This window comes from Acartia tonsa, chromosome 10 (genome assembly GCF_053477335.1).
Source record: "Acartia tonsa isolate MP-2025a chromosome 10, ASM5347733v1, whole genome shotgun sequence".
Taxonomy (NCBI): domain Eukaryota; kingdom Metazoa; phylum Arthropoda; class Copepoda; order Calanoida; family Acartiidae; genus Acartia; species Acartia tonsa.
Window position 1 is genome coordinate 43520226 of NC_137269.1, and position 103422 is coordinate 43623647.

The window sequence follows — 103422 nt, forward strand, 5'->3', positions numbered from 1 at the left end:
TGTTCTTAACCCTGAACCTCACACAAAAGACCAATGTCTAGAATTATATAATATCATTAGCTTTTTAAAAGAAAAGCATTTGTATATTAAATGGGCCGGTCCGTCCGTACGTCCAGAACGGATAGCTTTTTTAGTTTATTCAGGCATGTTAGTATTGTCCTATCTTTGCATGGTAATTCCTGTAGTAGTTAGGTACTATTAAGAAAGAGTAGCACCGTTGCTAGAATGTCCGTACTACCATTTTCAACATGTTTACTTTTAACTTTTTTAACAACAAATTATAATGTGAAATAATTATCTAATTTATCTGATTCTTAAAAGATCAAAGTAAGCGAAGGATCTCTATAATCAAATCCTAAAAATGTAAGTATGTCCTTAAACAGTATCCTGTAAGTAGGCAATTTATCAACAAGTGTTTCGATTTTTATACATTTATATTCTAATTATTCAGTTCTGACACTCTAAAAGTGTTAATGGTCGTTTGTCCCACCGTTTCAGAGGTTTGCTTTTATGGATGTTGTCATCCTTGTTTCTTAAATCTTCGCTTCTATGAGATAAAACTGTCCCTTTCCAGCATCTTTTATTTTTTTTTATTTTGAAAAGAGGAAGGTTTTTTACAATTTATAATGAAGATTTATTTTCATGTTTTGAATGTAAATTTTAAATATTTTTAAAATGTGCTTTTTTTTTACAATTTCTGTCTTATTTAAGGAAGAAAAATTGCTTTTTAAACCTTTATTTAATTGTCCTAAAAAGTTACTTTATTCAAATATTCTATAAATAAGGATAATAACAAAAATCGAAAAAATAAATTATTTACCGCATCGTATTGTAGACAGCTTTCCGCGGTTAGTTATTATAAAATCAATTTTGTTGGCCCCTATTAACCAAAGGCCAGGGCCAACAAAACTAGTATCAATTTTTTATTATTAGGTAAAAATATGCATTAAAAAGAATTTGCAATATTTGAAATAATGATTTGAAAATAAATTCTTAATATATATTTCATTTTGTTAAGTTAGCCTAAAGAAAATCTAAACCAATTAAAGATTTTAAATCTAAGTTGTAAAGAGGATAGATTTTAGTGCAAAATGGATTTGATTTGTTCAAGGACGTCCAAGCTTCTTTGTGAGAGGGGTAAAATTTAGGAAATTTTAAAGGTTTGAAGGAGCTAATCTAATGTATTTCTAGGTTTTACGGGGGATAAAAGAAGATTAAACACCCCCACTCCCTTGGACGTTGTGTAAGAAAGAATGAGCTGTCCCTTTAAAGAATTGTTTCTGACACGCATGCTAACTTTTTCAGCTCTCCTTATATTACACTATTTCAAATTTGGTGCAGAAACTTATACAATATACATATACTAAACTGTATATATCCATGGAATATAAATAGTTAGAAGTTCTATTATTTTGAGTGTTAATATTATTATATTTCAAATTTGGTGCAGCAAACTTATACAATATACATATACTGTATAAATCAATTAATTAATAAAAGTCAGAAGTTCTATTATGTTGATTATCTAGCATTATTCTATTTAAAATTTTGTGCAACAAAATACAGGGTGTTTCAGAGAAAACTTCGTTTTCCAGATTTGGGAAACAACCATTAGGAGTTCAAAAAAAATAATTATATGTCCATATTCTCTATAAAAATATGCATTAAATTGTTACAGGTGTTTTTTAATATCTCTTAAAACAACAGCGCATTTTAGAGCCCAAAGAATTAAAAAGGTGTGTGTATCAATATTCTATGTGCTTGGATTTTAGTTCATAGTATTAAAATTCTTCATATTCGTTCCTCGCCCCTCCTCCTTTAATCTCTTAATCTTTTAATTTTGATTAACAGATTATAAGAGATCATCTTATAAAACATGAGTAATTAAAGAAAACGCACTTTTTAATGACAATTTTAAACCATGATAACTTGCTTATTTTTAAAGATATGGAAATGAAATAAAAAGTTACTTGTTTTATTTGTCAATGCACACAGTATTAATAGAGATTTTTTCTAAAAATGACTTTGCCATAGAGAAAAAGAAAAAAAACTAAATTCTGAAGAACCTAAAAAGGTCTTTGCATGGAGCCAAATAAGAAAATATGTAAAAAAAAATTGCATAGGGGGATTGATTCAAAACTTTTACTACTTTGATATTGTACTTTTGAAACAATATGTTGCAATATATACAAGTTATTTTAATCTAATTGATATCTCATATTCAACATCAAGCATTTTTCCCCTATCAGTACAGCCCCTTTTTTTGAGCTATCAAAAAACACCTTAAGTAAATCTGATGTACATTTTTATATAAAATATGGACCAATAATCCTTTTTTCATATTCCTTCTGGTTGTTTCTCAAAACCGGAAAACGCAGTTTATTTTGAAACAACGTGTATAAATACATGGAATATAAATAGTTAGAAGTACTATTATATTTAATATTTATAGTACACTATTCTATGAATTATACACCTCTTAGTATACCTATGTAGGACTAATTCTAATAGCTCTTTCATTCTATGTATAATTACTTCACATTCTGTGAACCTATGAGCAGTTCTATTAACTGTATTATTCTATGTATAATTAAAAAACTCTTTAAACCTAAAAGTAATTATATCAAATGTCTTACTCTATGAATAATACACCTTTTGTGAACCTATGAGTAACTCTAAGAACAGTATTATTCTATGCATAATTAATACACATTGTCAGAACCTATAAATAACTCTATCAACTGTATTATTCTATGTATAATTAATACACCTTTACACTTTGTGCATGGAACGTTTCTCATGAAAATTGTGTATTCATTGCAAAAACTTTTAGTAATGTCCCATTTTTTCTTGATGGAACACTTAACCCCCCTTTCTCAAAGACGGTAAGCAATTACAGTTATTTGATTTAGTTAACATTTTTTTCATGCTGTAATATAAAACTCTTTAATCAGACCTTCTTTTTTGTGGGGGGGGGGGAGGGGGGGCTCATTATTAGCAAAATAGATATTGGCAAAGTTTTACAAGCAATTTCCTATATATGCAATTTTGTAATTTAATACAATCCCCCCTTTCAACTTTTAAACAAGCGTTTCATTATATCTACCTAAATGGACAATTAAGTAGGAATGTTAAAAATTTCATTTTAAGTAATTTAAGATATTTTCTAACTGAACAAAATCTCCCATTATCATTCCTTACATTGAAAATGTTTGATAAGAATTCTTGATAAAATAAAACTAATTTGGGGTAGAAAAAATACAAGAGTACATTTTAATTAAATGCTTAATTTAGAACCACGGTAAATCTCATTTAAAAACCCATGTTAAATTTCTAACAAGGATGACTACATACATAAAAAAAATAAAAGCGACGTTCACAATATTTAAATTTGTTCAATCGTCATAGGAAGCGCTAAATCATAAAAAAAATTATAGGATTTTAATGATTATGGAGTTGCTACACTTTCAACATTATACCTCATTGTTACAGGAAGCCTGATGCAAGGTTTAAAATCGTGACAAACTTATACTGTAGGAAAGCTGCGCTGTAAAAAAAAACAGGCACTTTAATTTGGCTTGAAAAGGCTTGCTGAGCTGTGTGTGTGTATGGGTGAGTGTGTATGTATGTGTGTGTGTGTGTGTGTGTGTGTGTGTGTGTGTGAGTCTTTCTTTTTAAGCTGTTAGATTTGAAACAAATTAAAAACTAATTTAAGAAAACATTGCCTTTTTTTTTGTAAGCGTGCACTGATGGAGACATATAATAAACAATTTTAGTTTCATGCTATAATTGTTATCAACAAAGAATTATATTCTATATGTTTTATAAGAAGAATTATTATTGTTGAAGTTAAGAAAACTTTAAATGGATTTTTTTTATTTCAGTACAATATCCCTCTCCATATCTTCGTTTTCTTTTGCATTATATTTTCTTTCGCACTTCCCATTTATAATATTTTAAATTAGAATTTAATGTTGTTTCGTATATATAGAAATAGAGGGACAATTGTGCACGAAAATTTGATAAAGCAAGCTAATATTAGCAGGGAGGGAGAGATCATTGATTTGATTGGTTGATCCATTAAGTTGAGTGTTAAAACGTTTCAACCACTAATTGGTACCTAAAATAGAAGTAAATTTGTGTATCATCATTGGCGATGTACATCAATTTATCCATTAAGATCCTTGATCAACAATGATTGACAGAACTAAAAAAAACAACATCATATTAAAACAACATATTATCCTTTTAAATGGGAGGGGGGGGGGGACAAGTGATTGCGGCACTCTTTGTAATAATCTCCACTATCTTGCCTTCTTTGATGAAATCCTGGTCTCTTATAGTTTTGTATTCTAGACAGGTTCAAAATTCAGTTTTCTTAACTTTTTTGGGGACTATAAATGTGTTCAAAATTATAACTTTTTTTAAATGGAAAAAAAAAGAAAAATATTAGACATAAAAAAATTATTGGACCATTCTAATATGAAAGGAAGACTCCTATTGTATTATTATATTCTCTCTCTCTACATATGAAAATATTGGACCATTCTAATATGAAAGGAAGACTCCTATTGTATTATTATATTCTCTCTCTCTACATATGAAAATATTGGACCATTCTAATTTGAAAGGAAGACTCCTACACAATGCGTATGAAGGTGCTTTGACTTTTGTGTCAGAACCTAAATTGGGACATCTAAAATGCAGCCGTTTTTGAGAAAATTGGATTTGAAAATTTCAAGTTCAATTTTCATCCCCTAGGAGTTACCGCATAATCATGACAAGAAAAGCAAATATTATCTATTTAAAATTTTGAACAAGTTTGCTTTAATAAAGTTCTTCATAAAACCACTCCTGAAGTGAGTTGATTCCTGGCCATTTTTATCAGTGGCTTTGCTAAGGTCATGGAAATTCAGTCTTAAATAAATCATATATAAAGAGGTTTTATGAAAGACTTCATAAAAGCAAACTTGTTCAAAATTTTAAATAAAAAATCTTTGCTTTTCTTGTCATGATACTGCGGTAACTCCTAGCAGATGAAAATTGAACTAAAAAATTTCAAATCTGATTTTCTCAAAAACGGCTGCATTTTAGATTTTATTGAAAAGTGAAATGAAGTTACCTAACCTAGGGTAATGAATTGCACTATGTCCCAATTTAGGTTCTGACACAAAAGTCAAAGCACCTTCGAACGAACTGTGCCTATTGTATTATTATATTCTCTCTCTCTACATATGAAAATATTGGACCATTCTAATATGAAAGGAAGACTCCTATTGTATTATTATATTCTCTCTCTCTACATATGAAAATATTGGACCATTCTAATTTGAAAGGAAGACTCCTATTGTATTATTATATTCTCTCTCTATATATATATTAAAATATTGGACCATTCTAATATGAAAAGAAGACTCCTATTGTATTATTATATTCTCTCTCTATATATATATTAAAATATTGGACCATTCTAATATGAAAAGAAGACTCCTATTGTATTATTATATTCTCTCTATATATATATATGAAAATATTGGACCATTTTAATATGAAAGGAAGACTCCTATTGTATTATTATATTCTCTCTCTCTATCTGCATATGAAAATATTGGACCATTCTAATATGAAAGGAAGACTCCTATTGTATTATTATATTCTCTTTCTCTCTCTACACATGAATGCGATTATATACGATAGTGTTTATACAAAAAAGTAAAATAAAATATTCTGATTTTAGTAAAAATGCGTCAAACCTTATCTTTAAACAATAGGTAAAAGAAATGACACAAGCTGAAAGACATCAACAACTATTTTGACAATGAAAATAGTTTGTCGCTTATGAATGTTTGTGATCTTGCTAATTTTCAAACTGTTGCTGTTTTGCAAATCTACCATTTCGGAAATATATGGAACTTGTATAGACTGCATATATAGATTAGTTATTCAATATAGAAGAAAACTTGTATAGCTTTTTAATAGCAAAACTAGTCAATAGTATAAATATACATAGACATAGATAGATCTAAATTATTTTTTATAAAATTTTAACAAGGACAATTATGTTAATAAGTAGCTAAAAATATTCTACATAAATTTTTGTAAAAACTTTAAACAATTTTGTTAAATAGGTCATAAATTGTAAAATTCATTAACAATCAAAGGGGCAGGACTATTTTTTTAGGATTTCTCCTTCAAAATAGCTATAAACATTTATAACAGTACTTATAAGAAGCTACACTGTTAAGGAGAACCATATCGGTTCAGCGGTTAGCGTGATTCAGACAGAAAGACACTTAGAAATTGAAGAAATAAAAAATAACATCTAGAAAACACACAAACATAACAAGATAAAAAACTGAATGAAATCTCCTATTTTGATATGTATGTAATTGTATATGTCTATCTATAATACAAAGTAGCTTGATGTCTGTCCGTCCGTCCGTCCGTCTGTCTGTCCGTCCGTCTGAAGCTTAAGATCTCGGTAACCACTCAACCGATTGGATTCTACTCTTCAGGGTATATACCTATCGGTCCTGTGGTGGTTTTAAGCTATTTTCTTGGGGGGTGGGACACCCCCAACCTCCCCAAAAATGAAAATTTACCCCCCCCCCCCCAAAAAAAAAAAATCTTGAGAACACATTAGACTATGAGCAGCACCAGTAGTAATTTTCTTGAGAACACATTAGACTATTTATTTTACGAATTTTGCGAATTCGTTATTTAAACGAGAAAATGTTTTCCTGCTGGGTAGGTGCGAAAATTTGCGATCCGTTCTGCTGGGTAAGTAATAGAAGATATAATTATACCTCTTGGGGCAAAGCCCCTAGAGGCTAGGGGCGAAGCCGCTAGTGTGTACATATTTCTTGTAATGATTTATTAAAAGAGATATATTAAGCTTATACAGCTTTACTGTTGTCAGTATTTTCTTTGTTTCAACAATAGACTATTGTCAGGGATCTAAAGGGATAAGACAATGGACGATGAATTGATGCATACCCCCAATGATGATACACAAAATTAACGCTTTTTTGTGTATAACAATTAGTGGTTGAAACGTTTGGACACTCAGCCCGATCAAAATTCAATAAAAGTCCATCAAAATTATCCAGCCAACGAATAAGAAAACGATATCATAAAACTTTGGGGGAATAGTGTAAGAAAACAGCTTAATGTCATTTATTTCAGTAAACATTCAGATTTGAGGGGAAAAAGACCTCAGAAAAGCCTATTAGTTATCCCCTAAACAAGAATTTAACTAATATTTTACAAAACGAGGAGTACAGAATATATAAAAGCAAAGCTTTTAAGCTAGAAACAAATAAATAATGAAGAACTCAATTTTGTGATTTTATTTAATTACGGTTAAAACCTGACTTTTTAAGTAAAAAATGATAAAACATTATACTGAAAAATGCTTTGGTAATAATTTAAAACTAAAGAGGAGCTTTGATATTAAGATTTTTGCAAAAGCTCCTAAAATGATGAAATTTACAAAGGTTTTTCATTCTTATTCATTTTATTTGGATTTTGATAAGAGGTTTTGTGATTTTTCTTTTTAAAAATGATTCTACGCAGCAATACCATAAAATATGAAAATTTTGTCTTTTAATATAAGATTAGATGTTTTTTACTCTCGGTTGCGCCCCTACAAAGAAGGAGAATTTTATAAGGTTAAAAGGGAGAAGGTTTTACCTACTCTTACATAAACATAAAGAGTAAAAAAATTAACTTTTTTATGACTTTACATACGTATTACATAAAAGAAAACAATTTGAAGCTTCCCCGGAAAAGAGAATCCAATTAATAGAGGCTTGCGAGATATTGAATACTAAGGCACACATACACACACACACACACACACACATACACACACATAAACAAACATCCTACCTCTTTTATTGGAAATAAATTCATCATAGGAATTATATCCAAGGATATAAAGGGATAAGACAATGGTCGATAAATTGATGTACATCCCAATTGTTGATTCACAAAGTTATCACTTCTATAGATTACAATTGGTCAATTGGTTGAAACTTAATGGGCCAACCAATCAAAAAGTCCCCAAAGTTGTTAAACTGTTTTTAACCTATTTTTAAAACATATATCAAAAATATACTATGACACCAGTAGAATTAAACTGCAGAGCCTAAATTTGAATTAAGTCCCCAATAAACTTTTTTGAGGGGATTTAAAAATTAATTTTACTGTTGCTGTGGTCTTTTTTGATCAGAGCAAAAGGTCTTTTTTTATTAGGGTAAAATTCGTAGCTTTTAGAGTGTTTTGCTTCATATATATAGTATTCTGGTATAGAGTAAAATTAGGCCTTTTGATTTCATCTAAATTAAATCATTAAAAACTTAATTCTTTACAATATATCAATGAATTAACTTTATCGTGCTTGTTTTCCATCACTTATTTAAAACACAAAAAAATTGGCTGTAAAGGGTTAAATAGTGAAAGATGACAACAAACGTTTACGCAATACAACAAATTTTTTTTTGTCACATATACAAATATGATAAAATATAAGATTATTTAAACTTATTTTTTTTAATATTTTTAAAAAGCATATATCTTTTATGCGTATAGTTTTCATTCTTTTCATTTTAATTAAATAAAAATTATTTAACTACATTGGAAATAAGTCACTTTGTGAAAACACTCGTTTTTGAATTGTAAAAAAATGAATTGAAACAAGGCTTCTAATTGGTTCAGACTTCAGAATAATATGTTTTATTTTAATGTTAAATTTCTTCTATATAAATTATTGTTTTAGAAAAAAATTATTTGCATCGAACAGAGTAGAGTTTTTATTATTGTATTGATATAATCTGAATCACATCAAATTGTTCTGTAAGAAACAATTTAACCCCAAACTAAAAAATGCTTTTGCTTCCATCAAAATGATCACAGCAACATATAAAATTGATTTTTAAATCCCCCAAAAAATGTTTATTGGGGACTTAATTCAAATTTGGGCTCTGCAGTCTGATTCTACTAGTGTCATAGTATATTTTTGATATATGATAAAAAAATAGGTTAAAAACAGTTTAAGCAAAAGAATAAGAATTTTTTTGATAAAACTTTGGAGACTAGTGTAATAAACAGCCCAATGTCCCCTCCCTCCCTGAAATATATCTCTTATGATAATAGTATAAACAAAATCGAGTTTAACATCCCCATGAAAACCATTATTTATATCCCAAAATACTTTTAGATAAATGGTGTCACATTTCAAAGAGTTAAAATCAAATTTCACACACGAATCGGGAATAATTCAGGGAGGGAGGGGACAATGGGCTGTTTATTACACTAGTTCCAAAAGTTTTTGAATATATGTTGGCTTAACAACTTTGGAAACTTTCAATGAATTTTGTCTAAACGTTTCAACCACTAATTGTAATCTATAGAAGGGGTAATTTTATGTATCATCATTAGACATGTACATCAATTAAATGGCAATTGTCTTATCCCTGGGAATTAATATTCATTAATTTAAAAACATGTAATATTTGTGTGAGATAACGGTGCTTTTCCACAAAGTGCCTGGCGAGAAATAAACCCTCTTCGCCTCTTTAATACTTTCATATTAAAGTAAATAAATATTTGAATATCAGGCAAAAGTGTCGGAAATATTAACACAGCCATATCGCTACAAAAACAGAAAGTAATTGGCGAGGAAACGAAAAAGGTCCCCACTACTGGAACCAGGTAGTTGTCTTGGTTATACATCTATACTTATACATTTATTGCTTTCACGGAGAGATGCGTTAAGGATTAACTAAGTTGGAATTTAAATTAAATGGCATATTTATAGTTTGGTCAATGAACTTAGTTTTGGTACTTACATAGCGAATTATTAACAATAAAATACAAATAAGGTTTTTATCTCTTTCCGTCAAGAACCGATTGAGTTGTTAAACCTCTCAAATATGTTAGGTGCAAATCCACTAGAAATAAGTAATTGAAAATAGAATAGTTAAATAGAATGAATTTCTTTCATTACGTTTGTTGGCATAACTTAGTTATTATGTAAATGCTTCACCACGAGTGAATATAATCAAATTTGTTCCATCAAATCCATTTGTGTATATCATTTACCCCCCCTACCCCCCACCCCAACCCCAACCCCTTATCATTATAAATTCGAAAATAATTTAAAGATTGAAATAATCATTATATAAAAGAACGAGATCTGTGTCTGTCTGTACCGAAGGATATCGCCAACTGCTGAAACGATATGGTTCTTCTTTACAGTGTAGCTTCTCATAGGTCGTGAAAAGGTTTATAGCTATTTTGGGGAGGTTATAGTGGTTGACTCGAGAGTAGAGGGATATTGCCCCATAATCTAATTTGTTCCATGAAATTCAAACATCGAATTTAGATGACTCAAACATTTTCAGGGAAGGAGATGACAATGGCAGTTTAATTAATTGAGACCCCATTACTCCACTAAATATTTATTTGCAAAAAAAACCAGAAACTACAGAATTTCGGTTAATTTATCTTTTATTGTCCTATCAATGATACACAAAATTACCCCTTCTGTAGGTTACAATTAGTGGTTGAAACTTTGAACACTCAACTTAATGAACTAACCAAACAAAAATCAATTAAAGTTCCTGAGATTGTTAAGCCAATTAATAAAAATACTTTATTATGAAACTTTGGGGACTAGTGTAATAATCAGCCTAATTTCCCCTCACTCAGCTCCCTGGTAGACACCAAAGATAAATACATTAGAGTGTGGCAAATTTATTTAGATTTCTAGTATATCCCTCCGCCTGTCTGTCTGTCTAATAATATGACATATGTTCTGTATAGCTTCGGGTAAGCCTCTTTTGATCCAGTTTGTTTAAAGTTCGTTGGTCTGTTCTGTCATACTTATTTGTTTAGCTTCTATGGATGTTGTCGTCTAGCTATGTTTTAGAATTTTAAAGGATGCCTGTCTGGTGTGTCTATTCACCTGCCCAGATGAAGCTTAATATCTCACAAACTGTCTAAAGATATATGACTCGCATTTCAGGGATAAGACATTGGTCGATAAATTGATATACATCCCATATGCTGAGACACGAATTAACCCTTCTGTAGATTAAAATTAGTGGTTGAAAGTTTTGACACTCAACTTAAGTCAACAAACAATTAAAATTTAGCCCACAAAGTTGATTAGCCAACGAATAAGAAAACGTTATCTTAAAACTTTAGGGACTAGTGTCATAAATAGGCCAATGTCGCCTCCCTCCTGCCCTTATTTAAATTAGATTATCAGATATATGTTATTTGAGAATTAGATAAGACTTGCTTATTCTTAAATCAGGGATGCAAAGCCAGGACAATAGACGATAATATATATTTATCGCATCGTATTAAAGACAGCATTCCGCGGAAATTAAAAGGAAAAATTATAGATTCAAATCAGTTTTGTTAACACAGAGAGGCCGATGGCCCGGGCTAACAGAACTACTATTTATTTTCATAATTTTTATTTTAATATCCGTGGAAAATTGTCTGTAATACGATGCTAAACATGATTTATCAGTATGTTGGAGAACCGATTCTAATATACCAGATATTAATCGGTTTTGAAGCCATACTGGAATTTTTTTAACTGCTACTCCCCTGTCCCTGAATCTCTGAATATTATAGCCCTTTATCCAATTAAATAAGCAAATTCTAGCTAGACATGCAAGGATAGGCGGATAAGACAATGACAAATAAATTAATAAAGAAATAGAATAAATTTTTAAATTATAGTCAAGAAAGGGTTGCAATTTTTAATGCTTTTTTTGGTAGCAAAGTTACTCTATAAATCACTTTGTCAGTCAGTCCGAAATCTAAGGAGTAAATATGACTTCATCATTTGCTATTAAAGAAAAACAGCTGATTTTTTAAAGTGAAATTGACCCTTCTAGCATCCAGGCTAAGACTTAAATGGTCCGTCGGTATGTCGCTTATGACCACTGACAGCTGACGTAGAAAACTATAACTGCCCCGTAAGTTTTTATTGTCCGTTTTGTATAGGTGAAACGTCAATTGTCCAAATAAACTATTAATTTTCATATTTTCTTTAACAAATTGGACCCATTCATCCAATTGTATACAGTACTAAGGCCTTTTTTGTCTAAAGACTAAGATCTCAAAAACGACTAAACCGTTTGGCTTTTCTATTTTAGGTAAGCGTCACATAGATCCTTGGATTGTTTTAGATTTAGATGATATTTTAAGATTCAAGTCTTGGGATGGTTTTAAGTTATTTTTTTCTATGTCCATTTAAATACAGAACCTTTAGATACTAGGGGTGTATCCGTTAGTAGTTCAAAATAAGATATGATAAAAATAGAATAAAGTTACGGATGAACTGCCCTCTCATACCCTGGGTTTATGCATCAACTATGTAATAGGGTTTAAAGATAAGATTGTCTCGATTAATCTTTAATATTTATCTTCTATAATTTAGACTTGCAGCTCCGTCCCCTGCCTCTAGTGTTTTCGTAATAAAAGCACTAAAATTGTATTCCAAGGGGGAATATTGTGAAAAAACTTTCAGGGGGTTGTAGTTACGACTTCTGTTAGCACGATTTTATCGCATCTCAACATAACAAATTTTCGCGGTTATTAAACTGAAAAAAATACTAAGATTGAAACCATTTTTGTTAGCCCTGAGGGGCAGAAAAACTTGTGCTAACAAAACAAATATTTATTTTATCGTTTTTATTTTATTATTTGTAGAGAGTTGTTTGTAAAACGATGCTATACATGATTTTTCAGTCAGGCTAAACACCGGTTCTAATCCGAGGGATATTGATTGGTTATGAAGCCATACTGAAAAAAACTAATATCCAGATATTCCAGAAATTTTGAATGTCAAAGAGACAGACAAACATTCCTGCATTTTGTTTAATTAAAATTCACACACGCACATACAAGTACACACACAAAATACACACAATCACACAAAGACACACACACACCCCATACATACACACACAGACACACATTCACCAATACACAGACACACACACAAACACATACAAATACACACACAAACTCACACACACACACAGCCCTTAATTAAAATGATAAAATCAATTAAATTCGGACACAATGTAATTTATCATTTTAAAATGATTTATTACAACGAAGCCAAGAAAATGAGAAATTAAATAATTAATTCTGGCAATTTCCCTTTAATTAAATTTGAACCCCCTAAAGCCACCCCTCCATCCCCCGACCTCCGCTACCATCAATTTGTTTCATTTGTGTAAAATACCCAGAGATCACAAGGGATAAGATATTGGACGATAAATTTATATTCATCCCCAATAGTAATAACAAAATTACTCCTTCTATAGATTAAAAACATTTGTTGAAAAGGGCACTCTAGATGTCTACCGTTTGATTAAGTAGGATTTTATATTAATTTCAACAGTGAAGCACATGCGTTTTCTACTGGTAACTGAAGCGGAATTAATTTTTACCAAAATAATTAATTCATTAAGTGACCAAAAAGAAGGTTTGATATTTAGAAAGATTAACGTAATAAACGGTTGAAATCAACTGTTTTTTGCAGTAGAAGAAAAACAACGACAGTAATGTAATTAACCCATTATTGCCGAGCACCACTTTTATGGGCCGTTCGAGCTGAAAATCTCAGGGAAGCTTTATAATGGTAAAAACAGAATTCCAATTTTTTTGTTTTGTTCTAGTGGCGTGCACAGGAAAGTTGCAAAAAAAACGGTTCAGCCTGGCCATAAATACCAACCAGGCATTATGACCCGTTTTGGGCGGTGTCCCGGGCATTAAAACCCGGTTTTGTATTAAAAACCCGTTTTTTTCAACCAAAAATCGAAAAATGTAATTTTTGAACGCCCAAAGTGAGATGAACACTTTTTAGAACTTTGATACGATCCGTAATTGAAAACTACACAACCTCATGTAATCTATAGAGCTATAAGTAATTTAGTGTTTCGGCTATAGGTACCACCCTTTTAGGTTAAAAAAAACCGGTTTAAAAGACACACACTACAAAAAAAGAACATATAAAATTTGGGAATTACATATCAGAAAACAAGCATAAAACTATTAGGTGACACATATAGAGATTACTAGGGTTATTAGGGTGGCTCAAACCCTTACTAATGACGTAAACTGTTATTTTTATTGGTTGAAAAGTTAAAACCGGGTAACAAAAACTGGTAATTAAAACTGTAGGGTATTTATGGCCAAGCCGAACCGGGTCATAATAGGGCGTAAAAAAACAATTAAAAAATCATATAAAAAATGATAATTTGAATAAAACGAATTCACAAATAGATGTACTTGTCAATAACATTAGATTACACGAAAAAAATCAGCAACTTTATTATAAAAACAAAAAAGTTAGAAGGGGTATTTTAAATTTTCATGATTTTCAAATTTTGTTGAGCTATACCAGCAAACGGAAGTAAGCTAAACTGCCTGCTCCAGGGGGAAATGAAAGCCAGGGTAGTAGAGGGGGGAGTCATACTGAGAATGATGCAATTGTGAAGCCGGAAACCACTTTTTTTCCATTTTCGGAACCGGGTTTTAATGCCCGGTTCGGCACTAATGGGTTAAAGAAAAAATATGTTCAACAAAAAAGTTACTCGAAAACAACTAATTTAAATTTTTTGGGTCATGTAAAGGAAACGAATTTGTGGGTTGCGTCTTATTTTCACAGTAGCTTTTGAAAGGTATTAAAATTAACATTTTTTTTTATTGTAATTGCTTATTTTCAAAAGACCCGACTTAAAGATTTTTAAAACGCGATCTAATATATATTATTGAAAATGAAATGATTTATTCAAAGTCTTATTTTGATATATTCATTTCACAAATATTAGACTTATTATACTTTAGTAGACTGTAATCATCTCAAATGCCAAACCATACAATATAATAATATTTAAGGTAGACCCGCCCTTCATATAAAAGTAGACGCCTTTTTCACAACAGTTTAGGCAAATAGGCTGAAACAATTATCAATTAATTGCTTTTTTCAAAAGTCAATGTCGAAATACAATTTTAAACCAAACCTGATCTAAAGGTTTTAAATAAATTATTTGGAGATACGAAAAGTGTTTTTTTCAGACGTCATAAAAATACTTCTAAAAGGAAGAATGAGAGAAGAAGTGGGAAAGGAAACCCCTAAAAAAGAGATAGATTTAAAAGTATTTTTATGACGTCACACATGACACTTCTCGTATATCAAAATTCAAATTAATTGATACCCTACCTAGTACCTTAGCTCAAATCACATTTAAGGAAAAAAAACAAACCTTAACCTTACTACCTAATACAAAGGTTTAAAATCCAGTTTAATGATTTAGAAGAGTACGAACCATTAATCAAATTTAAAAGTGAAATATAATTAACCGTCACCCAAAAATGGCCTAAAGCCAGCACACGCAAGCTCAATATTTCCAACAGCATTCGTGTTCTTTTAGAAGATTCCAAAATTTTTCTAATTTTGAATCTACATAAATGAAAGGAAAGGAGCTTTTACTTTTAGATGTATTAATGGCTTTTTATTCAAGTAATTAAACAAGGACAGTTATGTCAATAAGGAGCGCAGCATAAAACTATTTTACATAGAAAATAACAAATTATTGAACAGCTTGCATGCAGAGATCTAAAGTGACCGATGACAATGACCGATAAATTGATGTACATCCCCAATAATAACACACAAATTAGTGGTTGAATCATATGTACACTCCACTTGATGAACCAACCAATCAAAATTCAATAAAAGTCCCCAAGTTGTTTAGCCAACATATAAAAAAAACATTATTATGAAACCTTGGGGACTAGTGTAATAAAGAGCCCAATGTCCCCTCCCTCCATGGCTTTCTTGTGTATAGCGTACATCTTAAATATGTGACCGACGGAATATCGGACGGTCCCTAGCTAATTAAAGAGTAGCTGCGCTCCTGGCATTAACCTCCACTTTATATTAATTCTATTCATCGTCGAAAGATTAAAGAAATTATATTTTTATATAAGATTAAAATATTAATTTATTTTTATGTTAATTAAATCTTTCAAAGCTTTTAAATGAGTCATCTAGGGGAGGGAGAGGGCATTTGACAATATCGTATGCATATTATTAGACATTAATATTACAACTAGTTTTGTTAGACCCAAGAGGGGGCAAATGACCGGGTAAAAGTGGTCTGTAATACAACGATATACATGAATTTTCAGTATGGCTTACAAACGGTTCTGATCTATACTGAAAAATACCTTAATCATTGAAAATGGAAGCCTATTTATTATCATTTCATCTACTCTTGAAGCCCTAATGAAAGATTTATTATAAAACAGCTAAATTTTATTAATATCCGCTGGATTAGAACCAATTCTCATCTATGCCGAAAAATAATGTATCGTATCGTATAGACAATTTTCTGCAAATACAGAAATGAAAAATCACAATATTAATATCAGTTTTTATAACCCAGGTTATTTGCCTCTAGGGGCTAGCAAAACCTGAATTTATCTTATGATTTATCGTTTTACTATTTGCGGAAACCTGTCAATGATATAATGTGATAAATAATTATTAACTGTGTTGTTTTAACATCTTGTATTTAAAGAAAATAGTTAAAAGCCTGAACTCAAGTGTACAGGCCCACGGGGATAGTTTAATTTAAGATAAATTCTTCAAAACGCGTTGCCTAACTTTTGTGATTTTTTGTTAACCCATTCGTGAAGAGCTCCCTAAGTTCAAAGTTTTGATTCACCGGGGTTTAACAAAAGGGATTTTTCAATAATTTCTCAACAGAATTAAAAAAATAAGGTGTCAAATTAAAGATATTTTTAGTCATAATGGCAATTTTCTTCATTTTCTTTTGCGTTGTAGTACCTTAAAACCAACTCATTTTTTTAAAACTAAAATTACTTCAAAATTAAGAGGTCTGCAAAAAAAAACGATTACATATCTAAATTCTATGGATCATTTTACATCTACTACTTACTAAAGCGACGACTAGCTATTTTTTTCAAAAGTTAGGACACGTTCTTTAGAAAGAATTAGAATTTTTAGGACCTTTAAATTTAAAAACCAACCCGAAAACTTTAAAAAGCTTCATTAATTATTATAGATGAATGCAATATGGTAGCTGTGTTTAGTGCTCTAGGAAAATGTGGATAGATTTCACAGCTTTTGGCCTACCTATTCTATTGACGTCATAATAGAGGGAAAGAGAAAAGGAATGGGGAAAGAAATCTCCTAGAAAAAAGATTGGGCATAGGATATTTCCTGACGTGAATAGAATAAGTAGGCCAAAAGCAGTGACATCTATTCCCATTTTGCTAGGGCACTATAGACAGCTACTGCAATGGGGATTACTGATTAGAGAAGTTAGAGAAACAGACAGATAATAAATATTACAACTTTATTAGACAGATATCCTGTTACTTTTATTTAAGAATACTAATCTCCACTAAAAGTGTATTTAACTGCCTACCCTATCTCCAATAGAAGCTATCAAACTAATTGAGTTCTCCTTTATAGTGAAGCTTTATTTAAGTTCAGGGTTGTTTTAATGCTTTTTTATCTTTAGATTGAAGACTTTTGATGGTTTAGGGCAATTTTTCTGTCCTCTTTTTATGATGGATAAATTATAAAATAAGATTTATCTTCTATTTTCCTAACCTTATATCCTTGTTTAAACTCTATCTAATCTGGTACTCAATTATGATTGGAATCATCCCCCCCTCCCCATCCTCATCCCCCCCCCTCTAAAGCAACAAGTGTAAAATTACCTCCACTTAACCCAAAGAAAGAGCGGACAATGGGCTGTTTATTACACTAGTCCTCAAAGTTCTATAATAACGTTTTATTATTCGATGGATTCCCAATTTAATGGACTTTTAGTGGATTTTGATTGGTTGGTTTAGAAAGTTGAGTGTTGGAACGTTTCAACCACTAATTGTAATCTACAGAAGGGGTAATTTTGTGTATCTTCATTGTGAATGTACATCAATTTATTGGCCATTGTCTTATCCCTTTATATCCCAGACATAACCTCTTTTGAGTATTGTTCCTTTTGTGGCAACGCCACCTAAGGGGCGAGTCGTATTTTTAAAATGGCTTTTAATAGGTTATTTTAGGTTATATTGGGTTAGGTGATTGCTCCGCAGGGATAGGCAATTGGCCCCGCAGTGTTAGAGCCCCCCCCCGCAGGTGCTAGAAATAGGAGAAATCAAATAATCTAATATACATATTGAATTATTGGTTGAAAAGTTTGGAAACTATTTATGAGTCAACCAATGAAAATTAATTAAGTTTTTGAGTCAACGAATGATATAACGTGGCTATAAAACTTCGGGTACCATTGTAATGTTCGGTATAATCCCCCCCCCCCCTCTTTGCTAAAGAGATAAATGCGGAATCATTCACCTTTATGTAAAAGTTTCAGTGGAATTGATAGAACACCCTGCCTGTCACTTCAAACAACAATTTTCATACATCTAATCATGGAGTCCGTTCAATCTCGCAAATTATCACATTCACATAGTGTTGCATTAAAAATAACACATAATCTATAATACAAAGTAGCTTGATGTCTATCAATCCGTCCGTCTGATGCTTAAGCTCTCAGTAACCACTGAACCAATTGGATTCTACTCTTCAGAGTATGTATCTACTGGTCCTGTGGTGGTGTTAAGCTTTTTTCTTGGGGGGTGGGACACCCCCCCCCCCCAAAAAAAAAAAATCCTTCCAAATTTTTTAGGCAGGTAACTATTTTTTTTTAAATTACCTCTTGGAGCAAAGCTCCTAGAGGCTAGGGGTGAAGCTGCTCGTCCAATTATATACAGTAGTAAGGTTTTTTGTCTTAAGATCTCAATAAACTTTTGAACAGATTGGATTCCCTTTTTCAAGGCGAGCTTCATACAGGTTCTTTGGTAGTTTAGGGACTCTTTTAAGCTATTTTTCTAGCCCATCTCTACCCCTCTTTGAATGGATAAACCAAAGATGCTAGGGGCGTATCTGCTAATAGCAAATGAACAAGAGGGAGTGTTAAATGATAAAAATAAAGAATAGCTGTTTTAATAATGTGTTTTTTTTGTGAGAAAATGTATGCACACCATTTTAATCATACATATTCAGAAGAGAGGTTTATAGATTAACAAGGATAAAGGGATATTGTGAGTATGGCTTAGAAACCAATTAGAATCAGTTTCAAACAATTTTCCACGAATATTAAATAAAAAAATCAGAAATTGATACTAGTTTTGTAACCAGGGCGATCGGCCTCTCAGGGATGACAAAACAGGTTTTATTCTTATATCTTTTTTATTTTATTATCCACGGAAAGCTGTCTTTGATACGAAGCTGTCATTATCTTTTGTTATTTTGATTAGTTCAAAACTAACTTCTGCGTCCCATAGCCTCTAGGGGCTTAATATTAAGTTCAAGCACCAAGTGAGGGAATATTGGACTGGAAATGATACTGGTACCCAAAGTGTTATGCACACATTCTCTTATTGGTTGGCTTTGGAAGGGGGTTGACCTACCTACCCTCTTACAAACTTGACCTCAAAAAGTAGAACCAAAGTGGTCGAGAATTTTGTGAGATCTTTTATACCAACAAATAGACAAACACACATCAAATATATTGTGACATATTAAGAACTAGACTTGAAGCATCTCATAACAACATCAACTACCTACCCATTCAAAATAATAATTATTAAACATAAGAACTGTACATTTCAAAATTTTAATCAGATTATTAAAAAAAAAAAGTTTTTCATTTTTCATCTTTTAGGACAACCATAAAGAGTTTATAATTAACAAGGATTACAACATCCATAAAAGCGTATCTCTGAAACGATAGGACAAACAAACATTACCACTACTAGAGTGTCAGAACTGAATAATCAGAATAAAAATGTATATGCTGAAACAAAATTGTAAGTTAATTTGTTGCAAAACTGCAGGATAATATTGAAGTACATACTTATTCTTTAAGACTTTATTACAGAAATGCTTCGCTTTAAAAATTGTACTTTGTTGTCCTAGGAATCATTATTTCAAAAATAAGATAAGTAAGATAATTACATCACAAAAATTTTGTTGTTAAAAAAGTTAAAAATCATTATGTTTGAAATGGATGTACGGATATTCTGGTAACAATAATGCTATGCTTTCTAAATCGTAACTATCTAATACAGGAATTACCATGCAGTTAGAAATCGATAGGACAATTCCAACAAGCCCAATATAACTTAAAAAGATGTATGTTACGGACGGACGGACCGACCCTAATAATAGAAAAGCTTCGCTTATAAAATATTTACTTTTCCTTAATATCTATTACTGATGTACCCTTAGTTAAAACTTTATATGATCATTGTACAAAATAGTTAATGAGAAGCTACGCTCTGTAACATGCATTAAATACAACAATTTTAATTAGACAAACCTTTTAATACCATTTCAAATTTCCACTCTTCACTACAAGCCACGAATAAGGATACTGATTAAGAATTGTTATTTATCGCATAGTATTATATACATTAAACAGCTTTCCGCGGATATAAAAAAGTACAATTATAGGATTTAAACCAGTTTTGATATAATTCTGAGATGCTGAAGGTGTGGTATGCGGCAGATCTGGACCATGCAGAAACCAGGACATTATAGTGATGCTACGCACCTAGCTAAATCCTGTTATTCTACAATTATAAAGCCACCTGAAAATATGTCAGATAACGGTACTGGTTTCATCTCTCAGTTGTCCTGCAAATGGAGGGAGGGGTGTTACCCCTCCCTCTCCCATCTTAAGCACCGGAACCTTCCCCTTCAACCACCAAGTTATCAGCACCACCTCAACCCTGAGGATAAAGGATCTAAACCTGCCCTCACCTGATAGAATCACCCCCACACAGACTGTTGTTGTCACAAGTAATCATCAAACCTTCCCTCTTTAGTACCCAGACCTACCACTCAACCCCTCTATGCTTATCTACCTATTGTGCTGCTCCATGGGCTATCCTGCCTGCCCCAGACAGGGATAGCCATCTACCTAACCATTGCAATTATCTATGTTTTACTGTATGATTTATCTTTAACTATCCTTATTCCTAATCCATATGTATTTATATTATGGTTAACTGTATTCTTAATTCCCCCCACCCTTTCCAGGGATGGGGAATCATGATTGCCCAAACTGACTATTGTATATGTATTATAATGCTTTTATGTTATGATCATTTATTCCTATCCATGTAGTTATTGTTTGTTGTATATAGCTTTAGTATCCTTTAACCCTTCAATAAAGTGACAACTGAAATAGATGTTGATTCTTGTCTAGTGAATGCTAGAGAAGCGTAGCTTCTCTATAGTAAGGTGTCCACGTCTGTTCACACTGCCGTAGTCTTTATTCGAACTCTGGTGTCTGCCATTTACCCTAGGCGGATACCACAACTTTGGTGACAGCTGTGTGAGATTACGGCGAACCACAAGTGTAGAGCAGACGCGCATCTGAGGCTAAGGTACTCCCAGCAGTGAATCTGGCAAAACTGACGCAAGCAACCTGAATTACCCACCCTGGACAGCAAAGTTTAACTCTGCATCCGGCAGTTGTGGAAGCGAGACAGCGAAATTTGACGAATAACCGCGAGCAGCGCTGATATCTAACGGAGAATTGAGCGCCAAAAGGGCTGAAACAGGCCTGCGGACCGGCTGAAACAAGCCAAATAAGTGTAAACGGCTGAAAATAGGCCAATTTTACTGCAAGAGATAGCAGGATCCGAACCAGTGGCGCTAGCAGGACAGGACATTCCCTGCCGCCATCAGCTGGATTTGGATAAGCGGCGCTAGCAGGACGGGACATTCCCTGCCGCCGATAGGCTGAAACACGCCACATAGCTGCAAGCGGCGCTAGCAGGACGGGACATTCCCTGCCGCCGATAGGCTGAAACACGCCACATAGCTGCAAGCTGCGAGCCAACATACGAGTGTAGTGCACCAGAACAGAGAAAAACTACGTCAACTCCAAGTATCCTGAGAGGCTACAACGCAGCCACCCACCTAGAAAAAAATAGATTTATGAGCAAAGCTTGGCAAACAAATTGTTGTGTTGTGATAAATCTAAGAATAGAACAGGCTTGGATTTATTGTGTATTGTGATAACAGCTAAAAATAGAACAGGGCTGGTAAACAAATCTGTTATGCAATTGTGATAAGGACAAAAATAGAAGCTAGATGTAATATAATAAAGACCCTGATATACAATCAAAACACCTCAAGCCCATAGCACAACAAAAATACACCCCTTATTCCAAGGGAAAGGGAGGAGCCCCTCTCCATTGAAGGCAAATACAATCAGGGTGATATAATAGATAAGCCTAGGATTAAGAAGAAAAGGCACTATTACACCAGCACACAGTTACCTCCCTCCCTCACAGGGGAAACGGACGGAGTTACCCCCGTCCCCTCACGCGCTTCCCCCTTCCTACCCACACTAGACTGAGTCCGTCTGTAGTGTGGGGCTAGCGATCGGACACACAGAGCGCCATTTACGGGTAGCGCAACAGAGTGCGGAAAATATCATAAATCCAACGGACGAAGCGGACCAATGAGAGAGCGAGTTGAGGGGTGAGAGCGCGTTTTCCCCGTGTGCGCGGATTTGACGGTGCGGACGCGCGTTGCAAGGACAGGAGATTTCACGCACACACACACACACACACACACCCACACAGGAGGGGGGCCACTCTATAGCATACATCAGAGATATTTTTTTAGGAGAAAAACTTGCAAGCTCCTCCCTCCCTGTCTACAGTGTGATAAGGAAAACTAAACCAGTTCCTTAAACCCGCTCAGACCCTCAACATCTCCTAGCCCTGCCAACCCTACTTCAAAGCTGAGTGGTTAGTGAAACAAATATATGTATATATAAATACCCAAGTGATAAATAATGTTGTTTTTTTGTATCATGGGTACAAGCAAGTGAATACTAACCTCACCAAACAACACTGGAAACTGATATGGTAACTGAACGAAAGTACGCCCACCCTGTGGACATAGCCTGACTTGCTGCCCCACACTGGGCAGTGGTGGTGTGTACCTGGACCATCGACCCTCATAGTTGTGAACTATATACAGAGGAAGCGTGATTTTTTTTGGAGCAAGGAGGAAAAGCTAGCTAGCTCCGGGGATATTCCTATACACGTATATATATATATATGGGCGTGTAGCCATGTATATATATAGATAGCCTACCTATCCATATATCTACTAGCGGATACGCTCCTAGAGACATCTGTGGATGCCTAACATATTCCCTGTTACCTTTAAGCTAAGATCCGCTGGTTACCACAGAAATCAAGAGCTATACTGGAAAGGAGAACAACTCAGGCTCAACAGTTAAACAAGACGCTGGCCCCAACAGACCAACCCCCTGCTACTTATCATGGGGGCGCGCCAGCCACAGAAACTCTTGAACCAGGAGGACCGAGCCTACGGCTACGTGGACTACCACCCTAATTACACAGCTATAGTATTTATACTAGGGGTGAGCCGGCTCGAACCTCCTTGCGGCGCGGCTACTCTACTCTGCTTCTATATCTACAAGATACTACTTCTGTTATTACTTTGGCCTACTGTGTTGAGTACAGTGAACATCAAACACATGCCAGGTCACAGACCCCTGGTCCCTGAGATGCCCTTGTCTGGAAGGGTGACTGAATGTCCGCTGCACAGCTCCTGTTCAGTTGGTGCTCAACGCACGAGAAATAGCAATACTGGACTGGGGATTGCTGAACCTGTAGGTGTCCTCCTGGGGGTGTTGAACGATGCAACTGAGCCTAATGAGAAGGTGACAAGCTTCAGAGACTTAGTGGCCAGCCCCAAGATGGACACTACCACCAGAACTGAGACTCCAACGGGGCCCAGCCCTAGGGCCAGTACCACCTGTTTCTGGGGTGGAAAGGTCCTCCCTGGCGCTGGCCTCACCAAGCTGGAGGATGGGGAGCTGTCCCAGGGGAATAGGCTCTTCACCCAGATGCCCGACGCGTACCTGGGGGTGGGGGAGCCGCCACCCAAGCCTCCCTGGGAGCCCCCAGGCATGGAACGACTGGGGACCGGCCTAAGGATGGGGACTGGTGACCTGCTGCAGTGGAAGACTTTACCCAGCACGGAGGGAGCAGGGTTGACCAGCAGCAGTGAGGCTGTTCCCCCACACTCCAAGACCAGATGCCGCTACTCCGTTGAACCACTGCACATGTCCCAGCCAAGTTCCCCCATGCTGCTGAAGATGGAGGCCCACCAGGATGCAGAGCTCCAACCAGGGAAGTCAATAAGAAGGCCACCCCTTGCCAAAACCAGAACCACCGCAGGGGCTCCCCACCAGCAGCTGACGGAGCCTGGCAGGGACGCCATACCAGCTGGCAACTCTGGCCCAACTCAGGTGGCTACCAACAGTCTGCTGACAGTCCGGAATACAGTTCAGGCTACCATCAGTATGGCATCTTCTGGGCCTTGCTGGTCCACCTGTGGGTACCTGTCCACACACTGGCCACAGGTACCCCCCAGAGATCATAGCCCCCTTTCCGACTGGCACCATCAACGGCCTTTGCTACCAACCACCTGGCATACCCAGAGGCAGGATCCCTCATGTGGAGAAGCACCTGCAGAAGCTAAGGCCGAGGCTGGCCTCGCCACCCAGGGGAGGAGAGCCGCTGTTGGATGGAAGGAACCTGTGTGTATGGGGAGGAGGCTGAATGTAACCAAGGAGCCACCACAAGCAGCCCAGCACCGCCTGACCCCTAGTAGGGGAGACCCTGTTTGTCAGCTGGTGCCCCAACTGGAGGAGGAGAGACCTGGCAGGTTGATACACCCTGGGGAAGCCGGCCTGATGGGACCCAGCTGGACGAAGGGGCGCTGCCGCTTCAACGGCCACACAGCCGCCAAGTGTAGAACCGGTGGGGACCGGGCAATGAAGAAACACCAGGCCGCCCAACAACCTGCATGCAACCAGTCTGCCACCCAGGTCCACCTGGAGGGAGATGCCCAGCCGTCACCCCAACTAGCTGCCGCCGCTGGGGCCGCGGCTACCCAGGAGTCTGTGTCTCAGATTGGGACCATGGTGGCCAGGATCAACGTGCTGGGAGGAGCGGCTGAACCAACCGGGTTGGCCTGGACCTCAGCCGCAACCACAGGGGACCGGTGTCCGTAACCCCTGTCACCCCCAGCAAGAGCCGAGGGGCGCTACCCAGCGCCACCGGGACGGTGTACGAGGAGGCCCTGGCGGCCGCCGAGTGGGAGAGGCAAGAGGCGCTAGCCAGCGAGTGGGGCGACAACCGTCGCCGCCACCTGTGAAGACTGGGGGGTGCTATCCAGCGCCCCACGCTGGTGCCTGGGGCGACAACCGTCGCCGCCACCGAGAGACCTGGACCCCTGTGAAGACTGGGGGGTGCTATCCAGCGCCCCCACACTGGTGCCTGGGGCGACAACCGTCGCCGCCACCGAGATACCTGGACCCCGGAATGAGCCCGCAGCCCCAGAGGAAGGGGTGACACCCGTCACCCCCAGCCAGCCAGAGCCCCCAGCCAGCAGGGAGAGTCCAGCTGTCCCTCACCCTCAACTGCATCCAGCTGTCTACCTCCCTCAACCAAGCCAGGGTAATTGTATTGCACTGGTGTACCAGGAAGTTTGGGCTGGGCCAAACTTGCCTGCGCCCCCTGCACCTGCCCCAGGAGCCAGGGTATCAGCCATTACCAGCCAAACTGAAGAAGCTTTGACCGCTGCCTGGGGAGTAACACAACTAGATGCGCCAAGTGCCGAGCCTAACCATCGAAGTAGAGGATCCCCAACAATTATGTCTACCCAAGATGGAGACAATGTGCCTGGACCCCTTCAGGCTAGGGGAGGAAATCCGGAGCCTTGTGCCTCCAGTCCACCAGCCGCAGTGTCCGTGGATGGGCCTGTCTCCCAGCCAACTAGAGCGGAGCCACCCTTGCAGATCCAAGACAGCCTCTGGCATAAAGGATGGACTGTTACCTTTCCCTACCCCGCAGGTCGGACTGCCATGCACTACCCTGCCAATGTCCAGAATGAGCCTGAAGGAGGCAACGCTCCTACAGTATGGCAACCACCACCTGCCCGCGTTGACAGAGACCCTGGAAGCCGAATGAACCTGACCAGCCCCGAGGGCGAAGAAACTGCGCCTGCATCCAGTAGCCAGCCTGCCAGCAGCAAGGTGACCAACACGATGGAGACCACCAGCCCAGTGGAGAAACCTGAAGAGGTGTATACCAGGCGGCTGTTGGTCCAAGCCCCCTCATGTGCTGTGCCACCCCTGGAGGTTGCCAGGGTGGCCTCAGAGGTACACATCCAACGGCCAGAATATCCAACAGGACCAGCTACTCCAGCAGATATAGCCGATTCCGTTAGACCTGGGGAGGGCTGGAGTCCACCACCGTCCAGCAACTGGTATCCTGGCGGACCCATTCCACAAGGACAACAAACTGAAGGCCGCAACCACTGTCGGAAGTCTGGCGGTGCAGACAACCCCTCCAGCCTTCCGAGGGGAGAGTTGTGGTATGCGGCAGATCTGGACCATGCAGAAACCAGGACATTATAGTGATGCTACGCACCTAGCTAAATCCTGTTATTCTACAATTATAAAGCCACCTGAAAATATGTCAGATAACGGTACTGGTTTCATCTCTCAGTTGTCCTGCAAATGGAGGGAGGGGTGTTACCCCTCCCTCTCCCATCTTAAGCACCGGAACCTTCCCCTTCAACCACCAAGTTATCAGCACCACCTCAACCCTGAGGATAAAGGATCTAAACCTGCCCTCACCTGATAGAATCACCCCCACACAGACTGTTGTTGTCACAAGTAATCATCAAACCTTCCCTCTTTAGTACCCAGACCTACCACTCAACCCCTCTATGCTTATCTACCTATTGTGCTGCTCCATGGGCTATCCTGCCTGCCCCAGACAGGGATAGCCATCTACCTAACCATTGCAATTATCTATGTTTTACTGTATGATTTATCTTTAACTATCCTTATTCCTAATCCATATGTATTTATATTATGGTTAACTGTATTCTTAATTCCCCCCACCCTTTCCAGGGATGGGGAATCATGATTGCCCAAACTGACTATTGTATATGTATTATAATGCTTTTATGTTATGATCATTTATTCCTATCCATGTAGTTATTGTTTGTTGTATATAGCTTTAGTATCCTTTAACCCTTCAATAAAGTGACAACTGAAATAGATGTTGATTCTTGTCTAGTGAATGCTAGAGAAGCGTAGCTTCTCTATAGTAAGGTGTCCACGTCTGTTCACACTGCCGTAGTCTTTATTCGAACTCTGGTGTCTGCCATTTACCCTAGGCGGATACCACAAAGGCACGGGCTAAAAAACTGGTTTTAATCTTATGATTGTACAATGTACATTTTTATATTTGTAGAAAACTGGATATAATACGATGCTATACATAATTTTTCATTATGGCTGAGAAATGGGTTTAATCTAGTGGTTATTAATCAGTTTCGAAGCGATACTGGAATATCTATTCCAGTGGCGTGCACGTTTTGCCAGGGGTTGTAATTCTTAAAGTTAAACCTATTTTTAAAAAATGTTTTTGACTCCGAAACTTGTTTTTTAATAAAAAAATGTGTTCAGTTACAGGCTATATACATTTCTGCTGAAAATAAGCTTTGAATTTTGCTTCTAGGCGACGTAATTAAATTTGTAAATTTCTATTATAAGGTGTGAAAAACTTTCAAAATTTTCATATAACTAAAAAGTCATTTTAAAAATGCATATAACTTTTTTGTTATTACAGCTAGAGGCTTTAAATTTTGGCTATTGGGTCTACTTGTGGCAATCTTTCAGCAATGTGTATTTCTTGCAGGGTGCCTTGTAGTTGTTTTTTCTTATATGCCAATGAATTTCCGGTACTGAAAGATTCGATTTACGTAAAATACAAATGTGAAAAAAGGCTTTACGTGGGTGTAATGGAACACCTGTCTTAATGTTTTTCCATATAGGGACTTGAGACTAGTGTTTATCTACTTAAGATTTGGGGTTTGATATCAGGGAGGGAAGGGACATTGGAATGTTTATTACACTATTCCCCAAAGATTTATAGTAATGTTTTGTTATATGTTGGCTCAACAACCTTGGAGACGTTTATTAAATTTTGATTGGTTGGTTTATAATGTTGATTATCCAAACGGTTAAACCAATAATTGTAGTCTATGGGAGTTGTTATTATCATTGGGTATGTATGTACATTAATTTATTAGTCATTATCTTATCCCTTTGGATCCCTGGGTTGATAACCACTTATTTCTGACAGGGATAGAGGGACGGATAATAAGCAATTTTAATCATGTATTTTTTAGTTTAGATCAATACGTTCCTCCATGATCATTGGAGGGAATCGGATAAGTCAAAAGTAGGGGAGAAATAGGGGATATCGTTATAGTAGCCAGCTGGGTGAAACATTTTATCAGGGTATGCAAGAAACTCTCACTATTTCCATTCTTGGCAGTGGAGTTTTCAATAACGTAATATTACTCTGTTCTGGGTACTTTTATAATATAACATTTGCGGTTGTAATTGCACGCCGCTTTAAACAACACTCAATTAATGGTATTTGGTTCACATCAAAATAAATAACATACACATAGGCGTGTGGTAAAGTGTAGTGTTGACACCCCCCTACACTGCATGATAGACTCGAAATAAAGTATTACCAAACTTTCCAATAAACTGTAAACAAATAAGATAAATATACAAGCAAAATAACAAGTTAATGTTGAATTTCAATTCCTTCTCGTCCCTTCTTAAGAATAAAATGAATTTGAAAATTTTGAAAATAGATTTTAATTTCCTTATAAGGATGTTGTTTTTATATGTCGTCTTTATGACAGGTAAATATTTTATAAATATATTTCTTAAATTATATATAAAAGAAAATATTATACAATAATATCAAATTAAATTAAAAGTATTTCAACTTGTTTTATTTTTTTTGGTACTAAACTCATCCCTGACTTGAATGAGAGAAAAAGTTTATTTTGAATCAGATTGCAGAAAGAACATAATAATAAAATACACAATAGTCTCTTTGTGAGTTTAAATTTATAACATTATTTTTTGTTAATGAATTAATGAAAATTATTTTGTTTAAAATTTGACTAAATGACATCTCGTATAATATACTTTACATTCCATCTTAAAAATAAATCTGTAAGGTGTATATATATGTTTAGATATCTGTAAACCACCAATTTATGACTATTGATTTTTGATCAGCTGTAGGTTTCAATACTAGATGTTTTTTTAAGTAGCGCAGCTACTCTAAATCTAGAGAATAAATCTAATTTTGCTTAGAATTTACTTTTAGGTGTTTTAAACATTGTAAATTAAAGATTTTATTTTAATAATTAATATTTTACAACAATATCTTCTAAAAACTGTGAGGAAGTTTGATAAAATTATGTTTATTTTGCAAGCTTGTTTGAAAATATTTCATTATTTTTATAATTCTGACAAAATAGATTTTCTGTTTAAATAAATAACATAGCCACAAAAAGGTTTAAGTAGTTATTGAAATATTCTATTACTATTCTTGCTAATTAAATATTCGTTAACTATGTTTAATTTGCATTTTTAAAATAGACAAGAAAAATATCCTACTTAAATGCTAATTTTATGAAGTTATCTTAAACCTTTTCCAAAACTTTGTTTTATAAAACTTTTTTATTTTTCATTGATTTTATTGATTATATAGGTTAAAAATATCAAAAGTATTTTTCAAAGGCTCTAGATAAATTTTGATTAATTTCGATTTTTGATTTTTAAATTTTTTTTTTAAAATCTGCAAGAATATGCATGTCTATTCAAAGAATAGATTATATAAAAAACAAAATTAAACATATTCAGGATATCAAAAAGAAAAAAATATTCTTTTTTTACCATTAAATCGCAAATATTTAAAATCATTAGATTTTAAGCTTATTTTGCATGAAAACACATTTTTTCAGTTATTTTTTCTCAACAATGGATCTTAAATGATTATTACTGAAAACTTTTATGAAAATGTTATTATCCAAAACTTCAAATAAAGGAAATAATTGCCGTTTGCAAAAAAGTGTGCAAAAAGTTGCCAATATCTCGTTAGAAGGGACTTAATGGATTTGAATTCTTACTGCTTATGAGTTAGTGGACTATAAACTATTAAAAAAGTATCACTTTAAGGTGGAATTTTGAGGGTCAACTTTTTTTCTTTTAAAATTCGCAGTGCCTAAAATAAGAAATTTGGAGAAACTGCCTTCCACTTATTTCACCCCCCCAAGACTTTACACCCCCCCTGGTGAATCCACGCCACTACAAAGATAGACACTTTGCAGTGGCGTTAATATCTATAATACAAAGTAGAACGATGTCTGTCTGTCTGTCCCTTAAGATCTCGGTAACCACTCAACCGATTGGATTCTACTCCTCAAGGAATATATCTACTGGTCCTATGGTGGTTTTAAGCTATTTTCTTGGGGTAGGGACACCCCCCAACCTTCCCAAAAATGAAAATTCCCCCTCCAAAAAAAAATGTTTTCTAGGGAACATTAATTAAATTACGGGCAGTACCAGTATTTCTTTGTTTTATATTTTTTTAATTATTTTTTTTAATTACCTCTTGGGGCAAAGCCCCTGGAGGCTAGGGGCGAAGCCGCTAGTGTTAATTTGAAATAATAAACTAGACACTTATGCTAATAAATAGCACAGCAATAATTGACATTCAATTACAAAGGATAATAAGTAACACAGCTATATCTATAATACAAAGTAGAACGATGTCTGTGTGTCTGTTTGTAGCGAAAGATCTCGCTAACCGCTGAACCTATCGGGTTCTCCTTAACAGGGTAGCTTCTCATAGGTCCCGGGAAGGTTTATAACTATTTTCTTGGGGGGTGGGACACCCCCAACCCCCCAAAAAATTAAAAATACCCCCCCCCCAAAAAAAAAAAAAAATTTGGTTTGATCAAACCTCTAGAGGCTAGGGACGAATCCGCTAGTAAATATTAAACAAGAACAATAAACAATCATGTACAGTCAAGAGTAGCTGTTGCCCTTACTAAAATGTAAAAAAATCTGTTTCTTTTGGAGTCGACATTCAATGTTAATTTGGAAATGTTATTCCTCGTTGTTACATGAATCCTCATACAAGGTTTGACAAATATATGACGATTTTAAACAACCCAAATTAACTTTTTAAGCTACAAACAGGTCAGCTATACCATAAATTCATAAGAAAATCACAAAACCTTAACTTGATATTCTGCTGTCGTTTGGGAGCAACACATTAACGACCTTTTTATCTGCTCCCCAAATATTATTTTAGATTTATTCCGCTTGTTGGCTATACCTTATTTCTGTTTACGGATAGAACCTAAATGTAAAGACGATTTGCTTTCAATAATCCAATAATATTTCAATATTAAAACTGGTCTTTTTTTTATAAATCAGTTTATTCAAAAATCAAATATAATCATTTTTTTATTTAGAAAAATGATGACAAAATGGCGATTATGAAAAAGGTTTTATGTAAAATTGAAAATTAACAACAATTTAATAATATTACTATATACATAAATTAATTCTTGTAAAGGGTATAATTTTTATATTCAACGAATTAAATCATGAATTGTTTGTTTTTGTTCAATAAAGGTACTAAGAAAGAGAGGGAATGTCTGATTGAGCCAATAGGAGAATCGCATCGGTACATACATTTAATTTCATTGGTTGAAATTTTGTACACATCTTGTTACAAATGCATGTTTTTTTTATTTCACACTGAGATAAAAGTCAGCTGTAAACAGTATATTTTCTTAGTAGAAAGCTTTGCGGAATCAGAATTAATTGCCCAAAAATTTCGTTTAAATTTGAAAGCTTAGTAACGAGGTGGATTCTTTAAAAAAAAGTTAGGCTGGCTACTCGCTGGTGAGGCAAATTTTTTTTGTGAAAAATCCTCCAAAATCGAATAAAAATTTTTACAAAAACTAAATAAAATCTTAAAAGGGTTATTAACATATGATTTTGTTTAATTTTTGTAGATTATTAATGTGCTTTTGGATGATTTTTCACAAAAATAATTTTGCCTCACTATCGAGTAGCGAGTCTATAATTTCTTAAGAACCCACATCAGCTTGAGTCGAAAGTAAACAATACTTTTGTCTGCTAGAAATGTTCCTTCTTAGATTTGACGAAAAAAGGGTTCAGAATATGCTTCTATTCTTCTATTTCTATTTTTTGTTCAAATGGAAAAAAAGGGGATATAAAATTGTTTTCAGTATGGCTTTAAAAATTATTAATATCCGCTGGATAAATCCGTCATAATAAAAGTAATGTATTATAGACAATTTTTCATGATTAATAAAATAAAAATTATCAAATTAAAACCAACAAAGCTGGAATTAATCTTATAATTTTTTATTTTACTATCCGGGGAAAGCTGTCTATAATATGATGCAATTATCATGTACAAGTATTAGCGATTCACTTGAATTACGAATTATAAAAAAAATTACAATCTGTAATTCATCAAAAAAGGTCCCTAACAACAAAATCTATTTAAATGAAAAACAAACAATGATTTCATGATTTAAATTATTAAATATCTGACTGTTTCTTCAACTATGTAAATTGTACAAAAAATCTTTTTAAAAAAAATTTAAACTACAATGAAGAGACTAGTTGTAAAAATTTAAGTTAAAATGACTTTTAGTGGTTAAAGCTGAATGAAAAGTATAAAATTTATGTTTTTGGTATTTAAAGATTTAATTCTATCGTAATCATTTATCGTATCGTATTAGAGACAGCTTCACGCGGATATAGTAAATTGAAAAATTATAAGATTAATTTCAGTTTTGTTAGCCGCGAGAGACCGAAGGCCCTACCTCCCAAAACTGGTATTAATATTAGGATTTTTTATTTTGTTTTTCGTAGAAAATTGTCTATGATACGATACATGATTTTACAGTTTGGCTGATAACCGGTTCTAATCCAGCGGATATTAATCGGTTTCGAAGCCATACTGGAAAAAATCTTTACGCGTTTTTACGCCAAATAAAGAGTAGGTAGAACAAAAAAATTATTTTAAAATATTTCTTTTTCGCAAATAAATTTCAATTATGTACTATTAATTTGTACACAAGAATCTGTATCAAAATATTAAATAGGCATATGACGGTTTGACTACACAACTAATGAAATATAAACATATGTACATGAACTAATGTAGAGAACTAATACAAAGGTTTTTACCAGAGCTCGGCAGCTGCCAACCAGCTGTTTTAAAACAGTCAAAACTGAAGATAATATGCGGCTGACTGGCGGCTGCCGAGGCCTGGTTTTTAATATCTACAAAGCGAAGGTATAAAATATTATTCTGACAATTTTGGCAAGATCCTTACACAAATCACAAGCAACTACATTACAATTCAGATTGTTTGTCGGATAAGTTAATTTTAGACGGATAGCACTTAAGTTGTTCTTCAGTGTGGCTTCGAAATCGATTTATATCCACTGGATTAAAACAGGTTCTCAGGCATACTGAAAACAGCATGAATAGCATCGTATTACAGACAATTTTCCACGAATATTAGAATAAAAATCATAAAATTAATACCAGTTGTAATAGCCAGGGTCATAAAACAAAACTGGTTTTATTTTTGTTATTTTTTTTATCTACGAAAAGCTGTCTATAAAACGATGCGATAAAAAACTTGATAATTGACAAACCATCTGATTTTTTTATAATAAATGGTCGGTGGGATAGTTATGCTACTCAATTAATACTCAATAAAAGGGTTTATTAATTCAACTGTAAATTTTCTAAAAATCGGGATGTGGGTGGGGGGTTTGTGAAGAATATTTTAATATAAATAAGGTACTTAAAAGAAATAAACTTATGCTAAAATATTCACAAAAAACATTGTTTCACTATTTTAACTAGATAATTAGGTATATTATGGCAGTTTAATTTACAAAATTTTCAATATTTTTAAAAATTATACTGTAAAATAAAATAACAAAGTAATACAATAGTTGGATCTAGTGCAGTTCAAAGTAAAATATTCCTGGTAACGATTATCTCCAATAAACTATGACTTTTAAAGGCTGCCAGCTGCCACACGGCTGAACGTACATGTCATACCCGCACACCGTGTTGAGCGGCATATGTAGGCCTTCAAATAATCTGGAATTGCCGAGATCCAATAATGCACAGGGACTAAAAAAAACGACTAAAATAAGTCTTTTTTCGCTTATTTATGTGCACTGCGAGATAACTGTGCAGTTTTGATTAATGACGAGGTATTCCAGATTATTTGTAGGCCTTCTTTTGTCGGTTAAAATTTCGTGTTATCACAATCTATAAGTTCACCGTTTTGCCGTTAGAAGCCTTTAAAGTTCATAGATTTTTGGAGATAATCGTTACCAGAGCTGGATCTTTAAATCGTTTAGAGGTGCGCTGAACCGGGGCGATTCATTTCAGCGCACCATCAGATTATTAATACCAATCTTTAAATCGAATTGGCATGGGCGATTTGGCGCGGTACCAGCGCGCCAATGGTACTCAACTAGTGGCATTGCTGCGCTAAATCGGGGTGAATCATATTTAATAAATAAATATTTTTTAAAATTAGTTTAACATTTTATTGCAAAACTATCGTGAAAACATTTTTATAGTTATTTTTAAAATAAATTATATATTGTTTTATATAAAATACCGAACTGACCCACCTTAAATTATAAAATTGTACCGGCACGTATGGATATGTTATTGAGTGTCGCCAGCGATCTAGGAACACCGCGCCAAAAATCTTTTTTGAAGATCCATGTAAAATAGCAGTAGCTGTGGCGCACCATCAGCGCACCTCCGATAAACCTCTGAATCGCCCCAATTCAGCGCACCATCAAAACGATTTAAAGATCCAGCTCAGGAACATTTTATCATAAAATGCACTTGACCCTAATAGTTTATACTTGATATTAAAATAAAAGGTACAAATTGTAATCAAATAAAGGAGAGGGATTTTTCTCACTAAGTTTGACAAAATTAGTTTTGTGATCAAATGACACTTTTTGGTATAATTAATATATTTAAGGATCATAAGGGAGGGATATGACAATGGACGTTAATATTGTGTTATATATCCTCAAAAGTAATAGACAAAATTAATGGTTGAAAAGTTTAAAAATTATTGAACCTTCCAATTAAGATTTTAAAAAAGGGGTCATTTGATCATAAAAATGTTTATTTGACACACTTGGTAGAAAAACTCCCTCTCCCCAACAATTATTTTTAACTTCTATTATGCTTTATATTTATAACATTTAAATATCATATCAAGCATTGAAAAGTTGAAACTATTAATACTAGGTAATTTACTATTGAGCTATTAAATGTAATAACTAAGAATCATAAATAATGCAGAGAGAAAAAAGACAAAACCTTTCCCCTAAACTTTAAAAAAGTTTAGTCTTTGGTAGATTATAATTGTATGGAATCCGATTTATGAAGTACTCCATCATCCACCACTAAAAACAAATAAATCTACCAAACGAGGAAATTTTGTTTTTCATAATTAGGTTGGAAGGAATGGGGAGATTAATTTATCGTCCATTATCCTATAACTGTAACGACGAAACTTATGTGGCTATTATTAAATTTAGTAGAAAAAGGATTTCAAAAAATTTTAATGACTACACCGTTTGAATTTGTATAAATGGTAAGTTATATAGAAGTAATGCATAAGATCCAGGCATCTAAAGGGATAAGACAATGTCCGATATATTGATGTACTGTACATCCCTAACGATGATACACAAAATTATCCCTTTAGTAGATTACGATAAATAGTTAAAACTTAAATAGATAATAGACACTTAACTTAATAATCCAACCAATCAAAATTATAAAAAATGTCCCCAAAGTTGTTGAGTCAACGAATAAGAAAATGTGATTGTAAATTTTTTTTCCCTACCTCCCTTATAAGTTCCAAAACCAAACAAATACAGAGTCTGGGACAATGAACGATAATTAATATTTTATAATAGACGTTTTTTTCATAGACAATATGATTATAAATTTAATATAGTATATGATGTAAATGTTTTTGATTTGATTTTAGTTTCTTAGCGGGTTAAGCTACGCTACTTGGCAATACAAATACTGGATCATTGAAAGAAAACGAAGTAGCGGGTTTCGTTGTATTTTCACTGTAGCTTTTGATAGGTTATTTTGGGTTATGTTAGGTAAATTTTAATGATTTCCACAGGGTTAAAAAATAGGCCCTGCAGGGTTAGAGCCCATCACTGGGGATACAAATAGGAAAAAAGCTACTGTGGAAATACGACGAAACCCGTTACTTCGTTTTCTTTTCATGATCCAAAATACTATTTTAAATTTAAGATAGATACACACACTTTTCCTAAATAAGTTACTGGATAAAAATATCAAAACATTGAGTCAACCGTAGGAAAGTGCTTAAAGATAGAATAGAAACAGAATAACATTTCCAGTAAAGCTTTGAAACCGATTAATATCCACTGGATTAGAACCGGTTCTAAGCCATACTGAAAAATCATATATAGCCTCATATTGCAGAAAAATTACCACGGATAATAAAATAAAAATCATAAAACTAATTCCAGTTTTGTTAACAAGGTATTAATGAAAAGGTTACAAAATAATCCAGTTTTCATTATGTAAAACTTTTTTACTGTCCATGAAATAAAATTTCTATGCTTTGGTAATAATTAACCATCAAAACCAAATTTAATTTAGCGTCATTTTAAAGATTTTTACTCCAGTATTTTGTTCAGAAGAGGTGTGTGTGGTCTGTTGTAGATAAAAATACTAAAAAAGCATGGTAACAATTAGGGTTGGGCCGGATATCCGGTCATTTTCAATATCCGGCCGGACACCGGATATTAAAACTATCCGGTTATATGATATCCGGCTGATTTTTGGCGCCGGTTATCCGGTTATCCGGCCGGATATCCGGTAATTTGCCGGAAATCGAACGTTCGCCAGATATCCGGCCGGAACCGGATATCCGGCATTAGAAATCAGCCGGATATCCGGTATCCGGCCCAACCCTAGACAATACAAAAGTAATAAAGGCAGCTTATAATACTACAGATAGGTATAAAAAATACAAATTTCAGTCTTGTTCTGTTTTTTTTTTATAAATTGAGAAAAGCAATCATAAAATGTTTATCAATATTTAAAAAGTAACATATGCATTAGTTTTTTCTTTTGATTTATACCTAACAAGGAGCACATATTAAGATGAGCGAGTCCAAGTATTTTGAACAATAAATGTATAAGTATAGATGTCCGAAGTGGTTGAGACCCATTTCGTCTGCTAGAAGATTGCTTTTTTGTAATTAATTTTGCAGTAAATATAACAATAAAAAATTTTTTGGTTGGCATATTTAATAGAATTTAAAACATTTTCAATCTTTGACATTGAATTGAATCAAATTGGAAAGGTCAATTGAGGCAAAATATCATATTTATTCAAATGGAAGTATGTTTGTGCGTTCATTTCTATAAATAGATATTATTTTCTTCAATTGAGTTTAAAAATTCAAATAGCAAAAAATACATATAATAAAGAGAGTAATAATTTCGCATATTATTCGTAAAGTTGTTTGTTAGCGTCTAGTCAAATGCGCTTATTAAGTCAAAGTGTTCATAATTATAACCAAATCTATATATATATGAAATGGTCCATAATTAAGAATAGTTTGACTTTAAAAGCGCATTTGACTAAACATAGCACACATCTTTACATAAAATACGCGAAAAAAAATATTTTATTTATATGTTTTAACCCTTAAATGATGTTTTCCTTTTTTCTATTAATCTCATAAAAAAACGATGTAGAATTTTTAGTTGTCAGAAAAAATGTAGTAAAATCCAATATTTAAAAGTATAGGTAACATAAAAAAAAGATATCATTATCTTTACACCCTTTTTCACAAGATGAACCTGGGGGGCGTTCCTTTCATGTTTTCTCTTAGGGTGTGGTATATCCTAATCTCATCTTGGAGAAATATTGATTCAAACAATGCTTGTGAATGTTAGAGGGTCCTGGGGTAGGGCTGATAACACAACAACCTAAATTAAATAAAAATATATTATAAAGGCAAAATTTAAGAGTTAACTTATTACGCTTAGCTGCATCAGTTGCAATATCCAGTTAAAGCTGCAAGCAAGTGAAACGACAGCAACTTTGTCGCACTGTTGAAGGCAAATGTTTAACTCCAGCTACTAAAATGGCATCTGCTCGCGGCCAAGAGTAGCACCCTTCACAAAAATATCGAATCAAACTTAGTTATAAAATTATAGGACAATTCAATTGAAATACCCAGGGATCTAAAGGGATAACACAATGACCTATAAATTGATGTATATCCCCAATTATGGTAAACAAAATTACCCCTTATGTAGATTCCAATTAGTTTTTGAATGAAACGTTTGGACACTCAACTAGATGAACCAACCAATCAAAATTAAATAAAAAATCCCTAAAGTTGTTAAGCTAACAAATGTAAAAACTTTAATATAAAACTTTGAGGACTATTGTAATAAACAGCCCATTATCCCCTCCCTCCCTGATAATACCTGGTAAGGTGAGCAATCAGGTAATCCAACTTTGTTGCAAATCCATCCATAGAAACCTCGCTCAGGGTCCGATAATTTCTCTCTAAAAGAAAAAAAAGAATAATCATAACCAAAAGTATCCTAACAAAATGGATGTAGCAAGCATTTACGTGGATATTATGACAGGATAAAAAATGGCCTAAAATTTAGCTTGCTAACATGGAACTTGTTTATTGGTCACTTCGTTCATGCAGTAGAAGGGGAAGGCAAAGATAGTGTATGTGGGGTATAGCTATTTGGAAGTTGCAACCGTAACTTTATCAGAGTAAATGGCAATCTGGTACAATATCCTAATTATATTATATCGATTCACTTATTACTTCTTTTGGCTAATGCCTAGAAAAAAATATATATTAAAATTTTTTAAAGAATTAAAATCGCCAAATATTTCCACCTTCCCTGTTTGCAATTATAAAATAAAACTTAATTATCTAACCAATCAAAAACTATGAAAGGATGTTCATTAGTACATTTATAGAAAAATAATTTCGGGGATTGTAGGGATTTGGTTATCGAAATAAAATTAATATCTTTTTATTTGTCTATTTATTGGCAGGGCATTACTATTGTGACCCATCGGACATTAAAGACAACCAATCCTTGGATTGCATGGACTTTGTATGGATATCTTTTAGTACATTGTTATAAGTTGAGTCTGTTTGATAGCCAAGGCATTAACCCTGCTGTTCTTGTCACCAATCTAAAATGGTAGTCAAACAACCTTCAATTGCAAGAACACAGTCTAGAATTACTGAAAGAAAGCGTTTCACATTACGTCCATAAATTTTTTTGACTAGCAACATCTTTGGCAAAACACAGTTCATTTTCCTAAGCCATCCATTTATCCCTGCACTGTCAAATCTTATCTAAAACTTGAATAGAAACTCATAAACAGACTCCCCGGGTTGAGGATTGACGTCAATCCATTGAAAAATACAGGATTATTATTGAATCCCATCCTTGTTCAATTCTTTATCAAAAATATTATTCTATTTATCAGGAAAATAAAAATTTAAATTAACTACGCGAAGTTTTTAGACATTCAGGGTTTGTCCACCGGTCTGTCTATTCATGAGTGATAGCTTTTTGACATATCATTTAGATTTTCAATATTTTTACATCGAATGATCGAATATTATAATTTTTTAACTTAATTTGTGGGGCGATAGGTCACAATTTTGTAGGCAAAAGCATCATATTTTCAAGTATCTTGGGTGGGCTTCCCTCAAAACGACTTTCAATTTCTTTGATACTAAAAGCGATGACCGTCTATTAAGGGGAGGGTTTAATGCAACCATCTCGTAATCAATGATGAAATAGCACTTAGAATTCGAATTTCGATCTACAATTTTGCAAGAATAATCCTTGGTAGGTCTATTTTCCCTAAATCGAACAAAAAGTTGGAAAAGTAACGGCTAACGGCTGGCGGCTTATCCGCTTTGCCATTTTTTTAGCTATCTTTAGAGCAAATTAGTCACGAAACCTATCTCCACATAATAATTTTTGTAGCTCAAAAACCTTATCAAACGGTTCTAGCCGGTAGCTGTTGAAAAAATGGTTATTGCTATCATTTAACATGAATTAAACCAAAAATATGTTTTAAAAAGTTGATTCCTACGTAATTAATGATGAATTTGCCCAGAAAATCGGCAAAAAAACGGCTAAACGGCTGAGCCGCCAGTCGTTACTTTTCCAACTTTTTGTTCGATTTAGGGAAGATAGACCTACCAAGGATTACTCATGAAAAATTTCAGATCGAAATTCGAATTCTTAGTGCCATTTAATCATTGATTACGAGATGGTTGCATTAACCCCCCCCCCCCCCTTTATATTCGGTTTCAATAGTAAGCTTCGGTTTTATGAACAATTGTATCCTTGTCTAAACATATTTTTTTTTGTTATTTAATGTCTTCCTTATAAAATAAGAAGAATTAAAAAATTAATCGAGTTACTAAGAGCAAATATAAATAAGAGTTAAAATTTAAGTAAAGCTTCTTTTTCAGCTTTAAAAGTTAGTACAAAATTTTAAAATCTTTATGTAAGTTATTTTTTTGGTTACCAATATCAATTAGGTCTTTAAAAATCAACCAATAGTGCCAGGAATATTAACACAGCTAAGTAGCAGAAAAAATTTGCAAGCTGACAAAAAAGGTCCTTGACGAGGGGATCCATATAATTGTCTGGTTATACATCTATACTATGATTTTACTATTCCGTCCGTCTGTCAGACCTTTTATCTTTTTAATTATCTTATTTTCCTTCTGTAAATAAATTTCCGTTTGGTAAAATCAAAGGATTTCAAGATTGGGGACTAGTGTAATAAAAAGCTCAATCTTTATCCCCCCTGAGGGTTCTCAGCGCTAATAACTTTTTTCTTACCTTAATGATGTCGAATCCCAGGATAGGAGTGTTATGCCAGAGTATGTCCCCAGTATCAGGGATATAGGGATTATCCAGGCGGGGTATAGCAACAGGATTATAGGAGATACAAATATCTGAATATAAACATCTAGTATCAAGGATATAGGTATTATCCAGGGTATAGTAACAGGATTATAGGAGATACAAATATCTGAATATAAACATCTAGTATCAGAGATATAGGTATTATCCAGGGTATAGTAACAGGATTATAGGTCAGATACAAATATCTGAATATAAACATCTAGTATCAGGGATATAGGTATTATCCAGGGTATAGTAACAGGATTATAGGAGATACAAATATCTGAATATAAACATCTAGTATCAGGGATATAGGTATTATCCAGGGTATAGTAACAGGATTATAGGAGATACAAATATCTGAATATAAACATCTAGTATCAGGGATATAGGTATTATCCAGGGTATAGTAACAGGATTATAGGTCAGATACAAATATCTGAATATAAACATCTAGTATCAGAGATATAGGTATTATCCAGGGTATAGTAACAGGATTATAGGTCAGATACAAATATCTGAATATAAACATCTAGTATCAGGGATATAGGTATTATCCAGGGTATAGTAACAGGATTATAGGTCAGATACAAATATCTGAATATAAACATCTAGTATCAGGGATATAGGTATTATCCAGGGTATAGTAACAGGATTATAGGTCAGATACAAATATCTGAATATAAACATCTAGTATCAGGGATATAGGTATTATCCAGGGTATAGTAACAGGATTATAGGAGATACAAATATCTGAATATAAACATCTAGTATCAGGGATATAGGTATTATCCAGGGTATAGTAACAGGATTATAGGAGATACAAATATCTGAATATAAACATCTAGTATCAGGGATATAGGTATTATCCAGGGTATAGTAACAGGATTATAGGTCAGATACAAATATCTGAATATAAACATCTAGTATCAGAGATATAGGTATTATCCAGGGTATAGTAACAGGATTATAGGTCAGATACAAATATCTGAATATAAACATCTAGTATCAGGGATATAGGTATTATCCAGGGTATAGTAACAGGATTATAGGTCAGATACAAATATCTGAATATAAACATCTAGTATCAGGGATATAGGTATTATCCAGGGTATAGTAACAGGATTATAGGTCAGATACAAATATCTGAATATAAACATCTAGTATCAGGGATATAGGTATTATCCAGGGTATAGTAACAGGATTATAGGAGATACAAATATCTGAATATAAACATCTAGTATCAGGGATATAGGTATTATCCAGGGTATAGTAACAGGATTACAGGTCAGATACAAATATCTGAATATAAACATCTAGTATCAGAGATATAGGTATTATCCAGGGTATAGTAACAGGATTATAGGTCAGATACAAATATCTGAATATAAACATCTAGTATCAGGGATATAGGTATTATCCAGGGTATAGTAACAGGATTATAGGTCAGATACAAATATCTGAATATAAACATCTAGTATCAGGGATATAGGTATTATCCAGGGTATAGTAACAGGATTATAGGAGATACAAATATCTGAATATAAACATCTAGTATCAGGGATATAGGTATTATCCAGGGTATAGTAACAGGATTATAGGTCAGATACAAATATCTGAATATAAACATCTAGTATCAGAGATATAGGTATTATCCAGGGTATAGTAACAGGATTATAGGTCAGATACAAATATCTGAATATAAACATCTAGTATCAGGGATATAGGTATTATCCAGGGTATAGTAACAGGATTATAGGTCAGATACAAATATCTGAATATAAACATCTAGTATCAGGGATATAGGTATTATCCAGGGTATAGTAACAGGATTATAGGTCAGATACAAATATCTGAATATAAACATCTAGTATCAGGGATATAGGTATTATCCAGGGTATAGTAACAGGATTATAGGTCAGATACAAATATCTGAATATAAACATCTAGTATCAGAGATATAGGTATTATCCAGGGTATAGTAACAGGATTATAGGAGATACAAATATCTGAATATAAACATCTAGTATCAGGGATATAGGTATTATCCAGGGTATAGTAACAGGATTATAGGTCAGATACAAATATCTGAATATAAACATCTAGTATCAGAGATATAGGTATTATCCAGGGTATAGTAACAGGATTATAGGTCAAATTCAATTCAACAACACCTAGAGGCCTCTAGGGGCGTAGCCTCTAGTAGATATAAAAGTAACAGGAGGTATATCTTTGTGCTTGTCTGTCTGTAGGTTTCTGTATTATTAAGGGGGGGGGGGGGGGTTTAATGCAACCATCTCGTAATCAATGATTAAATGGCACTTAGAATTCGAATTTTGATCTGAAATTTTTCATGAGTAATCCTTGGTAGGTCTATTTTCCCTAAATCAAACAAAAAGTTTAAAAAATAACGGCTGGCGGCTCAGCCGTTTAGCCGTTTTTTGCCTATTTTCAGAGCAAATTCATCATTAATTACGTAGGAATCAACTTTTTAAAACATATTTTTGGTTTTAGTCATGTTAAATGATAGCAATAACCATTTTTTAAATTTCTAGTACCAACAGCTACCGGCTAGAACCGTTTAAGGTTTTTGAGCGACAAAAAGTATTATGTGGAGATAGGTTTCGTGACTAATTTCCTCTTAAGATTGCCCAAAAATGGCAAAACGGCTGAGCCGTTAGCCGTTACTTTTTTAACTTTTTGTTCGATTTTGGGAAAATAGACCTACCAAGGATTATTCGAATTCTAAGTGCCATTTAATCATTGATTACGAGATGGTTGCATTACCCCCCCCCCCCCTTTTATTATTGTTTGTAATATGATGCTATACATGATTTTTCAGTATAGCTGAGAACCGGTTCTAATCCAGCGGATATTTATCGGTTTGAGAGCCAAAATGCATAAAAAAAACTTACCGTATGACAACAAGTCCTCTGTTCATTATAGTATATGAATACGTTGTACCATGATATTGTGCCCATGTAGAAGGCATACAATATGGAGAAGATCCAACAGATGGGCAGCAACAGCAGGGAGATCAACAGGATGTGGGGACCTCGACAACACCCACAACAGCACCTAAACATTAGGTTTTATTAGATGCACAAATAACAGGGATCTATTGATGTACATTCCCAATAATGAAATACAAAATTACAAAACTGGGTAGATTACAGGGGCGCCGCAAATTTTTTTTACCTCCCCCCCCCCTTTGACGTCTATGGTAGATTACCTACAATTTGTGGTTGAAAAATTTGGTATTGAACTTCATGAACCAATCAATAAAAATTGAATTGAAGTGTAATATTTTCTTCCTCCCTGACAACTACTATAGTTAAAGAATGGAATATATTCAGCTGATACCAACAATGAAATTAATTCGGAAAGAAATCACGAAACCTATACGTATTTTTTAGCTGTCGTTGGGGGGCAACACATCGTAAAATTGACGACCTCTCCATTTGCCCCCCAAATATTATTTTAGATTTATTTCGCTTGTTGGTTATACCTTATTCCTGGAATATATTGCGCTTTTATAATGGGATGAGTTACAATAAGGATATGATCCATTTTTTTGGTATGTGCTCTACTTTCTACAAATGGATATTAAAACATCATATATTACAGCCGCATTCCTAAAGGAAGGTTATTGGAATAATCCTGTTAATTTCAAACTTGATGATTCCTGTAACAGCTAGGAACAATTAAGAAAGCAAAGCAACTCTATATTCGTTACCAGAAATCTGTTTAAAATATGCAGATTTTTAACCTGTAGGTATGCTTTAATTATCATATTCATCTGATTTCTTGAACAATGATTCTTAGGACATGATACTATATTTTTTAAGCTAAGCATCTCTACAATAACGTCTTAAAAATATAAGTATGTCTGTGAATAGTATCCTTTATTCAGGCAATTTTATAACAAAGAGGGAAGTTATTCCTTAAAGGTGTGAGTTTTAAGGCTTAAAACAGTAGTAGAACGATAATATTCACTAAATATGTGTATTTCTTATTGAAAAGATCTATGGACAAAAAGATTTTTTAAAAGTTAACGTAAATTTCATCGTTCTACTACTGTTTTTAAGCCTTAAAACTCACACCTTTACGGAACCTACCTCCCCCTTAAAAGATATACAATTTTGTTTGGACTTTCATATTCACATTCTGCTTAATATTCTGAAACTCTAAAAGTGGTAATGTTCTTTTGTTCTACCGTAAGATTTTGGGGCTTTACTATTATGGATGTTGTCATCCTTGTTCTTTTTATGAAAGGCGTAGACGTAATTACCTTGATTTTTTTGGACTCGATAAAAGTTTCTCTTGGCTTATTTTTAACTGGACGTCAAAACATTCACCTAAAATCATTAAACAAAATTAAATTTTGAAACACATTTAATTTGTTTATTGGAAAAATAGATTATTGCTTCAATGCTTAGGTAGGTAAAGAGTTCAATAATCTGCGATCTAGTTATTTAAATGCCAAAAATTGACATTTTATACCAGGGATCAAAAGGGAAAAGACATTGGCCGATAAATTGATTTACATCCTTAATGATGATATAAAATTACCCCTTCTGTAGATTAAAATTAGTGGTTGAAAGGTTTGAAAACTCAACTAAATGAACCAACCAATCAAAATTCAATCGAGTTGTTAAGCGGGAAAATAAAATAAACTTTATTAAAAACTTTGGAGACTAATGAAATAAAAAGTCCTATGTCCCCTCCTTCCCTGCATTTTAATCTACTAGATAATGAATATAGTTATCCTTGTTGTTATAAAAAATATCATGTACCTTTGTTATTGCCCCGTTTCACAGTTCCAATTAAGGTCAAAATTCCACCTTCATTCTAAAAAATACAAATAATGTTATTTTCACGTATAAAGTACGTACCTGGAAATCAAACAGTTTTATACCTAATTATGGCTAATTCAGAGTCCAATTTTGTACAGTACACATTTTTTACACACATTTTCCTGGGTATTCCATTTAATATATGTCGACTTTTTAGTTAATGAGTCCAAGACACAAAAAAACATCTTGATTTCTGCAATATGATTCCTTGGACGATACACAATTTTAAAGGAGAGGCATCTCTTAACAGTTTAGGTAAGTATTCTTTATTCAATCAATTTTGAGTATCGATTTTTTGTTCAGCTGTCAAAGTACCTCAAAACTTTACATTATATTACTATAATATTTAAAAATAAAGATTATTAAGAAAATTATTTTTGTTTAAGTTTGTTTGCCTTTTGTTAGCCTTGTTGAGCTTCGCTGTTATTGATGAAACTCTTTGTTTTACTTAAGAAGCATTAACCTAACATATTTTAACCTCTTTATGAAAAGCTGGTTTTCTTTACAAATCAAAGAAAACATAAAAATAAAAATAAAAGGATTTATATGGATGATATTCGTGAAAATATAAAAACGAAACCGTATATAACGGGAATTTAATCAATCGGTTCAAAAGATTAATTTATAAAAGGTTTATAAAAACTAATTGACTTCTAAATATATTACCTAGAATTAGATCTATTCATCATAAAATACTTTAATAAGATGAAAAACCTACAATATAAAGTACTTAGTAAGGTTGTATTTGTCTAAAGCTTAAGATTTCAATAACTACTGAAATGATTCAGTTCTCCTTTTAAAGGATGCTTCAAATAAGTTTTCATATTTAAATCTTCTAAAAAATATCCTACTTTCTTATTACTTTAAATAGAGAGCCCCTAGATGGGGCGCATATGACGCTAGTATCTGATAAAGCGAAGCTCAATGAATTAGAAAAAGAACCAACATTGACATTAAATGTCAAAATTGACTAAAATTGACGTACTCACAATTAAAGGCACTAGTGATGGCAATCCGTTAAATTTTTGGGCCGGATTCGAATTCTTAAAAGAATCCGTCAGAAAAATGGCGGATTCCTTGCGGATTCCGGATTCTTATTTTTGGCGGATTCCAGATTCGGATTCCGGATTCTAGCAGTTTTTTAAAAGGATTTTAAAAAAAAGTTAAAAATTAAGTACTACAAATGTCCTGAAAATTAATGTTCTTGGTGTTCTCTATAATTCACTTTCGATAATCGAACCAGATTTTAAAAGATCTTATATGTAATGGTGATAATCTTTGCCTTCAAAAAGAGGCAGTTAAAAGAAAAAACTCAAGACGCAAATTTTAGCCAACCAATTAAGAATCCGGAATCCGCTATTAAAAAACGGATTCCGGATTCGGATTCCAAAATTGGCCCAAACTTGGACGGATTCCGGATCCGGATTGCCAACCCTAAAAGGCACAACGAATAACTTTATTCCTAATCTTAGACCAGTAATCACTATTTTAAAACAGACAAAGGGATATTGCACTATTAGTATATTTTGTATTAGTGACTACGCCACTAGCGTCTAGAGGCTCTTTATTCTAAGATAAAATAATAGCATAAAACTATCCCAAGACTTGGATCTAAAAATTTAAATAGCCTGAAACCATCCCAGGAACTATGTAAAGCTTACCTAAAATGGAGAACTCGATCGGTTTAGTAAATATTGAAAACTTAAGCTAAGGTACTACTTAGTTTATATAATAGGATTATATTGATCTACATGATGTAAATCTTCACGTTTATTTACCTTTGGTACAAGTAGGCTTTTCTCTCCGCTGTTTTCATTGTCTTTTTTGAGTGAAACATTCCTGCCACCCCCAATAGAAACATTTTCTGAGTTCACTATGGTTATGGCCTCATCCTCGGGATTTATTCTATATAATAACAAGAATTAGTATTATGGTGGTGGGGGGGGGGGGGGGGGGGATGAATCAGGGACGGAGGGGACATCAAGCTTTTTATTACAATAGTCCCCAAAATTTAGTAATAACGTTTTCATATTCATTGGCTTAATAACTTTGGGGACTTACCTATTGAATTTTCATTAAAGATTCATTAATTTGAGTGTCCAAACGTTTCAAGCACCAATTGTATTCTATAGAAAGGGTAGTTTTGTGTTTAATAATTGGGGATTTACATAAATTTTTTGCCCATTGTCTTATCCCATTAGATCCCTGAAATCATACACGAACCTGAGCTGCAACTTTGGTGGTTCAGAGATGGGTTCCTGCTGTTCTGAATCTGGCGTTTGTAAAGTTGAACACCTGCCATGAGATGATGTTGGTGGAAGCTGTGGCAATGGCCGGGCCTGGATACCTTTCACACGGTCTTCAGCAGCCACTACTGATACCTGGTCCTCCTACAAAAGGCAATAGTTATTTATCGCAGAGTATTATAATCAGCTTTCCGCGGATATAAAAATATACAATTATAAGATTTTTAAAAAAAATTTAGCCCCGAGATGGCAAAGTCATGAGCTAAAAAACCTGGTTTTAATCTTATGATTGTACCTTATCTACCTAGACAACTGGATATAATACGATGATATACATAATTTTTCAGTTTGGCTGAGAGCCGGTTCTAATCCAGCAGATATTTATCAGTTTTGAAGCGATACTGGAAAATTATTTAGTTCGCTCTATGGAAACGAAAATGTTTAATTTTCTTTGGATACAAATTGGTTTCTGTTTCATGTCGTTATGAAAGACTTAACATCAGATGTCATACCTGCATCCCTAACCGCAGCTTAATCATTAGTACATGACCCTAACCTTAGAATGGCAGGTATGCTACTTTAAATGAATGAAACCTAACAGTAAGGTATTATACCTGGTCTATGTTATCTATGGAGGTATGGACTGAGGGTTGACTAGATCTTGTTGTACTACTACGAGACTGGTCTATACCTGGTCAATGTTATCTATGGAGGTATGGACTGATGGTTGACTAGATCTTGTTGTACTACTACGAGACTGGTCTATACCTGGTCAATGTTATCTATGGAGGTATGGACTGATGGTTGACTAGATCTTGTTGTACTACGAGACTGGTCTATACCTGGTCAATGTTATCTATGGAGGTATGGACTGATGGTTGACTAGATCTTGTTGTACTACTACGAGACTGGTCTATACCTGGTCAATGTTATCTATGGAGGTATGGACTGAGGGTTGACTAGATCTTGTTGTACTACGAGACTGACGGCTATCGCTTCTCCTTAATTGAAAGAAATTCAGAAATATTTTTAAAAACAATATAACTATCGTTTAGTATTTAATATTTTTTACATATCCAATTATATAAAGTAGTAAGGTTTTTTGTCTGTAGCTTAAGATTTCGATTAAATTCTTCCTTTTATGGAAGCTTCTTATAAATGACTGAATGTTTTTAGGCTATATAATTCTTATATTGTAAAAGTTTAGTTTTAGGCTATTTTTCTACTTTCCTTACATCTTCGAATACATAGCGCAGCCGCTAGTATAAGTATATTGCATTAAATTACAGAGACTAAAGCCCAACAGACTGACAACTTGGTAATAAGAAAAAAAATAAAAAAAATATTTACTGAAACATTTCTTTTAATAAAATAAAAACAATAAATGAATAAAAATAGTTGGTTGAAGCAATTTTGAAGAATTTGTTTGCTAAGAACAAATTTTGTTAACGCAGGAATTCTAAGTTTCATTTTGTCAATATTGAAATTCTAAAAGCGATTTTTCTGTATATTTTATAGTGTCCATCACCGTAAAACGTATAGCTCTGAATCTGATCGTTAATTGGGGCAAATTTTATTAGTGTCGTATAGAGTAAAGTAACAGGATGTTTATCTGTCTATTTGTTTTTATGTTTGTACCGAAGAATCTCCCCCTGTGTTTTGGAATTCTCAAGGCGATTAGGTATGCTTTACAAATAAGCGTAGCAACTCTACATTTGGTCAATAATAAGAGTGCATTAATATAACATCCAGTCTTCTGTATTTATAACTTTGAATAATAGTTTATTCAGTTTTGATATTTGTAAAGCTTCTCTTTAATGGATCTAGTCATCTCTGTAATTTCACAGTAGTTAATATTCCCCACAATAAAATAGACAAGGATGACTCGAGTTTTATTAATAACGTAGATAAACGAACATTAACAATTATAAAGTGGCAACAGAATAAATTTAAAAGAAACTACAATTGCTTCAGTGGGTTTGTTCTTACTTGGATCTTACACCAGATTTTCATTTTCTCTCTAAAAAAGTGAAACTTGTAGCAGGCATCCCCCCCCCTCTGACCTCATTCCCTTCCCTTCTACTGAATAAACGAACTGACCAATAGGAACCTTAATTTACTAAAATTTTCCCCCGTCATACTATAAACCTATAGTCTACGACTCTTACATGCATTGGTGCTTATTAATTTACAATTGCTTGCTTATAAATTCAGCCGCTAATTCTAACATATTTCAAGTCAATTAAAACATGACTAAATCTATACACGCCGATTTATCAGGCGGACGGACACGGCATGACTGTAGAAAAGAATCCCATTAAACAAATATTCCGAATGTAATCATTAATCGCCGCCAACTCGAAATCAAATACAAATATTTAAATTATATTTAAACAGAAAATATTGGAAAAATGTACATTCATTTTAATATTTGCTTTTCTTGTCAGTTTTAAAATTGTAAATTCTTATTTTTAAGAAATAAAAGTTTTTGTTTAAAGAAAATTTTAGAACATGTTGACAAATATTCAAGTAAAATCTTCCAAACACTACCATAGATTAGAATTAAACGGAATATAAGAAGAATGTGGGGGGGGGGGGGGGTGTAAAATGTAGCAAATATTAAACACCAAACTGAAAACTCCCGCAACCTCCCCCACCCTTTTGATAAGATATAAAATGAAAACAAAATTGTTTATCTTTTTGAAAGCGAAGCTTTTCTATTGATTGATTGATTAGCCACAGTCTCTTAGGGTTTGGACCTAAGTAGTCATGGAGTAGGCTGAGACACTTTTGTATAGCCACTAGGGCTATCAAGCTCCACGTTCAAGCACATAATGACTTGACCCGCTATCTCATGAGAGCTACTCATTATTACCTCACCCTCGCCGAGTATGGCAGGTGTCCCAAATTAAGTCACCGTAATGAATGACGCTCTCCGCAGAGGAGCTTGGGATAAGGGTAGTACTGATATTATGTACTTGACTATTAAGTATCCAAACTTACTCAATAATCCCCTTCTTACACAACCAGGGGAAGTTGCAACTTCAATGTATTCAACTGAGAAATTCGAGTTGCCACATGGGGACTAGAACTCGAACTCTCATCACCGTAACTCAGTGCGTTACCACTGAGCTACGACGCCCCTTTTCTATAATTAGGGTCGGTCCGTCCGTACATCCGTCCGTCGTAATGGATAACTTTTATCGCTAATTTAGGCATGTTAGAATTGTCCTATTGATTTCAAACTTTGTATGGTGATTCCTGTAGTAGTTAGGTACGATTTAAAAAGCGTAGCAACTCTATAATCATTACCAGAATGTTCGTACGTCCATTTTAAACATGTTGATTTTATTACTTTTTTAACAACAAATTTTTATGTGATCTAATAATCCGAATGATCTGATTTTTGGTATACTGATTCCTGGGACAACAAAGTACAATATTATAAGCGAAGCAACTCTATAATCAAGTCCTAAAAATGTAAGTATGTCCATAAACATTATTCTGTATCAAGCAGTTTTTCAACAATTTTACTTACAATTTTGTTTTGACAGTTCTGACACTATACAAGTGTTAGTGTCCGTTTGTCCTACCGTTTCAGTGCTTTGCTTTTATGGATTTTGTCATCCTTGTTATTTTTTAGGTTATGATATTAAGCAATCGTAATCGATTTGAATCGTGATTGTAAATGTACGTATTTGAGTGAATTTTATTCTCTTAACAATAATTCTCCTTTCCACCAATAAGGCATTTGGCATACTTAGTCTATATCATTATATCTTTATCATAAAAACTTGTTGCTTCGTCCCTAGCCTTTAGGGGAGAACGGGGGGGAAGTTAGAAAAAAGCTACCCTATGGCTTTTATATAGCTTCCTTTAAAAAAGTAAAACCAATTCCGAATAGTCTCTTTTAAGATCTTAGGCTTCAGACAAAAAAAAATCCTTAGTACTTTATATTATAGGATAAGGGCGGGATAGGTGCTCTATAAGCACTTTGAGGGAAAGAACCGTGCAAATATTTGAGCACAATTCTAATACTTTAAAAATAGTATTGTTCTTTAAACAAAAAAAAAGTTTCTAACCTGACACCCGTGCCTTTTAAATTTCTTTTTGTGTGAACTGCATCCCTCACTAAATCAATGTCTGTACTTCTTTCGGAGATCTACAAAAATTTAATTTTTCTAGAATTTGATTTTTTATTTATCACCAAGTAAATGTCAAGTTAGTAATAAAATGAGTGTCCGACTGTTACTAAAATATTTTATGTTTCTACTTAGATGGGCTTATTTTTGAAAAGATTAAAGAACTAGTTGTCTTTTTCATGGTATTTCTTTTTCTTTCTCTAACATTCCACCGCCATTATAGGTAGGTATACAAAATATATCCTTTTATGTGTAAAGTTTAGACATAATCATTAACATATTATCATTTAGTCATGAATTCCAAAATATGGATAGAATTAAAATTACTCCTGGATCTTAAGAAATACATTGAACGATACATCGGGGATTTGGTGTACAGTACATCTCCAATGATGATAAATAAATTAACCCTACAGTTATGTAGATTAAAATCATTGCAAAAGAGTTGAAAAGTTTGGACACTTAAGGTTTGGAACCAACCTATCACAATTCAATTAAAACACTCAAAGTTTAAAAGCTAACTACAAAATAACGTGGTTTAAAAAATTGGGAACTTGTGTAATTTGCAGTCAGATGTCCTCTCCCTCCCTGAAATTACAAAACAATAACATTTTGATTCCTAATCATGTCAGCCCGGGTAGTTTACCTGTCCTGAGCTTGTGTGCGAAAATGAGCCAATATTATGGTTGGATTCTTCCCGTTTTACTCGTTCCAGAGTTGTTATACTTCCATTTGATTTACATGATCTAGAACAATAACATAATATGTATTAAATTTTTTTAGTTATCAAAATTAGTTTAATAATTAAAGTAAAAGAATATAAGAGAGGGTTCGGGTATCTGTAACTCGACAAACGAGGTGGAGACCCTGTCCCGTTTTTGTATAGGGTCTTTTTAGTCAGCTAATAGCGTCGGAAATACAAATACAGCCAAGTCCCTACAAAAGAACAGAAAGCAATTTTATAGCAGACGATAAGGGTCTCCGCGACTTGGAGCATGTATACATCTTTATTTATACAGTTGTTGTTTGAGCAAAACATACCTAAGCTTTTGAAATCGAAAAACCTTTCATTTATAGACGAAAAACGTCTTACAACATTGGATATATTACAGTCCAGATATTTCATGTTTTTTTTATGGATTATAATACTATTTTTTGATTAAATAATTCATTAGGTGGGTACTTAGTGGGAAAAGAAATGATAGAAGTTAGTTTATTGTGCTAGTTATACCTTGAAGATTTCATTGTGCCGAATGACCCGCTTAATATTTTCTCCAGGTTACCCACAGCGTCCTCGTGCTCCAGCAAACAGTCAACTGAACCTGGATTTCGTCCCTGAAAATAAATACAAAATGTTATATTATTAATTCCTTGTTACAATAGTTAAACACCCTTACGCCCCGCTAATAAAATCTGTGATTCATCCGATTTGTTAGAATTAATAAGATGTAATACCTAGGCTCTATGGAAATTGTCAAAATTTATTTTTAAAAAGTTTTTGTTGTGAGGTGTTAGGTTCAATATCCTTCAATTTACAAAAATGTATTTAAATAATTAGATTACAGAAAGATTGTATTTTTATATTATTTTCTATAGACAATTTGACTTTGGTAATCATTTTAAATACAGAAGGTAAGGATTGTTTTGGTCTGGGTCGGGTTATAAACTCGCAGACCGAAGTAAAGAATGAAATATGTTTTTTTTACATAAAAGCAATTAATAATATACCTGTACGTTTAATATTTGATCTCCATAAATGGATCTTGTGGGGGTATTTGCAGCTTTTCCTGTCATTACAATTAATTTTAGATTAGTTTGTTTTAAATTAGATACCTAGATATTTTTCAAAAGTGAAAAAAAAACTCTAGAAATTAAAAAATATAGTTAGGTAAACAACAGACATTTTCTCTTTGTTAGTTTTAGTGTTAAATTACTATCATTCATCATGTTTTTTACTCGAATCAAAATCAAATAATTTCCTGAAGCAGTTCGTCGTTTAGGTGGGATAAACATAGGTTTGTCTGTGCTTGAGCTGCGTCCTGATGGAAGGGTTGAGGCCATTTTATTTCCATTCACTTGTAAGGGGCTATATATAAATAATACTAAGATAGGAAGAGTTTTTTTATCACAAATTTCGTAGTTTTGTTCCCTTTCCCATCACAAAATCTGAAATAAAAAGAATTATATAGAATATTACACTCAATTAATTTCGAAGTGTTGTTGATACTAATATATATATATATAAGCCGGGAATTATATACAAGATGTCAATAATAAGTGTTTAATTAACCATTTAAGTAAGGGACTCTGAAGTAAGCAGATGTCATAATCTTTTTAACAACACAGTGCGATAGACAAAGAATTCTAGGCAATGAATTCCTATGTTATAAAAATGACAGAGATATAATAATAATCATTATAATAGATTATAATCATTCTTAGTTAAGTTAAATACATCACAAGACAGCCTTTTTTAATTAATTGAGGAAAGTAATTTTTAAATTGAGAAACTACCTATGCGATTTGAAAATCCTTTTGATTGTCTTTAAAGTTAATAAATGAGTTCTTGAACCTCAACAAAAAAACACTTGTTCCAATTTAGAAAAACAAATCAAAAAATAACTCTCTGTAGAAAATTTATTTGATTAATTAATTCAGACGTCTTAAAATGAGAAGCTTTGAGTATTTTTTAACGTATGGAAACAAATCTATCCAAAATAAAGGAAATTTATGTATAAAATTCGCAGAAATTAAAACTTTAATGTGACAAAGTTATTAACATAAAAAATACGCCCTTATAAGTTGTAGTTATAATAATAAAAGAAAGTTTCCCCACCCAACCCCAAACTTGGATATCTCCGAAACAAAATCTAAATAAACAAAAATCAATATTGGCTTTTAGTAAATTTAGAAAAACCTTACAAATAAACAATAAATAAACCTAAAATATAATTTTTACTATTGTTTTTGACGTTTTAAATAATAATTTAAACATTTCTGCTTCTTATATACATCAATTTTTCAAAATATTGAAAGAAAAATATAAAAATAAACTATTTTAATTTAAATTTTTTCAATATTTACAATAAGCCTTAAGCGCATTTGCCGCGTTGACCAATTAATAAGAAAACGACGACTTTTTGGACAAAACATTAACAAAATATATTCCCCCATTTATTTTGTTTATATAAATAAGGGGACTTTTTATGTTAGAGAATAATTCGAATAAATGCGCAAAATGCCGCTGTATCGAATTTTCAGTCTGTTCACATGTTAGGATTAAGCATGGCGTAATAATAATTTTATTTTCTTCATTTTCTTCAATATTTTATGAAAATTTGTGATGTTTCAGGGAATATAATTTGAAAAATAACAATATTTTTCACTTAGTGTCATTTTTTATGTTTAAAAATCACCTTATTTCATAAAGTAGTGACCTTTTTGAATGTAGCGAAGGATCTTCCTAACCGTTGATTCGATATGGTTTTCCCTTACAGTGAAGCTTCCTATGGATCCAGGGAAGGATTACAACAACTATTTTGTGGAAGGGTATCTCCATTCTCCCTATAGTAAGAATCTTTTAGAGGCGTAGCCGCTAGTGTATATATTTTAAGTATTATTGAGTTTGATTTTATTACCGTTTTCAGAAGTCAGAATGCAGCTGATTGTGAGATCACAGAACACTCATGTTATTGAGATCGCCCCCGAGGCAAATGTTGAGGTATGTTTATTTAGATCTGATTATAGTTCGATTGGTTATTTCTTAAATATGAGGTAATTCTAGCATGATATTTGTGTCAAAAAACTGGATCATGTTTTACACGCTAAAGACAGTCTATTTCTGTACTATGGTATTTTAGTAATAAATATATGTCTAGTAACTGGTTTCATAACCTTTGTTAGGACTACTGTGTAGAGGGATTTTCGTAATAATTCTGTCACTTTATTTGTCGAAATCATGTCTTGAAGTAAATACTATATAATTAATGAATTACCAACTTAAGTCACCCTAAGTTGTATGCTTACTTCTTTGATACTGTAATAATCACTAATAATAATAATAATGTTTATTTGGTGCTGCAAGGTACCCCCCCAGCTTAGGAGATAGTACATACAATACTCTAAGTTGCTGCTATCTATCGACAATTTAGAGTTTACATTATTATGTTTAATCTCATACAAAAATAAAATAATATAGACTAAGAGTTTAATTATTAACTAAGTATAACTACTATATGACAGTAGCTTAATGACTTTACTCTTTAATTCAGACTCTGCGTGCTCAGCTTTCCCAGCTGGAGGGTGTCTCCGCTGACCAGCTGAACCTGACCTGTGCTGGAACTCTGCTCCAGGATGGTATGAGCGTCTCCCTTCTGGATGGTATGCCCGTTGATGTCAACATTCCACTTCTTGGTGGTAAGGTATGTATTTAATGGCTTTTCTACTATGGTATAGAAGCTCATTAACATCCGCTGGATTACAGCGGGTTCTGTCTAAGCTATTCTTAAAATCATTAAATTAAAGTTAAATAGTCATTTCCCTGAATATTTTAGTTTTGATGTTAAACTAGGTTATTTTCGTAATTTTATCAATTTGAGAGGACAATTCTATTAATTTATTTTTATTATTTAGGTCCACGGTTCTCTTGCTCGTGCCGGTAAGGTCAGAGGTCAGACACCCAAGGTCGAGGCTGTTGAGAAGAAGAAAAGGAAGACTGGTCGTGCCAAGAGGAGGATCCAGTACAACAGAAGGTAAATCTTCATTTCCCAGATTTTCTAAAGAAGATAGTAGTTGATATTCCGATAACGTTCTTAGCAAGGTTATAGAAGGATGACTTCAAAGTGGAAATACTTGATTTAGTGTTACATAATTTTTATATTAATACCCCTGAAATGTTAATTCTGAATATACCCCTCACTCCTATTTGTGTAGCTACCATCAATCTCTGATATTCATTTGTGTTTGTTACACCCGGCTCGTTTATTTGTGTTTGAGGAAGAGGCATTTCCCAAAAAAAAAAGATTTTATCAAATTCAAGTTTTGACCTTTTTTATATTCATTTTAACTGTTATGCAGGGGTGTATATTCTGCATGGGATCCCCTGCTCAGGGGGGGGGGGGGGAATAAAAAATAAGTGGTTGGAGGGAAAAAAAATGTAAAAATTAAGAAAACTGAAAACATTTTTTCCATTTCGCCCCCCTCCTTGGTTAAAAAAAACTAAAAAAATGTGTGGTAGGAGGGATAAAATAAATAAAATATAGAGTTCTTTAAATATTTTTCTATTTTCCCCCCAACTTTTTAAGAAAGATCTAGGGGGGGAAAAAAATAAAAAATTTTGTAGCAGGGGAAAAAAATAAATCTTGTGCAGAATATACACCCCTGCTGTTATGTTTTACTTTTACCTTTTACAACTTGCATTTTCAGATTCGTGAACGTTGTTGAATCATTCGGCAAGAAGAAGGGACCCAACTCCAACTCCTAAATGTTTATCTTTGCACTGATGTGATTCCGCCTTGCTGTCATAATTTGCTATAATAAATCTTGAGCAAAACTGATTTTATGCATGATTGATTAAATTCTGTATATTTCAGATTTAAAAATGTTTAAGTGACCTAAAATTACTAATTCTAATCTACTAATGTTACTCTAAATAAAGTCTCAAAACTTTTTAATATTTGAATACCGAATTGTTTTAATATTTAATATTGAGTTAGCTGCTTTGCCGGAAGCTTTCAAGATTGAAAAATAGGGGTTGTTTCGCATTCAATGGCCTCAAAATTGCAATTGGTTCAGCAATATTGAAATTTTTTTACTTTTATCAAATTCCTTATTTCCTGAAATTCTTAGAATTAATGTTTCTACTGTTATTACCTATGTTTCATTTCTGCAAGTCAACTTAATAAAAAGGGAGGGGTGTATATTCTGTTCAAGATTCATTTATTTCCCCTGCTGCATATTTTTTTTTTCCTCTTAAGTTTTTACTAGCAAAGAAAGGGAAAAATGGAAAAATATTTTCATATTATACCCCCTCCCACATGTTCTTAGTTTCTTTTTGTCAGATATGGTTAGTTAAGAATTGAATGGTCTTTAGGTTCGGTATCTCGTCAAACCTCTGACTTGATTATTAACAGTATTTTTTAACCTAGTTTTATAACTAATAAAATACAAAGTTCATTAATCTTTTTTCATGCGAAAAATATTTGGTGTTAGTTAAAATGTTCTTTTCATTCAATGAAAGTTTGCTAAATGTTTTACCTTGGGTGACAGGATTTAATTATTGTAAATATTTTGTTATCCATTGAAGGAAAAATCATCCTAGAAAACAAAATATTATGTTGATTTTTCTTATAAATAGGTATTAGGCAATAAGCACCATTAAAAGAAAAGTCTGATTAATGATCTTTTGGTATTAAATTTCTTAATTTCCAACTGCGTTGCCGAGTTTAAAATTGTCATGTGGCAGATGGATTATTCTTTATATCACAGGGGTGTATATTTTCTTAATTGACCCAGCTCGGGGGGGGGGGGGGGGGGGAGGGTAAAAATAAGTGGTTGGAGGGGAAAAAATGTAAAAATTAAGAAAACTGAAAACATTTTTTCCATTTCCCCCCCAGGGGTGTATATTCTGCACAAGATTTATTTTTGTCCCCTGCTACAATTTTTTTTATTTTTCTCCCCCCCCCCCCCTAGTTTTTTCTCACCAAGTAGGGGATAAATGGAAAAATATTTTAAGAACTCTATATTTTATTTATTTTATCCCTCCTACCACACATTTTAAAAGTTTTTTCCACCAAGGAGGGGGGGGGGGGAAATGGAAAAAATGTTTTCAGTTTTTACATTTTTTTTCCCCTCCAACCACTTATTTTTTAATGGGAGCAGGGGATCCCATGTAGAATATACACCCCTGTTCCCCCCCCCTCCCCCCTCCTTGGTGTAAAAACTAAAAAAAGTGTGGTAGGAGGGATAAAATAAATAAAATACAGAGTTCTTTAAATATTTTTCCACTTTCGGGAAACCAGGGAGGGAAAATAAATAAAAAAATTTGTAGCCGGGGAAAAAAATAAATCTTGTGCAGAATATACACCACTGTTATATTATTTAGCTAACTTCAGATGTCTTACCCCACCAGTATACCTATCCGTAGCTTATCATTATTAACTAAACCCCTACTTGAGCATGACAGGTGTCCTATTTTGTTCTACTTATTTGTCTTGGTTTGAGAGCTGTCGTTTATCTCCAAAAATGCAAATGAGCGCCCTACTTATTCATCTATCCAACTCCCTTCGCTGTAGGTCCCAACTTGAAGAATAAAATTTCATTTTGAAATAAAGGCAAAAACAATAAACTTGTTTTATATTGAGATTATCATAGTCGACATATTATTACTTTGATGTTGCACCAGATTTTCATTTACTCTTTTAAACTGATGCTCGCAGATGGCAAAAATACGGATACTCCCCATCCTCCAAATTTACCCCCTGCGTTCTTACTGAATGAACGAACTGACCAATAAATGGGGTCAAAATTAGTAAGCTAAATTAACGACAAATTTTCTCCGGTCAATATATCCCATGTCCATTAAAAAATTACGCCCCGTACCTGTAGTTCGAAGCAGTACACACATTAATAATGAGCCAGGCTACTGAATAGCACCAGGAATATTTCAAACTCATTAACAAAGAGTTTAAAAATTTCAGACTAAAATGAAGCTTTCCTTCAGTGGCCCAGCTGTCAGGCTCATTGCATCCAGAAATTTTTCATCTACCTCATATAATAGGAAAAAGTAAGATATCATAATCTTATGAATAAGTTAGTAAGGATTTTTTATGTCTGAAGCTTAAATAAGATCTCTTTAAAAAGATTCTTTTCAGGGAAGCTTTATAAATATCTAGGTGCGGTTTCCGGGTATTTTCCTTAACTTCCCTAGAGGCTAGGGGTGAGGCAACTAGTCATATTTTAAAGAAGGTATATTAAAATTGGGCCAGATCAAACTATGGCTTGGTTATCATATTATCATACTGGTACCTTAAGTTTAATTAACATGATCTCTTGTTTTTTGGCTCCAAAACTATGGGTACTCTTAATACCAGTTCCTAAACTTCATAACCATTAATTTTCATTATTGTGGTTGTACATTTGTACAACAATTTATCGTTCAATATCTTATCCCTTAAGATCCCTGATAGTTAGTGGTATGGTCATTTATATTAGGCATTATAAGCATTCATAATGCTTTTTTTTGATTGATTGATTATCAATAGTTTCTTAAGTTAGGACCTAAGTAGTCATGGAGTAGATTGAGACTCTTTTGTATAGCCACTACTACTAGGGACAACCCAAGCTCCACGTTAAAGCATATTATGACTTGTCCCGCTATCTCATGAGAGCTTCTCATTATTACCTCGCCGTGTATGGCAGGTGTCCCAAATTAAGTCACTGCAATGCTTTTTCTTGTTTAGTGAGGTGTTTATTGTTGGGGCTGCCAGAACACCCATGGGCGGTTTCCGTGGCTCCTTGTCCTCACTGACCGCTCCACAGCTGGGTGCCATTGCCATCGAGTCCGCCCTGGAGAGAGCCAAGTGCCCTAAGGAGGCTGTGGACGAAGTTTATATGGGTGCTGTCCTTCAGGTTCATATTCATTTTTTTGTGTGTTTTCCTCTACAGAGAGAGAGGGGACCATGGACTGTTTATTACACTAGTAGTCAGGGTTGGTAAAAACCCGGGTTTTATTAATAAAATCCGTTTTTTTGGGTTTTATTGTTTTCTAAAGATTATTACCTAGGAATTTTAAGATATAAGGTTAAATCATTTTTATAAAGTAACAGGATGTTTGTCTGTACAATAGGATCTTGCTAATTTTTGAATTGGTATGGTTCTCCGGTACAGGGTAGCTTTTCAGTTAAAAATCTTAAACGGACCCGTGAGAAGCTAATTGTAATTGAGAACCATATCAGTTCAGTGGTTAGGGAGTTATTTTGGTACATATAGACAGACTTCTGTTACTTATATATAAAAATAAGCAGTTATACAATAGTTAAAATAAAATGTTTTTATAATTTCTATTATTTATCTGCAAAATGGTACTCCTTATGAGTCAAAATAGAGTTTACATTATCGAAAAAATGTACATTTTAAAAAAACCCGGGTTTTTTGTGTTTTTTTGTGCCAACCCTGCTAGTAGTAGTATCCAAAGTTTTATTCTCTTTACTATTCGATGCTTTAACAATTTGGTGGTCTTTTATTGAATTTTTATTGTTTGGTTTATTAATTCGAGTGTTCAAACGTTTTAACCACTAATTCAAATCTAGAGAAGGGTAATTTTGTGTGTCATCATTGGCGATGCAATGTACATCAAATTATTCTCTGGGGTTTATAAGAGCTTTCTAAAGTAGAATAAGTGGTCAAATGCATAGAAAAAAAATTTATGACAGGTTGTCTTCAGATATAAAAAAAGTGAGGTATTTCACCCTACATTTATATTTTAAACGAACAAACATATCCAATGAAATAAATAGATATTTTTTCATTAGGTACGTATTTATTTATTGTGCTGAATTTTTTAGGCTAACATGGGTCAAGCACCTGACCGTCAAGCTTCACTGTTTGCTGGTATTCCCAATTCTGTACCTTGCACACTTATTAATAAGGTAGGCTGTACCCTCATCAAGCTTCACTGTTTGCTGGTATTTCCAACTCTGTACCTTGCACACTTTTTAATAAGGTATGTTGTACCCTCGTCAAGCTTCACTGTTCGCTGGTGTTCCCAACTCTGTACCTTGCCCAATTATTTTCCATACACGTACAGTTTACAATAGTTACCTAATGTAATATTTTAGCTAAGATTTAAAAAATGTTAAAAGTAACAAGATACCTATATTAAATGTTATTTGACATGCCTAAATTAATGATTTATGCGTACGAACATACTAACAAACCTAACCTAAATGAAGTAAAGCATTGCTGCGTCCCTACCATCGAGTTGCTCCCATTTTTCGAAAGAATATGAAAGAACAGAAAAATAGCCTAAATCATAGATAGACTTTTTGAAAAAATAAACAGCCTAAACCAACTCCAGGACCTATGCGAAGCTTCACTGTAAATAAGGGTCATACAGGTTCAGTGGTTGGCAAGATCATTCGCTACAGACAAAAATGCTTACTACTTAAGAATAATAATTAAGGTTTGTGCTAGCGGCATGAAAAGCATAATGATGGCCTCTCAGTCCCTGCAGCTGGGACAGAACAGTGTGATGGTGGCTGGCGGGTTCGAGTCCATGTCCAATGTTCCATACTACCTGGCCAGAGGAGATACTCCTTATGGTGGTGTCAATATGAAGGTAGTAGCAGAGATAGGTCATTAGCTGATAGATTTTATTACCCAAAATTATGATTTAAAAGAAATATTCCTTTAAAAATTAGTAGTTAGGAAGGTAAGTTAGCAGTTAGGAAGGTAAGTTAGTAGTTAGGAAGGTAGTAAGTTTTTATTTTTTATGTGGATTTTAAATACCTAGCCGTTTTCTTAAGAAACTTTTATAAGTGAAAGAATAGCTTTTAATTATCAGTAGCCACTATCCCGTCAGTTAGTCTGTCCGTCCGTAACGCTATGAGGGAGATGTGATTTTCTCGGTTGCAATTTAAGGAACTTAGACATCAGATATTTATGGCGAAGATTTCCTGTACCATTTAGCATTAAGTGTATAATTGATTTTTTCCGTCGTTCTGTTGGTCATGCTTTGAAACACATACATACTTTTTTCTAATGTTCTTGTGATTTTCTTAATACATCGCATGATATTCTTTCTCTTTTTATGAAAACTGAACATGTGCTCTATATCTTAATTAGTCCGTTTGTCCAAAAATGATCTTTTTGTGCTTTTCGACTCTAGAATCTTGTCAGTTTTTAGAACTATAGCTTATTATTTGTGAATTGATTTTGATTGTATTTTGTTAGGATGGTTTAGTTAGCGATGGCCTGACTGATGTTTATAATAAATTTCACATGGGTAACTGTGGTGAAAATACTGCTAAGTAAGTTTTTTTCTAATAATATTTCAGTTGCTTCACCCCTAGCCTGTAGGAGAGAGGGGGTGGGGTTATATGTCAGGAAAATAGCCTAAAACCAACTCAAGACATTTATTCGTGGTTAAATTATATAAAACTGTTGAGCGTTTTGGTAATTAACCCCCTTCCGTTAATCCAGGATAAAAACTACATCCCCCAAGGAAACTTTTTTAACTAAAGTAAATACTTTGTTCTTTTATTTCAAATATAATACAAGTAAGCAAATATCGGAAGTTTCTTTCCAATCCTAAAATTATATTTTAGAGTTACCTATATTGAAATATATATCTTAATCCCGATTTTATTCTCCATTAAATACTTGACTTTTTAATAAGTTTCATAGTACCTAATTGACTTATACAATACTGATTTACTATTTTTATCTATTCTAAGATTTTGATATTATTACTAGAAAGCTTGGAATTACCCGTGAAGAACAAGACGCCTATGCAGTTAGAAGCTATCAGAATGCCGCTAAAGCTTATGAATCAGGAGCTATTAAGGTAAACAAAAATATTCATTGAGATATAATTAAGTGTATGGGCGGTTTCCCTTCAATTGCCAGGTCAAACCCAGGAAACCCTCTGTTTTTATTTGTTTTTGTTAACCTTTGGTTCGGTTAGGTTATAATTAGGTAGTCCTACAATCTACAGGGTTAGAGCACTGCAGGGGTGAATATTTAGTATAAAAACTCCACCCAATTTTAAAAATAGGGGAAGGGGGAACATAATTAAATTAAGCTGGAAGTAATATATGTAGTAGGATCCATACTTACAGATAAAATATTGTAGGATGAATTAGTTGCTGTAGAAATTAAGGGAAAGCGCGGCAAGCCCTCAACCTTCGTCACTGAGGACGACGAATTCAGAAAGGCTAATTTCGACAAGTTTCCTAAGTTGGCAACTGTGTTCCAGAGTGAGAGTGGAACTATAACTGCAGGTATTATCAGTTTTTTTAGTTGGTAACTGTGTTCCAGAGAGAAAGTGGAACCATAACTGCAGGCATTTTAAGTTTCCTAAGTTGCAACTGTGCTCCAGGAGAGAATTGGAACAATAACTGAAGGTATTTGAAGTATCCTAAGTTGGCAACTGTGTTCCAGAGAGATAGTTGAACCATAATTGCAGGCATTTGTTTTATGTGAACTATGTTTTACAGCTCAAATTAAAATGCTTTCTTTTCATTTGTTCATTTCAAGATAAAGAGCTGAATTTTTTGTGAAGATTAACTATACCAATGAGTATCCAGTATGTAATTAACTTGTCCGTCTGTCTGTCAAACCTGTCACAAAATATCATAAAATATAATGAAAGTGGGAAAGGTTTTGTGATTATTTTCTCCAATATATTTCTATTGTTGATTTTAACAAATCTCAAAATCTCCCAATCATAATTTTATTGTGCTTCACTGCTTTGCTTATGTATGTTGTCATCCTTGTTTTATTTCAAAAGGCATTATTTTTGACAAAAACTGATCTTGTTTACTTTAGGAAATGCCAGCACCTTGTCTGATGGAGCCGCAGCCACTATTCTAATGACTGAGGATGCTGTCAAGAAATACGGAGCCACCCCCTTGGCAAGAATTGTAGGTAGGGAATAAAATGATGGAATAAAAATTAGTTAGTTCTAAAAGAAGTATATGAGATAAAAAAGGGCACTTTGTAAAAATAGACCTTAGGTAGTAGCGCAGTTATAAATGGCAGGTGTCTCTATTTAGACAAGAACAAACATTTACATATCTATTCTGAAACTAAACAATACTTGTTATAGGTATAATTTAAGCCCAAAAACACATAAGCTTATTCTGTAATGAAAACAACAAATAAATAAAAGTATCAAATAAGATCAACATAAATATATTTTTGGCATCTTTTAACATGAATAAATAACAGCTTGGCATCGCTTATTTAACAATGAAGAAGGTCTCCTTTCCCGTGTACTTCTTCAACATGATCAGCAGGACCTCTATCTCCTGACTGCTTGGCATAGATCTTATTTGACAGCTTGGCATCGTTATGTACCTGAATGTAACATAAGTAAATTGTAACACACTTGAATGATCCAAATCAATCAAGAACACTATGGCGTCCGCATCCTATCATTCGTATGTCCAGTCCATCTATGTAAGTTTGCCAAAAAATATAACTTTGGATACAGTAGTGCTAGAAAAATGGTTCTTTCATTTTTAAATTCGTCTAACCGAGCCTAATAAATCTAGGACACTATGGCGTCCGCATCTCTGTCATTTGTATGCACTTGCACAATGATACTTGAACTTCCGTCTATGTAAGTTGGCAATAAATTCTAACTTGGCTATAATAGGGATAGATGTTTTTTTCAGTTTCTAATTTATTTATGACTACGGACGTTCGCATTCTGACATTCGTATGTCCGTAGCCTTTCAGCTTTTTTCAATGCAAAAAAAGGCATTAGTTTTCATGAATTCTAATCTTGTTTTTAGGTTATGCTGACGGAGCTACCGACCCTATTGACTTCCCAATTGCTCCCAGATTTTCCACTGAAAAGCTACTCAAACAAGTTGGAATGAATGTAAGTTTTTTTTTTTATTTTTTATTACATTATGAGGGGTGTTGTATAGGTATTCTGCACAAGATTCATTTTTTTTTCCCTGCTGCAAATTTGTTTTTTTTTCCCTCCTAGTTTTTTCCAGCAAGGAAGGGGATAAAATGGAAAAATATTTTCAGAACTCTTTATTTTATTAATATTATGCCCCTTCCACATATTTTTTATTTTTTTTTCACCAGAGGGGAGAAAAATAGAAAAATAATGCTTTCAGTCCTCTTAATTTTTACATTTTTTTCCCCTCCAACCACATGTTTATATTTTTTATACCCCCCCCCCCCCTCAGCCGGGTCAAATTTGCAGAATATACACCCCTGTACATGATTTCAATAACCACTGATCCGATTGGGTTCAAGATTGTAGATTACATTTAGGTCCTGTGATGGTTTAATGCTATTTCATTTTCATATTTAAGTCTTGGGACGGTTTTAAGCTAGTTTTCTAGGCCCTTTAAATACATAGTCCTTAAATGCTATTCTATTCAACGTTAGCTATTTATCGCATCGTATTATAGACAGTTTTCCCAAGGGCCTGATTAACAAAACTGGTACCTATTAATTTTATGATTTTTATTTTAATTTTGTGGAAAATTGTCTGTAACACGGTACGATGATATACATGATTTTAAGTTCCGGTTCTTATCCACCAGATATCAATCAGTTTTGAAGCCATACTTGAAAATATTTTGTTTTTGTGCAACAGGCAAGTGATGTTGATTTGTGGGAGATTAACGAGGCCTTCAGCGTGGTAGTCCTGGCTAATATGAAGTTACATCAACTAGATCCTGCTAAGGTAATCTGCTTTTTAATCAGGAATGAAAACTTGAGCTGTTTTCCTCAAATTTGGATTTTGATATTTTATCTTAAAACTTGCCGAATTATGTGTAACAGAATCAGATTTTTTGAATGAAACTCTAGTTAACTATCAAAGACTTCCAACTTTTTTAAGGGAAGGGTAAAAACTCACTTTTACCTAATTTGTAAAAACCATAAGCTTTGAAGTTTAAAGTGCAAAAAAATCTTAAATAATAATACCTTAAGAAGTGTTTCAAGGTCGTCCTTTACTTAAGTGTCAAACATATTTATTTGTTTAAGTTTAAGTGGTAATTTCAACTTTCACCTTTCAGGTGATTCTAAGATTTTAGGTAGATATTTTATCAGTCATAATTAAGAAAAATAAGTATGCACTAAAAAAAGTATTTTTTCAAATATCATGAAATTTAAATTATTTTTCAGGTAAATATTCACGGAGGAGCTGTATCCTTGGGCCATCCTCTGGGCGCCAGCGGAACACGTATTGTCAACCACCTCGTCTTTGCTCTGGCTCCAGGACAGAAGGGCGTGGCCAGTATCTGTAACGGAGGAGGCGGAGCCTCTAGCATCATGATTGAAAAGCTTTAAACTGAGAATCTCTAAAAGTAATTCTGGTACAAAATATAACTAAAGGAGCCTTAATAATGAACTTAATCCAGTTAATTATGACAAAAATATTACTTGTAGAATATAACGTATATAGATATGGCCAGCGATTATTACTCTTTGACAGCTCTGGTAATTTCTACAATTTTCCGTGCTTCCTGTCTCTTTGTTACCCTGCTAATCATTGCATTCTGAGTATTTACAAGACGATGGCATCCAAATGGAAGAGGTGATATTTCCCCTGGATCCTCTCCCGCCACCAGAAGTTCATCTGCAGGATTCCAAGCGTCACCAAAGCGATTAAGGAGCATAAGATCCATGGATACATCCAGTTCTGATGATTCAGGCAGACCCGTCCCTAACCATTTGTAATTTGTATGATTTAAAACCCGTATTTGATCCTAACTTAATTAAAAAGTTTTAAATTAAGAATCTCTAAAAATAATTCTTGTTCAAAATTTTACTATAGAAGCCAGTGAACTTAGTTAATTATGAAAAATATATTTCATAAATATTAATCTAAAGATGCAAATTAATAAAAGACAATCAATCAAAAAAAACTCTTTTGCCTCTAGTTTTTACCAGTTAAATCTGGAGACAAAATAGTTTTTTCAAAATCTTAGATCTGGTGACTTTAAATGCCAAAAAAAATATTTACTGATTTACTTACAACAATGAATCAACGGTGCTAAAACTAAAAATTATTCATTAAAAATGTAGACATGAAAATTCAAACAGTAGAATAAAAAAATCTATTTAATAAATTAAACATCAACTTATTATATTTATATAAATAATATATACCTATGTAATTAAAACAACAACAAAAAAATACTCTAAATATATTCTTGATAATGTTTACCCTGTGTTTATTGAAGAAAATAATTTCAAGTGTGGCTTCAAAACCGATTAATATCCTCTAGAACCGGTTCGCAGCCATACTGAAAAATTATGTATAGCATCTTATTATATCAAGTTTTCTACGAATATTAAAATAAAAATTTTAAATTAAAACCAGGTTTCCAGCCCTCGGGGCTAACAAAACTGGTTTTAATCTTATAATTTTTCATTTTGATATTCGCGGAAAGCTGTCTATAATACGATGCGATAAACAACTATTTCAGATTTTGAAGTGATAAAAAAATGTCTGAGGGAGCTCAAGACCAAGAGTTTACTGTTAGGTAAAATCCTCCAGGGATATTAAGGGATAAGACAGTGTTACACAAATTGATCTACATCTCCAATGATGATAAACAAAATAAATTACCCCTGTTGTATATTAAAAATTTTGGTAAGAAAGTATCGAAACTAGGTATTAGTTTGGAATCAACCAATCAAAATTCAATTTAATGAAAGTACCAGAAGATTTTGAAATGACAAATAAGATAAAGAAGCTTATAAAACTTTTGGTTATTTACAATTTACAGTCCAATGTTTCCTCCCTCCATGGGTAAAATATGCCACAACAGAACAAATCATAATGTAAACCTACCTATCACTATCACAAGCGTGCGGAAGGGGCGGGTATCACTATCCAACCTTTGGATACACACCTTTTTTGTTTTACACAAAAGTTTTTGAAAACATATATCATTATTTGGTGGCTGATTAACTCTTCGAACTTGTTTAAAAATCTTAATTGTTTCAAACTTTTCAACCATTAATTTCATCTACTCATGTGGATGTGCATCAATTTATTTTCCAATGTCTTATCCCGTAAAATTCCTGTGAAAGCAACCATGCATATTCAAAACATAGAAGAAAAGACCTGGTGTAAAGTTGATTCTAAATTGTTTTTATACTCTGTTTTCACTAATTGACCTTGTTGATCTCAAATTCATTTGACAGGCTTTTTCACCTTGATTCACACTATTCTTGTTGTTATTTTACTAGATAAACAATAATTTGACAATTAACCAGCTGAAACCGAGAAATAGGGGCTATTAGACTGTAAATAAAATTGGTATTCATAGTTTAATAACCCCGATATCTTATTCGTTGGATCAAAAGCTATGACTACTTAACTTGTTCCAAACTTGAAAACCAATGATTTTAACTTACAAACGGTGTGGGTAATTTTGTCTATCAGCATTTGGGATATATATCCGTTTATCGTCCATTGTTTTATCCCTGGCTTTTTTAGTAAAACATCTGAAATTCGGAATATTTAACTATGTGTTTAATTGGTTTTTAACTTAATTTCCAGGGTACCTAACTCAACCGAAAAGAAAAGCTACCATGTGATGAAATACAATAACTCTCTGAAAGTGGACTTCAGCAGTTGGTCTCAGGTATAGTAGAACTCAAGTGTATGTATGTATGTAACCCTGCTTCTGTGAAGTTAGGATTCAGATGTACACGGAGGTTTAAGTGAGAATCCTTTGGTCAATCGTAGATTGGTATGCTTCGCGCGCAGCTGAGTGTATTCTATGTTACATTACGATACTCGTGTAAGCTAGGTGCTCTATCATTACATCATCGTGGTCTATACTTTTGGCAGTTGTTCTGTATTAAGCCACCCTAAATAATGACACTTTCATTTGATTAAGAAGCTTCGAAGTATGGCTTCGAATCCTATTAATATCCGCCATACTGAAAACTCATGTATTTTATCGTATTACAGACAATTTTCCACAAATATTGAAATAAAAATCATAAAATCATTACCAGTTTGTCAGTCCGGGCCATTAATTTTTACTTAAACATCCGCGGAAAGCTGTCAATAATACGATGCGATATTGAACTATTTGGTTTATCCAGGTTCGTATGGTGCGTGAGAATAATCAGAAGTTTTTAAATCTGAACCAACAAGAAGAACAACCAAAGTTTGGAGCTGGCTCTGCTTTTGGCAAAGATATGAAGGTATATCTTACTCTTTATGTCGGTAGCAAAGGACCTCGCTAACTGCTGAACCGATATAGTTCTCCTTTACAGTGAGGCTTTTTATAGGTCCTGAGATGGTTTTAGGCTATTTTTCTTCCCTCCCATATCCCTTGGAACAAAGAGCCCCTACATGCCTTGGGCACAGCAGCTAGTAAGTAAGTTTTTTTTTGTCTGAAGCTTAAGATTTAAGTAACTACTGAACCGATTGAGTTCTCCATTTTAGGGAAGCTTCACATAGGCCCTGGGATCTTATTAGACTATTTATTTTCAGAATTAAGTTATTAAGTTTTGGGATGATTTTAAGCTATTTTTCTCTGCCCTCTGAATACATAACCACTAGATGCAAGGGGTGTAGACGCTAGTGCTTAATACATTAAAAGAGAAAAATGGCACCTAATCAATAAACATTCATCTTGGCCCATTTACATGCGCTGCGCGCTTTTGTGATTTTCTTTGTTATTCCAGAATAACCTTAAACTGGTATTAATAGCTGTGCGGGAAAAATTTATCTTTGATTCTTTTTTTTGAGGGGGGGTTGTCCTGGTCGATATGGCGAAATCAACATTAGACTTAATAAAATCCTCTAATATCCAAAGTTTTAAAACAACGTTATTTTATTCGTTGGCTCCAGGGTTTCGGATCCGCATTGATTTTTTGCGGATCCGGATCCGGATCCTCCAAATTAGGTCAGTGCGGATCCGGATCCTACCGGATCCGGTTCCGGATCCTTGACAATAAAAATAAAATCACCAAACTTTTCAAAAATATTTATTCTTTAATTTGAAGTCAAAAATACTTTATATTTTCAAGTCTGACCCTAAACCTCAAAGATTGGCTCTCATCAAGAGAATGTCTGAGATTTTATATAAATTGAGGTAGATTTTTCCATTTTTTCCGCATTTTTATAGAAAATATGCGGATCCTTGCGGATCCGGATCCGAAACCCTGGTTGGCTCATAAACTTCTTAGACTTTTTATTGAATTTTGATCTGTTGTATCCAAACTTTTCAATCAATAATTTTGATTTTATACAGAAGGGGTAAATTTGTTTTAAATCATTGGGAAATATATCAGTTAATCCTCCCATTTTCTTATCCCTTAAGATTCCTTAAAATTATAGATTTTTATAACAAATAAATTTAATATTCAGGAAGAGGCTCGACGTAAGAAGCTGGGTATTATTTCCAAGAAGTATAAGCCAGAAGACCAACCCTGGCTGCTCAAGGTTGGCGGCAAAACTGGCAAAAAATTCAAGGTTTGTACATATTTTTATTCACGGAAGAAGAGTATTTTGAATATTACTGGTCCCAAAAGTTTTACAAAGATGTTTTTATGTTGACTTACACACTATTAGAAGTTTTATTGATTGGGTTGTGCAAACTACAAGTGTTCAGACTTATCCACCAAGGATTTTAATCTATAAGGGTTATGTTGTTTTTTATTTTAATTGCGAAAGTAAAATAATGTATAGTACATTGTCTTATACCTTAAGATCCCTGACCAAAATCATAGGTATAGCATTATAATTTTAAGCAAAAAATGGGATCTACTGCAGTTCACGGTAAAATATTGCTGGTAACGAATATTGCTAAAAATCTATGAATTTAAAAGGCTGCTAGCTGCCAAACGGCTGAACGCACAGATCATGCCCGTACGCTGTTTTAAGCGGCATAAGAAAGCCTACAAATAATCTGGAATATCCATAAATCAATAATGCATAATTATCTCGCAGTGTATAGAAATGCGCGAAAAAGGCCTATTTTACGCGTTTTTTCTTCAGTGAAGCTTTTATTGTGCATCATTGGATCTTGGCTATTCCAGATTATTTGTAGGCCTTCTTATATCGCTTAAAATGATGTGCGGGTATGATCTGTACGTTCAGCCGTTTGGCAGCTAGCAGACTTTAAAATTCATAGATTTTCAGCAATATTCGTTACCAGCAATATTTTACCGTGAACTGCAGTAGATCCAAAAAATGTTACAAGAATAAATAGGAATACATACCAAATTGAGTCAGGGATATAAATGAATAAGACAATGGCCGATAAATTGATGTACATCCCCAATGAATGATGATACACAAAATTACAATTGCGAATTTTTAGTGAAAACGTTTGGACACTCAATTTAATGAATCAGCCTATCAAATTCATTAAAAGTCCCCAAAGTTGTTAAGCCAACGAATAAGAAAACGTTATTAAAAACTTTTGGGACTAGTGTAATAAACAACCCATTGTCCCCTTCCATCCTGGTTAGAACACCTCAAGTAGACCATTGAGTTGAGTTGAGGATTTTTATAATTTGATATTTATTTTATTTGCAGGGTGTAAGGGAAGGAGGTATAAATGCGAACACAACGTATTATTTGTTCACACATGGCAAGGATGGGGTGGTACAAGCCTATCCTATTTCTGAGTGGTACAACTTTAACTCAATCAACAGGTATGATTTACCACGCCTAAGACACTAAAAAACTAAATCAAAATGAGAGTTACAGCACTATGATTTTGCATTGCAGTTGTTTTTATGTTTAATGGTACAATGTGTAACAGTAAAGAAACAGCAGCAGGACTGCTGCTTCCTCCGATAATCCTCGTTTCCCGCCGAATTCTTTTGAGTTTTTTTCTCTCCAAATTAGACATTTTTATCATTTGAGACAGACTTTTAAGTCCCTGAATAGTTTAATTATTTATCTCATCGTATCATAAACAGCTTTCAAGGGATATAAAAATGAAAAATTATAAGATTAAAACCATTTTTTTAACCCCGTGATGATGAAGGTCCAGAGTAAAAAAACTGGTTTCAATTTTAGTTTTTTTTTCAATTTTCGTGGAAAATTGTCTATAATACGATGCTTTACATGATTTGTTAGTGTGGCCGAAAACTAGTTCTAATCGAGATAATATTAATCGGTTTCGAAGCCATACTGTAAAAAAAATGTTTTTGTATGTTCCAGGTATAAAACTCTGGACGTGGACGAAGCAGAGGAGAAGTGGGCACAGCGGGGCAAAATATTGAACAAATGGTCATCACATTTCAATAAGAAGGTTAGTTCTGTTGTAAATACCCGCATCCGGAACGGGTAGAATTTTTCGTTAATTTATGCATGTTAGAGTCTATTCTAAACTTTGCATAGGGATTCCTGTAGTAGTTAGGTATGATTTAAAAAGCGTAGCAACTGTTACCAGAATGTCTGTATGTCCATTTTTAACATGTTGATTTTTAACAACAAAGGGGACTATCCACGAACCAGAGCAAGTGATTCTAAGCATCTTCCAGCATTGACCCATAGTATTTTTTTTAGTGAATATACTAGGTTTATGTTTAATATTTGCTTTATCGACTAAAAAGTTAGGTTTCACCATGGTTATATATGAAAAACTGAAATGTAAAGCAATTTTTGAAGCAATATCATAAAATGCTTTTTTGAGTTCAAAGCATCAAATGTTGTAAATTGCAAAAGTACAGTAATTAAACTGTTTACAAGTTACCAACCCTTTTTTCTAAATATACATTTTTAATCATAATAATTTATTTTGTGTCAAAGCTTTTAAACAACAGTTTGAACTCATCAAAACATTAGATGATATTGCACCAAACAATGCTTAACATTTCAAAGTTTTTTTTCATATAAAACCATGGTGAAACCTAACTTTTTAGTCGATAAAGCAAATATTAAACATAAACCTAGTATGTATATTTACTTAAACAAGGATGACAACATCCATAAAAGCGAAGCTCTGAAACGGTAGGACAAACGGACATTAACACTTGTACAATGTCAGAACTGAATAATCAGAATGCGAATGTATAAAAGTCAAAGCAAAATTGTAAGTAAATTTGTTGAAAAACTGCTTGATACAGGATAATGATTATGGACATACTTACATTTTTAGGACTTGATTATAGAGTTGCTTCGCTTATAATATTGAACTTTATTGTCCCAGGAATCAGTATACCAAAAATCAGACCAATCGGATAATTAGGTCACATACAAATTTGTTGTTAAAAATGTAAAAAAGATCAACATGTTTAAAATGGACGTACGGACTTTCTGGTAATGATTATAGAGTTGCTACGCTTTCTAACCCGTACCTAACTATTACAGGAATCACCATACAAAATTTTAAATCGATAGGACAATTCTAACATGCCTAAATTAACGAAAAAAGCTATTTAAAAAAGTAAAAAAAAATCAACATGTTTTAAATGGACGTACGGACATTTTGGTAATGATTATAGAGTTGCTACGCTTTCTAAATCGTACCTAACTACTAAAGGAATCACCGTGCAAAATTTGAAATCGATAGGACAATTCTAACATGTCTAAATTAACGAAAAAAGCTATACGTGACGGACGGACGGACGGACGGACGTACGGATGGACCGACCCTAATTATAGAAAAGCTTCGCTTTTAAAAATACTATGGGTCAATGCTGGAAGATGCTTAGAATCACTTGCTCTTGTTGGTGGATAGTCCTCTTTTGTCTGATTTTATAACGATGCTATACATTATTTTTATGTCTGAGAACATGTTCTAATATAGCGAATAATAATCTTTTTCTAACCATACTGGAAATTTTTAACCTTCATTGTTCTTTCCCTCCCTAAGTATAGTACACAACTTTTATGACTCAGTTTGATAACATTGTTTACATTACACAGTGGGACAAACACAGGACTAAAACTTAGTTTTACGATTTACAGCACATGAAAGCATATGAAATAAAAACTAAGTTTATATTAAAATTATGTCTTGATAGAAAGCCTTATTTAAATAACTACATTATTCTAAGACTTGAAAATTTATCCCGCATTTTGCAATCATTTTCAATTTATTTTGTCTCTTGTAGAAGTAAATCAAGCAATATTAGCTTGGTCGTTTTAGATTTTTAGATTTAATTGAATTTCAATGCTAATTGTCCCGCTGTGCATTGGTAATCTAAGTATATTGTGCAGTAGCTATATAACTTTTAAACTTGTAATACATTCTATATTAATTAAGATTTATTTTTAAGTTAATAAAAGTTTGGCTTTTCTATAAATAGGGTCGGTCCGTCCATCTGTAACATAGACCTAACCCATTTATCGTGTAGAATAGTCCTATCGATTTTAAACTGGTTATTAAATGCGTAGTTAATAGTTATTCTATATTTGTTAACGTATGCATGTCTTGACTTTCCGAATTGTTGGTAGAAAATACTTTTTTAGTAGCGAATCTAAAAACATTTGCCTTTTTTGTTTTTAAAGTGTAACCCCGCGGGGCCTTGTATATCTTGCGGGGTTACCCTGTACTCAAAAAAACTAACATATCTTGCCTTGAAGTAAAACAAACAAAAGGAAACTGTCCCCCCCCCCCCCCATATTTTTTTTTCAATTAGGGTGGTGGGGTCTCTGTACTACGCTAGGCACTTTACAGGAAAAACAGCTTATTGTTCTTTTTTTTATCGCTGCTATAAAAAAAAGTAGGAATTGAATGAAAGATTTTTTTTGGTTCATAGAAGAAAAGTACCTAGCAGGTTTTGTCGTATTTTCACATTTGCTTTTGATAGGTTATTTTAGGTTAGGTTAGGTTTTGTTTTGTTAATGTTAATGTTATTTTAGGTTAGGCTAGGTTTTGTTTTGTTAATGTTAATGATTGCCCCGCAAATATGGAGATATATTTAGGGACTAGAGATAGTGAAACCCGCTCCTTCTTTTCTTTCCATAATCCTTTTTTTTTATTTGTTGTTCTATCTCTGTATCCCTGTTCTTAGGTGAAAGCTGGAGGAGAAGAAGGGGAAGGGGATGATGGTGAACCAGAAGAGGGAAAGAAATCCAAGGTAAACTTTCAGAATCAATTGTGACGCGCCCATTGCTTTGACGAGGATCATGCCGTGTCATACAAAAGATATCATCTATAAAACTTAAATAAATCATTGGCAGGCGCACTTGATTATTGTGATAACAATATGGGGCCTTCATTGAAACATTATAGCTAGATTTTCCAGGATAAAGTCAATGGTCATGCTACCAATTGTTTGGGGGGGGGGGGGGTTATGGGCGGATGAGCGGAGTTGGAGTACAAGGAAGAGATAAAATGTGGGAAATTCATTCACTGATACACATATACACTGGTTAGTTACTTATAAAGAAGCATTACCACTGTTAAATAATTTAATATTTAATAAGGGTGAAAAAGTCCACATATTATTACCAATAGGCTTACACACACTGTAAATTTACTTATAGAATAGATTTGGCACTGATGATTGAATTATTATTTATCAGGGTGGTAAAGGTAAAGACTTCAAGGTGTCTGACATGGATGATTGGGAGAATGAGGATGACGATTTTGGCTCCGAATCAGATAAGGTAACCTTTGAGTTACTTCTATTGAAGTGGTTTGTTGCAGGGATCTAAAGGGATAAGACAATGGCCGATAAATTTATGTAATCCCTAATGATGTTAGACAAAATTACCCCTTCTTTAGCCTAAAATAAATGGTTGAAACGTTTGATCACCAAGCAATAAAAATTCAAAATTGTTAAGCCAATGAACAAGAAAACTTTATTGTAAAACTTTGGGGACTAGTGTATTAAACAGCTCAATTTCCCCTCCCTCTTCCTGAGCTATACTACTTATAAAATATTTTTCAGGAGAAGGGAGAAAGTTCTGATGACGAGGGAGGCAAGAAGAAGCGAGGCAAAGATTCTAAAAAGAAGGCAAAGAAAAAGAAAGGAAGTGATGATGATGAGGCATTTGAGGACAGTGATGATGGAGATGATGAAGGTATAATTAGTGGTTGAAACGTTTATACACTAGGGTGGGTCGATCTTGGACATATTAATCTGAGACCAAAGGGGGAACTTGCACATGATTTTTATAATGGACCTTTTAAGACACTGGTGATATAAATAATGAAGGTTTTAGCAGGGATCTAAAAACATAAGACAAAAGTCGATAAACTGCCGTACATCCCCAATGATGACACACAAAGTTACCCCTTCTGTAGTTCGAAATTAGTGGTTGAAATGTAGGGTGGGTCGATTTTGGACATTTTTATCTGAGACCAAATCGGGAACTTGCACATGATTTTTATAATGAGGCCTTTGAAGACATTGGTGATATAAATAATGAAGGTTTTAGCAGGGATCTAAAGGAATAAGACAATGGTCGATAAACTGACGTACATCCCCAATGATGACACACAAAGTTACCCCTTCTGTAGTTTGAAATTAGTGGTTGAAATGTAGGGTGGGTCGATTTTGGACATTTTTATCTGAGACCAAATGGGGAACTTGCACATGATTTTTATAATGAGGCCTTTGAGGACCTGAATAATGGGGATGATGAAGGTATCAGTTGGTTAATAAATGTTTATGTGTAGATGTATAACCAAGACAACTAACAGGTTCCAGAGGTGGGGACCTTTTTCATCTGCTGGCAAATTGCTTTCTCTCTCTTTTGTTGTGACTTGGCTATTTTAATATTTCCGATGCTTTTGGCTGATAATCAAAGACCCAAGTAAAAGTCTGCACAGGGTCCCACTCCCCACTCAGTGGAAATGCAGTTATTCAACCCTTGCCCCCTCTATTCTTTTACCTTGTAAAGATAAAGATTGTCCCGTCTATAGAAAAGGTACTTAATATTTCATCGGTCATAAAATAAATTTGAAAATTTTTAAAATGTGCTAAAAAAAGCCAAACAATACTTTTGGAAAACTCTTCCAAAATGAGAACATTCAAAAAAGTTTTTAAACAGGTAATTTTTGCACACTTCAAAATGTTGAATGCATTGGATTGTCAATTTTTGTATTTTAGCAAAATATTACAATTTTTATTTTTAACCAGAATTTTTTAAAGAGTTTTTATACCAATGAGCATGCAATATGTAATATTATTTTCCGCAAGTAATACAACAAAATATAAATATTTTTTAAAAATATGTGAGAAAGGTTTTGTGATTTTTTTCTGGAATATATTTATATTCTTGATTTTAATAAATGCCCTTTAAATCTCTATGCCCGTATTCCCATCCATGATTTTTTGTTCTTCGCTTCTTTTGAATGTTGTCAATGTTGTTAATTACAGGAAGAGAAGTTGATTACATGAGTGACGAATCAAGTGACAGTGAGGATGAATTACTTGAGGTAAATATTCACCCCCATCCCCAAAAAAACTAGGAGGGTTTTTTTATTTATTGCAACAAAGTTATATTTTTTTAATAATGATGATAATAAAAGGGATAAGACAATGTATAAATTATTGGTGGAAAAGTTTTGACACTACTAATTTGCACTAACTTATCACGATTTAATTAAAGTAACCAACGTTTTTAAACCAACCAATGAGAAAAAGTGTTAGTAAAACTTTGGGTTCCAGTTCCAGCTTTTTTCCCCTGGTGATTTCCACTACCTACGGATTTTGTCATCAGAAGGAATGGGACATTGAGCTGTTTATTACACCAGTTACAATATTTTTAAGATATGTAACGTTTTCTTATTTAGCTTAAAAACTGTGGGGACTTTTTTGAATTTTGGTTGGTAGGTTTATAAATATGAGTGTCCAAACTTTTCTCTAATTGTAATCTAGAGAAGGGGTAATTTTGTGCTTCTTCCTGAAGGATGTAATCAATTAATCGGCCATTGCCTTATCTCTTTAGATCTCTGTGTTGCCATCCTTGCTTATGCTTTTATTTATTTCTAGGAGGCTAACATCAAGGGTGTTGATCAAGATGAAGGTCTATCCAAAATGTTGGACAGTGATTCTTCCAGCGATGAAGAAAATAAGGTAGGGATAGAAGGGTATAATATTTCTAACAAAGTTTGATAAAAACTTGTATTAGTAGGGACGGACTAAAGGGAATTTGATTTGATAGAGAGCTGCCTAAACCTGCCTGGTTAAAATCGGTGTCGGGCCGGATCAACCCTGGTGAGCAGTTGACTGATAAGAATCGATACCGAAAAGGATTCTTTTTTCTATATTGGCATTTTCACAAAAAGAAAAATGTTTTTAATGTTTACCTATTGAAATGTCTACTTTTTAGGATAAGAAGGATGACGAAAATGAAGACAAAGACGACAAGAAGAAGAAAAAGGAATGGGCGACATTTTTTTCTTCAAGTTTTTTCCATTTTTTAATATTTAGGGTTAAATTGGGCTTTTTGTAACTAGTCCACAAAGTTTTATAATGACATTTTCTTATTCGTTGACTCAACAACTTTGGTGATGAGTTAGGTGATTTCAAATACCCCATACAAAATCGGGACAGGGTCCCAACCCTGAGGTCAAGGTTACATTTAGCTCACACCCCCTCTATTCTTTTACTTTCTTAACTGAACATATTATTGGAATAAATGTTGTTGATGGTGGCCAGGATGAAGATGGGGAGGAAGGTACAGGTGGTAAGAAGAAGGGGAAGGGTAAGGGAAGCAAGAACAACTCTAGAGCAGCTACGCCAACTGAAGAGGTTGTTGATAAGGTAAGAAGAAGGGGAAGGGTAAGGGTAAGGGAAGCAAGAACAACTCTCTAGCAGCTACGCTTACAGAAGAGGTTGTTGATAAGGTAAGAAGAAGGGGAAAGGTAAGGGAAGCAAGAACAACTCTCTAGCAGCTACGCTTACAGAAGAGGTTGTTGATAAGGTTAGTAATCCAATGTTTGAAGAATTTTAAATTTTTAGCTTTGCTCCTTATGGGAATAATTTTCTTCTTGTGGTTAACATTAACTATAACAACAATTGTTGTGCTTTACTCTAAAGTGCTTGTCGAGCACTGAATTCTTCCCCCATTCCCACCTTATTATTATATTAAGAGGGGTATCTTTTTTTATTGCGGTTGGAGCCAATATAAACTAAACTTACCTAACATAAAAGTACCCCCCCCCCCCTCTATTTCAATTTCTTTTAAAATAAGATAGGAGGGGAACCAGACACTTAAAGGGAAAGCACCCCTGATTTAAAAAAAAAATATTTTAGAGTGAGAAGGCTGAGAAGAGAAAGGCGATGGTGGCCAACATTATTGAAGGAAATGAACCTGCACCCAAGAAATCAAAGTTTTCTTCTACTCCTAGCCAAAGTAAGATTGTTTTTTAAACAAGGACATCCATAAAAACGCAGCCTTGAAACCCTAGGACAAACGAACATTAACACTTGAAGAGTGTCAGAACTAAATAACCAGAATTTACCTACATTAGGTATAGGATTTGATTATAGAGTTGCTTCGCCTATAACATTGTACTTTTTTGTAGTAGGAATCAATTTTCCAAAAATCATTTAAATAGGATAATTATATCAAACAAAAAAATGTTGTCAGAAAGGTAAAAAATCATCATGTTTTAAATGGACGTTGGACTTTTTGGTAACGATTATAGAGTTTCTACGCTTTCTTAAACGTACATTACCATTAAAGAAATCAAGATGAAAATTTTGAAATCAATAGGACAATTCTAACATGTATAAACTAACGAAAAGAGCTAACCGTTAAGGGAGATTTAACACGTGGCCCAATGGTTTGTCGGGCATCGCGTTTTCATGTCGTGAAAAAGTTTTTGTGCTATCTTCCTTTACTTATCCTGTACTTTTATCTATTAAGTTTCGTTATTAATATTGCAAATGTTTCTTGCAGATTTTTTTCTCTTTGATATTGTACTGATAAACAAAATTTCAAAAAGCTTGGCTGATTTTTAACTGTAATCGTCCTAAGGTATCTAAAGGGATTAGACAATAGCCAATTAATTGATGTACATCCCCAATGATGATTCACAAAACCATCCCTTATGTAGATTACTATTAGTGGTTAAAACGTTTTGAAACTCAACCTAATAAACCAACTAATCAAAATTCAAAAAATGTCCACAAAGTTGATAATCCAATGAAAAGGAAAACTTTATTATAAAGCTTTGAGGACTAGTGTTTTAAACAGTCTAATTTTCCTCCCTCCCTGAAACGTCCTTGTTTTTTAAAGGTTCAACTCCGCATAGAAGCAGTGACACAGTATCTGAAGAAATAGTTTTCAGATATAATCATCCTTCCTATTTAAGGTTCAACTCTGCATGGAAGCAGTGATACAGTATCTGAAGAAACAGTTATCAGATATAATCATTGCTATTTAAGGTTCAACTCTGCATGAAAGCAGTGACACAGTATCTGAAGAAACAGTTATCAGATATAATCATTGCTATTTAAGGTTCAACTCTGAGTCTGCATGGAAGTAGTGATACAGTATCTGAAGAAACAGTTATCAGATATAATTATCCTTGCTATTTAAGGTTCAACTCCGGCTGGAAGCAGTGATACAGTATCTGAGGAAACAGTTATCAGATATCTGAAGAGAAGACCTATGACCACCACAGACTTGGTCAAGAAGTTTAGGTAATTTTCATATTTAAGGGATTTATAAACTTTGGGGACCAGTGTAATAAACAGCCCAATAGCCCTTCCCTTGCTGTGGAAATTCAAGATTTTATAAAAGTTCCCCAAAGTTTTAAAGCCAACAAATAAAAGAATGGGTTAATAAAATTTGTTGGGACCAATTTAGTTTACAGTCCAATGTGAAGTTAGAATATCAGATGCACACGGTGATCGGATTTGAGAATTATTTGGCTAATTGTTTATTAGTAAGCTTTGCGCACAGCTGAGTGTATTCTATGATACATTACAAGCTGACCCTCAATTCTCATGGAAGCTACAGTTCAATTTTTTCTCCCCTTCCTGTGTTATTATTTATAATAATCAACAAAACCAAATTAAGGACTAAGAAGACAGGGATCAATAATGCTCAGTTGGTCCCCTTGCTCAGCTCTATTCTCAAGAAGATCAACCCACACAAACAGAAGGTCAAGGGGGTCACATATCTCTCCCTCAAGTGAGGAGGACAGAGGTCACCTCCAGTGGATCTAACTTGTTGTAAAAGTTATTTATGTATAGTTAAAGTTTGTTATGAAGGTTCTATCAAATCATTTTTTTTGGTAAAATTATAAATTCATCTAAGTATTTTTAGTTTATGTGAAGGTGACTGTTATTTTGATCTAATTTAATCATTTAGGGTTTGTGTATACCTCATTTTCCCCACCCTCTAGTTTTTTCCTTCTTTCACATATCAATGTTTCTTGTTATTTCCCCCCCAATCCCTTTAGCAGGAGATAACATGCAGAATATACATCGCTGTCTTTTTGATCTTTGCCGTCTACTTAAACAATATTATTTTTGTATTTATTCCAAATTGGTGATTTATATTGTGATATATAATCATATTTTTATAGATCTTAGGTATGATAATAGTGAAATTTAAAATTTTCGATTTGTATTTCATCATTGTATAATGTGTATTATTATGTATTTAAGTAAAGCATTAAGCGAAATAATCTTTAATAGTGTATTTATTATTCCAGTATGGCTTTGAAACCAATGGATTAGATAACTATCTGCGAATGATAATAAGTCCCATAATCTAAATTCTTGAAATAATTTTAAATATTTAAAGTTTTTTATATAAAATCTGTTAAATATTGTAATTCATTCAGTTTTATTATTATTTTCAGATAAAAATGTATACTTAATTAAATGTCAAAGTGATAAAAATAACACAAAAATGTAAATAATTTAAAGATCGTTTGATGTTGTGAAAAAGCCACGTAAGTTTTATTGTATTTAATTTTAATCTTTATGTAAAATAGATGTCTGTCTGTGTGTGTGTGTGAGTGTATGTGTTGTGTACCGAAGGCGCTAACCACTGAACCGATATGGTTCTCCTTTACACTGTAGCCCTGGGAAGGTGGATAAATATTTATTGTTTTAAACTGAAAATGAGCAGGGGTCAACTTGAACTAATCCCCCCCCCCTCCTAATACGCTTCTAGGGGAGAACCGCTAGTATTTACAGAAATCGGTTAATACAGAGCTATTAAAAGAGAATTTAAACAGTTCAGACTTGAGATAGGCCTTTGTAGTTGAGCTCTCTAAAAGGTTAGGCCATATTTGACAAAGGGTAGGATGCGGTCAGACTGGAAATGTGGTTTTGTGCACTTATATGATAAATATTACTTCTTTTCTCTAATTCAAAAGAACTAAAAATTGTCATTTTTATGGTCTAAATTAAGTCTGTACACGAATGGACATGAATTTTTATTTCTTTTGAAAAGGAATTTTTTTTCTAGATCTAATCTTATTTAATTTCAAGTCCAACAATGTGTTGTATCTTTAATGTTTTCATACTGACTTTACGAGATTCCTGTTCATATTAGGTATAATATTTACTAGGATATGGCTGAGACTGGAGATGGACGTGTGACCTGCCAGTTGTGCGGCTACAGACCTCTGCAAACTAATCTGGCAATTCAGTAAGTTATAACTTAAAAATATTTTCTACTAGCGAGCGGATGCACCCCTAGAGGCCTCCAACGGGCACTTGAGGAAGGAGGGAGGAATAAACCACAATTTTTAAAATAAAATGTACCTAAAAATTACCTAGGGAGGATTTTTTCCCATGGGTGATTATGGCACTGCAGTTATAGGTCCATCGAAGTATGGGTCCCATGTAGATGTTGGCATTATAACATGACCCTGTTTAATTCTTATTTATTAATAAGTAAGGTTTGTGTAATCGTCAGGCACTTTGAGGAAAAGCACCAAATATTTTAGGTTTGGCAATCCGTATCCGAATCCAGGACCCTGCCAATTTTGGAATCCGAATCCGGAATCCTTTTTTTAATAGCGGATTCGGATTCTTAATTGGTAGGCTAAAATTAGCGTCTTGAGCTTTTTCTTTCAACTCCCCCTTTTTGAAGGCAAAGATTATCATCATTATATATACCTAATATCTTTTAAAATCTGGTTCAATTCTCGGAAGTTAATTATAGAGAACATTAAGAACATTAATTTTTAGGACAAATGTAGCACTTAAATTTTTATAAAAAAAAAGCCTTTAAAAATATGGCTAGAATCCAGAATCCGCCAAAAATAAGAATCCGGAATCCGCGAGAATCCGCCATTTTTTGGACAGATTTTTGTAAGAATCCGAATCCGGTCCAAAAATTTGACGGATTGCCATCCCTAAAATATTTTTTTATTATTTTATTGGAAATTTTAATATTTAAATCATTATTTTTCAGGGGGCATTTAGTTCGACACAGACTGAATGAAAAGTTTGACTTTTTTGTACAGCTGCATTTACAAATGTAAGTATTTTTAGTAATTATTCGATGGAGAGAAATAAAATACCATTTTTTGCCGTGTTGGAAGAGTGACGCATATTTCAGATCTCAGTTTTCGCGATTTGAGAAAAAAATATCTTTATATCATAGCGAATTAAATAATCTTGCACGTATCGCTTGTATCGTATGAGTAAAATAAATATCGAAAACTGAGGTCTGAAATTTGCGTCACCCTTGCAACATTGCGTATGAACGCGTACGACCGCGAGAAACGGCATTTTATTACTCTCCATCAGTTATTCAAAGTAGGTTGGTGGGGAGCATAATGGATTTATTATTACTTGGATCTTACACCAGATCATTATGTACTCTAATAAAGTTAATCTCGTAGCTGGCTAAAATAATGACAAATCCATCCACCCCATTTATGTAGCATTTTCCCTTCCCACTGGATGAACGAATCGACCAAAAAATGTGTCCATGTTAGTAACCTAAATTGCCGACAAGGGGGGGGGGGAAGTTCTGACACATTTGCGTAAACGGTGAGTATAGGCTTTATCTTTGGACTGAGAGGATAGGTTATTAGGGATAAAATCATTCTTATATAACGAATTTCCCCCCGATTTAAGATTTTTTGGATAGGCCTCCAGGTTCCGGAGCTCCAGGCCTCCAGGTGGTCTCTGTACAGGTAAAAATGAAAAATAAAATTTTTTTTTTTAAAGTTACAGGTCAACTTATAAAACAAAATATGCATCTTTTTTAGTATTATTCACATATTTGAAGAAAAAATATGCATATTTTGTTTTATAAGTTGATTTTTAACTTAAAAAAAAATTTTTTTTTTCATTTTTTACCTGTACAGAGACCACCTGGAGGCCTGGAGCTCCAAAACCTGGAGGCCTATCCAAAAAATCTTAAATCTGGGGGAAATTCATCATATAAGAATGATTTTATCCCTAATAACCTATCCTCTCAGTCCAAAGATAAAGCCTATACTCACCGTTTACGCAAATGTGTCAGAACTTCCCCCCCCCCCCCCTTGTTACCCTGTCATAATATACGTAATCTATATCCATTAGGGGCATAAATGAACACTACATTCTTATTTAAATTATTGAAATTTACAATTTTTTTAAGCATTGAGACTGAAAAAAGCACACAGAAACATTTACAAATGGTCAATTTAAAGTATAAGTGAAAACACCTCATCTGCTAATCTCAAAATTATTTTGACATTCCTATAGTGGAGATTTTCTGAGATAGTTCTATTTGGTACAATATTACAGGGAGGGAGGGGACATTGAAATGAATATTGCACTAGTCCCCAAAGTTTAATGTTAACGTTTCGAATTCGTTGGCTTAACAACTTTAGGGTTATTGATTGGTTGATGTATAAAATTGTTTCAATCGCTAATTATAATCTACAGAAGGGGTAAATTTATGTATCATCATTGGAGATTTGCATCATTTTATAGGCCATTATCTTATCCCCGATGATATCTGACAATTTTAAAAATCTATTGAAATATTTAGCAAAGACGACAATTATTCGCTGGAAAGAATACTGGAGAACAACCTGTGTAACCTGACCAACAACACAAGACCTGATCATGGAAAATCTTTTAATACAACAGAAACACAAACAGATTCTTCTGATGGTAAGTAAAGAGTAATATATTGTAGTAAGGAAAGGGGCAGTTTATTACACCAGGCCCCAATGTTTTATATTCAAGTTTTCCCTTTTGTTGGCTTGACAGCTTTTATTGAAATTTGATTAGTTGGTTCATTAAGTTAAGTGTCTTCCAACCGTTTCAACCACTAATTGTAATAAATAAAAGGGGTAATTTTGTATATCATTGGAGATACACATCAATTTATCGGCCACTGTCCTTACCCTTGAATATATTGATACGTGGGTCAACACGTAGCGCATCCGCTCGTCCTTGGAGAGGTGATAGGTTCGAATCTCGGCTTAACACCGCGTCATATCTAAAGACGTTTAAAATTTCTCCAACTGCTGATATGTCAGATGCGCTACATTAATAGTTAGAGAAGGGATAATGTCTTTGCCCAAAACAGGCGCAACTTATTACCATGCACAGTTAGGACTTCCAGACAAAGGTGATGCAATCAAAGAGTTGGTTGTTACTTAATCTAATACGACGGGTGTTTGGACAGAAAAGGAGATATTTTGATTATGTGAAAACCTTTTAAAATCTATTTATATCTTTCATTTATTTATATGGGTGTATATTCTGCATCCTCTTAAAGGAAGGGGGGGGGGGGGGAGTTCTGAAAATATTTTTCAATTTTTCCCCTTCCTTGCTGGAAAAAAACTAGAAGGGGAAAAAATATAAAAATTTCCAGCAGGGGAAAAAATAAATCCTGTGCAGAATATACACCCATGAATATTTATAGAAACACTTAATGATGAATATGACACAGAATCAAATGATGAAATTGAAGAACGGATAGCTGTACAAGATCATGACTCCTCCCTATATTATTCAACACAAGATTCACAAAGAAAATCTCCAAACACAAATCAAAAAAATCCGCCAAGAAATAAGATAAAAACTCTGGATTTTGGTGTTCAATATTCATACAGCCCAGGAACTGAGTGCAAGAAAGTTCAAACATATATTTCTTGTTCAGATCAAGGTATTGATTTGATTTCCAGTATGGCTTTAAAAACGATTGATATCCGTTTGAGTAGAACCGGTTCTCAGCTGGCACAGTACAATTATGTATAGAATTTTATAACAGATGATTTTCTACGTACATTAAAATAAAATTTCATAAAATTAATACCTACCTGTTTTGATGGCTTGGGATATCGGGTTTAAACTGGTTTTAATCTTAAATTTTCTTATTTTAATATCTGTGGAAAGCTGTGTATTTTACAATGCAATAGATAATTTAGGTACAGCTTCCAAAATTGTTTATTTTTTTTCAAATTAGCAACAGTGTTGATATTTTTTTGAGATAATGGATCCCGGGATACCGTTAACTGTACCTGACAATTTAATTATATTTATTTATCTAATTTAGCAAGTCAAACATCACAGACAACCAACTCAGTGCAAGTGAATGGTTCAAGCCAGACCAATGCAAGATTAGAGCTGATGACTAAAAGTGTACAAACTTCCTTTTCTAGGCAAACATGCATTACGTGATTTAAAATAATGTCAGCAAAATATCTTTAGTCTAAAAAAAAATTTTGATCTAATTCGGCGAGAAATTATAAACAAGGATGATAACAAACAAAAAAAACGAAGCTCTAAAACGGTAGGACAAACGAACATTAACACTTGTAGAGTATCAGAGTAAATAAAATTTGTTGCATAAATACGGGATAAATTAAAAGGACATACTTTTATTTTTAGTGTTTGATTATACTTTGTAGTGTTAGAGATGTCTCGCTTATAATTTTGTACCTTGTTCTTGGAATTATTATTACAAAAATAAAAATATTACAAAGGGGGGAGGCGGATGTGCCACTTTTTTAAACCAATAGTAAAACGCGCATGATCTCAGCCCATTAAAGAGTTAAAACTCTAAAATTCAACACAGCAGTTGCTTTTATGAAGAACAGTATGGAACTGTGAAGAAACGGCAGCGGAACTGCCGCTCCCGCCGAAAACCGCCGTTTTCCGCCGAAATTTGTTATGCCTTTTTTTCGCTAAACTAGACAGTTCTCAATCATCTGAGATAAACTTTTTTTTCATAAAAATTTCCCTTATATTTTCACGTGACACTTGTAATATTTCAAACATGTTAATATTAAAACAAATTGCAAGTGTAAAATCTTATACCTCAAGTGAAAATATACCTAAGGGAAATTTTTATAAAAAAATGTTTTTCTCAGATGATTGAAAATTGTCTATTATTTGTTTAAATAAGTGGCACATCCGCCCCCCCCCCCCCCCTTATAAAAAAAACTTTGCTTTTAATAAATATATCATTAAAAACAATGCTATTGTAATTGCAGGGTACAACAGAGTACACAAACTGAACAGATTTCGTTTCTTACAGGTATAGGTACACTTGTAGTTTCAGGAAGTTTTTTGTTTGTCTGTCTATCTGCCAATAAATGTATTACCAGACAACTACCCGGAACCCCTGTTGGGGAACTTTTTCGTCTGCGGGAAAATTGCTTTCTGCTTTTTTGTATAGTGACTTGGCTGCAGGGGTGCATATTCTGCAAAAGTGACCCTGCTAAGGGGTGAGGGGAGGGGGTAAAAAAATATGTGGATGGGGGAAAATATGTAAAAATTAAGAGAACTGAAAACATTTTTTTCCATTTCCCCCCCCCCCCTTCCTAGGTGAAAAAATTATTGCAGTAAAAAATCATAAAATTAATACTAGCTTTTTTTGTCCAGGGTGTTCGGCCCCTCGGGGTTTTGATTTTAAATTTTGATATCCACTGAAAGCTGTCTATAATATAAATATTAATTATAATTGTAGAAGCAACAACACAATATGAAACAGATGAGGCTACCAGCACCCGTCCAAACAGCCCTGTTCTTACAGATGAAATATCAGATGATGATATCTTCTATAACAGGCATTGTTATGTTTTTAAAAACTTTTTAATTTTTCTAGAAATCGATATATTACCAGATTTTCATACACTTTAATTAGGTTATACTCGCAGCTGGCTAAAATAACGATCCACCAGCCGCTTTTCCCCATTCCCTCTCCTCCCTGCACTGGATGTACGAACTAACCAATAAATGAGGTCAATATTAACAACCTAAATTGACATTAAATTTTCCCCTGTCAGTAATTCCACGTATACTATATCCATTATTACAGGTCCTGTGAATGTTTTAAACTTTTTTTGTGGGAGGGTATCACCAGTACCACCACCCCATGAGAAATCACCCCTAGAAAAGAATTACTTTAATTTTAAACCAGGGTTGTATATTCTGCAAAATTGACCCTGCTAAAGGTGTGGAGGGGGAGGGGGGGGGGGGGGGGGTAAAAAAACATGTGGTTTGGGGGAAAAAATGTAAAAATTAATAGAACTGAAAACATTCTTTCCAACCCCCCCCCCCTTCCTTGGTAAAAAAAATAAATAAAAAATATGTGGAAGGGGGTAAAAATAAATAAAATAGAGTTCTTTTAATAATTTTCCCTCCTTATTGGTGGAATAAACTAAAGGGGAAGAAAAATCAAAAAAGTTTTAGCAGGGGAAAAAAATGAATCTTGTGCAGAATATACACCCCTGTTTTAAACTTTAACTGCCTCTAGGGGATGCTGCTAGTTAATAAATGAAATAATAGTAAAGAACATGACATATGATGTATAATGCAGTGAATGTGAAAGTATTGTTTCCCAACCAAATAATATTATCAATTATCCATCTGCAAACCAACAAGGTAAACATTATCTAGTATGGCTTCGAAACCGCTAGATTAGAATCGGTTCTAAGCCATTCTGAAAAACCACGTATTGTATTATATCCAGTTTTCTACGAATATTAAAACGTACAATTATAATATTGAAACCTGTTTTTTTTATCTGCGGAAAGCTGTTTATAATATTATGCGATAAATAACTATTGCAGTACGGCATCTAATCAGAGATTAATTTTCGCTGAATTGTAACCGGTTATGGGCCGAAAAATGAAATAAATATCATAGAATTAACCCCGAACCTTCTTAAACAAGGATGATGATATCCAATAAGTAACGAAATCACGAAATCTTTATAAAAAGAATTTGTGTCTTTTAAAGCATGAACAACAGACAGACGGACAAAAGGCTATATGCCAAAATGGCATAGAAATCTTCACTGAATTTCAGCTGTATTATCTTAAATAGTAGCCTCGAAAATCACATTTCCTCCATAGCGTTACGGGCGAATATACAGACAAGTAGCTTTGTATGATTTTTACTTTTATTAATCTTACTTTTTAGGTGAACAGTTCATATCTGCTTATATGTCCTACTTGAACACAAAGGGATCCAATGATGATATTCTAGAAGAAGAATTATCCTCTGATTATTCTTATAATAGTCCTCCGTGTAAAAGGTTTAATCTCAACCTTTCAGATACGAATTATAAGTTTGTGGTCAGAAGTAAGTCTAGTTTTTCTTTTGAAAAAAAAATCATGGGTGTATATTCTACATGGGATCCCCGGCTCAGGGGGGGGGGGGGGAATAAAAATTAAGTGGTTGGAGGGGGAAAAAATGTAAAAATTAAGAAAAATGAAAACATTTATTCCATTCCCCCCTCCCCCCCCCCCTCCTTGGTGAAAAGAAACTAAAAAATTTGTGATAGGAGGGATAAAATAAATAAAATATAGAGTTCTTTAAATATTTTTCCATTTTCCCCCCTACTTAATGAGAAAACACTAGGGGGAGGGAAAAAAAAAAAAAAATTGTAGCTAGAGAAAAAAATTAAATCTTGTGCAGAATATACACCCCTGAAAAAAATAAAGATTTTTTCGGTCCTACGACAAACGCAGGAGTCCCAAACGTCGGAGTGGACACCTAACCTAACCTATTTTTGACCATCTTATAGGTTTTTTAAATGCCTAACCCTGCGGGGGGCTTATTTGTTCATTCATATCTTAACCTAACCTAATCTGTATAGAAGTACTTAATAAAATTAATATTTTAACACTCCTGCGTTTGTCCACCTCGACGTTTGGGACTCCTGCGTTTGTCCTGGAACCATTTTTTCCCCTCAAACTGTTTGCGGGCACAGAACCCATCCCCCCCTCTCTTAATAATGCAATGGGGTATTTTTTTCTTATATCTAACCTAAAATAAGACACAAGCACGAACATGTATCCCTATCCTCTCCTTATTTTTAAGGGAAGGGGCGGTTGTGACACTTTTTGAAACCAAAACTAAAGTAATTCAAGTAAAAAAAATGGAGTTCCGGCACTGAAATTGGGAATTTGAAGAGGTGCAATGTGAAATTGTGAAGAAAAGTGGGTGAAACCGCCGTTTCCCGCCTTAAACAATTCGGCGATAGCGGTTGTTCCGCCGCCGTTGATTCACAGTTGCACACTCTTTAAAGCAACTGCAATAGCAAACTTCAGTGGTTTAACGCTTTTATTTAGTTGAGTTCCTTTGACTTTCAGTTTTGGTTACAAAAAGTGTCACAACTGCCTCCCCCCTTTATTTCTAAATAAAGGGCAGGGTGGGGAGGTTTGAGTATTTATGCTCGATTAGTTACGTTGAGGGAAACCGAATTTAAATCATCAGTGCGAAAAATAAATCTAAGCCGTATTAGTGTTTTAATCTTTAAAATCTTCGCTTTCAGATGTCCGTAAGGCTGCTAAAAAGTACTAGATAAGAGCTTATTTTTTTGCACAATTCCAGAAAGTTAGGTGCAAGCTTCTAGTCAAATGCGCTTATTATGTCAAATTAATCTTAATTATACCTAACAAAATGCATACCTAGAAATGCAAGAAAAATTACCCTCTTTATAAACTAGTATTAACTATGAGTGACCATAGAAATAAAACTAAAAAAATATGCCTTTCTTGGGTGATTTTTTATGTTATTTGTAATACCAAGAATTTTCAATAGTTGTTTTACTTTACTACCTACCTATTTAGGAAAGTCAAAAGATCTGATTGAAAGTATAGAAGAAGCACCTGAGTCTAGTAAAGCTAGTGATGTTGATATCAGTGAATCAATAGAAGACATTCAACAGTACATAACAGCTACTGCAAAGAAGGACGAGAAACAGGTAGATATATAATTTAGATGTTATTATTGTAATCAAATTTAAAGGAATCTCTAGTACATAAGATTCTTTTAAATGACTAAAAACATTATGGTACTCGGAACTCAAAGGCAAATATGCGTTTTTATGTGTTTTTGAGAAAAAAAATGCAAATATTTTTTACTTCTACCAATGATTTTTTTAATGCTTTCTCGTCATTTGTATGGCCCTTAGGACCTCCAGAAAATTAAGCCCTCAAACCTTTACTAAAAACAAGTTTTTATAGTCCGTCATTTTTTTTATATTTTCGATCATGCATTGGGCCATAATTCTGTCATAAATGCTTACAAAACAGACCTTTTGCGACCTTATATAATAACATAGTTTCTGTACAAGCTAAGTAAAGTTTAAGTTTTGAAATAGATAATTCAAGGAAAATGATAGAAAAATACCTACTTATAATATTATATTGGAGTTTAACACTATCGGAATGACCTTGTGTCGACTCTCAACTGGGTTCTTTGAAAATCAACCAATGGTAACAGGAATATTAACACAGCCAAATAGCAAAAAACATTTTGATAGCAGACTAAAAAGGTCATTAAAAGAGGGAGGGAGTTATTTATCTGTATATAAATCTATACTATGGAACTGTTCTAATAATAAACCATCTCCATACTTTTCTCTGCATTTAGGTAAATGTAAGAGTATAACAACCATTGAGTACGCGATCCAAAATCATTGATATTTAATTATTTATTTCAGGTGAGTAAAGAAGGATTTCTTCAATCACTAGATCTCAAGAAGAAGTCACCAGTTAAAAAGTTAAAGAGAACTTCTTCACTAGACAAATATGCCAAGTTAAGAACGCCCAAAGTAAGAGTTAATATTAAGAAACTGTTCTTTCCTACTCTGACAACTGTTTTCATTGATGACCAAGATGGTATAAATCACTGCACAGACATTGATAGACAAAAAATTGTTGCTGCGGAAAAGACCAAAAATGCTGCCATTGAAAAAATGAACGTTGATGAGGATTTTATTATAATTACTGATTCTGAAAGTGGCGAAGAGGAACAAGAAATAAGTGTTGATGTACCTGAACCCTCAAATACTCTGAAAGATTATCAATGTGTAATATGCAATAAAAAATTCTCAAGCAAAGGCCATACTCAATCACACATTATTACTGCTCACAAAGAACTGACACCAGCTGATGTTAAAGAGTGTTTCAACCAGCTTAACAATGAACAACACATCAACTTCACCAATGATCAGAGCAAGTTTGGAAGGAATAGAAAATCAAGAAAAGATTATTCCTGTACGTTACATAGAAAACATTCTTGTCCTTTATGCGATGAAGTTTATAAATATAAGTATCAGCTGCTTGTACATTTGACTGCAGAGCACAAGAGCAAGACAAATTCTTACACCTGTCCAAAATGCGGAAAACATTTTGGTGTGTGTGTAACGTTTTTGAACCATATCTTGTTGAATCACACTCAGGATAAATCACAATAGAAACAATTGTAGCAATTATAATAGTTATTTTTCGCATTGTATTATACACAGCTTTCCGCGGATATTAAAATTATAAGATTAAAACAAAAATTAAATAAGTAGGTACCTATTATGATTTTGATTTTAATATATATGGAAAATTATCTGTAATACGATGCCATACATGATTTTTCAGTATGGCTGAGAACCGGATTTAATCCAGGGGATATTAATCGGTTTCAAAGTTATACTGGAAAGAATATTGCATATCTTGTAATACACTTTGAGGTACCTTAAATCTTTAAACTTTATAAAGATGAAAAAAGGCTATGATATTGAAAAAAAATACTTTAAAAAAGGTGCTTTTAAAAATGACAACCTAGTGCCTTTGTAATATTTCAACTTTTTTCCAAATAATATTGAAAAAAAAAGGAAGACTGTGAAAATTCTACTCCATAATTATTTGTATATTATCTGTATAAATCATGTAAATTAATTAAGCACTGTTGCCCATTTAACCGTCAAACTAAAAGTTGTGTCAATAATCTATTTAGATCAATTCTATTCACCTGGGCTCTGCCCCCCCCCCCCCCCCTATAAGGGGGTGGGGGTTAATGCAGCCATATCGTAATCAGTGCTATCAGTTACTTTTTAACTTTTTGTTCGTTTTAGCGAAAATAGTAAACCTACCAAGGATTACTCATGCCAAGTTTCATAATGAAATTCGGATTTTAAGTGCCATTTGTGCCATGTTTACGAGATGGGTGCATTAAAATCCCCCCCCCCCCCTCCGTTTTTGGGCAATTTTCTTACTGTACTAAAAAGACACAACGTCTGACCTGAAAGTGAAATGGTGAATAGTGCGTTAGTTACAAATGTAAATTATAGAGTATCTTCGCTACTAAACAATGTAAACTGAATTATCTGTAAATCAGAGTTTGATAAACCACAGTAAATTTCATGTTGATCTCATTTAAAAATTTGATATTTTTATAAATAAAAAGTTAAATTGAAAAAGTATTTTCTCTCGGTTTATTTGATTCCTATTACCACGAGGTACAATGTTATAAGCGAAGCATTGCTATAATCGAGTCCTAAAAATGTTAAGTATGCCCTTAAACAGTATACTACAGGGTGCGTTACATAAAACCGGACGTTTTTAAAACGGCCATAACGCCAAAACTACTTGACCGATCAGGACGTTTGACCCCATTATAAAAAGCTTAGGTAATGACCTTTCTGCCCATGAAAATCTCTGGACCATGGGGGACGTGAACTTCGAGCTGGCCGTGCATATGTTCAACAAGGCAGATTCGAAATGCGCCCGTTGTATAATCTGGATTCTCGACTAGGGCCCACTAAATCGAACCTTAGCCCATCTGTAGATGAGATAGAGTTATGCAACTTGCTGGGGATACTGTTAGATACATAAGCAGGGCGACCACTGCATACTATTTATACTATATAGGATGAATTTGGATACATATCATACTATATGACCAAAATTTACTATATATTATATACTATTCAATATTACATTTATATAATAAAAAAACGTAAATTGTCAGTTTTGTGACAACGCCTCTTAAGGAGCATTTTATCTTATTTTCACAGTGGGTTTTCTCCTATTTCTAGCCCCTGCGGGGGGCTCTAGCCCTGCAGGGCAATCATTAAACTTTATCTTACCTAACCTAAAATAACCTATCAAAAGAATCTGTGATACAACAAAAATGCACAAAGCTCTTAGGGTAAGAAAGAGATGAAGAAAATCCCTTAAAATACATTATTGTTTGTGATTATGATTTAAATATCAGTTATTTTTCATAGAATTAACTTAAAGGGGGGGGGGGGGAGTTTTGCCACTTTTGCTTACTCCGTAATTGTTATTAGGTTAGGTATGAATGTGAGACTATAGCTTATTTGGGATAAAAGATTATACTTTTGTAGTAGTTCACTTATATTTTATCATTTTTTGGATATGTCTTCAGGTGCTGGAGGCTATAAGGTGGTTTCTGGACAGGTAAAAAAATTTAAATTTTTGTTTGAAGATTAAGAGATCAACTTATTAGACAAAATATGCATCTTTTAGGATTTTATTAACATATCTGAAGAAAAAATTTAAATCGGCCTACAAGTTCTGGTTTTGCAGGCCTCCAGGTCCCCTCTGGAAAGGTAAAAATTCAAATTTCTTATTTGAAGAGTTAGAGGTCAACTCATAAAATATAACATGCATCTTTTTGGATGTTATTAATATATCTGAATGAAAAAAAATAAAAAAAACTGGTCCACTCTGGACAGGTAAACAATAAAATTTCTTATTTGAAGAGTTAAAGGTCATTATTTATTTAAAAGAATATGCATACAGATTGACCCACGAAAAAGTATTTTTTAGCATCTGATTCTGCAGCCCATATTTATCAACGAATTATTAAAAAATGTATATGTCCTTGTCCTCTATAGATTTCCACATAAGTAGATATAAAAATGTATATTATTTTGATAATATTACCTTATCTGCAGAAAAAAAATAAAATCAGGCTCCAAGTTCAGGTTCACTCAGGACAGGTAAAAAATTCAAATTTCTTAATTGAAGAGTCAGAGGTCAACTTTTAAAACAGAATATGCATCTATTTGGATGTTTTAACATATCCAAAGAAAAAAATAAGATAAGCATTCAAGTTCAGGTCCTGTAGGCCTCCAGATCTTCTCTGGACAGAGTCTACATGGAGGCCTGCAGCACCTGAACCTGGAGGGCAATTGTATTTTTTTCTTCAGATATGTAAATTACGTCTAAAAAGATACTTAAAGTGTTTTATAAACAAACCTCTAACTCTATAAATAAGAAATTTGGATTTAAACCTGTCCAGAGTTCACATTGAGGCCTGCAGCACCTGAACCTGGAGGCCAATTTTTTTTTTCCTTCAAATATATATTTATTAACATCCAAATATAAGCTCATTTTATAAATATACCAATAACTGTTTAAAAAAGAAGTTTGATTTGTACCTGTCCAGAATCCACTTGAGGGTCTGCAGAACATGAATCTGGAGGCTAAATGTAATTTTTCTTCAAGTAAGTAAATAACATCCAAGAAGATCCATACTTTTTTTTATAAGTTGACCTTTAACTCTTCAAATAAGAAATTTTGAATTTAACTGTCCAGAGTGGACCAGGAGCCCTGCAGGACCAGAACTTGGAGGTCAATTAAAATTTTTTTTCTCACAAATGTTAATAACATCCAAAAATGCATATTCAGTTTTTTAAGTTGACCTCTCACTCTTTAAATACGAAATTGAAATTTTTTACCGTCCAGAGTGGACCTGGAGGCCTGCAAGAACAGAACTTGGAGGCCCTACATTTTTCTTCAGATATGTTAATAACATCCAAAAAGATGGGTTTTTCTTATTAGTTAATCTCTAACTCTTCAAACAAAAATTTTAAATTTTTTTACCTGACTAGAAACCAACTTCCAGCCTGCAGCACTTAAACCTGAAGACCTATCTAAAAAATTATAAAACATACGTGAAATATTACCCAAAAGAAAACTTTTATCCCCCATAACCTATAGTCTCACATTAATACCTAGCCTAATAATAATTACGGAGTAAGCGAAAGTGGCAAAACTCCCCCCCCCCCCAATCTTTTTTCACTTATTTTTAAATCTAAATAACACAAAAAAAAGATCAAACATCTTGGGAGTGTAGGGGCGAAGCCGCTAGTCTTTTAAACAGTGCATTAAATTTTTTTATTCTGCATTTTTATTATTTTATAATCTTTGTATTTTTGTAAATAAAGAATTTTATTCCAAGTATGGCTTCTAAACCGATCAATACCGCTGCTGGATTAGAACCGTTTTTCAGCAATACTGAAAAATCATGTATAGCATCATAATACAGACAATTTTCCACGAATGATAAAATAAAAATCATAAAATTAATCACCGTTTTGTTAGCCTAGGCTGTCAGTGTCGGCTCCTTTCGGCTTACAAAACTGGTTTTAATCTTATAATTGTACATTTTTATATCCGCGGAAAGCTGTTTATAATACGATGCGCTAAATAACTATTATTTTATTATTAATTGATTTCTGCTATTTTTTTGTATTTTATACTATGTATTTAACCATGAAAATATAAATAAATATTAAACTGAAAAACGAATATTTTTATTATTATAACAAAGTAACAGGATGTCTGTCTGTTTGTCTGTGTGTATGTTTGTACCAAAGGGTCTCGCTAACCGCTAAACCGATATGATTCTCCTTTAAGGGTAGCTTCTCATAGATCCTGGACAGGTTTATAACTATTTTCGGGGAGGGTAACAACTCCCTCGCCCATAGAAAAAAATACGCCCGAAAAAAATCAATTTTATAAAGAGATTTAATTAGAATAAAAAATGGGGGTCATCCACCCTCCAATTTTTTAAAAACTAAAATGAAAAAATTGGTTATCAAATTCAACTCTCCCGTCCTCGAGGGAGCCTAGAGGCCTCTGGGGGCGTATTCGCTAGTTCTTGTATAAAGTAACAGGATGTGTTTGTAGCCAGGGAGGGAGGGGACATTGGGCTGTTTTTTACACTAGTCCCCAAACTTTCATAATAACGTTTTCTTATTTGTTGGTTTACAACCTTTAGGGATTTATTGAATTTTGATTTATTGGTTAATTCAGTTGAGTGTCTAAACGTTTCAATCACTATCTGTAATCTATCGAAAGGGCAATCATCATTGGGGATGTACATCATTTAATCCAACAAGCAAAATAAATATAAATTAATATTTCGGGGGGGCAAATGGAGAGGTCGTCAATTTTACTATGTATGTATGTATTTATAAAAACATAAAAAACAGTAAAATTAGAAAAAATGTGAAAGTATTTTTGGGGGGAGGTTGGGGGTGTCCCACCCCCCAAGAAAATAGCTTAAAACCACCACAGGACCAATAGGTATATACCCTGAAGAGTAGAATCCAATCGGTCCAGTGGTTACCGAGATCTTAAGCTTCAGACAGACGGACGGACAGATAGACATCATTCTACTTTGTATTATAGATATCTATAATAAATGTAGCTTGATGTCTGTCTGTCCGTCCGTCCCTTAATATCTCGGTAACCACTGAACCGATTGGATTCTACTCTTCAGGGAATATACCTACTGGCCCTGTGGTGTTTATAGGCTATGTTTTTGCAGCTCTAGTGGTACTAAAAATTTTTACCTCTTGGTGCAAAGCCTCTAGAGGCTAGGGGCGAAGCCTCTAGTCTTTATATATAATTAACTAGCGGCTACGCCCCCTAGAGGCCTCTAGGGGCACTTGAGAAGAAGAGAGTGGAATTTGATAACCCAATTTCTTATTTTAGAATTTAAAAGAAAAAGTAAAAAAAAATTTATCTTTTTTTTCTGGGGGGGGGGGGGGGGTTGCGGTGCGCCCCTCCCCCTAATTTTGAACTTTAGTTAAAAAATTTAAAAAAAAAAAATTTGGGGGGGGGGTTAGGGGTGTCCCACCCCCAAAGAAAATAGTTATAAACCTTTCTGGGACCTATGAGAAGCTACCCTGTTAAGGAGAACCCGATCGGTTCAGTGGTTAGCGAGATCCTTCGGTACAAACACACAGACACACATCTTGTTACATTATAAGGATAATATTATTAATATAATTAAACTAGAGTTGGCTCGATATAATTATCTCCCTATTGGCTAGTTTTCTCATATCTATTTCTCAATAAATCTATTTTCCTCACCCGGCATTACTATCTAAAAGAAAGTAAATATTTAATAATTTAAATGATTTTTAAAAGATTTTTTTAAATTATATTTTTTTCTTTACATTACCATCACCAAAGGGTTAATGATGATTATTACAATTTTAGTTTAATATTTGAACACACAAAATGTCGCCACAATCGAATTCTTTTAAAACATAGTTTTCTAAAATTTATCATATTATAAATTTAAATTTTCTTTTTTATGATTAGAAATTAAATACATCAATATAAGGTAAATAGCAACATGAAATGAAAAAAATGAATTTATTTTTAATAAAGTAAAATAATGGGTCTTATCGTTCTGGGCAATGAGAGTTTATTATGGATTATTGGAGCACTATGAGTTTTAATCATATATTCCTTGGAAAACTTGAGCTCGTTTATAGACATTTATTTCCTATATAGATCTGACATGGATCTTGAAGCAATTAAGCAGGCCGTTTTGTACATGTTAAAAATTGGAAGATTTCATTAAATAAAAGTAATCGCAAATATACTTAGTAAATTATAAAAGACACAATTACGAGACACTTGTATAAGAATAAGCAAGAAATATTTTTTTTAATGTAATAAAATTATTGTATAAAAAATCTTCCAATTGTTGAAGAAAAAATGTTCCAATTTTTATGGTAAACAATTACCAAGCATGTAGTTCATATAAAAACTGATTCCAACAATATTAGTAAATTCATTAGGTATTTTTTATAATGTTAAATTAATAGTTTGTATTAAAAATCTGGTAAAATATTTTGAAAATCTTATTTTATTATCTATAATACAAAGTATCGATGTCTGTCCGTCCGTCTGTCCATGTTCATTCGTAATTTTAAAAAAAAATTACTCCCGAGAAAATAGTTTAAAACCATCACAGGACTAGTAGGTATATTCCCTGAAGAGTAGAATCCAATCGGTTCAGCGGTTACTGACATCTTAAGCTTTAGACATACTCAGATACAGATTGTATCCTATTTTATAAAATAGTAATGTTTTTTGTCTGTAGTGAAGGATCTTGCTAACCGCTGAACCAATATGGTTCTCCTTTATAATGAACCTTCTTAAAGGTTTTAGGATGTTTTTTTATAAAAAAAATTCTTGTATGGTTTTAAGCCAATACTGCCCAGAAAAAAATTAGCTTTGGTTTCAATAAACGTTTTTAAACAGTTTAAACACAGTTCAATAAAGAGTTAGCGCAGAGGTTGGATTCTACTGTGATTTTGTATTGTTTTAAATAAGGAACCATCATAATAATGATTTTAGGGATTGGTTGTATACAGGGAGGGAGGGGACAATGGACTGTTTATTATGATTCATTTTCTTATTCGTTGGCTTAACAACTTTGGGGACCCTTATTAAAGTTTGTTGGTTGATTTATCAAGTTTAGTGTTCAAATGTTTCAACCACTTATTGTAATCTATAGAAGGTTTAATTTTATGTAACATTGTTGGGGGAGTACATCAATTTATTGGCCATTGTATTATCCCTTTAAATCCCTGGGTTTTTAGGTGCGCGGCGCTGCGTTTTCTTTTGGGTTTAGTATATAATTAGTCTTGGTTAGCTGTCTGTGTTGTTATTTTAGAAAATAATAAAAAAGTTAAAAGTTAAATAGCTGTTTAAAAATTTAAAAACAACTAGCGGCTAGGCCTTTAGCATCTAGGAGCTCAGTATTCGAAGTAGTAAGGAAAATAGCCTAAATCAAATTAAGATATTAAAATTAAATAGCCAAAACCCACCCAGGGACCTATGAGAAGCTTCCATAAAAACTCAATTCCAGTAGTTATCAAAATCTTAAGCTACAGACAAAAACCCTTATCCTATTATATAAAGTAGTTAGCTTTTTCTGTCTGTAGAGAAGGATCCAGCTAACCAGTGAACCTAAATGGTTCTCCTTTAAAGGGTAGCTTCTCATAGGTCCTGGGAAGGTTTATAAATATTTTGGGGGAGGGTACCACCACCCTCCTTGAAAAAAATGGCATTGCTAAAATATTCTTTTTTCATTTTAATATGATAAAAGGGGGGGTGGGGCGCCAGCACCCCACCCTAACTTAAGAGGCTTCAAGGGGCAAAGCTGCTAGTTATTTTGTATGATAGGATGAAAAAAAGTGTAGAAAGTGATTCAATGAATTAAAAAATACATCCCTGTATAAAAGTAACAGGAGGTTTGTGTGTCTGTGTGCACTGAAGGATCTTGCTAACCACTGAACTGATATGATTTTCCTTTACAGTGTAGCTTCACATTTTAACAATATTACGAGAAATCCCTCTAGAAACCCTCCCCCTATTTTTTTTATATTTTTGCTTTTTTAAGCTAAAGTTCAAAGTGGGGGAAAGAGTCTTCCCCCTCCCCTCCTTAGAAGATATATCTTTATTTTTTAGAAGTGAAGTTATTCTTTAATTCCAAATGTCTGTCTGCCCATACAGATAGACATTTGTGTACTAAATTTTACACCTAAAGGGTGGTAAAAAAAACCAATCGCTCACAATTTGAACCCCCATAAGTACTTCAAATCTTGGAGATAGACCCCATAATGTTTAGAGTTTTTGATGGGGCATGTAAAAACCTTTCTATGGACACCTTAACCAGATTTATAACTCAATCCCTGCCAATTTGGCATAAAAAATACATGCCCATCCAACTTAGAGGCATGACGGTTCTGTCTATTCCTAGTTCTTGATGTTTGCCAGGTCTTTCTTTTTTATGCCAAATTGAGGAATTGAATAGGAAATTTACTTGCCACATCAGAAACCCCAAACATTATAGGGTCTATCTACAAGATTTTAAGTACTAAAGACGGTTTGTTCTATTTTTTAAAAGACAAATTTGTCTTCATTTGTAATAAAATATGCACTTTTAGCGTAGGGAAAATTTCTTTGCAAGGGCCAGGTCTTAAGCTCTAGTGCTCTGGAAAGGTGAGTAGATTAAAATTTCAATATTGTTTTCATTGTCATTGCTTGGGCATGAATTGTATTATTTTTTATTAGTCTTGGACCAAAACTGTAAGGTTTATATTGAAAAAGTGAAGTGATTGTTTTTTTAACACACTTTAATTAATATTAGAGGTTTGCAATAGACATTTCGGGGGGGAGGGAGAAAGGTACAACACCCGAATCTTAGAACCCCTAAAAAGTGTGGGTTTTAACCCACCAAAAAATCTACCCCCATATATTGGGTATTGGGTAGCCCTGAAGGATAATGGCCCCTCCATAGTCAAGTAGTTTTGGCGCTAGGGTCATTTTTAAAAAGTCCGCTTTTATGTGCGCACCCTGTATAATATACTTGGTTTGTTGGTCTATCAGTAATTCTTAAATTTGATTTAACTTATAAAAATTTGATTTAATCAGCTGCTATTTTACATAGATGGCTTATTTTTTGGGGGGTTATGATTTTCCTTATGAATGACCATCTAATCTACAGAGTACATTGTCTGTCTGTTATGCTCTAAAGTATATAAAATTTCTAAAGAGGCTATGCGTTCCCCTCTTTTGCTATTTAAAACACTAGCGGCTTCGCCCCTTACCTCTAGGGGCTTTGACCCATGAGGTGATAAAATAATAAAAAAGTTGAGGTTTTAAAAAAAAATGGGGAGATTTTTATTTCAGTTTTGGGGGGGTTTGGGTTGACTCACCCTCCAAGAAAATATCTTAAAACCACCACAGGACCAATAGGTATATTCCCTGAAGAGTAAAATCTGATCGGTTCAGTGGTTACAGAGGGACAGACGGACAGACATCAAGCTACTTTGTATTATAGATATGGCTTTTTTTGGTGAAAAGTTTACCAATAGAATCTACGCTATAAATTACAAAAAGGAAAGACAAAAAATGTAGCCAAATGTGCTTAATTATTATAAGAAATTAAAATTTAAAATTTTAATAAAAATTTTTTTTTTGGCTATTATTTTCATTTTTAGCTTTGCAGTATGATTCTTCAGGTGTCTTTGAAATACATTTCAAAAATTGGTTAAAAACTGTTTAAATA

At 33.8% G+C, this 103422-nt stretch overlaps 5 protein-coding genes across 8 annotated transcripts; 4 read left to right on the plus strand and 1 right to left on the minus strand.

Moving 5' to 3' along the window:
- Positions 1 to 37919: 37919 nt before the first annotated feature.
- Positions 37920 to 54596, minus strand: LOC145330102 (uncharacterized). The gene is made up of 14 exons (XM_080174686.1): positions 54410 to 54596; positions 54163 to 54217; positions 53666 to 53769; positions 53081 to 53180; positions 52375 to 52454; positions 49212 to 49293; positions 48270 to 48436; positions 47825 to 47951; positions 45987 to 46041; positions 45482 to 45548; positions 44106 to 44268; positions 41125 to 41240; positions 38707 to 38788; positions 37920 to 38199 (listed from the first exon to the last, which is right to left on the minus strand). The coding sequence occupies exons 1-14, from the start codon at positions 54493 to 54495 to the stop codon at positions 38143 to 38145; spliced, it is 1341 nt and encodes a 446-aa protein (XP_080030812.1). The 5' UTR covers positions 54496 to 54596; the 3' UTR covers positions 37920 to 38142.
- A 1109-nt stretch (positions 54597 to 55705) lies between these two features.
- Positions 55706 to 57989, plus strand: LOC145330103 (ubiquitin-like FUBI-ribosomal protein eS30 fusion protein). The gene is made up of 4 exons (XM_080174687.1): positions 55706 to 56155; positions 56706 to 56855; positions 57067 to 57185; positions 57859 to 57989. Exons 1-4 carry the CDS (start codon positions 56090 to 56092, stop codon positions 57914 to 57916), a joined length of 393 nt encoding a protein of 130 aa, XP_080030813.1. The 5' UTR covers positions 55706 to 56089; the 3' UTR covers positions 57917 to 57989.
- Positions 57990 to 59569: 1580 nt separating this feature from the next.
- Acat1 (Acetyl-CoA acetyltransferase 1) lies at positions 59570 to 67527 on the plus strand. The gene is made up of 11 exons (XM_080174693.1): positions 59570 to 60217; positions 60894 to 61062; positions 61998 to 62081; positions 62615 to 62770; positions 63385 to 63461; positions 63907 to 63997; positions 64286 to 64433; positions 64981 to 65079; positions 65952 to 66040; positions 66776 to 66865; positions 67309 to 67527. The coding sequence occupies exons 1-11, from the start codon at positions 60138 to 60140 to the stop codon at positions 67471 to 67473; spliced, it is 1248 nt and encodes a 415-aa protein (XP_080030819.1). The 5' UTR covers positions 59570 to 60137; the 3' UTR covers positions 67474 to 67527.
- Positions 67528 to 68522: 995 nt separating this feature from the next.
- Positions 68523 to 82899, plus strand: TfIIFalpha (transcription factor IIFalpha). Of its 2 annotated transcripts, XM_080174691.1 has the most exons (16): positions 68523 to 68672; positions 69698 to 69782; positions 70252 to 70353; positions 71525 to 71629; positions 72698 to 72816; positions 73331 to 73421; positions 76132 to 76197; positions 76646 to 76729; positions 77014 to 77146; positions 78448 to 78506; positions 79063 to 79146; positions 79403 to 79451; positions 79730 to 79836; positions 80329 to 80428; positions 81621 to 81723; positions 82103 to 82899. In XM_080174691.1, exons 1-16 carry the CDS (start codon positions 68635 to 68637, stop codon positions 82218 to 82220), a joined length of 1443 nt encoding a protein of 480 aa, XP_080030817.1. In that variant the 5' UTR covers positions 68523 to 68634; the 3' UTR covers positions 82221 to 82899. The 2 variants fall into 2 exon arrangements, with proteins under 2 accessions (XP_080030817.1, XP_080030818.1); XM_080174692.1 differs by lacking the exons at positions 81621 to 81723; positions 82103 to 82899 and adding an exon at positions 81317 to 81432.
- LOC145330104 (uncharacterized) lies at positions 82890 to 94708 on the plus strand. Of its 3 annotated transcripts, none has more exons than XM_080174688.1 (13): positions 82890 to 82985; positions 83610 to 83689; positions 84461 to 84526; positions 86036 to 86160; positions 86921 to 87163; positions 87554 to 87659; positions 88494 to 88537; positions 88970 to 89069; positions 89822 to 89886; positions 90427 to 90588; positions 92082 to 92215; positions 92957 to 94223; positions 94538 to 94708. In XM_080174688.1, exons 2-12 carry the CDS (start codon positions 83613 to 83615, stop codon positions 93710 to 93712), a joined length of 1878 nt encoding a protein of 625 aa, XP_080030814.1. In that variant the 5' UTR covers positions 82890 to 82985; positions 83610 to 83612; the 3' UTR covers positions 93713 to 94223; positions 94538 to 94708. The 3 variants fall into 3 exon arrangements, with proteins under 3 accessions (XP_080030814.1, XP_080030815.1, XP_080030816.1); XM_080174689.1 differs by having other exon boundaries at positions 94553 to 94708; XM_080174690.1 differs by having other exon boundaries at positions 92957 to 94178; positions 94553 to 94708.
- Positions 94709 to 103422: the final 8714 nt, after the last annotated feature.

Bases quoted from the DNA above. Each gene is read 5' to 3' on its own strand.
- LOC145330102 (XM_080174686.1), bottom strand. From the start codon at position 54,495: ATGGCCTCAACCCTTCCATCAGGACGCAGCTCAAGCACAGACAAACCT. The intron at 52,455-53,080 runs GTAAACTACCCG...AAATTTTTGTAG, and splicing joins CGCACACAAGCTCAGGACAG to ATCTCCGAAAGAAGTACAGA. The intron at 46,042-47,824 runs GTAAATAAACGT...TGTATTTTTTAG, and splicing joins AAAGCCTACTTGTACCAAAG to AATGAAGGTGGAATTTTGAC.
- LOC145330103 (XM_080174687.1), top strand. From the start codon at position 56,090: ATGCAGCTGATTGTGAGATCACAGAACACTCATGTTATTGAGATCGCC. The intron at 56,156-56,705 runs GTATGTTTATTT...TCTTTAATTCAG, and splicing joins CCCCCGAGGCAAATGTTGAG to ACTCTGCGTGCTCAGCTTTC. The intron at 57,186-57,858 runs GTAAATCTTCAT...TTGCATTTTCAG, and splicing joins AGGATCCAGTACAACAGAAG to ATTCGTGAACGTTGTTGAAT.
- Acat1 (XM_080174693.1), top strand. From the start codon at position 60,138: ATGAAGCTTTCCTTCAGTGGCCCAGCTGTCAGGCTCATTGCATCCAGA. The intron at 63,998-64,285 runs GTAAACAAAAAT...AAAATATTGTAG, and splicing joins ATGAATCAGGAGCTATTAAG to GATGAATTAGTTGCTGTAGA. The intron at 65,080-65,951 runs GTAGGGAATAAA...TCTTGTTTTTAG, and splicing joins CCCCTTGGCAAGAATTGTAG to GTTATGCTGACGGAGCTACC.
- TfIIFalpha (XM_080174691.1), top strand. From the start codon at position 68,635: ATGTCTGAGGGAGCTCAAGACCAAGAGTTTACTGTTAG. The intron at 76,198-76,645 runs GTAAACTTTCAG...ATTATTTATCAG, and splicing joins AAGAGGGAAAGAAATCCAAG to GGTGGTAAAGGTAAAGACTT. The intron at 79,452-79,729 runs AGGAATGGGCGA...TTGATGGTGGCC, and splicing joins AGACGACAAGAAGAAGAAAA to AGGATGAAGATGGGGAGGAA.
- LOC145330104 (XM_080174688.1), top strand. From the start codon at position 83,613: ATGGCTGAGACTGGAGATGGACGTGTGACCTGCCAGTTGTGCGGCTAC. The intron at 87,660-88,493 runs GCAAACATGCAT...TTGTAATTGCAG, and splicing joins GTACAAACTTCCTTTTCTAG to GGTACAACAGAGTACACAAA. The intron at 89,887-90,426 runs GTAAACATTATC...CTTACTTTTTAG, and splicing joins TCCATCTGCAAACCAACAAG to GTGAACAGTTCATATCTGCT.